At 32.0% G+C, this 132587-nt stretch overlaps 10 protein-coding genes, 1 long non-coding RNA gene and 3 pseudogenes across 15 annotated transcripts; 6 read left to right on the top strand and 8 right to left on the bottom strand.

Annotated features, from left to right (window-relative positions):
• Window positions 1–7968: 7968 nt before the first annotated feature.
• Window positions 7969–8887, top strand: LOC108858195 (uncharacterized; annotated as a pseudogene).
• Window positions 8888–30065: 21178 nt separating this feature from the next.
• Window positions 30066–30969, top strand: LOC130512756 (uncharacterized). The gene is made up of 3 exons (XR_008946341.1): window positions 30066–30158; window positions 30273–30488; window positions 30563–30969. It is a non-coding gene; the product is annotated as an uncharacterized LOC130512756 (long non-coding RNA).
• Window positions 30970–49488: 18519 nt separating this feature from the next.
• On the bottom strand, window positions 49489–51079 carry LOC108856494 (protein LIGHT-DEPENDENT SHORT HYPOCOTYLS 4). Its single transcript, XM_018630304.2, has 2 exons — window positions 50611–51079; window positions 49489–50042 (listed from the first exon to the last, which is right to left on the bottom strand). The coding sequence occupies exons 1-2, from the start codon at window positions 50896–50898 to the stop codon at window positions 49725–49727; spliced, it is 606 nt and encodes a 201-aa protein (XP_018485806.1). The 5' UTR covers window positions 50899–51079; the 3' UTR covers window positions 49489–49724.
• A 4849-nt stretch (window positions 51080–55928) lies between these two features.
• On the bottom strand, window positions 55929–58700 carry LOC108805264 (putative E3 ubiquitin-protein ligase XBAT35). 2 transcript variants are annotated; one of them, XM_018577262.2, is made up of 10 exons: window positions 58411–58700; window positions 58205–58319; window positions 58034–58114; window positions 57843–57931; window positions 57668–57759; window positions 57429–57510; window positions 57221–57323; window positions 57059–57130; window positions 56793–56878; window positions 55929–56688 (listed from the first exon to the last, which is right to left on the bottom strand). In XM_018577262.2, the coding sequence occupies exons 1-10, from the start codon at window positions 58510–58512 to the stop codon at window positions 56179–56181; spliced, it is 1332 nt and encodes a 443-aa protein (XP_018432764.1). In that variant the 5' UTR covers window positions 58513–58700; the 3' UTR covers window positions 55929–56178. The 2 variants fall into 2 exon arrangements, with proteins under 2 accessions (XP_018432764.1, XP_056842361.1); XM_056986381.1 differs by lacking the exon at window positions 57059–57130 and having other exon boundaries at window positions 58411–58697.
• An 11862-nt stretch (window positions 58701–70562) lies between these two features.
• On the bottom strand, window positions 70563–72363 carry LOC108858192 (cysteine-rich repeat secretory protein 34-like). Its single transcript, XM_057011159.1, has 2 exons — window positions 72013–72363; window positions 70563–71132 (listed from the first exon to the last, which is right to left on the bottom strand). The coding sequence occupies exons 1-2, from the start codon at window positions 72361–72363 to the stop codon at window positions 70677–70679; spliced, it is 807 nt and encodes a 268-aa protein (XP_056867139.1). The 3' UTR covers window positions 70563–70676.
• A 5359-nt stretch (window positions 72364–77722) lies between these two features.
• LOC108860936 (cysteine-rich repeat secretory protein 34-like) lies at window positions 77723–79487 on the bottom strand (annotated as a pseudogene).
• Window positions 79488–80581: 1094 nt separating this feature from the next.
• Window positions 80582–81512, top strand: LOC130494842 (uncharacterized; annotated as a pseudogene).
• A 5274-nt stretch (window positions 81513–86786) lies between these two features.
• LOC108860870 (uncharacterized) lies at window positions 86787–88161 on the top strand. 3 transcript variants are annotated; one of them, XM_018634721.2, is made up of 4 exons: window positions 86787–86868; window positions 87020–87105; window positions 87224–87673; window positions 87757–88161. In XM_018634721.2, exons 2-4 carry the CDS (start codon window positions 87073–87075, stop codon window positions 87934–87936), a joined length of 663 nt encoding a protein of 220 aa, XP_018490223.1. In that variant the 5' UTR covers window positions 86787–86868; window positions 87020–87072; the 3' UTR covers window positions 87937–88161. The 3 variants fall into 3 exon arrangements, with proteins under 3 accessions (XP_018490223.1, XP_056866526.1, XP_056866525.1); XM_057010546.1 differs by having other exon boundaries at window positions 86973–87105; XM_057010545.1 differs by having other exon boundaries at window positions 86813–86868; window positions 86958–87105.
• A 1140-nt stretch (window positions 88162–89301) lies between these two features.
• On the top strand, window positions 89302–90468 carry LOC108859706 (uncharacterized). Its single transcript, XM_057010594.1, has 4 exons — window positions 89302–89508; window positions 89604–89768; window positions 89861–90058; window positions 90138–90468. Exons 1-4 carry the CDS (start codon window positions 89315–89317, stop codon window positions 90352–90354), a joined length of 774 nt encoding a protein of 257 aa, XP_056866574.1. The 5' UTR covers window positions 89302–89314; the 3' UTR covers window positions 90355–90468.
• Window positions 90469–90499: 31 nt separating this feature from the next.
• LOC108858191 (putative F-box protein At3g23260) lies at window positions 90500–91784 on the top strand. Its single transcript, XM_018632154.2, has one exon. The coding sequence runs from the start codon at window positions 90564–90566 to the stop codon at window positions 91704–91706; it is 1143 nt and encodes a 380-aa protein (XP_018487656.1). The 5' UTR covers window positions 90500–90563; the 3' UTR covers window positions 91707–91784.
• Window positions 91770–94240, bottom strand: LOC108859473 (putative E3 ubiquitin-protein ligase XBAT35). Its single transcript, XM_018633377.2, has 9 exons — window positions 94072–94240; window positions 93863–93977; window positions 93583–93663; window positions 93296–93369; window positions 93128–93219; window positions 92962–93040; window positions 92745–92853; window positions 92346–92431; window positions 91770–92264 (listed from the first exon to the last, which is right to left on the bottom strand). The coding sequence occupies exons 1-9, from the start codon at window positions 94171–94173 to the stop codon at window positions 91932–91934; spliced, it is 1071 nt and encodes a 356-aa protein (XP_018488879.1). The 5' UTR covers window positions 94174–94240; the 3' UTR covers window positions 91770–91931.
• A 2216-nt stretch (window positions 94241–96456) lies between these two features.
• On the bottom strand, window positions 96457–100719 carry LOC108860624 (PH, RCC1 and FYVE domains-containing protein 1). Of its 2 annotated transcripts, XM_018634490.2 has the most exons (10): window positions 100710–100719; window positions 100596–100648; window positions 100139–100225; window positions 99961–100050; window positions 99794–99880; window positions 99610–99708; window positions 97441–99498; window positions 97214–97360; window positions 96769–97136; window positions 96457–96696 (listed from the first exon to the last, which is right to left on the bottom strand). In XM_018634490.2, the coding sequence occupies exons 1-10, from the start codon at window positions 100717–100719 to the stop codon at window positions 96489–96491; spliced, it is 3207 nt and encodes a 1068-aa protein (XP_018489992.1). In that variant the 3' UTR covers window positions 96457–96488. The 2 variants fall into 2 exon arrangements, with proteins under 2 accessions (XP_018489992.1, XP_018489993.1); XM_018634491.2 differs by lacking the exon at window positions 100710–100719 and having other exon boundaries at window positions 97214–97354; window positions 99794–99868; window positions 100596–100643.
• A 12905-nt stretch (window positions 100720–113624) lies between these two features.
• Window positions 113625–114439, bottom strand: LOC108858190 (uncharacterized protein At2g29880). Its single transcript, XM_018632153.2, has 2 exons — window positions 114110–114439; window positions 113625–114026 (listed from the first exon to the last, which is right to left on the bottom strand). Exons 1-2 carry the CDS (start codon window positions 114437–114439, stop codon window positions 113742–113744), a joined length of 615 nt encoding a protein of 204 aa, XP_018487655.2. The 3' UTR covers window positions 113625–113741.
• Window positions 114440–120187: 5748 nt separating this feature from the next.
• On the bottom strand, window positions 120188–121561 carry LOC108860144 (transcription factor MYB15). Its single transcript, XM_018634049.2, has 3 exons — window positions 121286–121561; window positions 121059–121188; window positions 120188–120897 (listed from the first exon to the last, which is right to left on the bottom strand). The coding sequence occupies exons 1-3, from the start codon at window positions 121416–121418 to the stop codon at window positions 120294–120296; spliced, it is 867 nt and encodes a 288-aa protein (XP_018489551.1). The 5' UTR covers window positions 121419–121561; the 3' UTR covers window positions 120188–120293.
• Between the last annotated feature and the right edge of the window lie 11026 nt (window positions 121562–132587).

The raw sequence follows: 132587 nt of genomic DNA, 5'->3' as shown, positions 1-132587 counted from the left end.
ACAATGTTGTATATATATATGTATTATTTTTTTGTAAAAATGTTCAAGTATTGTTACCAGCTTTTCAAAGCTCAATTTCAGATAGTTTACACAGTAGACCAATAACATAATCACAATAATTAAACTAAACAAAGAACCCAGCTGCAGTTTTAGAGCAAAATAAAATAATACGAGAGAGAGCTTCAGCTTTGGACTGGACAGAATCGAAGCAGTCTGGACTGGACAGCACCGAAACAGTGACAAACCAGAGGAACCGGCGTAAACAGAGTGAGCTACTAGAGATCTCACAGCGGGGAAGCCATCTTATAACACCACCGACAACAGAGATATAACGATGCTGGAGAAATGAGAAGGAGAAAGAGGAAACCCTAGAAATAAAACAGAGAAAATGTTGTATATGTACTACATTAGTTTCAACTTTTATGTCTAGATATCCACTTGGTCTCTTCAAGCTTCCAAGGATGGAAAATTTTTATACGCATCAGCTCTCGACAATTAAATTTTGCTGCATATCGTCTGGCCATGTTTCTTTTGAAATCTTAGATATGTACTATTCGAAAATGAAATGGTAATTGATCAAGATGTTTACCTAAAAAAGATGCCATTATTGTTTACCTGATATATATGAGAAATGTAGGGTTATCTAGTATACAATCCATATAATTCCAAGTGAATACATTAGTTTCAAAACAAAATAAGATCATCGCCCGCTCGACCGAGCGGGTGTTAATTTTTATTTTTTATCTTTGTTTATAATAAATGTTATACATGATTGTAATGTGTACTAATATAAAATTTTGAGAAATAACAATGTGTACTAATGTGTTTAATTACTAAATTTAATTTTTAAATTTTATGATAATGCAAAATAGAATTTTTATATGTTATTTAAAATATATGGTGCTATATATTTTGTATTTTCAATATTTATCATACTAAACTTACATTGGAGTATTATTTATATGAAAATATGTGTAACATAAATATATATATATATATATATTATATAAACATATCTACGATTTTTGCAAAGGTCATGCGCACCCGACGGGTTTTATTTTTCAAATGTATTCTATATTTTTTAGTTTATGTAGTATCGATTTTGTATAATTCAATTTTGTGTTTAAAGAACCATATCAAAACTGTCCTTCGTATGTAAAAATAAAAATTGCAAGTTCGGGTTGTGTTTTTTATTGTAATATAAAATTTGATATAAAACTTGTGTTTTGATTTTTTTTGTACATTACGAAGTTTAGTTTTTTAAAACAATTATTATATAATTTTCAAGTGAATTTATCTCTAAGATATAATATATTTCGTGTGTAATGGTTCAACACATTTTCGATATATATTATATTTCAGTTTGGTTTGTTTTTAGTACTATTTTATAAGTATAATACTATACAATATTACAATATTCTATATAATATATAAGCATGTGTTTATTTGTTTTAGAAAGTAGATTTGGCCCAACGACAACAGTATTCTGGCCCAACGTAAATTCATCACTAAATAATTATTTTGTTAACATAAGTTATATTAATAGAAAAATCATAAGTTACGATTAATATTTTTAGTATTCTTAGTATGTATCTATCTTATTTAAATCGACATGTAATAATATGTGGAAACCATATATGGAATATGGACAGACAGAGAAATTGTATTTAGGAAAATACATATATACAAAGTTTGGCTATGGTATGTATTATATAAGGGATGATGTTTTAATTTAAACTAGGGCGGGTTTTCATATTTTTTTGGAAGCATGAGATATGTTTTTTATTGTTATGAATTTTTTTTATTTATTTTTTGTACATTATAAAGTTAATTATTTAAAAAACAATTATTACATATTTATTCGGTGAATTTTATTACATTCTGATGTGTAATATATTACATGTGTCTGATATATAAACAAAAAGTGTTTAGTTTCGTCATTTTTTATTATTATTATTTGGAAGTGATCGTGGGTGTGTAAAGATGATCTAGAAGATCAGTATTTATAGTTTAATTTTAGGATAACAATAATGTACCACCGATATATATACTAAACCAATTAAGTAATTTATAATAAATACCAAATCACAGTAATATGGTTACCGAGATATTATGTATAATTGTAATGACTTGGTGAATGTATTTTTCCATAAAATATTTTCTTTGAAAGTAAAATTCGAGATATCTATATCTGTTATGTAAATAATCATATGCATCGAATATATACTACACAAATATTCTCTAAAGCAATTTCCTAATATATCTTATTAGTGAAATCACCCATAATTGTAAATATAGAATTATGGGTCATTTTGTTAATCTATTAAACATGTTTTATAAATAAATTTAATATTTTTAGTGTTATATATTTTTAGTTTTATAGTAGTTATATTTATATTTATATGTCTAGTTAACATTATTATTCAGACCCGTGCATATACACATAATTTCAATTTTATTAAGATATTAAACTAATATAAATAATTAGTCAAACATTTGTTAAAATTTTGGTATTTTATATATTTATGTAGACAAAAATGTATAATGAACATTTACAGTAGACTAATATAATAAAATTTGGTTTTATTTTATTTTGTTTTTTATAATAAAATTCTAATTAAAATTATGTTATAATAAAATTATAATCATATGACTATTTTATAGTAAATAAAAATGATACATCTTTTTTAATAGAGAAGATATATTCTCAAAGAAATGTTTATATGTATTCTTAAGGTTTGGTGGTATTATATTCAATTTTAATAATATTACACATTACGTAATATAGAGGTAAATAGAATCTGTATATATATTTGTACATAATATGTTATGTTGAACCCGAGGACAATTTTAAACAATAATCGTATGCAACTATGCACTAACTTAAATAAAGAAAAGATGGAGTTGCTAATCGTATGATTATGAACATGAATATATTTCAAATCTTTTAATTAGCGTTGAACCATCTATTTCATAAACCAACAAAATAAAAGAAAGAGTCTCAGTTTATTAATGAATTCATGTGGATATCATATACCTATACAAGAGAGTGTGCATTTAATTTAAAATCTTACAAAATAATAGTTAGGTCCATTATAATGTTTTTGTTTTAATAAGATAGATAACTCATTGCTAAAGTCATAACGGATTGATGAAGACATGTAAACAATATGTGACTGCTGCTTTCCTTTGCTCACAATAATTTATTTCCCAATTGAAACTATATTAGAACATAACAGTTTTACAATAACCAATACATAGCTATCTAAACCGGCGGAACACAAATATATATAAACTACAACCCAACAAAGGAAAATTAATACACCCATCCCACGGAACAACAAGTTACTGCAACCATACGGTAAGAATTAAATTGACTAGCAATGAAAAGGAAACAAGACACCATAACTGAGTCGGATCAGAATCAATATCTGAAAAGAGAAGATGCCAAGTAGATAAACCGTTCGAGCCAAAGACATTTGCGAGACGACAGCAAACTCTACAAAGAGAAGGAAGAAGGAAGCAACCAAGAACTGAAAACCCATTGAACGCCTTTCACCCTTTGCTGCAATAAAGGCTTAGAAATCAAATTAATTCACCGGTTAATCAACTACAAGAAAAGAGACTGCTGCAAAAAAGCCAACGTAAAATCAGAGGGAAGCTGATACGAACCAGAAACGGGACCAAGAGCCATATTTTTGGTTTTTCTTTTGTTACATAAAAACAACAGAAACTAAAAAGACAATAAATACAAAGGCTTACAAAGTTCTTAATGGAATCAAGCAAAGGAAACCTTATATAACCTAACCTACAAAATCTCTACCTAGCAACCTCCAAAACCCTAGAGGCTAGAGCTCCTCTTGAAATAGAACCATCGCAGAGATACACCACCGGGAACGAAAGCCACCAAGGCCAACAGGAAACTAGGGGGACTAGAAACAGCACAAGGACTAGTACAAGAGCACCCTTGTAAAACCGTTATCTGAAAGAACACAAAACAACAAATAAAAAAAGGAGAACTATGAAAGGAAAGACTCGTCAAGAGGGAGATGGAGGAGATGGTGCTAATCAATCAGCTGCTGCTAGAGATCCTGGTTCAAGATCCACATCGTCTAGTAGACTAACGACATCTTACTAGAATATAACCTAGTGAATTCTAGCTAAGATATAATATACAAGAAAGTTTTGTTTGCGTTATATACCCATGATAGATCTATTTATAGTATTTAGTATCTGATATCTAGACTAAGTAGATGGTTATAATGAATATTCAATCCTCAACTAGGACATAAAATAAAATATGATTTCAATATTTAAAAAAAAAAATTCAAACACATAAATATTCATATTTATGTTTCTAATAGTTTTCATATTTTTATATATATTTTTTTAATTTAGTTTACTATTTTTCCATTACAAAAGGGTAAAATCTGTCCAAATGACCAAATGTATCAAAAGTTCTAAAAGGACTAACAAAAGTTGAAAATGTTTGTTTCTCTAATTTTCCCTTTTAATTAACACTACTACTATTTTTAGGGTTATAATTGGTGATCCGTAATGGACAATAGTCTAAAAAATGTCTAAACTCAAAAGAAATCAAAACTAAACGAACAGATCCAGGTGCCCAACAGTATTGTAGCTAAATGGAATGGTTTTAACCAACACTGAAATTATTTTTTTCTTACAGCAAAACCTTAAAACTATGTTTTCCTCTCAAAACAATAAAATTTATTTTTCTCACCAAAACCGTAAATCTACGTTTCTGTCGAACAATAAAATTATGTTTTCAGCCAAGATTGTAAAATTACATTCTTTCACCAAAACCATAAAACTATACCTGCCAAAACCGTAAAACTATATTTTCCATCGAAAATTATGTTTTCCCGCCAAAATCGTAAAATTACAGTTTTGCCCAAAACATTAAAGTTACGTTGTTCCCCAAAAAACTTAAAATTGTGTGTTCCTACCAAAACCATAAAAGCTATATTTTCCTGCTAAAACCGTAAAATTATGTTTTCTCTCCAAAACCGTAAAATCATGAAATTATGTTTTTCTTTGAATTTGTTTTTCAAAGTTAAAAGCATTATGAATTAATAAAATCTTAGATTTTATACAATATTATTTACCTAATAAATATATAACAATCATACATGGAAATTTGTTTTGCTAAATACAAAGCCAAATATTTATGATAATGCATTCATATTTTTATGCATCAAGCAATTTATATTATACATAAATTTTTAAATTTTTATAAATTTAAATATATAAAATTTATACAGTTATAAATAGAAAATAGTAACTGTTTAATTAAAACACGACAATCTTGTAAATGAGTTCATTATATTTTAATTTAAAAATAATTATGATAATGAAATTAAATAAATAAAATTTATTAATATAGTGTAGTCCACACAAAAAAGTGGTCTCATTTCTTTTAAGCTCCAACCATAAAGGAATGGAAATGACAAATAATACCACCAAACTGGATCTTACACAACTTGGTCATGCTATTATTACATGTAAAACAGATGAATAAAGTCAACTTAATATTGTCTGGATTCATGTCTAGATCTCCTAATAATTAATGGGAATACTAGAACTTGATCCGCGCCCCCACGCGGATGTTTGATTTAACTTGTGTTCAACGTAAACTCATAACTCGTTGGTTTTATAAAACACTTCTATGTATCTTTTTTATGTTTTGTAATTTCCATATAGAATATAATATATTATTTTATATATAGATGTTTGATAATTTTTATTTTATTTTTACATAATATTATTTTAAAAAATTTATAACTTGATGCAGTTTGATGTAGTTGTACTATTCATATATGAATCTGTGGTTTTTTTGTTAATTTGTTTTAAAATAAAAAAACATGCTCAAATTTTTATTTTTTGCATTAGTTTTCTATGAATTAATTTTATGATTTTGTTTTTTGAAAATTGAACTCTCGAATTTTTTATTTTTTGACTAAACTAAATAAGGTAATACTATGCTTTAAAATTGTTTTATATAATATACACTATATATTTTAGTTTGTGTTTTTATTTTCACCACAAAAACAATAATCATTTTAATTAATTAATTTAAAATGTAATGGCAGAATCTGTAAATAAAAAGAAATACGAAAAATGAAGCACTTAATTTATTATAAATGCAAAAACCAAATGTGTAAATAATATAGGCTAAATTTTGCCCGCGTTTCCAGAGCGCGGAACTGATTTCTAAACAAATCAAATTTATATAATGTATAAATTTATATTTTTGATTGTGTATCTATATTTAAATGTTACGCATGAAGCGTTATATTCAGTGTTCAGAAATCCGACCAGAACCCACAGTGAAACTGGTAAACTGATGAGCCTATATGTAATCTGATTTTTTTTAATTCTTTATTTTATAAAACCCAGAAAAAAATCCTAAAACCTGGGACCCGGTTATCAGTTGAACATATGGGTGATCCATTATGTAATACATTTTGACTTAAATTTTCATTGTTTTTGATTTATTTTAAATTTTAGATTTAATTTCATTATTCATATTAGACATTTAAATATATTTTTTAAATTTTGGTTTTATTATATTTTGTTATATATCTAATAATATTTTTTAGAATTAGATTTTGATCCCCGTTTTAATACGCGGGATTAATTTTTATTCAAATATTTATTTACTAAAAAGCATAAATCTTATACATATGATTCTTTCATAATTTTTTTTAAAGTATAAGCTGTTAAATTATTACATGAATATAATTTTATGAAAATAAGGCAATTCTATATAACCGCCTTGTATCAATTTTACTTATATTTAAAACTTTAAATTTTAGTAAAACTTTAGTTTTAATTTTTTATATTGGAAAAGTTTATTTTAGTATTATATGTTTTGTCAGAATTATTATACAAATTAAATATTTTCTTTCAACCCTTTCCATACTTGATAAATATATTATATTATTTTTGATATTCTAATTTAAATGTATCTATTAAAATATGAAATTGTTTATAAGTTTATATTATATCTAACTTTAATATTTGTTTTAATAAGTTGAAGTATGTTGTAAAATTCATGAATATTTTATGTTCTGTTATTTTTATAATTTATAACATAGTTAATAAATAGATTAAGTTATTTTATATTTATTAATTGGTGTAGTAATTTAATTATAAATATAAATTATGTTATATATAAATATTACTGAAATTTTATTTCTTATTATATAAATGAAAAATGAACTAATATTCGTTTTTAATTATTATTTTATTATTTAAAAGTAAATATTAAAACCGAATGTATTTTAGCATTTTAATAAAAGGTATTATAAGATATAATAAAAATATAATCTTAGAAAAAGGTACTTAAGAATAATTTATTAGATATGGTATATATTCAATAATAGTTAAGTTAGTTGTAGGGAAAATAATAAGAAGTTAAATAAATGTAATGGTCCAATATAGATTACTTGCAAGTCGGTAAATATTGCTTTTGTTTTAATAGTATTGATTTCCAAGAAACTTGGCATGTGGGTTTTGTCTAGCAAAGTCATATCATAATTTTATTTTTATTTATTATTTATGAAAGGTAAATTAGGCTGTAAGTTCGATAGGCTAGATAAAGAAACACCCTCCCCACTCCAATCGTTTTGGCTGTGTTTCATTAAATTTATCAAATTTCTTCTCATCCGCAGATTTCTACCAATGGTTTAAGGAAGAGGAGTATAGAGACGCATGCTTAGCATTTTCTGTTTCAAATAGCTTGTAGTTACCATCAATTTTACTATACATAATTGTGAGTCTCAAGGAAATTAAGTCTCATCTATAAAAATGGATATTGTGGAGCCTAGCCATTCTCAATACAAAAACTTGAAACATCTCTTCTTATTTCTTTCATCTTTGCTGCTATTAAAACATACGAAACAATGCCAATGCTGTCCTTTCATGATCATACTTTATTATGTCAAGATGACACCGACCTTCCTTGACAATGTAGTTTTTGCTCATTTTCAAACCAAAAGAAGGGAATCATCTATGGTTGCACCAAGTGCTTTTTCGAGGTGCACAAGGTCTGCGTCGATAACTTCCTCAACAAACCTCAGTCTTAGAAGTTCTTCACTTCACCATTTGGAGACAAAAATATCCTTTTCTGTCGAGAGAATATTCCGTCTCTGTTTTCTCAACAAGAAAGATCTACTTCTCTGGTTCCTTCTGGTACGATAAACAATATAATCATATGTTCAAACTGCGTGAATTCTCCTCCACCGGACACTAATTTTCAACCAAAGCACCACAAGCATACACTCAGACTCTTGATGAGGCTAGTCACCTTTACTTGTAATGCATGTGGTCTTGAAGGCGACCGTAAACCTTATGTATGTCTTGAATGCCATCTGATGGTCCACAAAGATTTCATTGATCTACCGAGAGTCATAAGCATCAATCGTCATTACCATCGCATCTCTCATACTTTTCATCTTGGTGAAGGAGCAGAAGGAGATCGTTGGGTGTGTGGAGTTTGTCGGAAAACTATTGACCGGGTCTACAGAGATTTTAAATGCTCTCTATGTCCTAGCTATGCCATTCATTGAAAATGGGAAGTCTGGGATAAAAGAACTCGAAGATGTCCCTGAGGAAGAAGAAGAAATCGAAGATCCATTTGAGGTGGTAAAATGAAAAAGGAGACATCCTTCATTTTAGTCATTATCATGTTCTAAGATTGGATGATGGTTCTGTCACGGATATGCGATGCCACAGTTGCTTTCTTCCTATCAACGGGGGTCCATGTTACAATTGTGAGGATTGCGATTTTATTCTTGACAAAGCTTGTGCTAATCTTCTTCGGTGGAAACGACATTTGTTGCACAACCATAAACTTACTATATGATCTGACAAGGATTGTTTTAAGTGCACAGCGTGTGAAAACAATTCTACTGGTTTCAGGTACGTTACGTTTGTTCTGAAAAATTGTCCTGAAGTCTATGATTTTCTGTGTAGTTTGGCAATAGAACCGTTTCACTGTGATTTGCATCCACAACATCCTTTATACTGAACGTTGGAAGGTTCCAAAAAATTAATGCTTGTCTCATTGAAACTGGGAACCACTTGTATAGATTGTGAGTATGCTTTATGCATGAAGTGCGCTACTTTACCAAGAAAGGTGAAAAACCGGTATGATGATCATTTTCTGTCACTAATCAAGGTGTCGGAAACGCAAGCGGTGACTTGTGGTGTGATATTTGTGAGACCAAGATGGATCCTAGTGTACGTTACTATACTTGTTATGAGTGTGGGGTCATTCTCCATGTTGATTGTGTACTTGGAGGGTTTTATTATCTAAAAGTAGGAGTCATAAACACCGGACTTCCAATATACAGAGAGCTTTAGAGCATGAACAGCGGTGAAATTTTGTTATTTTCTCATGAATTAAGATAAAAAAAATTAATAGAAAGTAAATGTAAATGTGAAAGTAGGAGAGAGAAGAATCATATCGTCATAAAGAGATGCATGTTTCTTTACTAGAGCTTATTCAATTCATCCCATGTCAGCATCCGATTGACCTAACTATTTAAGAAATAAATAAATATAATTATATCATTAAACAATAATATCCTTGCTGATGCTCTTATATAATTTCTATTGAAGTATTTCTCAACAATGATGTTTTTTTTTTTTGATAACCGTGGGGATTCCCAGACGGTAAGCCTAGACTAATCCCCACGAGGCCTTCCATCCGGGCTCTTATATAATTTCTATTGAAGTATTTTTCAACAATGATGTTACTCGACTTTTATGCATCAGTTGTAGATCACGTTGCGAATTCCCGATCCTCGTGAGACAAACTCAAGATAGATCTGTTAGTTGCTTGTGTGACCCATGCTGTTCTGATCAATCGAATGAGCTTTTTTTTTGAACTTTTCCAAATTCATGTTTTATCCTTTTAGACATTTTATGGTAATAACTATTTCCAAATTTTATTTTGTCTTGCATGTTATTTATTGAGAATATGATAAGTGTTTCAGAATATTATCGGATGCTATATTCGACTGTGATGGGTAACATGAGTTGTATAATTTATTTAGTTTGATTGAGAGTCTCTAAATTTATTCAGAAATGTTACCAGTCATATATTAATTTTATCTTCTTCTTTTTTCAAGTTTTAGTTATTGTGTTATGGTTGAGTTACAATTCTGAATTGTTTAATTTGTAAAATTGTTAACTCAAAAGTTAACTCAACATCAAAAGAAATCTCTTGTTTTACAAGTTGAGTTAGTATTTTAAATTGAAACACTAACCATTCGATTTATTTATTTATTAGTTTGTGCACTATCTGGAAACAGTTTGATATGCTAACCAATCAACTCAAACTCTTCAACCTAGTTTAAATTTTTATAGCACCGGGGAGTCGAGACATATGACCCAACAGGCCTGAACTAAGATTGTTATATATGTATTTGTATTATTGATATTCAAATAAATAATATATAATACTTTCATAAGAAAAAACAGTATATGATGCAACTTACCTTTTCAGTTTTTATGAAAATTCATACACATTAAAAATAATAATATATTTTAACATTATTAGTTACTTATTTTTTTTTTTTTTTGAACTCATTCTAGCATCTGTGGGTAGTCCATAAACTAACATTAGAAACAAAACTGTGTGTTTTTATCATATATACCAGTTATATCTTTTTTCGTATGAAATAGTTGTTATATTTTCAACTTCCGAAATAATCTCTCTAATATTATTTGAGAAACAAATTCACTACTTGTCGCTCTTATGTTAATTTTTATGATGACTAATTAGAAAGATAACATTAGTGAGTTAAAATTATTATATCGAATCTAGACCTCACGGTGGCTGACCTTCTAACGGATGATATGCAGTGGAACAAAACGAGAATCGAGGAGATCCTACCTGAACCCGCCCTCCAAATTCAATGCTTGCAACCTAGCACTAAAGGGGAAGAAGACTCCTTTATTTGGCAACCCCTCCCATCCGGTGTATACTCAACCAGCTCCGGCTACTTCTCTGCAGCGACAAGCAAGCAAAATACAGGCATCACTACTTCGGCACATGATTTTAAATGGGTAAAAGACATATGGTCAGGGCCTTTCTCACCTAAAATGAGAGTCTTCCTATGGTCTATTATCCAAAAGGCGATTCCTTTAGGCGAAAACCTGCAATCGAGAGGAGTACAATCAGCAAGCAAGTGCCCACGTTGTGATCAACTAGAAACTCCAATGCACACTTTCTTTACCTGTCCGTTTGCAGCTCAAGTATGGAAGCTCATCCCACTTGCTCAAGTAGTTCACATAGCTACTGACACTACCTTCCAAGATGTAGTAGTCATCTTCAGGACGATAGTTTGCCTCCCGCCAGCAGGGCTCTCTCTAAATGTTCTCCCCTGGATTTGTTGGACGATTTGGACGGCAAGAAATAGCCTCCTTTTTGAGAACCGACGCTTCACTGTAGAGGAAACAGCAATCAAAGGCATAAAATTAGCAAGGGAATGGTGTACGGCGAAGAGTTCAGAAGCAAACAATACGCTGAACCCCTCCGCCACCAAGACAATCACAAGATCACTACAGCCGACAAACCTCGATCCGATCTCAGTCAAGTGTATGACGGACGCAGCTTGGAACAAGGACCTCAAGAGGGCGGGCCTCGCCTGGACTTTCTCCGGACCATCCATCACCACGACGACTTAGGATCTACGGTCAACGACTTTGTGGTGTCACCTCTCACGGCGGAAGCGCTAGCAATGCGATCAGCTCTCTCCCACGCCATTACTTTAGACATCAAGCGCCTCACAGTGATGTCTGATAACCAAACGCTCATCAGAGCTATTACCTCCGGTAATCAGTACAAGGAAATCCTCGGAATCGTCAGCGACATTCGGTTTATCTCTTCTGGTTTCGAGTCTATCTCTTTCTTGCATGTCTCTAGATCGTTGAATGTCGATTCCGATATCTTAGCTAAACGGACCCTATGGGCCTCTTCTTTCCCCGCGTTGTAATCGAATTCTCAGAATGGGCTCCCTTTGGGCCTATTTCTTCTTTTAGTTTTAATGGAAATCAGTAACAAAAAAAAAGATTGAGAGTCTCTAAATTTATTCAGAAATGTTACCAGTCACAAAATAATTTTATCTTCTTTTTTTCAAGTTTTAGTTATTGTGTTATGGTTGAGTTACAATTCTGAATTGTTTAATTTGTAAAATTGTTAACTCAAAAGTTAACTCAACATCAAAAGAAATCTCTTGTTTTACAAGTTCAGTTAGTATTTTAAATTGAAACTAACCATTCAATTTATTTATTTATTAGTTTGTGCACTATCTGGAAACAGTTTGATATGCTAACCAATCAAACTCAAACTCTTCAACCTAGTTTAAATTTTTATAGCACCGGGGAGTCGAGACATATGACCCAACAGGCCTGAACTAAGATTGTTATATATGTATTTGTATTATTGATATTCAAATAAATAATATATAATACTTTCATAAGAAAAAACAGTATATGATGCAACTTACCTTTTCAGTTTTTATGAAAATTCATACACATTAAAAATAATAATATATTTTAACATTATTAGTTACTTATTATTTTTTTTTTTTGAACTCATTCTAGCATCTGTGGGTAGTCCATAAACTAACATTAGAAACAAAACTGTGTGTTTTTATCATATATACCAGTTATATCTCTTTTCGTATGAAATAGTTGTTATATTTTCAACTCCCGAAATAATCTCTCTAATATTATTTGAGAAATAAATTCACTACTTATCGCTCTTATGTTAATATTTATGATGACTAATTAGAAAGATAACATTAGTGAGTTAAAATTATTATATCAAATTGCCATTAAAAATATATTTCAGTTCTTTTTTGTTTAATAAAAAGTGATTTCGTTAAAAAGAAAGTCTACAAAAACTATTCTTGATATCTTAAAATTTACTATCATTTAAAAATAATCTTAAACAATATGATCAATCTTAAAAATAAAAAGTATTTTTATGAAATTATTCTTCTCAGATGATTATAAGAAACTTATTTATACATTAACTGAGATATTTATTTACTTCTTATATTACATAATTATTCAAAATATATTAAATAATCAAAATATTATTTGGCCAATTATCATGATTTAGTTTTTTTGTAAATGCGTATAAGATTTCAAAAGTTTATTACTCTAGTTTATTTTTATTATTTTCGTTTATGTAACTTCAAACCGATCATAATTTTAGATATTTAATATATTTTTAAAATAGTATGTATGAAATTATACAGAAATTTACATAAACATATTAGGGGTGTATTCAAATTGAGAGTTTTAGGTGATTTTTACATATCAAAATGAAAAACCTAATGTTATTCAAACATGAATTTTAAAAACTCATTTAAATCTAGTGTTATTGAACTTGACATTTTATAAAGTATTCTTAAATCTACTATAATTGAGAATATTTTAAGTTATGGAGTTTTAAAATTTTCAAGTGATATTAGAGTGTTTGGGTGGAGTTTCATAGTTAGAAAATTAAAACTCAAATCCTATGGTTTTAGGTCATATTCTAGAATGGTTTAACAAAAATCATTTTAATCACTGAAATTCAGTGAAATCATCTAAAACCTCATTAAAAATTAAATCACCTCAAATAAATAAAATATATTGAATACACCCCACAAATTGAAGAACCAAATTAAATACAACAAAAAACACTAATTATATTTAACCTGATTAATAAAAATCAATTGTGTTGCAATTTGGAGGAATATATGTAACTCAAACCCACAAAATGAATAAGTAAACAAATCTAAATTCTTATACCTAAAATAAAAGTTTTAAATAAAATAATAATGTATTATTATTTATAATAATATTATTTTATTTCTATTATATATATGGAATTCGTCAAAAATTTAAATAAATAATAATAAAATATTAATCAGTTACTGTTGTTTAATGTTTTCATAAATTTACATATGTGCATGAGGTTTCAAAAAATTATCGGAATTTTTGTTTCTATAACTCTGAACAGATCAAAATTAATATATATTCCTCTTTGTCTCACAAATCAACATATACCAAATTATACATAATTTAATAACAACATATTTACAAATATAAATCTAAGATAACTAAAATATATGCATCTACCCAATTTAAAGAAAGTTTTAATTTTATAACCTATTTGGAACTAAGCCATTATGATATATTTCAAAGGGTAGATGCAATCGATCCATTTATGGTCCAGTAAACTCTTATATTTATTAGCTTAATTATAGTTAAAAAATCTACAATTTTCATACATATAAATAATAGTATGAATTAAAAATTATAAACAAAAGAAAGTAAACTACTAATCAACTGTATATATTAACTTTGATTTTGTAAATATTTATATTTGGATATAAGCACATAAAAAATCACCTAGTATGTTGTAAAATAGAACTAGATTTTGATCCGCGCTTTTGAAGCGCGGGATATTTTACGATGAAAAAATTTTACTAATAATTTAACAAATATTTTGGTAATTTTTAAAGAGTGTGTATTTAAAATATTTTTGTATTTAAATCAGTATTTTTAAATTCAACCCGGTTGTGATTATACTGGTTAATCCGGAGATCTGGCAATTCAATTTATTTTTTAAAATATTTGATATCTCATATTTTTATAGGTTTTTAGATTCATATTTTAGATTATTATGATCATATTAGGTTGCATTTAGGTCATTAAATTGTATTTGCATGCTAATTTGCATATCATAGGGTTTGGAGGGTCCATTTGGAAGTTTCAGGTCAAATTCGGAGGTTAACCTTGCAAATTACAGAGTTTGTGGCCTGTCTGAGAACCATCAAGAGCCGGGGGACCATTCTGCAAATTTATAAAATTCGCCTGGGCTAAATTGTCACAATCAGAAGTACAGGGGCTGATACGATTGGATGATTCTGCACTTTACAAAGATTGGGGCCGATGTGTAAAAGAACCAGAAGTTGAAGGGCCAGATGTGCAAATATGCTAGAATCCACCATTGGGAGATCTGCAAGTTTCTCGATCTGAAGCTTAGCCACGACGGAGATGACGACCGGAGTTGCAGAGGGTAAGTCCGGTGCTTCTGGCAGGAACACGAGCTCAACCACCACGGCAAGACAGATGACGAGCTCTGGGCACGAAGGAGACGCGACGGAGAAGCTCCGATTGATGACGAGGTAGTGTGCGGTATGGAGAAACCGCTGCAGGAACCCGATGCGCGTCGTCCCAGCGGTCCACCTCGACACCAAGCCGCTGCAACATCTCGAAGTCGAGCAGGGAGGGTCGATTTTGTCCCAGCGGCTAGGTGAAACCGGTCCAAGGTAACCGCTGCGAGCTCCGGAGCGGCTTGATGGAGCGGGCAAGCATACCGCTGTGGAGAAGAAGATGCATGATTTCAAACTGTTGACCGGTTTAATCCGGTTTGACCCGGGTTAATTTAATCAAACCAGCTCGAGTTTTGCCTCTCTTATATATAGTTTTAGACCTGAAAACCCTAATGTATCTCATTTTCTCTCTAGACTTTGCCTCATCTTGTAAAACTTGAATCTTTTATCAATCTAAGGATTTTTGGAATCTTCATCTTATATCTTGTTTCTCTTAATCATTAACATGATTAGCCTTGAATCTCATATGGATTTGAGGTTTATCATGGAGATTAGGGAGTAGACACATTTTGGATTCATGGGTTAGGGTGATTAAGGGTGATTAGTGAAGATCTAGGGTGTTTAGTGTTAGATCTATTTCTTTCTTTGCTTGTTGAGGGTTCTTAATGCTATTTTAGTCTTGATCATACTAAAATAGATCTCTAGACATTTCCTGCCCGAAAGGTGTATGATGAAATGTCTGAACCAACTCTTCAATGCTTTTAGTCTACTTTGCCAAAGAGATTTGTTGTTAAAGAGGCTAAGATTGCTATTAGACTTGTTCTCCATGTTTGCTTTAGTAATATTCAACCTAAGAGATTAGATGCTTGAGTTGCTTTAGCAAAAGAACATTCATCTAGAGATAGAGCTTGTTTAGTGTTGTGTCTAGGCATAAGGAAAGTGTTTGATTGATAGCTTGCCACTCTAGTTTGGATCTTAGTCACCCAAGATCAAGTCCCTTTCCCATGGGTCCACCTTAGCATTTGATTGAGTTCTTGCATTTGTTTCTAGTTTGGATTTGAGATCACCTTGTTTATATTTCTAGGACCTTAGTTTGTTACCATCATCATCTTCTTATTTGCTTAGATTAGGAGAGTTTGTGTATTCTTAGTGCTATAGATCTCTAGTTCTCTGTGGTTCGACAATCTTTTATACTATCATTTGACTTGGGAGCCTTGAAAACTACCAATATCAAATTGGCGCCGTTGCCGGGGAACTAGTAGATTTATCATTAGGATTTCAATCTTTCTTGAGACTAAGCTTTATTTTCTTGCTTTGTTTTGCTTTTGTATAGTTACTAACCTTTTCTTCTAGCTTTTGTTCTTGCAGTGATGGCTTCAAGCTACCATGAGAAGATACAAGAAGAGGAAGACACATTTGAATATCACATTCAAGATGACTTTGATGCAAGTATACTCACACCAGCACAACTTGTGATGTTATATGAGCTTCAGAAGGAGTACCCGGGGTCGGCAAAGACATCCCTAGCACGAAGGATCCGGTTAGAGCTTATTAAGGATCGAGCAGAGCTTGAAGGAAGGGAAGTTACAAAGTATGAGTTTAATGTTGCCTATGACCTTAAAGAGGTAATGGATTGGGCTCCACCACTCCAGCTGGAAGGTATAGAAATTTCCATTTTAGAACTTCAATTTGAGAAAATATGCTTGCCTTGTGGTGAAAACATTGCCCATGATCATAATTCTCTTGTGCTCATCAATGAATGTCTTGATATGATATGTGAAACTAGGAAACTAGATGAGTTGAGAATAGAAAAGCTTGCTAGAGATCATATTGAAGTTTGTTTTGACAAGAGCTATCTATGTGCTTCATTTGATCTCGAATCTGAGTTTTTTATGCTTGATGAATCTAGACCTCTTCTTGAGATAGCTGATTTAGGGGATGAGCTTGATGTTGATAAGCTTTTGCTTGAGATAAAAAATCCCCTTGTCAAAAGCATTCATGAGAATGAGAACATTGTGTTCTATTCAGTTGATGGAGATAGAGTTGACTACTTTGTTAAGACCTCGTTTGAACCTGTAGTTGACTTTGTCTTTCCACCAAATGCATTTGATTCTCATGACTATTTGAACATCAAAGAGCATCTCATATTTCATGATTCATCTATAGTGAAGCTCCTTGATGAAAAATCTGTCTACTATCTATGGACAGTAGTGTGCTCCTTTGCATGCTTGGTTCCTTGTTCTTGTAGGAGAAGGACCAAAGGTGCATTGGCTCAACCCTTTGATACCTATGATTAGCATGTGCACAAAGTCAAGCTAGAGACTTAAAACAAGCTCACTTGGGAGGAAGTCCCATGTTTATCCATTGTATATATTTCTTTATCTTTCTTTCTTTTTAAGTTGTTTAATAAGTATTGTTGAGGTTGTTCAGGTTGGGTCTATCTCTAGATAAGAGAAGTCTTCATTTCCACTTCAGCCCATGTCTACCGGCGAAACAAATCTGAGGCCAAGGGTCCTCTACCACCCAATTCAGCCAATAAACTCCAAGTATGTGACACTCCAACCCTGTACATATTTAATTCTCATGTTTCTTTATTTCCCTTAGATCTCTTCTTTGAGCTTACTCTCACACAAGGGACTGTGTGAAGTAAGTTTGGGGGAGAGTCAACTATCTCACATTGTTTTCTGGTTTGTCTACTTGTCATGAGTCTCATGCATTGCATTGCATATTTATTTGCATAAAAAAATTTTGAAAAAAAAAAAAAAAGTCATTTAGTTGCATCATTTGCATCTTTAGGATTTGAGTATAGAAGCATTTAGATTGCATTCATGCATTGGGAGCAAACCTTGTAAAGGACACATGTCTAGAACTCAATTTGACACCCTAGTTAAACATATCAAATAGCTTGAGCATCTCTTAAAAAAGCTTGTAAGTTTCGAGCCTTGAAAACTCTTCTTGAAACATGTTGCTTGCTTGATATTGACATTGCTCTTGAAAGCCAACTCCAATTTGAACTTGAACTTAATGAACTTAATCTCTCTTGCATATGGGCACTTGCATACTTGATCATGGATCTCATACACATTTGGGTTATCTTATTCCATTCATTATCCTTTGTTAACCCACATGGAACTCTCCTACCCTTAAACCCTTAGCCATTCTTTGAGACCAACATTGATTTGCTTGAGTGAGGCCTTCTTTTTGATAGCTTGTCATGTGCAAAATCTTGAGAGTATTGGGAGCGACATAGATTTGTTCTCATCTCTTGCTAGCATAGGATCCTCATTTGAGTTAGCATCTAGGATGGTTAGTGGGTTTGTTTATTATAAAGTTTGTTATCTTGGGTTTGGGAGAAAAGAAAGATGAGAAAGATGATCAAAAAGTTGAGAAAAGAAGCCACTAAGGATCAAAAATAAGAAATCTCTAGATTTAGTCTATTTGAACCTTCCCCCAATATAAAGAAAAGAAAAAAAAAATGAAAAAAAAAAAATGATGAATCAATAAGATGGTGGGAAGGTAGATAGAGCTAAGAGTTATGGAAAGTTAATAAAAAAATCCTTAGATGGTTAAGTTAAAGAGTTCATGAGGTGAGTGTGATAAAGTGGCTTACTTTGGGTATTGGGATGAATGTGAATAGGGGTGAAGCTTGTTATATCACTTAGGAAAGGGTAGAATGATGAGAATGGATCTATGTATGCATAAATTGTTCCTGGTCTTAGATAAATTTTGCATAATGATCAAGCTCCTTGTTCTTGAGTGATTGCCACTTTGAAATGATTTATTTGAGCCATTGTTTTCCTTCACATTTGACCACTTTGTTCACCAAGCCAAATGATTAGGATCATGTGCCCATTTGCAAGTATTCACCTTATGTGTTTGTATAAATGAATGTGAGAGTTGGTCTAAAGAGCTTGTTGATGGATAAGCATTGCAACTTGTGTAGAGGTATAGGAGTATGGATAGGTCTTGAGAAGCTAGAGTGTAATAAAAGTTCTTGCTCATGCTATTTGCTATATTTTCATTAGGATGTCAAGTTGAAGGCTATAAAGTGTTTCTTTTGGTTATAAGCTCTCATTTTTAAACTCTTCACTTTGATTGATCTTAAATGTTTACTTGTGGACAAGTAAAGGTCTAGTGTGGGGGAGTTGATATCTCATATTTTTATAGGTTTTTAGATTCATATTTTAGATTATTATGATCATATTAGGTTGCATTTAGGTCATTAAATTGTATTTGCATGCTAATTTGCATATCATAGGGTTTGGAGGGTCCATTTGGAAGTTTCAGGTCAAATTCGGAGGTTAACCTTGCAAATTACAGAGTTTGTGGCCTGTCTGAGAACCATCAAGAGCCGGGGGACCATTCTGCAAATTTATAAAATTCGCCTGGGCTAAATTGTCACAATCAGAAGTACAGGGGCTGATACGATTGGATGATTCTGCACTTTACAAAGATTGGGGCCGATGTGTAAAAGAACCAGAAGTTGAAGGGCCAGATGTGCAAATATGCTAGAATCCACCATTGGGAGATCTGCAAGTTTCTCGATCTGAAGCTTAGCCACGACGGAGATGACGACCGGAGTTGCAGAGGGTAAGTCCGGTGCTTCTGGCAGGAACACGAGCTCAACCACCACGGCAAGACAGATGACGAGCTCTGGGCACGAAGGAGACGCGACGGAGAAGCTCCGATTGATGACGAGGTAGTGTGCGGTATGGAGAAACCGCTGCAGGAACCCGATGCGCGTCGTCCCAGCGGTCCACCTCGACACCAAGCCGCTGCAACATCTCGAAGTCGAGCAGGGAGGGTCGATTTTGTCCCAGCGGCTAGGTGAAACCGGTCCAAGGTAACCGCTGCGAGCTCCGGAGCGGCTTGATGGAGCGGGCAAGCATACCGCTGTGGAGAAGAAGATGCATGATTTCAAACTGTTGACCGGTTTAATCCGGTTTGACCCGGGTTAATTTAATCAAACCAGCTCGAGTTTTGCCTCTCTTATATATAGTTTTAGACCTGAAAACCCTAATGTATCTCATTTTCTCTCTAGACTTTGCCTCATCTTGTAAAACTTGAATCTTTTATCAATCTAAGGATTTTTGGAATCTTCATCTTATATCTTGTTTCTCTTAATCATTAACATGATTAGCCTTGAATCTCATATGGATTTGAGGTTTATCATGGAGATTAGGGAGTAGACACATTTTGGATTCATGGGTTAGGGTGATTAAGGGTGATTAGTGAAGATCTAGGGTGTTTAGTGTTAGATCTATTTCTTTCTTTGCTTGTTGAGGGTTCTTAATGCTATTTTAGTCTTGATCATACTAAAATAGATCTCTAGACATTTCCTGCCCGAAAGGTGTATGATGAAATGTCTGAACCAACTCTTCAATGCTTTTAGTCTACTTTGCCAAAGAGATTTGTTGTTAAAGAGGCTAAGATTGCTATTAGACTTGTTCTCCATGTTTGCTTTAGTAATATTCAACCTAAGAGATTAGATGCTTGAGTTGCTTTAGCAAAAGAACATTCATCTAGAGATAGAGCTTGTTTAGTGTTGTGTCTAGGCATAAGGAAAGTGTTTGATTGATAGCTTGCCACTCTAGTTTGGATCTTAGTCACCCAAGATCAAGTCCCTTTCCCATGGGTCCACCTTAGCATTTGATTGAGTTCTTGCATTTGTTTCTAGTTTGGATTTGAGATCACCTTGTTTATATTTCTAGGACCTTAGTTTGTTACCATCATCATCTTCTTATTTGCTTAGATTAGGAGAGTTTGTGTATTCTTAGTGCTATAGATCTCTAGTTCTCTGTGGTTCGACAATCTTTTATACTATCATTTGACTTGGGAGCCTTGAAAACTACCAATATCAATATTTATATTAAAAAATCACTAAAACTAGAGACTAACCGATTGAACTGATGGATGGCCGATATGTAATCTAATTGAATTTAAATTGTAAAAGTTTCGTAATTTGTAATCTTATAATCGAAATTTTAAAGTTCACTATTTTGCAATTTATGAAATTATGACGTTTCTACAAAATTTTAAAGAGAAAATGATAGATATAAAATAATTAAAATTAATTATTGTATTATTTAGAAATATTGATAGTAGTATAAAAAATATATTGTTTGGAAACATTGATAGTAGTATAAAGAAATAAGTATATTGTTTGAAAACATTGATAGTATTATAAAGAAATAAATATATTGTTTGGAAACATGGATAGTAGTATAAAGAAAGGAACATTAGTGATTTAATGTATGTTTAACTATAAAGTATAAAGGGGTATTTAATTTAAAAGCTTACAAAATAAATGTTAGATCCAACAGAATATTTCTGTTTTAATAAGATAGATGAGACATACAATACATTCAGAAGAACATAGCTTAATTATAATTTGCAGTCTTTGAAACGTAATACACTACAGAAAAGTATGAGCATCGCATAGACATTTTATGATGATCATTTGTCATGTAATATAACGCCGACTTAACGATGATTCTATGACAAAAATACATTCATCGTAGTCTAGTCATAATTTTCCAACATATATATTTCATCGTAAACTCGACGTAAGGTTATGTTTAGTTAACGAAGACTAGTAAGTGTCGTAATAGCTTTGTTGGTAAATAACGAGGAAATTACAACCCTTTATGTTACATCCTACTAATAATGTAACAACAGTTAAAATTAGATGGTAGGTAAAAAATATATATGTTATGTGTGAATGATTGTTTAGAAAAAAAACATATCATGGTAAACTAGTCGTTATAGCCTTGTAAAACCTTTTCGTCGTAAATGTATTACTAAACTCCTACATACTGATGACAAAAAAAAAAGATCCGGAGATTGCGAAAGATCATGCAGAATCCTCCCAAAAAGGGCGACGGCGATGACGACTAGGGTTTTCACGGAACGCGGCTCCTTTTCTCAGATCTAGAGTTCTACCTCTCCCAAACAGCAAAAAGGTCTCTCCTTTAGCTGACAGAAGCCACTAGTCTCGTCGATAGAAGCAGTAGAACCGATTTGTCAAAAGCTTCGCATGGGAGGTTAGAGGGTTTTCATTCGTGTTGAAGGAAGGTTCTTCAGTCTTCGGACAGTGAGGCCTTTCCAACCGTTCATTAGGTCTGTGTGACCTCGCAATCCGTTTGTTCGGCGTGAAGCGGTAACAGCTGTGGTGTGTCCAAGAAGGATGAATCGTAACTGGAAGAGAAAGGAACTCTCCCTGATGGAAGAGCTCCGAGGGTTGGAACTGTTGGAAGAAGGTGAAACGGTGGATATCCCAGATTTGGAGATAGAGGATCTTATAGAGGAGAACACTTTGAGTGTTATTGTTCGCTGTCTCAATCCATATGTCCATAAGGTGGGTGGTCTAGTTAAGGCGCTCCCCCCTATTTGGGGTATGGAAGAGAGAGTCAGAGGCAGAGGAGTGGGTGAAGATAGAGCACAGTTCATATTCACATCCGCAAGGGATTTACAACATGTGCTCTCTAAGGGTCCGTGGTTTGTCAATGGGTGGATGGTTTCTATGGACCAATGGACCCCATCCCCAGGACCAGAGTTTCTTCAAAGGATCCCATTTTGGGTTAGAATCAGAGGCCTGCCAATACACATGTTGAAGGAACAGGTGGTGGAGACCCTCCTGGGTCCGCTAGGAAAGGTTGAGCTAGTGGAGCTCCATGCTAAAAACTCGAACTCATTAGAGTATGTTCGAGCGCGGGTTCATATTCATACGGAGGAGCCACTTCAGTTCCGCAGAAATGCAAGATTTAAGTCAGGATCGACTATACAGACGGAGCTGGAGTATGAGAAACTCCTAAAGATCTGCTTCACCTGCAAAAGGCTCACACACGATCAATCCCGCTGCCCTTTAGAGAGTGGCATCATCCAGCAGGCAATCGATGGCTCGCAGAGTGGGAGTAAAGAGAAGGTTTTAAGGAAGAAACTCCAGGAGAAGGAACTTAGAGCGAAACAGGCGCTGCAGCAAAGGCCAGAGAAGGGAGTGATAATACGTTCTGAGGCAGAGGGAGGAGGACAAAAAAGAGGAAGGAACAAACCCCACACCTCGACTGGAGAAGATAAGAGGAAAGGAAAAAAGATTGCCTCCACCCCCCAACTTGTCTGGAAGCAAAAAGGAGACCGTGGAGGCTCGAAAGTGTCTAGAAGCACGGAGGAGTCCACAGCGCACCAAAAGAGCTCTGGTGAACAAAGTGCACAACGATCCACTCCTCGGGAGAATACGATAACCAGAGAACCACCGTCTGTTTTCACTCGTCTGAAAGGCACCGGGGCTGAAGTGGAGGCAGAAGGCAGTAGAGATTGTAGGCACCATCGTATACCGGGGGAGGATCTGAGAAGTAAGACTAAGTGGAGGCTCTTAGGAGGGGAACCGTGAAGGCAAATCAAGTAAGGGAAGCAGAAGTCCACCGTCTGTCTTTGAGAGACTAAGCGGTAACCTTTTTGCATCTCCCCATGAAGCAACTAAAGAAGGTTCCATAGCTTCAAAGAGACGACGACAAAGCTACAGTGATGAACGTCGGTCCAAGAAGGCAAAGCTAGGATCCAATGAGAAGAAGGAGGCCTCCCCCTCCGTATTTCTAAGATTGGGAGGAGTGGGTGCAAGCTCAGAAGGGCTCGCAGGAGAAGGCACAGATCATTCTACTCCAGTAGTAGCGGCTAAGGCTAAACATTCTGCTAATATAGCAGCACATCTCCCGAGTCATTCTGTCCGTAGGATAGCATTGACAAGTGGAGCACAATTGAAAGAAGGGTTGATGGGTAATACCAACCCTTCGAGGTCAATATGAGAGTATTGAGCTGGAACTGTCAGGGGTTGGGGAATACCCCTACAGTTCGACATCTAAAGGGCGTACTTGGTCAGTATTGCCCTGAGATTTTATTCCTCAGTGAGACCAAAAGTGGTAGAAGGTACATGGAGTCTATGGTGGAGCAGCTTGGTTTTCAAGGGCTCATTACAGTAGATGCAAGCGGGAAGAGTGGTGGATTGGCTGTGTTGTGGAAGAATTCTATTTCGGTGCAGAAACTACAAGCCAATCGACGTATTATAGATTTGAAGGTGGAATGGCAGGATCAGGTTTTCTTCCTGACATGCGTGTACGGGGATCCAGTCAAAAGCAGAAGAGGCGAGGTCTGGGAGCGTATAGCGAGGATAGGAGCAGAGAGATCAGGAGCCTGGATGCTAACTGGAGATTTCAATGAAGTCCTGGACCACTCGGAAAAACAAGGAGGGGCAGAGAGAGATGATAGAGATGGCCAGGAGTTTAAGCAGTTACTAAATAATTGGGGTTTATGGGACATTGTGTATAAGGGCAATTCGTTGTCTTGGGCGGGTAGAAGATCCACTGGATTAGTGCAATGTCGTTTGGATCGCTCTTTGGCTAATCAAGAATGGTTGAACATGTACCCAAGTGCTACAATGTTCTACTTACAACGAGTTTGTTCTGATCATAGCCCCATTTTGACTGCCTTGGATGGTCATCAATTCAAGAAAAGAACAAGCTTTAGATATGATCATCGATGTGTCGCAAGGGAGGGTTTTGTTGGCACTGTTGAGAGGAGTTGGCGAAACTATGGTAGTGGACAAGTAAGTATAATGTCCAGGATAGCAACATGTCGACAGGCGATCTCCCTTTGGAAGAGGCAGGCGAAACCAAACTCAGCGCTAAGGATCCAAGAACTGCATTTTAAAATAGACGATGCGTCTAGACAGGAGCGATTCAGGCAGGAGGAATTAGAGAACCTGAAGAAGGAACTCAATGATGAGTATCTCCATGAGGAAGTGTTTTGGCTTGAAAAAAGTAGGCTCACTTGGCTGAGATCGGGTGATAAAAACACCAAATTTTTTCATGCTGTAACCAAGAACAGGAGAGCGCAGTGCAGAATAAAAAGCCTCGTGGACGATGATGGGAAAGAATGGTTTGCTGAAAGAGAGCTTGGAACAGTGGCTGAAAAGTATTTTAAGCATCTCTTCTCGTCAGAAGATGTCGGTGTGGACCTGGAGGAATGGAGTGAGTTTCCACCACTACTCTCGGTAGCACAGAATGAAGCTCTGGTGAAAACGGTGACGAAGGAGGAGGTCAGGAAAGCAGTGTTTGATATAAACCCAAGTAAATGCCCAGGACCAGATGGGATGAGTGGTCACTTCTTTCAACAGTTCTGGGAGTCGAGCGGTGATGACCTCACAACCATGGTGCAACAGTTCTTCGAATCAGGGAAACTTGAGGAAGGCATGAATAATACCAACATTTGCTTGATCCCAAAAACTCTTCTAGCAAAGCGGATGAGTGAGTATCGCCCCATCAGCCTCTGTAATGTGGCCTATAAAATCATCTCGAAGGTCATGGCAAGGAGATTGAAGAAGGTGTTGCCATCCCTTATCTCGGAGACGCAGGCAGCCTTTGTCGAGGGTCGCTTAATCTCTGATAACATTCTTGTTGCACATGAACTCCTCCATGCACTAAACTCGGACAACAAGTGCTCAAAGGAGTTTATTGCAATAAAGACGGATATCTCGAAAGCATATGACCGAGTAGAGTGGTCATTTCTTGATAGAACTATGCTAGCGATGGGATTTTCAGCTGTATGGAGGGGTCTCATTATGAGCTGTGTCTCATCTGTGCGCTACCAAGTGCTCATTAACGGAGAACCATATGGAAGGATTACCCCTACTCGAGGCCTAAGGCAGGGAGACCCTTTGTCTCCCTACTTATTCGTCATCTGCACTGAAGTTCTGGTCCAGATGCTGAAGCTGGCGGAGAGTAAGCGGAGAATCTCAGGCCTACGAGTCGCTAGGAGAGCCCCACCGGTATCGCACTTATTATTCGCCGACGACAGCATGTTATACTGCAAAGCAGTCGATGAAGAGCTTGATCAGCTAATTCTCCTTCTCCAAAGGTATAGCCTGGCTTCGGGACAACGTATAAATTACCAAAAGTCCAGTGTTTATTTCGGCAAACACATCCCTCAAGTAAAGCGGGACGAAATCAAGACGAAGCTGGGTATAGAGCAAACGAGAGGAGAAGGGATTTACTTAGGATTACCGGAATCATTTGGAGGCTCTAAGGTGTCCATCCTTAGCTACCTGAAAGAAAATCTAGACAAGAAAGTACATGGATGGCAGATGAAGTTTCTCTCACCGGCGGGTAAAGAAGTGTTGCTCAAAGCTGTTGCTATGGCCCTCCCGACCTACACCATGGCATGCTTCCTGCTCCCAAAGACTATCTGCAAGCAAATCATGTCAGTCATGTCGGAATTTTGGTGGAGGAACAATCAGGACGGGAAAGGTATGCACTGGAAAAGTTGGGAGAGTCTATGCAAACCGAAAACAAGTGGAGGGCTGGGTTTTAAAGACTTGGAAGCGTTTAATTTGGCACTATTGGGGAAACAGCTTTGGAGAATGGTGACGCACAAGAACGCCCTGCTCACAAAGATCTTCAAGAGTCGTTACTTTAGAAACTCAGACCCATTAAATGCTAGCCTCGGGTCCAGACCGTCATACGCATGGCGTAGCATTCATGCTGCACAGCACTTAGTGCGCCAAGGAGCCAGAATGATCATTGGCAATGGGAAGGAAACAAGGGTATGGCAAGACCGTTGGATCGGTAGAGAGCCTGCGATGATGGCGACGGCGATGAGAAGAGTAGAAGGTGGAACGCAGAGGAGAGTCCCAGAGGATATGCGGGTCAGTGAGTTAATTTGTGCTAATGGAAGGGACTGGAACCACGAGACACTTGACAGGTTGTTTATTGAAGAGGTCAGTGACAAGATCAAGAGGATTAGACCGGCAGGCCTGAAGAGTGAAGACACTTATTCCTGGGAATATACTAAGACAGGGCATTACACCGTGAAGTCCGCTTATTGGGTCCAAATGAATGTACTTGGTGTGGATGATACCCAACGAGAAGTACTCCAACCGAGCTTGGACGGTATATATCAGCAGATATGGAGTATGGAAGTTAGCCCAAAAATCAAGCACTTCCTGTGGAGATGCCTCAGTAACTCCCTCCCAGTTGCTGAGAATATGGCTCATAGACATATTGCGAAGGACAGAAGATGTAGTCGATGTGGAGCTGAGACAGAGAGCACTAATCATCTCCTTTTCAAGTGCCCATATGCACGCCGGTTATGGGCAGAGGCGAATATCCATATCCCTCATCCAGGGCATTGGTCAGATTCCCTATATTCAAATCTTCATTGGATCTTAAACTTGAAAAAAGAGTATCCAACAGAAGAGATGGAAGGTGATCTGGCTCCATGGCTCCTTTGGCGTATATGGAAAAACCGTAATGACTTTATATTCAGAGGCAAAGAGTACCCGTTTATTGCCACAGTGGAGAAAGCCAAAGATGACGGTAGGGAATGGAAAAGAAGGGATGAGGTTAAAAAGACAGAGGTGAAAGCGCCACCACCAGCAGCACCAGAGAAACGATGGAACCCACCGCTGCCGTCTGGTTTCAAATGCAACATTGATGGATCTTGGAAGAAGGAAACAGGCGGAGGAGGGGTGGGATGGGTTATGAGAGACCATCTCGGGAAGCTAGTGTGGGCGGGGGCAAAGAAACTTGCAGAAGTAGGATCAGTGCTTGAAACAGAAGCTGAAGCGTTGAGATGGGCAGCATACTGCTTGGCGGGTTTTGGTTATGACAATGTGTGCTTCGAAACAGATTCACTCGTGCTGCAGCAGATGATATGTGGAGAAGAGGAAACATGGCCAAAGATGCAGCCCATCATCCAAGACATTCGCACAATCCTCTCGAGCAAAGGTGGATATAAAGTGGGTTTTTACCCCAGAAGTGGTAACAAAGTTGCAGATAGAATAGCAAAGGAGACTGCTACGTTCGCGTCCATTGTCCCTAGGTTGTATTCTATTGTGCCTGTCTGGTTGAGTTCGTGTATTGAGGCTGATATGCCAAACTTTGATTCTTGATTCGGTTAATGAAAGTTGCAGTTGAGTTAAAAAAAAAAAAAAAAGATCCTACCTACCAAACTCGAATTTATTTTATAAATATGTTACTCATCTCTTCATAAAAACACACACAAAAAATTTTGCAAAGAAAAAATGTGGCATCTTTTTTTACAAAAAAAAAAAAAATGTGGCATCTCAAGCGACTTCCCGATCCTCGTGAGTCGTGAGGCAAACTCAAGATAACTCTGTTAATTAGTTGCTTGTGTGACCCACCCATGTTGTTCTGGTCATGAATGAGTTATTATAACTAATCTTCCAAATTCATGTATTTTTTGTAACTTTCCAAATTCATGTTTGCAATCTTTTTCAATATTTTGTGGTAATAACTATTTTTCCAAAATTTATTTTGCTGTGCATGTTACTTATTGAGAATATGATAGGTGTTTCAGAATATTATTGGATGTTATATTGGGCTGTGATTGGTAACATGAATTGTAAATTTCTTTAGTTTTAATACTTGTGCTGCATTTTATTGGTTGTTAAGAATTTTTTGTTTTAATAGTCTCTAAATTATACTAATTTATTTATTTGCAGTAATTGTTTATTACAAAATATAAAATTATAATAACCTTTAGTATTTTATTATCTATAAACACATATTAGTCTCATTCCGTTTAAATATTAAACATTATTTTCACGACAAGAACTAAACCAAAGAAAACAAAAGATAATTAGAAACTAGATAAATTTTAGAGAAAAGATTAGGATAGCCACTACAAGAAAACATGCCTATTGCAACAGAAATTTGCAACAGAATTATTCTCTCGCAAAATTGCAACGGAACTACGAGTGAATAGCGACGAGAAACAATACCCTCGCAAAACGCTTGCAAATTTGCAACAAATAAGTTCCTCGCAAACTTGCGACCAGTTTGCGAGGGAAATATGACAAACCGACGCAAAACCGACGCAAATTTGCGATGAAAAGTCTTGTCGCAAAACCGTTGCAAATTTGCGAGGATTTTGCATTTGAAGTACATTTCAAATTATTCTCCTTGCAATTTCGTTGCAAAACAGATAGGTTTTATAATACACGTTTTTTTCTTCGTGTAACTAATTTAATAACCTCGCAATTCCGTTGCAAAACGGATAAGTTGGTTATACACGTTTTCTATATGTGTAACTAATTTTTGCAAGGGAAAGAATGCCCACGCTAATCCCTTGCAAAGTTGTTAGAATTCCCTCGCTAATCCCTTGTAAAGTTGTTAAGCATTGCAAAACCGTTGCAATATCTGTTGCAATTCACTCGCAAATCCCTAGCAAAAACCATGCAATTATCTTTTAAATGTCTATATATAGCAGCTGTGATCAGTTAGTAAAACATAGAAGAAAAAAAATGAAAAAAAAGTTGTGCAAAGAAGGAATTTAAAAAAAAAAATTGAGAGAAAAATATATTAAGAAAGAAAAAAGAAAAAAAATTGAGAGAAAAATGGCGTCCAGAAATGATATATATGCGTTACGGGCATAGATGTACAATCATAGAGATCCGGATACCGGTGAAGTGACGAGAGAATATCGGGCGGGGCTACGGGGTTTCTTACAACAGGTAACTAACCAACCATTTGCAAGGGAAAATGGTAAAATATTATGTCCCTGTGTAAAATGCAAGAACGAACCATATTTAGAAATTGATACTGTGAAGAAGCATCTATATAATAGAGGATTTAGACCACAGTACTACATATGGTTTTTGCATGGGGAAGGTGCATCAAGTAGTAGTACGGGTCAGGGATTTGAACTACCAAGTTATAATGCTAATTATTATGATCCTCGTGAGTCAAATATGTTTGGAAATAATGCGGGTGATGGGTATGAGCAAAATATGTTTGAAAATAATGCGGGAGATAGGTATGAGCAACATGGAAATAGATATCACAATATGGTTACAGATGCATTGCATGAAGCTGCTATTCCTGATAGTAGTAGGGAAGAACCTAACATAGTCGGGCAGCCCGTTACTCTGACCCCGATGGACATGGGCCGTCTAAGCATCGTTCAGGTCAGACTTCTTACAAGGCCCGTGCGTGAATTATTGTAAGTTCTCCCTTTTTTTTCTTGGTTCATTTAAGTTGCGATGTGAAGTTGCCTATTATCTCTTAAGTTGTGATCTCAATTTTTAATGATTTGACTTAATCTTTTTAATTTTAGGCTGAAGAAACAGGAGAGTCTATTCCTGATTTGCTTGGGGTTCTCGAGATCACTAAACGAAAGCCGGATGGGTCTTTCGTTGACGGCAAATCTGAGCAGCTCTACAATGACGTGACATCTAAATTTCAGGAGTTATCTCAGGCAGCTAGTGATGATCCCGAGAGCACTGGTTCTGTTGGTCTCACTCCAGCAGAAAAGAACAAGATTTATTGTGAGGTAATTTTTTATTGCTGCCAATCTCAATTTTTTTTAGGTCTTCTTTGATACTGATTTCTGATTTTATTATGTAGCTTGCTCCCCGCAAAAAGCGACGAATTTATGGAGTGGGTTCTCTAAATCAATCTGTAGGATCCGTTTCTGCATCTTTTCCTTCTTCTAGCAGTTCTGAGGACCAGTCTTTGAAGAAGATCATCAAGGAACAAGCTCTTGTGATTCAGAGCCAGGGAAATGAAATCGGGAGGCTGAGTGCTGCTGTTTGTTATCTAGCTACCAAAGATTCTACCTTGGCGAACATTCTTCAGTCCGAAGATGTGCCTTCTTCCCACAACTCCGAGGGCATGTCTCATGACTCTAGAGATGATGAATCTGATGCTATTTAGTTTGTTGCTATCTTTGTTATGAATGTTAAAACTTTGTGTGTTTGTATTTCTTTGTATCGAATCTTGAATTTTTTCTATTTCAGTAATATTTTCGATAATTTAATAATTTGTTTATATTTTTTTCTAAAAAAAAATTGTTTTAGATTTTGCTAGAAAAAACAAATACTCGCAAAACGCTTGCAAAAGTGCAACGGAAAAGAACACGCAAATTTGCAAGGAAACAAAATACCGTTGCAAATTTGCAACGAAAATATTGCTTGCAAATTTGCGAGGAAAGGAATACCGTTTCAAATTTGCAACGAAAATATTGCTTGCAAATTTGCGATGAAAACAAAACGCTTGCAAATTAGCGAGGAAAAGGTCTCGTTGCAAATCTGCAATGGAAACATTTCCTCGCAAATTTGCGTGTGTTTTGCAAGCGACGTCGTTTCCGTTGCAAAGTGCGACGATTATTTTTTCGTTGCAAATTTGCGACGAAAGTCATTCCGTTGCAAAATTGCGAGCGTTTTGCAAGCGAATTCAATTTGCGACTAAGGATTTGCAAGGGAATGTGTTTCCTCGCAAATGGCTCGCAAATGACGATTTGCAACGGAATTGCAATGCATTTTTCCCTTGCAAATGACGTGTTTTCTTGTAGTGAGCACTAAACCACGTTTTTGTCACAAAATAACATCACAAGGAAGAAAATGACCAAAAAAGTTTTATTGAAAGGTAAAAATGCATTTATAATCCTTGGGTTAATTAATTTAAGACTTAGGGTTTATAGTTAAGGGGTGAACTTTTAGGAATGTGTTCAAATTTTTAAAAATAAAAAATAAATATTAAATTTTTCAAAACAAAAGGTGTTATTTTGGTCATTTTATTTTTTGAATGCTATTTTGTGACAAAGACTTAAAAAGTGATATTCGAGAGAATTGCCCTAAATTTTAATTATTTTATTTTAGTTACAATCATAATTAGTTATTAATAAATATATATAAATTATAAAGTAAAATAAATATATGAAATTAAGGTGGTGGGTAAGATGTTGAAGTTTATTAAACAAAACTATATCTATCTTATTAAAAGAGAAGTACCCAATAAAAAATACCCCTTAATTTTTAGTTTTATTTACAATGGCATGCCACTGAGAATTAACTAAGTTTCCTATTTTAATGCTTGTCTTTTTCAGTTTATTTCATGCGTTTTCCAAAATTATTGTTGTCTTTTCTGATTTAGATTTCTTAATTATTGTTGTCTTTTCTGATTAATAAATGTATTTTCTTAATTTGAATTTAAATAATAGATTTAAACATTTAATATTTTTTCTAATTTAAATAATAAATTTCCTTAATCGTATATTAACCAAAATCGATTTCTCTATATATTTTGTATTAACTTATTAAATATTAAAATCACATAAGATAATCAATTTATATAACTTATAAATATAATATAAAATAATTTATTCATATATTATTAGTATAATGGTTTCAAAATATAATTTCAATTAGTTATAAATATTGGATTTGTTTATATGATATACTGTGATATAATAGACAATTAAAATCATAAAATATAATTATTTAACATAATAAATAAATTTTTTTTTTTAAAAATGTAATATTAACAATAATTTTATAGAGTTTAATGTACATATATATATTATCATTAGTACACAGAAAAAATTAAAGTGAAAAAAATATTTATACAGTTACGGGTCGAATCTATAAATAAATAACAACAGCGCAAGATTATTTTCTTTAATAAATTTATTTTAATAGAAATTATAGTTCTAAATATGTTTATATATTTTATATTTTATAAATTTATTTTATTTGTTTATAAGAGATGCTAAGATTTTAGAATTAAAAAAATATGACCCGCTTTTATATTATTTTAGTTAGAAATTTTAAATTTTATATCTGAATATTTAATTAAATTTTTAATTTTAACTTTTTATTATTACTACCAAAATTTATTTTTAGTCTAAAATTTATGTCTAAAATATCGTAAATTCATCATTTAATATAAACAAAAAAACTAAAAATATAAAATAAACACCCGTCCGGTCGGACGGGTCAATGTCTAGTAATTTATTAAAACTGAAATACAAATAAAAAATGACCCCAAAACTTATCATTTTATTTACAAATTTATGCCACTGAAAACCTAACTAAGCCTAACTATTAGCATTAATTTTCATTTTGTCATTTTAAATAATCATAAAAAATAACCCTAATTTACATACATGATTTTTTTGTTTGTGTTGCCATTAATGAAGTTGGAACATAACCCATATTAACATTAAAAATACCAAAATAAATTTAATTGTAGGATGTCAAATATATATCTTATCATTCTAAAAGAAAATCATTTTATAATGGGTTACTAGATTTTGATCCGCGCTTCGAAAGCGCGGGTATTATTTTTCATTTTTATGAAATATATTATTTGTTTGTAATTATTGAATGTATTTATCTTAATAAAATTTTCTTTATAATAAATTCGACATATAAAGTGTGTCAAATAAACTATGTGTTTCTCTCGCTTTGTTTTATTCCTTCTCTAATCAACATATTTATTTGGTTTGTTGTTAAAATAAATTATTTTAAAACGCAACTGTACAATACTCTTACATTGATATTTTGTTTAAACAATGTGACATACTTATATATTACCAATCAACATATTTGTGTAGTTTGTTGTTAAAAGAAATGATTTTGAATCCAAATGTACAGTACTTTTATATTGATTTTTTTTCAGTTCATATAATTTTTATAAATATATTTATTTCAACTGAACCAACTAATATTTTGTTAAATTGTCCCCTGAAATATATTTTTATACATCGATATTTATTTTTCATAATTAGTGTTATATATTGTAGATGTATCATAATATAACTAACGATATTCAAAATACATGGACCAAATCAGGTTATATGGCTATTTTTGTAACAAATATCCGAACCCGTTTTAGATGCATTGGTTATTTAAATATTTTTAGGTTCCTATACATAAGAACCGAATTCATCCAGATCCAGAATAACCCAACTCAAAATTCACACATAAGTTTATAATATTCAAGCTCGGATATATTGAAAACATTTTTTATAACATGTTACATATAAATATTGTTGTAATTTTCTTATATATATTTAGAACATTTTTTAATAAAGGTTATTGGAAAATATTTTAGTAAATTTTTTTAAATATATGCATATTTTAAATCAATTTTTGATATAAATCAACTTTAAATTATTATTTTGATTTCAAATATGTATATAAAATTTAAATTTTATTTTATGATTATTTTAGACAAAAAAATGTTTTTAGGTAATTAGATTAGTCCATTTTGTATATTTTAAAACTAATATACTTTTATCCATGTTTCAAAATTTAAATTTTTGCATTAGTTTTCTATGAATTATTATTAATTTTATGATTTTTTTTTGCAAATTGAGCTCTTAAAATTTTTATATTTGACTAAACTAAATAAGGTAGTAATACTGTTTTTAAAAATTGTTTTATATAATATACTATTTATATTTGAGTTTGTGTTTAGTTTTTTTTCACCATAAAGAATTGTAAAAATAGTGACAAAATTGTAAATAAAAAGAAATATAGAAAGAAAGTTGTTTAATTTATTATAATAAATGTTTAAATAGAAAGAAGTATTAAATATGTTATTCATGTTTCTAAACAATTCTTATTTGTTATTAATTTATTAAAAATACAATGGCTAAATGTGTAAATAAAAGAAAATACACATTTCTACAATCCATGTTTCCAAACATATCTCATTTATTCTACTATCCATGTTTCCAAACATATCTCATTTATTCTACTATCCTTGTATCCAAACATCTCCAAAATGTACTTCAACTTTAATAATATAGATGTAACAATCGGTATACTTTTAAAAGTAATGTTATCAGCTTTCAGTATGAAACAAGACAATCAATTTATTTAACATGTAACTAATTGTGTATATATATATATATATATATATATAATATATATATATTATAAATTAATATCCATATTTGAACTAACATAATCCAATCAATATTATTTAATTATTCCTGAAATTAATGTTCTAACTAATTCAAAAAGTAGTTTCTATATTTCTCTTTTGCAATCTTAACATTTAATAGGATATATTAGCATATATGCAATCAATTTGATTTATTTAAATACATAATATTACATTATACTTACAAGAAACACATAGTATACTATTAAAAAAATCAATACAAATTATAATCCAACGATAAGCTAGCACTATTCAATGGGTGTTCATTTACGAATTTCGGTTCGATTTCGACTTTTTGTATTTTTTCTTTGAAAAGCTAACTACCATATATATACGTTCAACAAACATCCGCACATATGTGTGGGTCAAAATCTAGCTATGAATGTTAAAATTGAAATAAATGTTGAAATTTTAGGTTGAAGAGAGAAGATAATATATAATAAAAATATAAAATTGATGGTGTTGAATATGGAAACTAATGTAAATAGTTTATGTGCAGATTATATATCGGAGGAAAAAAATCAATTAAAATAAATTGGAAAAATTAACTAATAAACAGAAAGGTAAATTGCTCCACTACAAGAAAGCATAGCTTATTCTGACCAAATTCCTGACCATATAAGTTGTCAAAATTATTTCCGACCACAAACTAACCGTTTTATGATGATTAAATAAAGTGGATGAAAAATGGTCAGAAATTACTGACGAACTGAATTGGTAACAAAAATGGTCAGTAATTTGTGACCAAGTCTTGACTATTTTAATAAGGTCAGAAAAATGATCAGAAATTGATCAAAAAATGGTCAGAGTTTTAATAAAATTTTAACTATTTTTCCTATTTTGTGTAGTGGTCAGAAAATAGTCAAAAAACTGTGTTATACGCTTGGTTAATAAAGCTAGATACCTTTAACCTAATATACATTTTCTTTTAACGTCTTCTTCTTACTTCCAGAGGCGCATAACTCTTTCTTCACACTGATTCTCAGAGGAGACCACTCTAGCGCTACAGGTAATGTTTCTCTTATATAATTGGTTGATTTGCAATGACTTGTAGGTTTAACCGTTTAAGTATTATAAAGAATTTTCTTAAGTAAATTTTCATTGAGTTTTAATTGATTTCTTTCCTACCCAGGCAGAGATCAACACTCTAATTTTCATGGTAAGTTAATTTTTCATATTTATCAAAAAAAATTCTTGTTTCTTATATGCTTTTTATTTTACAGAAAAACAATGTGATTAAAGGTTACCGTTTTAGATTGGAACAATGCCAGATCCATGACAAGTACTTTCAGCTGGTTTTATGGAACAGTGCTTAAGACCAAGAAGGACGATTATGGATTACAAACAGAAGACAGTAGTAGATGAGAAAGATATTATTATTCTTGCTTTTTGTAGCTTTATTTGTTGTTTTTAAATTTTATGTAAATACTATGTTAAAACTATTTCAATGTTAATTGTTTAGGTTTCAACTCTAAACTATATTTAATTTAGTCATTTGTATTTTAAATACAGTTTCATTGATTAATAAATCTAATTAAAATAATTAGATAATTTATTAATAAGTGGTTAGAAATATCATAAATTGGTCAGGAAATGGTTAAGAAAATTGTGACCACTTTTTGATAACATTTCTGACGATTTTCCTGACCATTTATGTGGTCAAGAAATTATTGACCACTTTCCGACCAAAGCAAATTTCTGACGGAGTTTTTTTGACGACTATAAATGGTCAGAAGTTGGACAATATAGAGTGTTTCTGACCATTTTATATCGGATATAGTGGTCAAAATTTTAACTATTTCTTGTAGTGCTCACTTATGTTTTTTCATGGAAAAGCTCACTTATGCAATTTAGGAACTGTGTTAAAAAGTTAATTTCCCTATATAAAAATTAATTGCAACTAAAAATAAACAGAAAAGGAAATTGCACGAGTCAAATGGGGGCACCAACACTAAATAACTAATCAACCGGGGGTATACTATTTACCAACAGTGAACACTTTCATGTAACGTGCATTCGGTAGGTGTAAGTGTATGTGATCAACCTAGACATCAATATTTTTCTTATATATACCGTATCGGCTGATTCAGTCAGTATTAGAGAATATACTTTATTGTTACAGAGTGGAGTGGTTATCACATTCCCTGGCCCGATTTTAGAATATTCTCCAATTAATTCTAGGAAATAAGCTGATCGTTTGTTACAATCCACCATGTTAAGTATTTCGACCAAAATCCAAACCCAAACTATTTAAGCAATGATAATCTAAGAATGATTTTGCTGAATATTCATAAGAGGCCAAATAATTAAGAACATGCCCATGCTACATATATCGTGACGGATGAGATAATTAAAACCAAAATTTGCCATTTTTCCTGCAGATAGATACGTGAGTATCTGAGGTATTACGAACACATAACATAATAACAACGTATTATATTTATTAAGTAAATAGTATATACAATCCGATCTGGGTTCCATAGAAGAAAGAGGAGGAGGTGGAGAAGGAGTGAGAGAACTATATTATATTCATAACTAGAATAGTCCACCATAACTTAAAAAAAACATTAGGAGAGTTAGAAAGAAGAAAACTGTGGAAATAGGTGAGGAGATGACAATGGTAGAGGAGAAGACGGAGGTGATGATGAAACATATGGTGGTGGTGGTGTATTACATGTGTGATAACAACAAACATAATACATGTTTGTTACCTTTTCATTCTATATGTCTATTATAAAATAGAAGACCAGAACAATAAAGTGATAACATTCTCTGATCTTTTTCAGTAATGGTGGCAGAGGATAAAGTATATCTAATAACACCAGAGAAATAAGTTTTGTTGTTGGTACTGTTGGTAGCGGATGAAAGATACAATGGAGATAAATGAAGAAAAAACTAGTCATGACAGTAGTGAAATAGATACTTGTAGCAATCATAAAATAATTAGTGTAAGTGGTGTTGGTGGAAGTGATTGTGGAGAAGTGACAAAAAGTAGTATAGATGATATGGTCAAGGAGAAGAAGTGGCAAAGGAGAAGAGAAAAAAAAAACATAAAAATGAAGGAAAAAATCATACGATAAGTATTAGCAAAAAAAATGTTTTTAATATATGTTAAATCAGGTGTATAATTCTATATCAATATGATTTAGATATAGTATAATAAAACTTTTTCCAATAATGTTTAAAGTTCGTTTGAAAAATTTCAAGTTATGACATATGTAGAGAAATCCACACAGTAATAACACAAGTAACTCTCCAGAACATGATACATCAGATTTTTAGAACCTTGTGAGATTGCCATGTCAATAAATGAAAAAACTATGAAAACCAATCAAATCATTTCGTTTCTACACATCAGTTTTGTCTCGTGTTTTGTCTTTTCTTCTTTGTTTGTATCACCACTTTCACTTGTCCAAGATTTACGATTAGAAATAATGAAAATCAGATGGGCTTCTACTGCTACTGTGCGGCCTCCTTTTCACGCCGTAAGCCCCCTCCTCATGCCTTAACCACCGTATACGTCGCCATCGATCAGATTGATTGAAAGTGGGGAAGGAAAACGCTTGGGGCGCAAGCAAGAGTGGATGGTAATCTGACTTGCTCGGATCTCGACTTTGGTGGTTGGTACCGCTCGGATGGTATCCTCGGTGGATTGTGAAGATTCGGGGCGTCAAGTGATGGTGAAGACCGGCAGCTCTGACGTCGCTCCTTTCTCCTCCACGTCTCGGTTCTGCCGCATAACACCAACAAGAGCAAAGATGAGTCTATGGACAGCAGATGCGGTGGATCCAAAGGTGATTAGTTCGCAAGAGGAAGGTGGTGGTGACGATCTGAGACAAACACCACATCTTTTCCTCACACAAGAAAGAGAAGAAGATTTGAAGGAAGAACCAAGAACAATACGAAGGCTGAAGAGGGGAAGAAGAGAAGATAATACGAAGACGTGGTTAGAAGCATTGGTGATTACCACACAAGGAAGATGACGGTTTGGCTTTAGGTAGAAGGAGATAGATATACTTATATAATTTATACACGTGTTAGGTTAACGTGAATAAGAAAAATTGAGTTTTGGTTTGATAAAAGAAATTAATTAGACAAACCAAACCGGTTTTAGTAAAGCAAAGCGATTAGATGATGTTGAATCTGATATGAATGTTGATTTTTAAAGAAAAAAAAACAGAAGACGAGAACCTGTTTTTATAACCGGAAGGAACCTATTAGATTTATATAACTAGGAGTTTTAACCGCATTTGCGGGCTTAACAATTTTACAAAAAATTGTACATGAATATATTATCAAATCAAAATTCACTAAAATAAAGTATTCTTATGCTTTTGAAATATTTAATAATTAGTTAAGAATTAAAATTTATCATACGATTTTTTCTATTTTAAGAAAACATCTTTCGTTATGCAGAATAAACTTAAAACATTCATATATACATAAAATTATATATGTGGATTTATATTTATTTTTAAAATCTTATGATGTACAATATTTATGGATAACATAATATAGAATCTTTTAGATAATGATGATTATCAAGTTAATGAAATTTTTAAAAATTTCTGAATAATTATATATTAACAAAAATTATCGAACTATCTATTAAAAATAATAAAGACTTTAACGCTTTATGGATTAAAGTGAGAACAAAAAAGTCACTTCACATAATAAATATAAATACTTTTAATTCTTTGCTATATATATATATATAGAAATAAAGTCGGTTTGATATTACTAAACCAAATATAATATAAACATATAAATAGATATTTTAGTTATATAATATAAATTTAATTATGACATTGTGGTTATAGTTTTTAGTTATTCTCAAGATAAATATAAAGATAAATTATAAGAAAAATAATTAAAATATTTATTAAGATTAATTATTGAAAATAAAATATAACTAAACATAAAATTACGGGAACCATGACAAATAAGCAAAAAAACTAAAATTATGGAGAGTATGAAAAGTAATCGTTTTGATATTACTAAACCAAAGATAATATAGACATATATATATATATATATATATATTTTAATTTTACTTAAGTAAATATAATATAAATATGACATTGTGGTTAGAATTTTTTTGTTATTCTCAAGATAATGACAACTTATAAGCAAAATCACTAAAATATATATATTAAGATTAATAATTAAAAATAAATATGACTAAACCTAAAATTACAGGAAACTTGACAAATATAATATAAAAATTATATATTTTTTTAATTTACTTAAATATATATAATATAAATTTAAATATGACATTATGATTAGAATTTTAAGTTATTCTCAAGATAAAGATAATGATAAATTATAAGTAAATCATTAAAATATTTACTAAAATTAATAATTAAGAATAAAATGAATAAACCTAAAATTATAGAAAACATGACAAATAAATAAAAAACCTAAAAATATGGAGAAGTTGACACATAAGCCAAATCACTTTTTAAATAATAGTATAGATTTGATTTTGGATAACAAAAGAAAATTTAATTTGGAAACAAATTATAGTATTATTAGATTTCATCATTGTGGATCGGAAATATGTTTGATGAACTCTTCATTTTTTCCATGTACATCCGAAATATCAAGCTTGGTGGCAAATAACAATGACACCAGTGAATTATTATATTTCATCATTTCAACAAGTGTTGGGATAATAACGACAATACTGAAAAAATGCTGGATAGTTTTTGATTCCAAGATTTGTTAACCAAGATCCAATTAGGTTTCACTCAGAAATTTTTGAAAAAAGTCTATTGCAGTCTCACAAAAAAACTGTTTATTTTTTGGTTCCTTGGGATATCATAGGCTGAGAATGAGCAGATGCCTGATATAAGCAAGAAACTTAGGTTTTATGTTAGATGGTTCCAACAAGTAAGTGGAATCTGTATCTAAAAGAAAGAAAATCTGTGTTATTCTTTAGAATCTGCACAGAAAGATGCAGTGCACATCAATGAGTTATCTTCTGCAATGGGTAATTACATCACAAAACTTTTGAGGTTGGAGAATAAAAAAACTAACCTAAGAGACTATAGACTAAACATACTAAAATACATAATTTGATGCTATGGCCGAATATTGAAGAGAAAATCCCGCAGCGTAGCGCGGGTAATTATCTAGTATGTATAATTTTATCAACAAAACTATTTGATTGAATAATGTTTGATTCAAAAGATACATATGAAATAAAATTGGGAAAAGTATAAGAAAAAAAGCAAAAGATAAAAGTAGATGAAACGTTATGTTCTCCATTTCCGCGAGTAGGGAATAATATTTTTGGCAAAATTCACATAATATATAACATATCATAGCCTAAAAGGTATAATGGCTATAAACTTGATTTCCCTTATGTAATGGACATCTCTTGGAATTTCTCATAATTTAAATCTCAGAGGGAATCAAATTTATGATTGATGTAGATACACACCAGACCCCCCCCCCAAAAGATTATCACTAAGCTATCACTACTTAGGGGTGTTATTGGGAGATGAATTTGTATAGAGTTTTTGAATTTTAAAATTTGATAGATTTTTAAAATTATGTGGATTGTGAAAATATATATACATTGACTAATAAAAAATATAGATTAGGAGGTTTTAGTGAGACTTAGATTTTTATTGAGTTTGTTGATTTTAAAAGTAGCGAGATTTGTTAAATTTGGAAATAGTTGTAGAGAATTTTATATATTGTGAAAATCTATGAAAATAAAGTAGTGTAATGATTTTAAGAATTCAAGGAAAATATATAGTATTCTCAAAATTTTGTTTTCTGAGTTAAAATATTAAGAATTCAACTCCTAATAACACTTACTTTAATAGATTTGTAAAATCATTAAAATCTAAATTTTTTGAATAACAAATGATTTTGTAAAGAATTATAAAATCATCGAACCAATAATATTTAATTTTTATGACAATGTGAGAATTTATAAACTAATATCACTAGACTTGAAAATTCTTAGAATCATTATAAATCCAATTTCCACTAACACTTTAGTATAGATTTTTATGAATTTGGATAACCAAAAGAGGTTTCATTAAATAGGAAAACTTGATTTATAGATATATAAATAATAATAATAATAAAATTATTTTTATAATTTCAAATTATAGGTTTTCAAATTCTAATTTTTGAAAAATAATAATTTAGATTTTTTTTTTAAAAAAAAACTTTTTTTTGAAAATGCTTTTCGAACTATTTTCAGATGTTTATTTTCAAATTTTTAGTATTTATAAATATAATTATATATTCGAAAATGATAAAAATATATATATAATTATATATTCAAAAATGTAAAAGTTTATAAAATGTAATGAATTATAGTTTTGGACATTTCCTATATATTAATTGAGGAACATTTGAAAAGATATAACCTTAAGTTTATAATAATTAAAAAAATGATCTTGTTGAGTTGTCAATCAATTAAAATGCCAAATTATCTTACATGGCATCTTTAATTTCAATTGGAAAAAAGTAGGTCCAAATCGATTGTGTATATTCGCTAGAGTCATATAATATTAAACTAGGATAAGACCAGCGCCTTGCGCAGGGTGAAATATATATTAAAAACTTACGTTTTCATATTTTGTAAAATTTGATGATTTCGAAAAACATGTGTTCTTGTGATCAAAATATATTTGGTATTTATGTTTTCAATATATAATAATAACTAACTATAAATATTTGATACACCTAAAAGTATAGAAATCCAAATCAAACAATTTAAATGTGATATCATTGATACTCCTATAATCATAAATTAATAATTGTGAAAAATTGATGGTATTTCTAAGGAAAAACTCAATCGTATATATATAGTAGGCATAAGTGAATTTTTGGACTTTTAAGAAATTTAAAATAATTAGCATTAATTATCTAGAAACCATATTTTAGCGTTATATAGTGAACTAATATTTATGTAAATTTTCAATAACTAACACAAACATATTTGACATGTTATTTTAGCGTTATACAGTCATTTTAGTAAATATTATTAATATTTAAATTTTTATTACTAAAGTTTTCTAAAAATTTCTACAATTTTTATTAAATATATTCAAATATGATAATAAAACTTTCAAAATATTTTTTTATTGTTATACAATGTATTACTAAAATTTTCAAAAAATTCTACAATTTTTTAAAATAATTTTAATCGTAAAATCATTAGTTTCTTATATATCTAAATTTTCTATAAACATTTTAGTTATTAAGTTTGTTGATTCTATACCCATTGATTTAATATATTTAACCAAAATAAATAGAAAACCTATCTAAGATTATTATTTTAAATATATATATATATATATATATATATATATTTGAAATATAATTTTAAATAAACAAAATTATTTTATCTTAATTTTATGTTAAATTAAATCAAATTATATTAAAATATTGGTAACAAAAGAACAAAATTTCATTTTTAGATATAATTTATATTTTTAAAAAAATTACTGCACATGGTGAAGGAAGACACCTAATTTATCATTAACTACTACGAAAGGTCATTATTAATATTTGCCTATACTACAATTAGGTAGGTACTAAAGAATTTTCTTAATATTAAACATAAATTTCATAATCTAAGTTCTTAAGAATTATGTTGTAAGGAAAAATATTTGATGTATAAGTTCGTTTGGTAATAACAAAACAATTTAGTTTCAGTATTATTCTTTGTATAAATTTATGTACGTGAAGAAAGCCTCAGAACTGAACAATATTCTTTTTTCCTTTTATAAACAAAATAATTTTGAATAGCTGCGTCTCTTTGCTATTTTTTATATCAAATCGTCTTTTAACTATTTTTCTATTTATACCAAAATCCTGCAATGTTTAGGCCATAATATATAGCAAACTTTGATTTAAATAGATGTCAAAGTAGTACAGACTAAGAGTATATCTTACAATTGTTTAAAAAAATATTTAAATCTTACACTTGATTTAAATAGATGTTGGATCACAATATAAATCAACTTTGAGCCGTTTAAAGAAAATCTCATTTAATAAAGCCGCCGAGTATTAATTTAATGAGATCACAGAGTATTAAGTTTATATGTTTGGACTAATATAAGTTTTTCTAACAATTGGATTTTGGACTTATTAATTTTTCTATTGATTCTTATGGTGCCACATAAACCAAATTGACATTCTAATTAAATAATATCTAAGCAAGATTCTTTTTAATTTATAAAAACTTAAGATTACAACTTTTAAAAATTTTGATCTCCAAATGATACGGACTAAGAGTATATTCTTTCATTTTGCTTATTGAAGAGAAAGAATATACTTTTGTTATATAAAAACAGACCTTTCGTTATTATTACTATACAAGATTCATTAACGTGTATAGTTTTTAAACATTTTAAACATTTTATCAATTTGATTAATATTTAATTCAAAGTCTAAATATAAAAAAGTTAAGGCATGGGGTGCAAATACTTGCTCTATGTTGCTATTTTATTTTGTGTTCATATTTAAAAGTTAAGGTATAAAAAGTTAAAAGTTATTATTTTATTTTGTGTTCACTTGCTCTCTGATGTAGACTGCTTTGTCAAACTTTAATACAAATACTGTATATGTGAATATTTAATTGTGTGTCATACTATTTAAAAATTACAATATTTATATAAAAATTTGAATTACAATATTTGTGTTCACCTTTATAAAAATGGCTTCTGATACATCTTTCATTCAAAAAAAAAAATATTATATATGGCAACATTATACTACATAATTTCGTAATATTATATATGACAATGATCTTTGATTTGGTAACATTATATATGGCAATATATTATGATAGTTATACTACATCTTTCCTTATTATATATTGTTTTTATAACGTCTACGTAATAATCAAACCGAATACAAACCTTCTTAGTTATTTTAGTTATTTTCATCTTTTGTTTTAAGTATTTGAATAACATTTAATTGTGTGGCATACTATTTAAAAATTACAATATTTAAATAAAAATTTGAATTTTTCATATATCGAGGAGCAAAGTATTCACCTTTAAAAAATGGCTTCCGATACATCTTTCATTCAAAAAAAAAATCACATATAATATATGGCAACATTATACTACTTAATTTCGTAATATTATATATGGCAATGATATTTGATTAGTTAACATTATATATGGCAATATATTATGATAGTTATACTACATCTTTCCTTATTATATATTGTCTTTTATAACGTAATAATCAAACCGTCTAAATATATATATGGCAACCATCATTAATTTTGACAATGAAAACTTTCCTTAAATACAAAATCGTCCAATGTCTCCTTGTGAACTATAATGTATATGAAAAAATTCGAGTGTTACTATAATGGCATTTGAGTGTAATTTTTTTAGTCAATTAAGGGTGATTACATAATTGAGGTGATAGTGAATATGGAGCCGCCACGTCAGCATGACACTCATGTAAATAATTTACACATTTAAGGTTAGTATTCAAAAATGCTCCTTAATTAATAAGAAGGGGATATACTATCTTCGAATAACCATAACCATATACTAAGACATGTTTAATACGTACATACCACAAGCATTAGAAGATTTATACTCGAAGTCCTTTATGTTTAATTAAAAAAATGAGTATAAGAAGATTTATAAATTAATGACATTTTTCTTACCTTACACTATGCTTATACAAAAAGTAGACAGTAGCATGTCAAATTTCTTAATAATATATAATAGAAATAGGTTAATTCATTTATATACATTACAATTGGCCTACATATATATAAAAGCATGCCAAAATCATCACTGCTAGATTTACTCTTTTTCAGTTTGTTTTAGTTTAGTAAACCAATTACAATTGGTCAACCAATTTTAATTTATAAATTGATTTTAATTTGTAAAGCAATGATTTTTCACGATTTTACTTTTGCATTTCTGAAATATTTTACTTTTAACTATATAAAAACTCTCTATATTAACAAAAAAACAAAACTATAAATTCAGCTCGATCACCTATAATATGAAAAGTGGATAAACCCAAAAATAAAGAGAAATACTTGGGTTCACCCTAGAGTGAACATTTAGGTTCACCCAACCAATAGGATTTCGTTATTTCATATTCAGTATCTTTTAAAAATGGAAACAAAATATTGTCAAGTTTTATTATGTTTTTAAAATAAAAAATAAATAGAAAATAATAGTAGTCGCAAAAAAAAAATTATATTTGAAATACCGTCAGCAAAACACTAAACCCTAAATCATAAACCTTAAATCCATGGTAAACTCTTGGATAAATCTTAAATCTTTGGATTTTTGTTTAAATATTTTTAACACAATCAGCAAAACATTAAACCCTAAACCCTAAACCCTTGGGTAAATCATAAACCTTTGGGTAAATCATAAATACTAAATCCCAAAACCCTTGGGTAAACCCTAAACTCTAAACCCTAAATCTTAAACCCTAAACCCCTGGGTAAATCCTAAACCCTTGGGTAAATCATAAATACTAAACCTTAAACCCTTGGATAAATCATAAACCTTGGGTTTATGATTTACCCAAGGGTTTAGGGTTTACACATGGGTTTAGGGTTTAAGATTTAGGGTTTACGGTTTAGTGTTTGGCTGATGGTATTAAAAATATATTTTTTAAAACGTATTTTTGTTTGCAATTAATATTAATTTTTATTAATTTTATTTTTTAGTTTAAAAATATTAATATAATTTGACAATATTTTGTTTCCTTTTTTAGAAGATATTGAATATGAAATAACGAAATCTTATTGGTTGGGTGAACCTAAAGGTTCACTCTAGGGGTGAACCCAAAAATTTCTCAAGAATAAATATGATATTACAACTATATAAGCTATATTCTCTATATTTACCAAAAAATGGTAAGTGTAATATATTTTTTTGATAGAATAAGAAAGAAATAACTACAAAATTATTATCACCAAACTGGTGTATCTATGATTATATGTGTTTCCTGCACAATTCTCGAGAAGTTATATATGGGAATTTAAATTGAAGACTATAAGAAACCTTGGCAACAAGGAAAAACTTACCCAATTGTTTTTTGTAGTTACGAAAAGCTTATATGTATATTTTTCTTAATGTATCACGATAAATGATAATGGAGATTCTTAGTAGTTAATGTTAATTAATGTATGATGTATCACATTAACCTAAGTATCAATCATATATATATACTGTCGACTGCAAGCATTTGAAAACCATCATATTTCGAGGTATTTATTCAGCTAAGGACTTAAAGCAAAAAACATTAAAATAGAAAGTTACATATCTTATTTTTTTCAGGGATTAATCTGTTTTAAAAGTATTCAGTTTATTTGGTCCATAAATATTGATTAGACCAATTTATAATTGTTTTTTATTATTTTCATTTTCCACCTTATGTAAAATTGTTTAACTCTAAAAAACAAAATTTTAAGCTCAAACCGGTAAGTCCATCATACATTCAAAATATATTTTAGTCTGTAATTACTGGTCTCAGCCAAATGTATGCATCAAACCATAGTTGTATACATAAAACAAATCCGATCAGATATAAATATTTAATTTTTCTATACTATGATTTTTTAATTTTATTTATATAAACTCATTCTGTGGCGCATGTCTTAGATGATTTTATAAAAGAAAACATAATTGTACACATAAAATAAATCCGAGCAGATAGAAATATTTAATTTAAATTTTATATTTTTGTTATATAAATTCATCATGCGCAAGACGCATGTCTTATCCTAGTATAACTTGGATTTAAGGTGGAATAGATATTTGGTAAGAATTATCACATGGATTTTGAAAATCACATAGATACATATGATATTTTGAAAGTTGAATCCTATGTGTAAAAATGAATAGAATTTATCTTCCGATAACACCAGATTTAGTTAGAACTAGAGAATCAATAATAACAAATTTTGAAATCCAAAAACCAATAACAATGAAATCTCAAAATTTTCAAAATTCATGAGAATTAACTTACCAATAACCCCCTTAGCTATCAATCTTTATTGCAGACAATATTTTCTTTCAATCTGATCTGTAAACCCTATGGAGCAAGGTGAACAAACCTATCAGAACTTTCTCTGGGACCTACTGGTGGTTAGACATGTCAATTAGGGTCGAAGACCGCAGTCCTGACCCTAAAAATTATCTGGTTTGGGCTTTGTTTTATAAGCCCAAAAAATCAGGCCTTTCGGGATAAGCTCATTTGAGCTTTTGGATATTTCGGGCTTAAACCCGTATGGGCTAGGGTCGACCTGAAATTAAACCCGAAACTTTGTATTTTACTTTAAATATTATTATTCTTACAATCAAAATCTTTATTAGTATTGACATATTGTTTTAATATTTTTAATCCAAACTCCAATAAAAATATAAAGTAGTTAATGCACCTTCTTGTTTGATCATTACAAATGTCATATTTTAAAATTTGCAAATGTAACTTCTTCTTTGATAACATTGTTTTTTCAACATACGAAGTCCGAAACGTTTGATTCTATTTGTCATAAATTTTGTTTTCTTATATGTTTAGTTTATATTTATATTTGATTATTTAAATCTTATTAAATTCGGTTAGTTTATAATATTTTTAAAGCATACGAAAAAAGTAAACTATTTTTGATAAAGAAGAAAAATTTAAACTAATTTTACATTTTCTTACAAAAAATGTTAGAACTGATTTTTTTTATTAAATACATATGTATTAAAACGCTAGAAACGACAATGACAAATTATTTTTCGAAAAGCCAAAACACCCGAAAACCCCTATAGCCCTATAAGGATCAGGCCGCGTTTTGAATTCTAAACCTAAAATATTTTTGACCGGGCTGGGCCGGGCTCAAATATTTACAGGTTTAGAGGGTTTGGGCTGGGCCGGGCCAATATATAATTTTAATTTCATTTGCCTAGTGTCTAAACTCTAACACAATAAATTTTGTGTTTTATTTAAGTAAAAAACCAAATCTATAAATGGTAAGCACAAGCAAACGCAAAAAAGAATAATTAAATGCTATATAGGATGAAGACGTAACGAAACAATAATTTTGAGTTCCTTCAAAACAAAAAACAATAATATTAAAAAAATCCTTTTGCAAGGACAAAGAAACTGAATGATTTGCCAATTCCCTACCAAATTAGGACGCTACAAAGGAAGGCATACACTGAGCAGAGCATGAAAAGACACAAGCAAACATTTGATTCTGCAAATCTTCTTTTGTCACGTCTTATCGAAGTACACAAGTATTCGAGTTATATGATCCCAAACATTTCTACCAATAGAGATGCCGATTATGAAGATTTAAAGTATATTCAACTTATATGATCCCAAACATTTTTGTTTGCTTCTACCAATAGCGATGCCGATTATGAAGATTTAATTATACGCCAGAAAAGTAATATGACATATAAACAGCAACACTATATTCTTATTAATAGATTTCGATCCATTTAAAGAAACAAAAACAGCGAAATTCACGCATAGACAATACTTCATAGAAATATGTTTTTGAAATAATATTTCTTGGTTAAAACGTCAATCAGTAGAAAAAATACAACCTTTTTTTTTTTAATTCTACCCTTGAATAGAAATAATGGTGTATGTATTGAATATAATAAATACTAAAACATATTTTATGCGAGGCCGAACGAAAAATCATTATTTCAATACAACATAAAATTCTTTAGCTTGCCAAATAAAAAGAGTACGAAGAAAGACGTGCAGCTTTTAGATAACTAGTGCATGTTCGATCGTCATTGACAAATACTATATAAAGCTGTAAGGAAACGTAGTTGACTGAAACATATCTTACTGATATGACTTATTGCAAATTAGGGCTACTCGAAATCATCGGCTGAGGTGGTGGTAGCGGGAGCGGCGCCTGCGGAGGTCGCTTCCTCTTCTTCTTTTCGTAGCTGATCCCACGCGCTTTAGCCTGCGAGTCTCGCACTTCCCTTAGGTAGAGTCGAACGGCTCGTGCACCAAAAGGGTTAGTCTCTGCTGAGCCACCGTTCTCTTCAAAAGCGGCTCGAAGCCGGCCAATGAGTGCGTCGAGGCTGCCCCACGCTTGTCTGAGTGGACAGGTACATGGTGCTGGTGGGTTTGGATGTCCAAAGAACGGACATAGTTGCATGTGAACCTTGAGATACACGATCGAATTAGCGTCTAAAATCAGCAATTTCAATACGTAACGTTATAGAACATACTTTATATTACTTGTCTACATTTTGAATATGTATAACCATGAAGAAGCTTATCATGTATACATTTTTTTATAATGATCGAGTTAACATTTTGCATATATACAACCATCAAAGAAATAATCATATTTTAGTTTATGATAATAAGAGCTCACCTTTGGAACAATAGGAGTAAACAATCATATGATGTTGAAATACATTTTGTCGGTGATAGATAAAAGTATGTGACATATAAAAAAAACTTAAGTTATGATCATTAAATAAACTAAACCTAGATCAGTGAGACTCAGCTCTTTGAAGGAATCATAATAACATCTATTATCATCAAGACATAATCCAGATGAACAATGATACAAATATTTTGTAGGTCAAAGAATCCTAAATTAGACAAATAGGGTTTCATAATTGGGATCTATATCTTCAGTGAAATAGTTCAAAAGTAGCATATTGACATATTGATGTGAGAAATACCTACATATACGTAAATATATTTGTTAATATGTATACCTTGGTCTTGCCAAATTGGTCGAGGTACCTGAGGAACTCAAGTACATGAGCACCACTGCAACGGGAGAGGGAAAGTGGCGGACGATGGTTGCGTAGATATTGTCCGAAAGTGTTCCAATCTCTTCTCTTCTGATTCTCGTACCTACTCAGCTGGTTCGTCGCTGAGCCGCCGGAGGAAGACGAGGAGGAGGAGGTGGTAGTGGTGGTGGTGGCTGCTGCGGCAGCGATCATAAGGTTTGTGTTGTGTGGGATGTTTGATGTGCCTATAAAGCCGTAAACAGGATCCATGATATCAAGATCTGATATATACTTCAATATTTTTTTTAACTCTTTGAGATTTTGGTTTTAGGTTATGATGAGTATGAGATGAGCTTTTATGAGTCTTGATTCTTGAGATGATAAGGAAGAGATGGTGGAGAGAAAAAAGGAAGGAGAAGAGGGGGTACCATAGTCATTGCAGTAAAGAGCTGGCTGTATTGTAGTCATGATATATATATTCTCATTTAATTTTTTGATTGACTAATAACAGTGAAATAACTAATAATGCAAGCTTGTATTTTTTGCCAAAGAAAAATATCTCCTTAATCATTAATGTTATGTTGAATGCAGTAAAAGTTTTAAATTTTACAACTTAAACAATTCATTTTTGACAAAAAAGAGTACGTTTGAATTGAGCAATAACTTCAACTTCATATTAAAAATCTAAAATGTTAATTCTTTTTTCTTTGTTTATCAAAAAAAAAAAAGAGATTTACTCATTTTTGAAGTATATCCCAACAATTATCTCTTGTCAATTATTAACACAAATTATCAAGTAGAGGTAAGCCAATCATTTTTTTTCCTAAGCTCCATGCATCAATAAAGACATCAACAAGGTAAACGAGGAGTACATAAAAGTCTTAACATTGATTACCAAAAAGGAGTACAAGACAAACTTTTATCTAACTTAATCACCCACACAATGAAAACATGATTTTGAACATCTTTATTTTGTGTTACAAAAAAATTGTTTTCAATTTTTTTTTTGACTGTAGAAACCTACTGAAACTGCATTAATTTTTTTTTTTTGTCGACAAACTGCATTAATTTTTTAAGAACGTAATAAGCTAATATTTTATAGAAAATTCGAATTTTCTCTATTTATTTAGCAACTTACAAGCTTAATTAAAAACTAATTGGAAAATCTGTTTCTTTTATCAATCAATAATTGCTTTAACTTTAAGTCCTAGCCTACAGAATCATAACAAAAATGTAAGAGAAAAAGAGTAGAGTTATTCCATAAACAAGTTGTTTTCTGTTTTTGGTTATCGGCCAACGAAAAACGAAGCAGAATTACAAAGAATGACGCAACAATTATCTTTGGAATACTGAAAAGATTTATGAAATAAAAACTAATGAACTTTTACTCGCATCTTTTTCATCGTGAACAAGTACTCTCATTAATTACCATTCACTGTTTCAAAAATTTGAACAACTTCAGTTCAAAAAAAAAGTGAACAACAAACTTTGATTCGGCCATTTCCTTCGTATTTTCGACCGGATGTGAATGAACTGACCTACGTACATGGGATAGGACTCTAGGAGTCATTGCCCCTAATTTAGATATTATCATTTTCTTCAATTTTTAGTAAACTCTTTTTTGGTATATAAACTTGAGAAACATTTGAGAGTATACATTTTTCAATTGTAAACGGTTGTAGACTTCAAATGTAAATAAATAGTATCTAAACTAATGTATAAAATATAATTTAATTAATTCACTATCAATTGGTATTAAATTTAAACTTAACACCATTGAAACGAAATTAAAATAATCCAAAATTAACATGATTAAACTCACTCGAAATTATCATATAATAAAGTGAACTTTTCTGACACTTTCTTCTATAATATAGTCAGAATATTTTTTTCGTATAAGTAAACGTTTTTACAGATGCCAAAAAAAAAAGAGTAAACGTTTTTACTCTTCGCTGGCAATTATTCAATAAAATGCATACTAGAAGGATTTATAATACTCTAAAATGATGTTCAATTACAGGCTTACAGCCATAAACTCATCGTCAAAATGATACAAAACAGCATATCAATATGCTTTTAAATATCAGTAAATGGTCAATATATATGGTTAACTTCTATATCAACATTAGAAAGCATTTTCTCCTCTTACTAGCTTTGAACATGCACATGGAATTTAACTAATGATAGCAAAAGTGGCATCAATTCCGGAGTGCTACTAGTTATCATTCTAAACATCTTTTTTGACACGTTAGTTTGTTTGTACGCATATCAAGCTCTTAGCTTGTAGTAGCTAATACTACAAATACAGTAGTTTACAGTTAACATGAGAAGATGGAATCGAGTTTACAAATCTAGTGATAGATTATCAACTTAGAGGAGAATAGGGTAGGCAGGGCCAGGATTGAAAAGGCCCTGGATTGAACATAGTGGCGATAATATTTGGTTTTCGGTGTGAGTAGACAACACCTGGAATGAAAAGTCGAGATTGCCCCTGAAAGAAGTTAGCGTCAAGGGGTAAATTGTGGCAGAGGTACAAAACTGGATGGGGACAGAGGGGGAAAAAGAGGAGCAGTGGAGTGTGTTTGAATGGTTACTTAAATAAAGAAGGAGAAAGGTTGTGTCAATCAATCAATCTTACTGTTGATTTCATATCATAGTGGACCATGTGATTTTTTCGCCTGGTTTTTCATGTTTTGGCTCTTTTCTATCTTATACAAAGTACAAAATATATGTTTGGTTTATTAAATCTATACATATGTGACCACACGATCATTAATGGAAAGTGGAAACAAAAGAGAAATCTACCATACATTCAGATGTTTTTGTTGAGAAAATGAAGCTGTAAACGACACAAAGATGAAAGGTGAGATTTATACATATTTAAGAACGTATAATTAACTCAAATCATAACCATGTTAGATCTCTATATTAAACTACCTCAATAATTATAAACCATTTCAATTTCTGTTACTGGTTTTAATGTCTAAATTAGATTTTGCTCTGCGTTTTCAACACACATATTCTTTAGTTTTATGTTTTATTATTTTGAACCGTAATTCTAAAGTACATGTTATTTTAACCTTTTTGGTTTTATATTTTACATTGGTTTAGTTAAAGAGTTTGGTTATGGAACTCATAACTTAGTTTTTTAAAAAATTAAAGAGGCTCTCAATGGTTATAATAATGATTATATTTACTGTTATAGTGATTGGAAATTAGATCTAAAGAAACTGAATATAATAGGACTTAAAGAATGTTCACAAATATTTTTATCACTATTTCAAACAGTTATTTAAATATATAACTTGGTAACAAATTATTTAAGATTTATGAACTACCAAATTTTTTAATGTCATTTTTGTCGACACCTATCTTCTAAAATCAATTGGTAATCGGGTTTGAATCGTTCCGAAGAGATGTTCTGTCTGGTTGGGTCTGATCTATATGGAAAAGATAACACCGCTGCATCTCACCTTCTTTGAAAGAGAATTTGCACGCACATTCCTGGTCCTAGATATGTAGACGATGCTAAAGCTCGAAAATCCAGCTTGTAGGCGATGAGAAAATAAAAAAATTGTGTATAGTATATTTAAATTTGTGTACATGTTATATTTAATAAGTTCTAAATAAATTATTAGTTTTTGAGTTTTGTAAAGAATTTTGACCCGTTTTAAGTTTTATACAAAAATATCGTTATGGTAGATTATAACCCGTATAATAACACGAGTTCATTATTTTACCATCTTTCCCTAAAAATAATCATATAATATACTATGTTAATTTATAGTATTTCATATTTTTATAAATAATATATGCATAACTTATTTATATGAAAATCAAAATAAAGACTTTATTTTAAAGGATGTAAATATGAAACAAAATAGTGCTTTGTTTTAACTTATTTCACATTGGTGTTTTAATGTTCTATAATTTATTAATAATATATTTTCAACCTGTGATGTAGAAAATAGTCAAAATACTATGTTATGTACAATGGTTTTAAAAAACACTTCAATCGACCAATATGAAATTTATAAAAATTTACATTAGTTTATTCACTATAAAATATCTATACTATTAAAGCACAAGACAGTTTATGAATCTGAACTTAACTTTTCTAATTAATTACAAAACATTTCATTTATTTTTTTCCAGCATTATTTGCAACTAATCAAAAATTATTATTTTGCAATTACATTAAAGAGTATTTAATATAATTCAATTCTTATCCTTTCTAAAAATTTTGTTTCCTAAATGTTTGCACCATATCTTTCCAAATAATATTTCATATTATTAATTATTTAGAAGCATTTATTAAATGAAACTTCAAAATAAAATCAAGTTGAAATAACAAATGATTAAATCAATAAAATAATAATATGGGTCTGAATTATCTCAACCCCTTAAAAATAGTTTTATTTAAAATAAAAATTATTGTATTGAAGATATAAAATATTTATTTAAATTAAAAAAATCAGTGTAAAATAAATTTAACTTCGGTTTAAATAAATAAAATCATATTACAGGTTAGAATTATTTAGAGTCTACTAAAACTTAGTCATATTGAAAATAACAAAAATAAGTCATATAAGTAAATTTAAGATAAATTTCATAAAAAAATTAAAATATATAATTTATCAAAAATCATAATTTTCCAACAAAAAGGGCGGGTCAAAATCTAGTAACTTCAGTAAAGTTAAAGACCATTGAAATAAAATTTTAAAAAGAAACGAATTAGAAGCTATATAATATTTCGTCCGTCTTGTTATATTCGTTACTGATTGTCTGGCTGCCATAACCCTTAAAAAACGAGGTTTATTTGTAACTAGACGTTGAACAAAAAAAAATATATTTGTAACTAGATTTGTAGTTGATGCCATTAATAACAATGACATGATGTTTTGTTTGTGATTAGATTTGTAGTTGATGCCATTAATGGCAACGATATTATGCTTTCTTTATGCTACATTTGGTGGTGGAGATATCTCGACACTACAGCACAACATCCACTAATCTTCTTCATACATAATAGTAAAAAAGCAGTAAAGTATTCCACTGGATATGTAATTTAATTTATTTTTTTCCAAATTTTTTTGTGAAATAATTGCTCACTTTACGTACTTACTATGGAGCAAGAAGGCATTAGATTGCGTACGATTATTGAGTAATTAACGGAAAAGTTATATGGACACAAACAGTTTTACCTTTCCGTACAATGATTAACGTATGCTGTTCTTACTTTTGGGAACCAATCCACGATTAATTACAATAATTCAAGAATATTAAATATATTCAAAGACTTGATACCATGAACTATAAATTGAAATACACATATATATATTGTATGAATACTTTTAACATTCTTCCTTCGTCAAAAACCATATATACAAAACATAGGTACTGTGTTGAAATTCCAAGTATAAAACGTTTTGTCAAGAAAACACAAGCTTAACAGAGAGATAGTTTCAATGGTTGAGAAACTTTAATCCCACAACACAATGAAGGAGAGAGATACTCCCCATGGAGTATAAGTAGTAGTACCTGTCTATTTCAGACACGGTAAAGTTTAATGATCTGATCGATCTTGGCACGACAAACCGGACATCCCCAATTCTTGGCTTTGATCTCGGTTAAGCAAGACATGCATCCCGCGACATGTCCACACGGGACACAAACAGCTTCAGATGGAGCGTCAAGACATATCGAACACTGTCCAGAGCTTCCGTCATCTTTCTTTTCACCATCTATTGAAGCTGGTAGATGAGAAGGAGATGGGACATCGACAGGTGTTGAATCGATTGTTGGGTAATAAACAGGGCCTTCCTCTACGGTTTCTATATCCTCATCTGCTAACGGAGGAGCTGATGGTGAAGGTTCGTGGACAATAACACTTTCATGGCTCGCTTTTCCTGAGGGAGGTGGAATGTGAGGAGGAGGAGGAGGAGGTGCCGTTGATGAACTTGCTTCACCAATGGAATGGTGATTGATGTTGTCGGCCATATCAGGATGAAGTGGTGGCGCAGACGGTGGAGTTTGGAGAAAGACTGGGGGGTGCGCTGGCTGTATAAATGATTCCATGAGAGTTTCATAATATAAACCAAAGGATGAGTAAATGAAACAAGAGACCTCTAGAAATCAAAATGGCTAATGTTTTTGATTATTACCTGTGGAATCCCTTTACATGCATCACAAAACCACTTAAGCTGTTGTCCGTCACCTTCAATCGAGGGCGCCAGTTTAAGCCGTTTTTCTGTAAGAAAGACATACAAATTTACATGTTTCTACTTCACTGGAGCATATGTTTCATAACGCAAGAAACAGAGGCATCGATTTAGATACTTTCTTTGCAAGTTTTCAGAACAAGGAGGTAGAAGAAAATTTATGATGTGAACTAAGGATGGTAGCTAGCAACTAAACAGTGTAGACTTACGCCTAACTACATGAGGCCTACGTCTCCCGTGGGAGGCGCAGGCCCTTCGTCTTTGCCTCCTGCGGCTTGGGACTATCCACCAGAATAAAGTTCAATCATCATCCATCCAAAAAACAAAGAGGTTGCATGCCAAACAACCATATAAAAGTAGGAAGAAATTACTTGTGGAGTTATCGACAATCATCACTGAAGTATCAGACTGCTTTGCTTTTGGTTCCTCCAAATTTGCTTTCCACAAGGGCATCACCGCGCGTGGCTGTGCATCCTGTTTACACCATCCCAGCTTAGAAGCAGATAAACCACATACGGAAGTGAAACATCCCGACTTTGTTTCTTTAAATCAGTGATATAGAGTAAATGGTCATCGTACCTGAAGACTAGCGTACACAACGAGCTCCAACTTGAAAGGCTTTGCAGGGTTTCTTGAACCAGTTGGTACGATGACTACCCATCTGCAAATCTTATTAAGGTTTAGAGAAGGTTCACAGTCATGTGCACAAAGATATTAAATTCCTCAGATTTCAGGGGGAAAAAGATTTAGCAGCTGCATGTGAAACAAAATCAATACAGGAAAAAGGGAGGGAGAGATAATAAGAAATGGATACTCACACTCTTCTAGAAAGAAGCTGAGGAGCAAATAAATCAAGAATGGCAGGTCCATAAAACTCACGCATCCAACCAGAGAACAAGCAGATGTGACTCTACAGAATCGTCAAATTCAATAAAAATTAACAAATCCACAAAGTAAGCACTATATCTTTTTCACAAGTCAGTAGTAACATACCTCAATAGCACGTACGACATTGCTGAACCCTTTGACTCTAGCGACCTCAAGCGGTGTTTGACAATCATCATTGAGAACAAGTGGATTTGCTACCAGACATATCAAATTAAAGTCATATAAGACAAAGACGCAACAAACAAGTACAATATACTAAACTGACATTTGATTCAAGACGTAAGAGATTAACATACCACCATGTGAAAGAAGTAACTTAACAGTGTTCTCAAGACCTCTTTTAGCAGCATGGTGCAGCGGAGTTCCCGCATGACGAGCTGACGATGATACCAACAACAACAAGAAGCTATTATCACAATTAAACACATTCACTACTAAAAAAAAAGGAAGGGTTTTCTAAAGTGTACCAGGACGATAAGCATTGACATTAGCACCCAACTCGATCAAAGTCTTGGCGACATCGTAAAGCTCGGAGTTCATGCAAGCCATTATCAATGGCGTTTTGCCTTCTCTATCCATCCACTACCAATCCCAAAATCACACACAAAATTATACGAAAAAGAAAGAAAAAAAACCTAATTTAGGAGCAAAATTGAAACAACGAAAATTGAACCTCGAGGTCAGCTCCTTCGCGACGAAGAGATCGAATCCCTTCTGCGTTACCGTAGCTCACTTGCTGAAACAGCAATTCCCCTTTCGATTGCTGTTGCCCCATTTTTTCTCTCTCTTCTTCGATCAAACCAAAATTCTGAGAAAAATTCAACGAAAGGACAAGGAACTCTAGAGGGAGCTCTCTCGTCTTTGGTTTTGGTGTGGTGGTTGAATCGATCGAGAAAATTTTCTCGGGAAAAATTGGAAGTTTTTATCAAATAAAAAAAAAGGGGAAACGATAAGAGAAGGAAAGGAAGGGTCCCAGAAATTAAACGACACTTGCTTTTCTTATTATTTTATATTTTCCTTAGCGAACAAGAGTTGGGGAGAAAGTCTGGTCTATTCCTGAGTTGAAAGACTTTGTATTACACGCTTTCTCTATTGTTTCGCGAAATACTCCCTGCATTCTACACAATTTCAACTTTGCACCCGCTGATATTTTCTCTGATAAATACTTCATCCGTTTCTGAACAATTGTCACTTTCATTTTTTTTTATACAGATTAAAAAAACGACAGAAACATTTTATTAATTACACTTCTTTAACCAATATTATTTGAAATAAATAAAATTATTTGTTAAAAAAATAACGAAATTATATGTAAATTGTTATTAGTTGTATTTGAATTGTAAAGTGATACTTGTTATGTGTATGTTTTGTCAATTAACAAAAGTCTAGACTTGTTGTCTGTGATGCTCAATGGAGTATTACCTTTGAATGACAAAATGAATCAAACAATTTATTACAATTTAAAATGATAAAATAGTTTAAATAAAGTAGATTATATACTTAAATAAGAAAATTACAATAAAAATCAAAACACGTAATATATAAATATAATACATAAGTAGTAATAATTATTGCACTAGAATCATGTTCTGTAATACATAAAAGCAATTTAAAATTAATGACACTTGTTTTTCTTATTATTTTATGTTTTTCTTAGCGAACAAAAGTTGAGGAGAAAGTCTGGTCTATTCTGTAAAAACTTGAAGAACGAGCTTCACCTCTTCCTTTTTCTTTTCTTTTTCTCTATGGTAATTTATTAATGGATCAAGGTCCAAATAGACCATGCCCAACAAACTATAAAACATAAGGCCTAAAAAAAGGCAGACACTTTACAAAGGACTCTGGACCGTCAGTCTAAAAAAAGAAACCTGTAGAAGAAACACAAGATGACGAATCACCACCACGTGTTCGATCACCTGATCTATGGACACGCGTCAGTCCGAAACGCAACTTGCTTCCTCCGGAGGAAAAGGGAAATACGATGGAAGCTCAGCCGTCAACAGAGAAGGGGAAGAAGAATCGCTCATACAGAGCCATCTTTTCAACGATCCCAATCGTATACCCGATCAACGCTTCAAAACAAAATTCAACCGTCTTCAATCCAACCTACGACCTTCAATCTACCTGCGTGAATACCAGTCATCTTTATAGATAAGAAGAAGCCCGAAGATGAAACAATCCTAGACAAGGACGGAGGGCTCAATCAAAGGCGAGAGAGGAGAGACAGTTGAGCTATGAAACTGCGGGAACGTCGATCAATGAAACCGGAAAAAACCCGGTGAAGAGCCGCCGTCAACACCAAGTAGCGTGACACGGAGACAAGAGCCGGCCGTCCATCACCGAAAGAGAAGGCAAGAACGCCGGAGGCAAAGCCGGCAGACCACCAAGAAAAAGGTGCATCTCCGGAAACAGGAACTGGTCGGTGAAAACCGAAACCGGTTGAAAGACGCCGGAAACAACCGGCGATATAAACAAAAAGCTTCGTCCCATCTCTATCTCCGTGAAAGATTGAGGTGAGGGAACGGAGAAGAGAGAGAAGCTTTTCTCAACAGTTTTAACCATATAAAATACCTCTCCCCTTTTCAATTGTCAAGACTTTTTTTAGTGCATTATATTTTAGAAGAATTTTGAGAAGACTTCCGAGAATTCTTCCAAAGTCTGACTCATATCTGTAAAACTTGTATATCCAAATTCAGATCTGAAAAACTTGCAAATCCAAAAATGTTTAAATGGATTCAAAAAGAGAAAGTAAGAGGAAGATGAGATATATCTACCTTAAAAACACACAAAAATACATATACAAAATTTTGTAAATTTTACATTTAAATAAGTGTAAGATGAAAACTATGTGATTAAAAACCTGCAAAAACAAGATATATGAGTAAGAAAGACATGAGAAAAAAATGAGAAAATAATATAAAGTCTAGTATTTTCAAGTTCAAAAAGATTAGAGAGAAGTTAAAGAGTTTTAGAATGAGAAACATTACATTTTTGTTCGGCTATTTGAGAGGAAAAGAGAAAATGTGTAATTTTTTTATATAAAGTCAAAAGTTTCCAGTTATATTAAATATTTTTGATTCGGAAGACTTCCGAAGTCTTCTCACGTAAAGAAAAACATAAGAAGACTTCCAAGAAGTCGTCTAGACCTTAAATATAAACCATGAATTCAAATAACTAACTAAATATAAAAAAAATTCATTAAAGTTAAATTCAACTTAAAAAGTGTTTAATATACACACAAAACTAAATGAATATAAGTAAAAAAAAACTGAAAAAATGTTAAGCTTCCAAAACTTCCAAAATCTAGCCCTAATAATACATACAATACTACAACACATGTTACCAAAACATAAACCAAAGAATACCATGACTGAGTACATTCACTCATCTATGTTGAAAGTAATTCAATTTTACTATATAATAATTTATATCATTTTCAAAATGTTTCTAGAAAACTTACAGAAACTAAGACGACTTTTTGGGGTTTTATTCGTAAAAATGAATTCTGTTTTTTTATTTGATCATAAGAGGCTGTTTGTAATTTCACAAAGTATTTAAGTTAATTTTGCATTTGATTGAAGTTTGAGTATATTTTGCATTTAAAATCAAAATCTGAGTCATATTTAGGCGTGTCAATTAGGGCTGACCCGGCCCAAACTCGTTAAGCCTGCAAATATTTGAGCCCGGCCCAGCCCAGCTTGAAAATATTTTAGGCTTAGAATTCAATGCTCGGCATGACCCTAATAGGGCTATGGTGCTTTTCAGGCTTTTGGACTTTTCATAAAAACATTTGTCAATATCACTTCTATCGTTTTAATACATGTAAATTTTTATTCAAAAAATCAGTTTTAACTTTTTGTTTTAAAATATAAAGTGAGTTTAAATTTTTTTTATCAAAAATGTTTTACTTTTTTGTATGCTTTAAGAACATATTATAAACTATCCAAATTTAATAAGATTTAAATAATCAAATATAAATTTAAACTAAACATACGAGAGAATAAAATTTATGATAAACAAGATCAAACATTTCAGACTTTGTATGTTAAAAAAACTGTTATAAAAGAAGAAGGTACATTTGCAAAATTTAAAATATAATGATCAAACAATAAGATGCATTAAAAAGAGTGAATTAGGTGAAAAAACAAAAACAATATATAAATTCGGAGAATACCCAAAAAAATAAAAATATGGGTACAAATATTTGTATTGAACAAACAAAATTACTGTTACAGCTCTGGGTGAATGACAAGTTTTGCTTTAGATGTACAAACAAAAAGAGAGACCTGATCACCTCCAAAATACTTTTTTTTTGAACAACTACTAAATTTTAATCTCCTAAATTTTATTATTATTAATGAGAAAGAAAAAAAAGGAGAAAACAAAGAAGGGGGATGCATAGAGAGACATTGAGAGAAGAAGAAAAGTGGAGATCTTGTCTTTTGCATCATAACTAGGTGTTTTCCTGCACCATGTGTAGTAAAAAAATTTTAAAATATTTTTAATAGATAAATATAAATTATATTTAATTTTTTAATTAATAATTTAAATTTTCTTTTTTCTTATCAATATTTTAATATAAATTTAATTTAACTAAACATTAAAATTAAGATAAAAGCAATTTTGTTTATTTTAAATTATATTTAAGAATGTGCAGGTATATATATAAAATTATAATCTTAGGTAGATTTTTCTATCTATTTATTTTAATTAAATATATTATTTAATATGTAAAAATGCATTATTGTCAAAAATTAAAATTAAAAAATATTTATAAAAATTATATATAAGAAACTAATGATTTTATGATTTTAATTTTTATAATTTTCTAAAAATGTATACATTTTTGGAAATTTTATAATTTAAATGATATTTCGAAATTTGAAATGCGATAGTTGAATATATTTATTTTAATGATGATTTATAAGTTATTACCATATTCTAAAAAATCGAAAAATGTAAATCGAAAATAAATGTAATATATGAGTTATTACCATATTTTAAAAAATTTACCAAAAATATAAATTAACATTAAATATAATTGTCTATGTCATATTAATCTATAAGACATGTCATCAATTTTAATAGCCATGTCATATTATTTTTGTGAGAATGATTGTAGAGAGGACATGTGGCAAAATCACTTCTCAAATATAGTCTAGGGGATGTGGAAAGATAATTTAAAAATTGGGAAAATTGCCAAATATAACTCACAACTTGATTTCAAATGCAAAAGTATACCCAAACTTGAATCAAATGCAGAAGTAACTTAAAAGACTATTGAAATTACAACCAACCCCTTATGACCAAACAAAAAAAACAGTTTTTTTACGTTTTTAACCCCAATAAGTCTTCTGGCCAGGCGACTTTCAAGTAAGTCGTCCAGACGACTTACTTGAAAAGTCGTCCAGTATAGTTAATCTTAAAAATAATTTATAATTTTTTTAAAAAATATTTTGATAAGTGAAAAATTGAAATCATGTAATTAAGATATGTTAAAAGTGTTATAAATTAAAATATAACAAAAGTGAATTGTTTTCAACATAGATGAGTGAAAGTAGTGAGTCATGATATTCTTTGGTTTAGGTTTTGCCAACATATGTTGTAGTATTGTATGTGTTCTTAGGGTTAGATTTTGGAAAGCATAAAAGTATTTTTGAAAAATATGAAATTTACCCAAATGTGTTTATTTATGTGTATATTAAACACTAAGCAAGTTTAATTTGATTTTATAACTTATTTAGTTAGTTAATTTTAGTCAATTTAGTTTAGGGGTTAAATTTAGGGTCTGGACGACTTACAAGTAAGTCTTCTAGACGACTAGACGACTTACAAGTAAGTCTTCTAGACGACTAGACGACTTACAAGTAAGTCTTCTAGACGACTGGATGACTTATAAGTAAGTCTTCTGGTATAGTTGATCTTAAAAATAATTTATAAAATTTATAAAAAAATATTTTGATAAATAAAAAATTGAAATCATGTAATTAACATATGTTATAAGTGATATAAATTAAGATACAATAAAAGTGATTGTTTTCAACATAGATAAGTGAAAGTATTTAGTTTCCCGCTAAAAATATTTAGTTTCCCGCTAAAAATATTTGAGTTTCCCGCTAAAAATATTGAAGTCTTCTGGACGACTTACAAGTAAGTCGTCTAGGAAGTCTTCTGAATCTAAAATATTTAACCTAATTGGATTTTTTGTCTCCCTATATAAAGAAAAATTTACACATTCACTCTCCTCCTCTCAAATGGCTGCAACAAAAATGTAATGTTCATCATTCTAAAACTCTCAAACCTCTCTCTAATCTCTTTGAACTTATAAACACCAAGCTTATATCAATTGATTGTTTTTGTCTCATGTCTTTCTCACTAATTTATCTTGTTTTTGCAGGTTTTCATCACATGATTCTCATCTTCCACTCATTTAAAGGTAGATCTATTAATTTTAGAAATGTATTTTTATGTCTCATTTTTCTTCATTTTGTAACTTCTTGTTGCATAAAGTTCAAACCTTTTTCCTCAAACTAATACTCTCCAAAGCCACTCTAATCTCTTAAACTTGAAAACACCAAACTTTATATGAATTTTTCAGTTTTGTCTCATGTCTTTCTGAATAATCTATTTTTTTGCAGGTTTTTAATCAGATGATTCTCAACTTCCACTTGGATATGTACGTTGTGTGTTCTATATAAGTATGTTTATCTAATCTTCCACTCATTTTCTATGTTTTTAAGCCATTTGAACGTTTTTGGATGTGCAGATTTTTCAGATCTGGATATGCAGGTTTTTCAAATCTGGAAGACTTCTGGGACGACTTCCAGGAGGTCCAGACGACTTCCAGGAGGTCCAGGAGACTTCCAGGAGGTCCAGGCGACTTAAAGGAGGTCCAGACGACTTCCAGGAGGTCCAGAAGACTTTCAGAAAGTCCAGACGACTTCCAGGAAGTCCAGACGACTTACAGGAAGTCCAGACGACTTTCAGGAAGTCCAGACGACTTCCAGAAAGTCCTCTGGATCTCCTGGAAGTCTTCTGGACCTCCTGGAAGTCGTCTGGACCTTCTGGAAGTCTTCTAGATCTCCTGGAAATCGTCTGGACCTCCTAGAAGTCTTCTGGACCTCCTGGAAGTTGTCTGGACCTCCTGGAAGTTGTCTGGACCTCCTGGAAGTCTTATGGACCTCCTGGAAGTCTTCTGGACCTTCTGGAAGTCGTCTGGACCTCCTGTAAGTCGTCTGTACCTCATGGAAGTCGTCTGGACTTCCTAGAAGTCGTCTAGACCTCATGGAAGTCGTCTGGACGTCCTGGAAGTCTTCTGGACGTCCTGGAAGTCGTCTGGACCTCCTAGAAGACTTCTGAAGAAGTTTTCTTCCATATTAAGTGGATTCTAAGCTTGTCTTTGTAGAGAAATGATATATAATAGTTTGTTTGTGGTATGTTTTGTGATTTACATGTGTACTCCCTTAGTTGTGACATTTTTGTAAAATCATTAATAATGTTTCCCAAGATGTAATATATGTAATAAATAAGAATGTTGGTAGCCTCATACTGATACAACATTTTAAGAAGCATTTTAACCATTGTTCCAACTCATAACAATAATCATCATTGGTTTCTATAACAAACATACTTAAGAGATGGAAAAAAATAATAGTAACTAGTCAAAGCATAACACATTTTTTACAAGTTTGTGTTGAAAATGTTTTTTTTTGTAGAAGACTTACCAGTAAGTCGTCTGCTAAATCTTTTGTGTATAAGACTTATCAGACGACTTACTAGTAAGTCTTCTGTAATTGTTAAATCTTCAGACTTGTATTGTTTTATACACAACATCTGAATGCTTTTATTCTCCATATAATGCATGTATCTAACGTGTTATCTGCAAAAATTCAAAATAAAACACATTAACAAAGATAGAACATGTATGAGTTAAAAACATATTAGCTAGAAACTTTGAGTAACATGAATATTGGTAACCTCATATATATCATCAATTATGTTATAAATTTCATTCAGTATCTCCAATATTGATTAATATACATGAATTAATAAGAAAATGTTAAAAATTCTTTATATTATTAGAGAAAATGAAAGTTTACTAAACATAAGTCTGGAAGACTTACAAGTAAGTCGTCTCGAGAGGTCATTTTTGCAATTGACTTTTAAATGGGACGACTTACTTGTAAGTCGTCCAATTTTGTTTGTTAAAAAAAACTCCAGACGACTTACCTGTAAGTCGTCCAGGACAAATAGGTTATTTTTACATTTGACCGAATTGTGTCAGATATTTGACTTTTTCTGGACGACTTACTTGTAAGTCGTCTCTGGGAAAACAGAAAAATCAATATTTCATTATTTCTAGACGACTTACAAGTAAGTCTTCTCAGGTTAGTTTTGCAATTGGAAAATAAAACTTAAATATTTAATTTTTCCTAGACGACTTACTTGTAAGTCGTCTAGTCAGACGACTTACTTGAAAGTCGTCTGAGATAAGTAAGGTTTGACCAGAATCTCAGAAAAAAAATCCGGACGGCTTAACTTAAGTCGTCTCACTGGACGACTTTCAAGTAAGTCGTCTAACTGGACGACTTACAAGTAAGTCGTCTAGGAAAAATTTAATATTTAAGTTTTATTTTCCAATTGCAAAACTAACCTGAGAAGACTTACTTGTAAGTCGTCTAGAAATAATAAAATATTGATTTTTCTGTTTTCCCAGAGACGACTTACAAGTAAGTCGTCCAGAAAAAATCAAATATCTGACACAATTCGGTCAAATACAAAACTAACCTGTTTATCCCAGACGACTTATTGGTAAGTCGTCTGGAGTTTTTTTTTTTAACAAACAAAACTGGACGACTTACAAGTAAGTCATCCAGTTTGACCAGAAGACTTACCCTTAAGTCTTCTACAGCCAGAAGACTTACGGGTAAGTCTTCTACATCCAGAAGACTTACAGGTAAGTCTTCTACAGCCAAAAGACTTACCTGTAAGTCTTCTAGGCGAACAGATCTGGAAAAAAAATTCAATTTCATATCTTAAATTAGTGAGATGACTTCTTTAACACACATAAGTCTTTTCCAACCACATAGAACCTCAAACGAAAGTAACCCACCAAGAATCATAAGCTTGAATGGTTCTATCAACCATAAAAATTTTATAATCAAAAACTTGAGTTTTTTTGGATGAATATGGAGACAAAGTGAAAGAAATGTTGTTTTTAGTTCATAACAATTGGGAAAAAGAGAGTGTAAATCGATTTGAGATGCATTAAGAGCTTCAAATAGGTTGTTCATGGTGGTTAGGGTATTGATGGCAATGGTAATCTTGTAAATACTTGAAGATGATGAGGTTGAGAGAGTAAAAATGTCACTTTCGGAAAAAAAGAAAAAAAAAATCAATGGCAGTTTCGTGAATAATGTGAACCTGTGGGGTGAAGAGGACAAAAGAAAAATTCAAAAAAAACATAGGTTAATTTTTGTATTTGACTTTAAGTTTTGAGTCAATTTTGCAAAAAGCCCTTAAAAATTTCAACTTTTTTTCTTTCTTTTCTACTTCTTTCAAATTTCAGAATATGACCTACAAGAATTATGAAATTGAATCCGCATATACCAATCTAGGTCTTTCTTTTTCTTTTCTCTCAACACAAATTGCAAGTCTCCATCTCTATGCTGTCTACAAGAAGTTTTGTTCTTGAAGGCTTTTGACTGAATTGTATTGATTTGAGGTTTAGTACAATATAAAAGAAATACAGCTATTTTCCTTTTTAGCTGTATATTATAGTGTTCTGAATTTCATAATCAATATAAAACAATTGCATGTCGGCTAACTTAAAATTTACATTGCTTATATAAAAAGAGCATGTGTTTATAATAACACAGAAAGCTATACTCGTCAGATATGTTTAGAAAGGTGGATAAAACCCTTTTATTGGACCATCATTTCATGTATCGATTGGTGAACATGACTTTGGTCCCACAAGGTTATGATCATGATTCATCGTTCTACGACTATATGAGTCCCTCTCGAGGAATTGAAATCCTACAAATAAGTGAATCAACAACAAGAACCAAGATTTGTGTATAGTCGGATAAAACTTTATATAAACTTTATATGTCATTAAACATGATATTAGCTTTAACAAATCTAAAAAACACCTGAATTTTTTCTCTAGTCGGATAAAACTTTCAACGTTCAGCTCAAAATAATATTAACTATCAATAATATATGTTAGTCGTCTAACAATAAAAATTTTAAGTTATTATATGTTAGTAAATAAATTAACGGGCTAACAATAAAATAAATAACTAATTCAAATATACGCGTAAATATAGAAAACATTGTTATGTGTTATTAAATATGTTAGCAATCAAATAATAAATATTCATATATATATACATAAAATTATAGTTAGCTAAAATATTTATTGAATCAAATAAAACCAAAAATTGATTTTTATTATATCAAATAGGATAGATAACCTTAATAGAAATAAAATTGTATAAAAACTTAATTTTAATCAATTTTGAATTATAAAAAATAAACAGGTACATATTTTAATATGAACAAGACTTGGGTTCACCCCCTATGGTGAACTCTCAAATTCACCTCAAGTCTTAGCACCAATCAAAGTGCCATGTAAGATTAGTTAAAAAAGAAAATAAAATTAAAAAGAAAAAAAAGGAAAAGAGATAAAAAAGACGTCGACTAATTTTTTTAACGCCATCAATGACTTCTTCCTCATCACCCACACATGATATTGAAAACTTATTCATCACCCACACAAAATATTGAAAGCTTTATTTGTCAAATTGGTGTCTACAATCTTCTATCATTATACCCTAAATCTAAACCCAAAACACTAAATCCTAAACCCAAAACACTAAACCCTAAACCCTTGGGTAAACCCTAAATCCTTGGGTAAAAAATATTCCAAAGGTTTAGAGTTTACCCAAGGGTTTATGATTTTTCCAATGGTTTAGGGTTTAATGTTTAGTGTTTAGGATATATCCAATAATTTAAGGTTTAGTGTTTTGGATTTACTAATTTGACAAACAAAAGTTTCAATATTCTGTTGGGTGATGAAGAAGAAGCCATGGATGGGGTTAAAAAAATTAGTCGACTTTTTTTTTACCTCTTTCCCTTTTTTTTATTTTTAATTTTGTTTCCTTTTTTAACTAATCATACTTGGCACTTTGATTGGTGCTAAGACTTGAGGTGAATTTAAGAGTTCATCATAGGGGTGAACCCAAGTTTTGTTATTTTAATACAACATTACGAATAACGAAATATTTCAAGTGTTAGAAAAACAATACGAAATATATGTTCTCTTTTAAATTTATGTAATCAATACATATGAATTATTTAGAGAAATATATGTATGAATTTTTTTCTTCCAATTTTTAGTTGATTTCAAACTCTATAAAATTAAGCCTTGAAAACATGGTGCGTAAAATTTGGTCTAACCTAGTTGCTGACAAGTTTTAGCATTTAGATATTGACAACAGGGACAGTAGGGTCATTGCACCATAGAAAAAATAGCGGGAACACTTAAAATATGTATTTACCTAAATACTAGATAATGTTTATGTGTAGAATGCAAATACTTTTGAAAATTTTCATATCTTTTTGTTAGAGTTTGGATCAAAAATATTAAATTAATATGTTAATGCTAATAATGATTTTGTTTTCAAAAATGATATATTTAAACTAAAATATAAATTTTCGAGATTCCAGACCGGTCCTAACCCAAATGGACTTAGTCCGAAAACCCGATTTTTTTTGGGTTTATAAAACTAAGCCAAACCTGATAATTTTTAAGGTCAGGTGGGTTCGGGCTGCGGATTTCGGCCCTAATTCACATGTCTAGTCATATTTTGCAAATTCTCTATTATCTTTCTTTTCTGAATAGTAATTTCACTTTATTTTTGTTAACATGTTATAATAATTTTGTTTAATAAAATTTAACATTTTACAATGGAAATTAAATTTTATATTATTTTACAACTTTTGAATTAAATATAAATAAAAATTATTGATAAAAACTAAATTAATAAAATTGCATAAAATAAAATAAAATATCATTAAAAATACAAGCTTATAAAATAAAAAGTTGTTATTAGTAATAAAACAATTTTTTATATATTTAAACCAAATGAAATAAGCCTTTGTTTGCAGAATATAAAATGATGAATTTTAATATATAACAAAAAAATATTATAAAAATTGGCTTCTTAATAATTACAATGAAAAAATGTCATAATATTAATAACCAATAATATTAAAACACATGTTTTAACTTTTTATTATTTTGAAACTAAATTTCGATGCTCAATATCAATGAAATACATGTTATAATCTATAAACAAATTGATTCAGATATACAACACTTTGGCAGACATATTTAATTTTCAACTTATTCAAAGTTTTCAACAGCATTGAATTCACGTAAGTTATGGGACATGTTCTACTCAGAGCTGCTAAGAGAAGATAAACCGGGTTGGTAGATAATGCAATGCACAATAAAAGGTACGAGGTTAAAAGAGCATCACTTGGGGATTGTGAAACTCACTTTTCAATCAACAAACTCTTGGATGTGGAGAACATAATGACAGTAAGAATTAGCAGTCTTATCACTCACTAAGAGAGTTACCAAACATCACTCATAAACATATCAGCAATCGACTGAAGTAATTAAAGCAAAACTATCAAATACTGAGGATGAAACACAAGTCAGTTGGGTGATAGACTCAAGAATTCCAAGCCAGTCGAAAATCGATGTTTTAAAAAAAAAATCAATTTTGATCTTCTAAACAATTTCAATTGATCTATTTTTAAACACTATTTTTATTGATATATAGATATTACATTTCAGCAAAAAGAAAAAGTCAAGATAAGTAACATATAATTAGAAATTATGAAGAGGATGTATTTAACACCACCTTAAAAGTGCTTAACAAATCTTAGAAAAGGGTATAGTTCATACCTTACATCACAGTTCGAACCAAAAACTCTCGCTCCTTGTTTAATGTCATCATTCTTGAAAAGTTTTGTGATACTCCATGTCAAACAAGTTTTACAATTTATTGTTAGTTCTATACATTGCACCATTGCATATAATGTATTTTCCCCGAGCTTTTTTTTCCCAGCCGCGTAAAATATGACGCGAATGCCGTCTCTGGTGGTTTTCTCGAGTTTAAGTGTTAGCTCAGAGAAAAAATCCAATGTTTTCTTGGCAAACAGTTTTGCATCCCCTCTCACGTTGTTTGGATTGTGCATAGAAAAAATATTCTCGTAATTAGTCTTGCTTGGATTTTCTATATAGATCGTACTAACATAGAGAAAACATTGGTCGTACCATATCATTCCTCCTTTGATACTCGGACATCTCTTACGGAACTGCAGTATACAATCATATATGTTTTGTATTATTTTAAATGATGATTTAATATTTCAATGAAAGCTTTCTTCTCCTAATTATTTGTAAAACAACTATTTTGATTATTTGGAGAATGTAAAAAATTAAGGATTTAAAGAAAAAGCACATGTATAAATAATTTTCCCAATTGCATTTGATATAAACATCTTCAATATAAGTTCGGCTTCTACATAATCTAAGATAAATTGTGATGTCTATATAACTAAACAAATTTGGATATCAGAAATTTCAGCATATCTGGACTCGTCAGATTCATGTTCGATTATCCATATCTGGGTCCGTGATTTTGGGATATCTAGATAAGGGACAACATTCTAAATATTAACATAAAAATCGATATTCATATTTAGACACATATCCATAAAAATAGTGATAAAATATTTATAATAATAAAATATCATTTTATAGTATTATATAAAATGAAACAAAATATGCCAAAATAAAATAAAACATTTTAGAAAGTAAAATTAATACTAGAAATCATTTAACATAAATTTTATGTATAAAATTTATGTTATCTTGAAAAATTTATTAATGATATATATTGTAAACATATATATAGAATACATAAATCGCTGATCCGAGATTCTATTATACGTATAAGACCTTCCAAATATCTGGATATTCGGAGTGGAGCCTAACAGGATTTCACATTGGATCCCCAGATATTTAACAACTGTCCCATTTCTATCTTTAACAAATGTTAAACTTTATCCGCTATTTTGTTACTTTAGTCTAGTATTTGTTTCATGTAGTAAATTCTCTGTTGGCAAAAAGATACAGTTTTACATCATTGCAAACACGTAATCTTTATATTTAAATGTATAATGGTTTATTTACCCCCAAAATTGCGGTGTCAAGGCATGTACGACATTTAGACCCATAAGATTTAGATCCATAAGAGTCACCACGACATTGGAGAACGACGGAAGCAGAATTTTCTGCCGTGGTTAGATTACTTTTTTGTGTGAAACCGACATTCTCAAAAGGCCTAGTACGAATGTAGTGGAAGATCCAGTTGAGGTTTTTCTCGTACTCACTTCCAGAGTTATATTTCCCTTGATTAAAGAGGCATTTGTGGTTGAGATATTCATTAGTAAGGTTCAGTGACGAAACACTATGTATCATGAGAAATTGCATGGAAAAAATAGGAAAAGAAAATCGTTTGGATAAAGAATATGAAAATTTCATTGTTATAGATCTTTTATTTCTTTACAGTAAATGTTGACTTTTATAAATGAAATGTTGAGATTGACATATATATAGGAACTCAGAAGAATTTAATTGATTGTTCATGGATAGAAGGAAAAAAAAAGTTTGCATATTTGCGGCGATTGAAATGGAGGGACAAAGAAAAGGTCCAAATTGAATTACTAAGTTTAAACTCCTATAAATAAATCAAACTGATACAAAACATTTGGTGCACCACTCTTGAAATCAAACATACCTTTTAATACTCTACTAGTATTATCGACGTTAAGTTCTTTTTTCTTTTGCTAAAAGGGTTAAGTTTTAGCAAGAGAAAAATGAGATAGGATAATGCAGATATAGTTTCATCTACACTGTTAAATAGGATAATGCAGAAATAGAATAATGCAGATATAGGGTTAACTTGTCTTGTCATCAAGTTTTTTTCTTCTAAAATTTGATGACTTAAGGAAATTCATACTACAACAACAAAAAATGCAAATTTTTATATATATAAACATGAAATAGGATAATGGTAAACGCACATGCACGTGTTTTTCAAATAATTTAAATATACATATATGTAAACATGTAATTTGCTGATAAAAGAATTGAATATAGTTTTTTACCTTAGTTGCAGATGATTTTTTTGGGGGTTTTCCATTATGTTAATGAAGACGTAAGCTCTAATTCAAGTGCCATCGTCAATCCTAAATATACAAGACAAAATCAACTATTAATTTTTAGAATTTTTTTTTTGGTCAAACTATTAGTTTTTAGAATAATTTGCTAAATTGGGTCAAAAAATGAAGTCTCGTCCTTCTGATGTTTTATTTCTAAATATTGTCCTAATACCCTTTAACTTTGAATTTAATACATTTTTAACCTCAGACTTTGTTTAAATATATATTTAGTTAATAATTAAATATTAAATTAGTTAAAAATTAATAAAAACTCACACACAGATCCCTAAATCCCTAACTCAGTTTCCCCCTCTCCCGATGGTTTACCTTTTGATCATTCGAAGCAAGGAAACATAAAGTTTAGCTTTCATCTCTTATGGTTGAATGAGGTCGAGAGTCATGGTCTCTTATGGTCAGTGTTTTGAAACCTGACCCAAATCCGCGGTTGAACCGGTAAACCAAGTGACCCGAAATAAATCTGGTTTAGATTTTGTGAAAAACCCAAATTTTAAAAACCCGCAAAGACCCGTAAAATCCCACCAAAACCCAAAACCCGGTACATATATCCAAACTATTATTTTATATTTTAAAAAACATTTAGAAAATATTAACTTTAGTTTCTATATTTTTATTTTCATAACTAATATATTATTATAAAATTAAATTAGTTCATTTATTAACCCGCGGTTCAGCCGCAGTCGACCCAATGACCCAGTAAATCGTCAGGTTCAATGTCCGGGTCGGTTTTTAAAACATTGCTTATGGTTGAATGAGGTCAAAACTATTAAAAAGTTTTTTAGAATTTCGTAGTTAAAAAATTGAACCAATCATATTGTCAACAAAATCACGTTTTTAATTATTCAAAAAATTTAAATTAAAAGTATTTATTTTAATTTTTTTTTAATTTTTCAGTTAAAAGCATTTTAGAGAAAATAGGACAAAAATGGGAAAGGTGTATTGGGACATCATGTATGATTTTTTGGGGTATTTGGCAAATATCCCTAGTTTTTCCTGAAAATTTACAGTTAAATGTCTAAAAAAGGAAACAAAAAATGAAGAATATTTAACAATCATCAGACTATCATCTACACGCCAAACACCTCTCTGAGTAACCTTTTTTTTTTTTTGAAACAGAGTAACCCATTTTCTAGTAGCCTCATCTAGTATATGGAATAAGGTAAGAGTACTCTCCAGTTTTCCAGTAAAGATACAACACTTGCAACCCCAAACTACTCCGTGAATTAAACCACATGGAGGAACTTTACAGTGGCGAAACTTCTCTACAATAAACTGATGTTGAGTCTCTATCCCCTCTTGAGCAATACATGGCTGGGGATACTAATCTAAGGAGTAACGTCTTCCATGTAGACAGGATTAGTTACTCTGCATGTCACAAACTGGTCTCCTCTAAAATAGGATCCATCCTGCGTATGAAGCACATATAAACAATTAAGCACTGAAACCGATTATCAGTCACCAGTAAGACAATAAGTTCATAAATATATCATGTGGTTAACTGAAACCTGGATTAAAGATTATGGTAGTGTCTTTGAAACTGATTTACAACGTCAAGAAACAGAGGAAGACTTTTATTCTACTCATACAAAGCAACATGAACTACATTCCCAAGCCCCACATTTTGTTCTAGACTAGAACATACGAAAAGGTATAAATTGGATTTTTTTTTCAGAAACAGATGAAACTATACAATAGTTTAAAACTGCTGAAATAGGTGTTATGTAACGGTGGGGCAGAGAAAAAAATTATACCTTTTGGTAAGGGAATCAATAAACAAAAACCGCTTCCAAATACAGCTGAAACACACAAAGACAGATACACAATGAGAGTTAGACTGGCATACCGGTGATCAAGATGAGGTGTGTGTTAAACTACATAATTAAGACGGGAGGAACCATTGTGTGGAGTTGAGAAGGTGAGTTAGTTTTAACACACACCTTGTAATCAGCTCGAGGTCGTATCAGAATCCCGACTTTTAGTGGTTTATATGCTTCGTCAAAGTGAAGCAGCCTGAATAACACAATGATTTAGATGATAAAATGGCAGTAAGAACCAGCAGCATCATCTTCACTCAGTAGGAGAGTCAGGAAACATCATTTATAATCATATCAGCAATCGGCTGAAGTCTTTAAAAGAAAAGCTATCAGACACTGATGATTAAACATAAGATTTGTTGGGTAATAGCCTCAAGAATTCCAAGCCAGTTGAAAATCATTGTATAAAATAAATATCACTATGGTTTCGTATTCCTTCCTGGTTAATGACTCTGCCTTTGGCAACGTCATCGTTCAACAAAGAATCAGACAGGGCAAACCCGCTCTCATGTACATCTTTATCCTATATGGGGAAGTACTCTCAGGACTTTGTCGTCAAGCCCAAGAAAGCGGCTTGATGACGGGCATCAAATTAGCAAGACACTTCATGGTGCATCCTAACACAACTAGGCTGTCTGTTAGCTCGCATTCTACTAGGAAAGTACTGCAAGAATGTGCATTTTGGCTCAGTCGACTGTGTTCACCGTCAGCCTCTCATGGTTGTCAAGATTGGGAAAATGGTATTTCCACAATTTGTGGAAAGAAGCCTGGATATCCACGATGTAACATCCCGAGTTGTGATATGTGAAAAGGCTTAAAGGAATTGATTTGACTACCTATGTCACCAAAGTTGACTTACCTTTTCCGTCACACATCCGTTTAGAACTCCAGAGTTAAGCGTGCTTGGGCTGGAGTAGTGAAAGGATGGGTGACCTATCGGGAAGTAATTCGCGATACCGTATAAGTGAAGCCAAAACACGGGGAAAGGTCATGTGGTGATTGCAGGGTCAGTAAACAATGATTTTGAGCCTTGGAAAAATTAACGACCGACCGTCAGATAGGATGGGACCCACTGGCCGAGAGAGCGGGCGTGGGTGGCTCATTAGCCGTGGGCGGGTCGGGGCGTTACAAGTGGTATCAGAGCTGGTAAACCGTCTCAGTTCTGACCTGGAAGGCGTCTTGAGACCTGTCGTGGGGCGCAACGAGGACGTTGTGTTCTTTAAGAGGGGGTGAATTGTAACATCCCGAGTTGTGATATGTGAAAAGGCTTAAGAGAATTGATTTGGCTACCTGTGTCACTAAAGTTGACTTACCTTTTCCGTCACACATCCGTTTAGAACTCCAGAGTTAAGTGTGATTGGGCTGGAGTAGTGAAAGGATGGGTGACCTATCGGGAAGTGATTCACGATACCGTGTAAGTGAGGCCAAAGCACGGGGAGAGGTCATGTGGTGATTGCAGGATCAGTAAACAATGATTTCAGGCCTTGGAAAAATTAACGACTGACCGTCAGATGGGATGGGGCCCACGGGCTGAGAGAGCGGGCGTGGGTGGCCTATTAGCCGTGGGTGGGTGGGTGTTACACACGAAGTCTCAACTCTGCCCATTTAGACCTTGTAGAGAGCAGAATCAAGATACGGTAGTTGCCGATCTCCTAACTCACGATTCTTCTTGCTGGATTAAGAACAAAAATAGAGGAATTTTTTTCTGGACATCGCCCCTCAAATCATGGTATTACTCCAAGTCTGATGGGAGCTTAAGATTCCTCATGCTTGTATGGCACAAAGTCTGGAATTTATTATGTGAAATCTGGGTATTTGGCTTTGAATGATATGCATGAACATTCCCTTTTGGATCCATCACTAGCTGTGGCTACGGCCTGGCATAAATCTGTTTGGTCTGTCACCACATCACCAAACTGAAGCTCTTCCTGTGGAAGATGCTTCGTGGAGCTCTCCTCGTTGGTGCCAATCTCTCTCTTTGCAGCCTAACTACATCATCAAACTAGAGCACCCGAAACTGCACCTTAGAGTTTCAGTACGCTCTCTTTCTTTATCTTCTCTCTTCTTGATCTGCCTTTCCACCTAGGGGTTCTGCTGGTTCCTTTGGACCACGACGAAACCAACTCGTCTTTGAAAACTGTCATATTGCTGCAGGTACCACCATCTCCAATGCTCTATCGGCAGCCCGGGAATGACAGCTGGCGTAACTGGATACTCTGAACCTTCTTGGGAACTGTATCCCGTCTGATGTACTTGTTCTGCTACCTCCTCTCACTTAGATTTGAAACACAGATGTAGCATGGTCTAAATAATCAGGAACAAAGGGACTAGGGTGGATGGTCGGCCAGCATTTACCGGATTCAGTAGTTCGTGAATCCAAGTGGGTTCTCTCTGTTTCATCACCTTTAATGGCTGAAGCACTTGTCATGCGTGAGGCTATCATGTCGGCAAAGCAACGACTTTTATCCAAAGTATGGTTTCCATCCGACTCTCAAGAGCTCATCCAAACTATTAGCTCGAAGTCCAACCTGATGGAGTTTTACAAAGTTTTCAATGATATTTTATCCTTGTTTTTCACTTTCACTATTTTTCTTTCATTCCTAGAGCCCAGAAAAGTTTATCTGATGATCTGGCGAAGAATGCTATACATTTTTGTCTCTGCTCACTGTACTAGACATCAATCTTTATTAATCAGTTTGGTGTTAAATAAATATCAGGTTTGATCTCCTGAACAATTTCTTTGGATCTTTTTCTCTAAACATTCTTTTGATATATGAATATTAATAAAAACTAAAATAAAATTAAAAATTATGAGGAGGATGTATTCATCACATCCATAACAATGCTTTAACTTTTAAGAAAAGGGTATAACTCATACCTTACATCACAGTTTGTACTCAAAATTCTCGCTCCTTGTTTAATATTTCCATTCTCAAAAAGCTTCTTGACACTCAATGTCAAAACAACTTTTACAATCTAATGTTAGTCCTAGACACTGCACCATTGCATATAATATATTTTTTCGAGCTTCTTTTCTCCTGCCGCATAATATATGAGGCCGAAGCCATCATAGACGTGTTTCTCGACTTTAGTTCAGAGAAAAAATCCATTGCTCTATTGGTGAAAAGTTTTACATCCCCTCTTACATTATTGTGGTTGTGCATAGAAAAAATATTCTTGTAGTTAATACTATATAGAACTTCTTCACCGATCGTAGTAATATATAGAAAACATTGGTCGTACCATATTATTTTTCCTTTGTTCCACGGACATCTCTTACGAAACTGCAATATACAACCATTTATGTTTTGTATCATTTTATGTGATGATTTAATATGTCAGTGTAAAGCTTTCTTCTCCAGGTTATTTGTATATTAAATTATTGTTTTGATGATTAGGAGAAATTTCCAAAATTAAGGACTCAAATAAACTCCACACGTGTAAACAATTTGCTACATTTATTAATATAGTTACATAACATGTGATCAAAAAAACATCATCAATATAATTCATGTTTCTACACAAAATTTAATTTTAAGTTTCAATAATAAAATAGATGACAAAAAATATAACTAAGGCTGAAATGCACCTGGATATCTAGAACTTTTAGGATATCTGAATCATTCAAATCCTTGTTTTCACTATCTATATCCGGATCTATGATTTTTGAATATATAGATCATGTATATTTGTCTAAATATTTATATTTACAGTGAATATTCATATTTGGATACAAATCCATACAATAATATTAAAATATTTAAAATAATATTAAATTAAATATATATAACATTATATAGATTAAAAATATTTTTACAAAATATAATATTTCAAAAACTAAAAGTGATATAAAAATATAAAAATATATTTATAAAACTTGATGTTATCTTTCAGAAAAACTATTAAATATATTATAAATATACTTATAAAATCTAGATCTGTATATTCAGACTTCAAAATCAAGATATCTAGACCTTAAAATCAAGATATCTGATTTCAAAATCAAGATATTTGGATACGGCTTTTACTAATCCGAGATTCTATAATACGGATCCAACCTTCCAGATATTTGGATATTTAGAATGCATCTGAGTGGATATCCCCAAATCTTTTAATAATGTTCCATCCCTATCTATAAAAAATGTCAAATTTTGTATGATGATTTATAATTATTGATTATAATCTGATTTTCATGTAATCATTTCTATTTTGGCCTAAAGCTAAGGTTTTATAGCACCACAAAAACATAATCTTTATATTAAAATGTTATGACGGCTAATTTACCCATGCGACTGCGATGTCGAGGCATGTATGACATTTAGACCCATAAGTGTCACCACGACACTGGGAAATGATGGTAACAGAATCAGGAGATGTTCCAATATTTGTGTGTGTGAAACCGGTCTCAGCATACGTGTCATCACGCATGATTTCGAAGGCACGGTTGAGGTTTTCTTCGTACTTACTCCCTGATCTATATTTCCCTTGATTAAGTAGGCATTTGTGGTTGAGATATTCATTGGTAAGGTTTCAGTGACGAAACACTACGTATGATGAGGAAAGGCATGACCAGAATAAAGAAAACAGATAGTTTAGATAGAGAAAATGAAAATTTTATTGTTTTAGATTTTTCTTATTTTTCAGTAAAACGGTGATTTTGGTAAATGAAATTTTGCTTTTAACATATTTATATAGGAGACTCGAGAGGATTTTAATTAATTTCTCACTGGACAGAAAAAAAGAGTGTATATTTTCGGCCGTAGAAATGGAGAGATAAAGAAAAAGTCTAAATTCTGAATGTTTTACTAAATTTAAACTCTTAAGAACATGATACCGGATAACTTCGAGGATGTGACCCTTAGTCATATTCCTCGAAGTAGAAATGGTCGTGCGGATGCTTTGGCAAAGGAAGCTAGGATGAAAGGATACATATTTTCCCATATAGATCAGACCCGGACAGACGGAGATGCTCCCTGGAGAATCAACTCGTCTAGACCCCATTTGATCTTAGTACATTGGGTAGCCGACAAAAAAAAAAAAAACATGATACCAAATTTTTCGTGCACCACTCATGAACTAAATGGACTTTGTAATATGTTTTAGTTTGTAAGTATATTAAGTGTTTTGCAAAAAAGGCTTTAGTTTTTGTTCAAAAAAAGATTAAAACTGACTTAGATCTAATTAAAATTTTCTACAACTATATATTAACTTAGTGCTTGGGAACCTTTGGCACATGCCAAAACCCGGACATACTCTATGTAACTAAGGGTTTTTCTCTCTTTACCTCACCTCTGGTTTGGCCCTTTCTACGGGTAATTATCTCCGTTTCTGATTACACGTAACACATATGTGATTGAGACAGTGATTGGTCCATACGTCATTTGCAGGCAAAACAGAACAAGAGTTTCTTTGTTTTCAAATTGTCCCCATTGTTGTTGTAATGGATCCTCATCGTTGCTTTTTATGCAGGGTAATCTGAAATCCCCAGTGCATCATTCATTCGAGAACCTTCCCTCGTTTGGCTTATGATATTGTCAAGGTTGTGTATATACATAGGCTGCGGTCTGATTCTTTCTCAAAGTGCTTGAAGATGATATATGTTCGTGGATACTAAGAGCACAATGTATCTGAAACTGAGGGCCATTTTTGATATGTATTACGAAAGAATAAGAATTTTGCTTTTGTTGGTGTGGTTCTTGTGAGACCATGAGAATGGAGACTCCATGAAGTTGAAGTAAGATGTTAAATAGGGATAGGTTCCATGGTATTGCTGATTGTGGCAATAAGATGAATGAAGAAATGTTTGCACTCAGACAAGGGAGGAGTTTTCAGATGATTTCTTGAAGAATTATATTGCTCAAAGGAAAGCTAGTAAAAATTTTGTGAAGAGTCATTATGAGGATCTCAATCGAGTCTTCGGGATCCAGAGAGTTGATTCCGGTGTTTCAGATGTTTCTGACTCGCCTTGGATGTACCAAACAGCATCAGATGTTTCCTTGCCTTTAAAACTGAAGGTTCTTTGCAGTTTTAATTAAGGGAAAGATCTTACCAGTCTAGTGATGGGAAGCTTAAATACATTGGAGGCGAGTCTGATAATATCATACGTCTAAAACATGTTGTTTTGAATGAGTTCATTCAAAAGACATATGCCAGGAGAAGATCTTGATGCACTAATCTCCGTTCGCTCAGATGAAGATCTACTTCACATGATTGAAGAGTATCAAGAAGCTGAAGAGAAGAGTGGTTCCAAGAGGATAAGAGTGTTTCTTGTGTCTTTAACTGAGACACGTAACAAGAACATAAACCAAAACAGTCAGCATACATATATTATACATTATCATCATCTTTCAGCTCTTAAGCCTTTGTGGATGCGAGTCCTCAAAAGAGCAAAAGTGGGAAAAGTCAAGCAACAACACAATTTGGAACTGCTTCAGGTTATAGCCCAACCTTCAGTCTTCTAGACTCTCCTACTTCTATTCATTATATGCATGGGATTCAGATACCATATGACCTTCCATCTCCTTCATCAGCACACAAGAGATCCAATACATACACTTCGTACTTTGTTAATCCATATGGAATCTATGACAATAACTTCCCTTTCATGGTTGCTCCAAACCTCCATGGCAAATGGTGAGAAAGAAGTCACCTTCTTTGGCAATGTCGCTTGGTTCAGAGAAATGGGAAGAGAGTGACTTCTCTTTCAAGAATCCAGAACTAGGAAAAAACGACATTCAAGTTAACAATTGGATGAACTATGAGGATCCTAGTACCATAGAGTGGTCAGGATTACTTCCATTGGTTCACTAGACTCTGGAAGCTCTGTGTTCTCTTTATCTACCACTACCAACGAAAATCTTGCTGATATTTTGGTTAGAGAAGACAATCTTGATGCACTCCCATGTACACAGAGATCTCTGATGATCTTTCCAAAAAGAATCTGCTCAGTCCAGGGGTCATAGTTGAGGATGTAACAAACGATGCTACGATTGTTCCTCGTGTACATATTAAGACAGATGATAACAACTCCTATACAAGAGACGGAGAGAACACACAAGTGTGTGTTATAAATCAAGAACGGAGGTAACTTTTTTTTTTCTAGTAGAGTACTCTTTCTGTGGCTATGATGCTATCTTTTATCATGCAGGAAAAATACTGAAGATTCAATTGGAGAAGCTCGAATCTATAATTTACAGGTGACAAAATGTTTTCAGGCAGTTGGTTCTGTTTTAAGTGTTGTTTGTAATTTGAATTTGGTCTTTGTAAGTTCAGATTATAAAGAATACAGATCTTGAGGACTTACATGAGCTAGGATCTGGGACGTTTGGAACTGTTTATTATGGGAAGTGGAGAGGAATGATGTTGCAAGCAAGAGGATAAAGAATAGCTGCTTCTCTGGTAGATCATCCGAGCAAGAACAACATGTTTTACTTACCTAAGTCGACTTTATATCATGTGTCTCCTCCATTAGCTTCACACTGATGTTTTTGTACAGACGAAAGATTTCTGGAGGGAAGCTAGGATCTTGGCGAAGAGACTTCATCAACTTCTCAGATTCTGAAATGAGGCAATATAAAAATAATTAATCATATGGTTGTAACAATATATAAAGAATTATTAGGAAAAAACCAATTTAATTTGTAATCTCTAAGACATAATGTTGTATATGATTTAACAGATAACAAATTACATACCCGTTAACAGAATATATACCAGATAACAAAATATCTAGCAATTTTTTTGTTAAATTATATATCAGGTAACTAAACATGTACCAAATAACAAATATTTTATCGGATGACAAACCACTTATCAAACAAGGTATTAATTCATAAAATATGTATCAACTCATTTGTCAATTACCAAAATAGGTATCAAATAATGTACAAACTGATAAACAGCAAGTCTTTTGTACCATTATATTAACTCACAAAAATGTAACAACATACAAACTATGTAGTCAACACAATTGTCAGCTGGTTTATACTCTCTATCAGCTAACAACAAAAATACCATGTTATAAATCATTTAGCGGATAATAAACAATTTATCAATTAACATATTAATTCATAAACTATGTATCAAATTATTTATCATGTAACAAATCATTTAGCGGATAATAAACTATTTATCAATTAACATATTAGTTCACAAACTATGCATTATATCATTTATCATGTAACAAATCATTAATCGAGAGAATGTATCAAGTCAAAATCATGTATCACTTAATCTATCACATAACAAGACATATGTAAAACAAATGTATAAACTGAAAAACTATTATCAAAATATTTATCGGGTAACAAATTATGTATCAATTAATAATAAATATTTTTGCACATTTTAGCTACCACCACATCCTTTTGCTGTCTCGATAAACTTGTGTAAGAGGTAACTCTTAATTGTCTGAAATGGTGAACTTCTAATTTATCCTTCATGAAAACCATAACGGAAAAATAAAATAAATCTTTATCTTAATACCTAGAATCGAGACTACTAAATCGCAAGCATATTTCAGAATTTTCAGAGACATTAACACTCATGTCAAACCAAAACAATTAGAAAGCCAAAAGGAAAAAATGAAACCTGTATATTTTCATTCAAAGCAACCAACAAAACAAATTAAAATATGTTTTAAAAAGAAATTGATTAATATTTACCTGATAGTCATGAGATTTCTTCTTATGGCTCAAACAATTAGCCGGTTCACTTGCATTCTTCAAATCTTCCTCTCATAAACCAATTAGAAAATGAGAATGAAAAATATATAAGGAAAGATAGAAGAGAGAAGAAGAGAAAATAAAAAAAAATAGATAGAAAGTGAATAAGAGATAGAATCTACGATTTGAATAAAGATAGCTAGAACTTAGAACATACGCTGTAAATACTGACACAACTCTAATCAAGTTGGCTGGCTGAAAGCTGTCTATAAAGTTAAAATCGGACTCGAAAATATTAATATCAGAAGATCATGTATAGAAAGCTAATTAAGAATCCAATTATGTGTATGAGGACTAATTATTTCTTATTGAATCAAGTTTTGTAACTTCCACTTTCCATGACCAAAAAATAGAAATTGGGTTGATTATTTCCTTTGAAACACAGAAACTTTGATTTTTATTTTATTTTTTCTTTAAAAATATATTTTTGACTTTTTTAGATTTTGTCACATGTTAATTTTTGGTTCACCAATGACTTGCACTTCTTAACTAATAAAGTTGTCTTTTTTTTTCTCCTTTGGGGAAAAAAGACACCTGTCACGTATTTATTGGTTCTTATTTTGCATTGGGCTTCATTAGATGTGGGTTTCCTCTTATTAAGCCCGTTTCTCAGATACATGTATTCAGGTCCGTCAACTGGTTGCATCATCTAGGTCTGATTATCTTGGAATGGCCGCTGCTCTATGTTGATGAAGACGGTTGAGCACTCTGAAGCCGTTTCACCGTTTCATTTGACCATCTTTATCTATTCTATTAATTCTTCAGCATGACTAATTAATAAAAAGTTTGGTCTAACTTAAAAAAATAACTGCATAAAATATAACAATATCTTATTTAAACACTAACCATGTTCTATTTCTAACGAACAAAAACGGTTACGTTTTTTTCTGTAACAAAACGGTTACGTTTTTTTCGTCATAACATGTATCCATTGATTTATTTTAATCATTCTCACAGGTGAAAGTAACTCTTCGCTTTTACTAAGGGATTATGCAGCGAAGGTTCTCTTTGGGTGAACGGTCAAAATGGTTAGGTTGGTTTTGAACAGAATGATAATTTAGATGATGACAAGAATACTCTGTTTTAAGACAATCCTAAGGTGCCTGCCTGTCACAAATTCTTCCACTTTTTTTCCAGTTATCTTCCTAAAATGCTGCATTTGGTGCAAGCAAGTGACAGAGGTCTCACGGTGAAGACGCAATCCATGTCGGGGCAAAAAAATTCTATGGCCAAACTTCATTTGAGATGATGATGACGATGACTTAAGCTTTGTGAAGTGAAAACTGTCCTGATTTTTTTGAAAATAACTGCAACAATAAATGTGTACTTTTTTTTTTTGTCATCAGAATACAATAAACGTGTACTCTACTATAATTTTTAAATGTTATTTATAATATTTTTTTCAAAATTCATTATCATACTACAACAATATAACTTACATCTCACCCAAAAATTGAAATTTATTCAACCAAAAATTAATTTATTCAAATTTTAAATATTTTACATAGACATTAAATTTATCAATTAAAAAATTACATAATATTAAAATAAAATTTAACAGAGTTTAAGTGGACTCTTAATAGAAATAAATATTCATATAAATTAATTCAATTTAACGGATTTTAAATAGGTTATTTGATTAAAAACTATTTATTAAATGTGATTTTACTTAAAATTAGTGACGATCATATTAACCCATTTACGTGTATATATATATATTAAGATTTATTTTTCAAACATTTTTCAAAAACAAATTCGGTTTTCAGTGACGGCTGGATTTGATATTGGTTTTTTGGATATAACATTTTAAGATCCGTTCAAGTATATAAGTCAGGTCTTCTAGAGCATGAGACTTTGATTTTTGGGTTGATTCTAAATCAGGTTTTTAGGATACATGTATTTTTGAATAATTATTTTAGGTAATTAATAAGAAAATATAATATGTTGCAAACTTTAAGTTTAAAAATAACTTTTGAAATGCATATGATACAAGTGTATAGTTATGCAATTTGACATATTTAATATAGTTACCAAAAATATCAATATTATTAAAACAAGAACATGACATATTGATATATGTGTGGTCTAACTATTTTGATATAATTATTAAAGCCTCTTATAAATCATTTTAAAAAGATATTATACAAATTAAAAACAAAAATAATTAAAAACACAAATATAAAAATTAAACTTTTAAAAGATGTAAAACAAAAAATTTACCCGCTCTTTTAAAGGCGGATCAAAATCTATTCTATTAATTCGCCTGTATGACCAATTAATAAAAGGTCCTTTAGAGCATTGTTAACCGTTCGTAACTTCCCTCGGCATATGAAACGATAATTTGGGCTTCGAATATTGTTAACCGTTCGTAACTTCCCTATGTTCCTGTTTTTATGTTCAAATAAAAAAACAAATAATTTGGACTGAATATTGACAAAATGACAAAGCCTTACCATATGATACATGTACATACTTACAAAACTTATCTATTCTATTAAATTTATATCATACAGAATATGATTATACAAACACACAAACATAAAAATTATGTTTCTTTAAAAAATAAAATTAAAACTAAAACTAAACAACTAAAATTAAAATTAAAAATTATGATCATGATCCGATATTCTACAGATTTTAGTTTAACGGTTTTAAATAGATTTCTACATTTGGACCCGCCTTTTTATATTTTTTAGTTTTATATCCTTTTAGAAATTTATATTTATATTTATATGTTTTAGTCATATTTGTGTTTTTCATTGTATAACATTTCTCTTAAATAATTAATAGGAGGTTTTAATCATTGTATTAAAATAGTTTGACCATACATATATCAATATGTTATGTTTCTATTTTAATAATATTGACTAGATTCGGATTCGCCTTTAAAAGAGCTGGTATATTTTTTTGTTTTACATATTTTAGAAATTTAATTTTTATATTTATGTTTTTAATCATATTTATACTTTCTTTGTATAATATTTCTTTTAAATAATTAATAAGAGGTTTTAATAATTATCGTAAAATAATTTGACCACACATATATCAATAGGTCATATTCCTGTTTTAGTATATTGATATTATATAATGAAAAAAACGTAAATAAAACATAAATATAAAAATTAAATTTATAAAAAAATGTAAAACAAAAAATATACCCGCCCTTCTAAGGGCGGGTCAAAATCTAGTTTCATGTTAATTCGTCACTGCAACACTCATTTGCATTGAATCCGCCTCTTTCTCTTCCAAAGTTGCTGAGTAGAGCTTCGGGTATAAATACTTCTTCATCCAGACATGGACATCACAGCTTTTGCAATTTCCAGAATACCACGCTTCTCAATTTACTTTTTTTTTAACAGTGGCAAACGCCCAAGTCCTTCTCGCCGATCTCAGCGCAGGCCGGTGTTCGAACGTTGCGCAGGTGCGATTGTTGCGTTTCTGGGAGGCTAGAAATGTGAGGAAGGGGGAGAGCTGATGAGTGTTGATATGCTATTTGTTGATGAAAATGTAAGTCTCTGTCCATATATTTGTTTACCAATATTTTAATTTAAAATCAAAGTTCTGTAACGCCATTTGCAATGGCTCTTTAATATTGTCCTAACGCTTTGCTTTTTCTTGCTGTTAGTCCACTGTTATGCAAGGTTTTATTGGGGCTAACCGACATCTTAGGTTCAGGAATAGTCCCAGTGAAGGCTCTCTGTACACGTTGACCGGGTTTGACGTCACACGCAGCAACACCAATTTCCGTTTGGCTGATGCTCCTTTCTCGATTCGGTTAAATGAAGGAACCGAGCTTGAGAAGATCCCGACTTCTGTCAGGCCCATCCCCAGAGAGGTTTTCAGATTCATGCCATATTCCCAGATACTTGAGCTTGCAAACACGGGGAAACAGCTTCCCGGTATGTCTCAGATTGACACGGATCTTCCTCGGTCCCTTGCTGAGATTGTTGGACGCACCTACACTTTCCAGCTGAAATTGAACGATTACAATTTCTCCTCGAAACACCAAACCTTCACTATCTCTCGCATCTATCCGGAACGCGTGCTCGCCCCTACACCCGCCTTTGTCGTAGCTGTGTGTTTTTAGTATGTTATTAAATATTTTGTTTTCCCAGTTGCATCATTAACTAATAGACACCTTTGTTTAAATATTTATAGGAAGGTGCAAATGATCCCGACGATGCACTTCCTAAAGATGTGGGTCAGGCAACAAATGTCAACGCCGGGACCTCCTCCTCTGGATCAGACAGGCCAGGAGCATATGATGTTTCCGTTGGTAAACGTCCACCACCGTCCAAGGCTGCCATGAAGACTGCCATGTCGAGAAGACTGCCATGAATAAGGCACGTGTGGGATGAGTCCACCTTCCCAGATTGAACAACCACATCTGTTTCTGTTTTCAATAATGCTCAGCTTTTTCATTTACCCTCTAGAACTATTTCCCTTTGTCTTTTAAAGTAATGTTTCAAGCTTTAGTCTTTTGCATCTGGTTGTGAACTTTTTCTCTTTCGGTGTTGAATCAAATGTGGTTGTTGTTTTATTTTAATAAGTTCAAGTCTGCTCAAAATCCAAAAACTCCTTACAAAACTCTTACTAGCCCTGGGCATTCGGGTCGTCGGGTCGGGTTCGGGCCGGGTCCTTTCGGGTCCGGGTCTTTCGGGTCTAGGAGTTTAGGACCCGATAGAGTAATTTCAAATTTTCGGTTCCGGATCGGTTCAGGTCGTACCGGGTCCGGGTCGGGTCGGGTTCGGGCCGGGTCCTTTCGGGTCCGGGTCTTTCGGGTCTAGGAGTTTAGGACCCGATAGAGTAATTTCAAATTTTCGGTTCCGGATCGGTTCAGGTCGTACCGGGTCCGGGTCGGGTCGGGTCTTATATAGTTGGACCCATTCGGGTAACTAGAATTTATCGGTTCGGTTCTGGGTCGGGTTCGGGTCGGGTTCAACCTAAAAAATACCTAAAAATACAAAAAAAAATCTGAAAATATTAATATATCCGAAAATATTTGACATTTTATTTAAAATTTGTGTTTTTATTATATTAAAATGTGTATATATACTAAACTATGTGAGATAGAACAATAGTTGGTTGTCTGCTAGTGGCTGACCCCTTTGCTATGTAGACAAATAACCCGTCTTCGACTCCCCATTGATTCATTTTATTTAATTTATATTATTAATTCGGGTACCCGCCGGATTTCGGGTTCGGGTCGGGTCGGGTCCAAGACCCGCGGGTCCTCTACAACAAGACCCGATAGAGTAATTTAATCGGGTCGGTTCCTACCCGGATCGGGTTTTTTCGGGTCGGTTTCGGATCGGGTCTTCGGGTCCGGATAAAATGCCCAGGCCTAACTCTTACTATATATTCCAGACACCAGAATCCAATCGCAAGCCACAGGTATGAGGTTTCGATGCCTTTAAAAAGGATTCAATGAAAACATGCCGCAGCAAACAAATTAAAGAATCTGTTATCATGTTATGACCACCTGTTTCGTTGATATTACCAAAAACTTAACTACACTCACAACCAGGAGGCAAAAAATAATTAGAACCACTATCACATTACTAACTCCACAGAAATACTTAGGTTCAAAGACGACACATTTAAATAAACAATTATTAAAAAATCTCGATTAAAAAAAAATAAGACAACCACGGGCACACCCCTAGTTTAATATATAAAGGAGTTAAGTTCGGTTTTCGATTTAAATGCCCACGACATGACACTATTAACCAAACCGGAATTTAACAGAACCGAAGTTTTTTTTGTTTTTGTTGGATTTAGTTGGGCAACATTTTCCAAACCCCCGGTGAAGCAAATGACGGAGAGATTCTTCCCGACAAAACCAAGCTCCGGCGGCGCCGGGAATCACCGGCGAGATCAACTCACTCTCCTCTCCGGCCCCATTACCTCGTAACTTTCTTTCCCATCCTTTTCCTCATCATTTTTGTATATCTCTCTCTCTCTCTCTCTCTCATTCATCGCTCTCTCCTTCTCTCTATTTACAGAGGCAAAACCTCTCTGCTATTCCAATTCGCACTCAATATAGCGTCAGCTTCTCTAACCAATCACGTCGTCTTCATCTGCCACCGCAAAAGAATCGAATCCAACCCTCCCTTCCTCTCCCAGGGAATCGTCCCTTCCTCCCATGTATTCAATCGAATCCAAATGAAGTAAGAAACTACACTATTTGAATTAAAAAAAAAACTATTTCACTTAGCTTTGATTCACTTTGACCTTTTCTTTTATTTTTGGTAATTGAAAGGTATGTGGATGATGATGAAGGACTCAGGAACTACTTTGCTGCGTTTCATCTTCATCTCCATCTCCCTGCTGCAGTTGTTATCGATGACTTTGGTGACTACTTCACCAACTCGAAAGGGAGTTTAATGAACTCACGTGCTAGAGACATGGCCATGGTTCGCACTCTTGCTCTATGCCACAATGCTATTACTGATGCCAAGTGAGTCTAGTCTAACTTTTTTTTTCCAGTTAAAATATGGTGAAAAGGTTTTTTTTTGAAACGGTAAAATCTGTTTCAGCAAGAAAGCTGCTTGCGAGCTTGTCTTATCCGAGACCAGTTCCGGAGACTCCCCGAGGTCATTGTTCATCTACAAACGATGGATCTCGTCAATCTTTACTGTAAAAGGTCATGGTGATGGGTCGTTTCTCTTGAGAAGTAATGATGGTTCATCCGAGAAAAGCGCCAAGTATTCCATCGCGCTGCAGTATCTCATCTTGGAGGAGATTTTTGATTAGTTTTTCTTAAGACACAAGTTTTGTGTTTAGTATACGTAAAAAAAGGAAACAGTATGGTTTTCCTTATAACAAGTTGTGTGTTTTTATTTATTTTATTATAGTTCTAATAACTTATTATTTAATTAAAAAGTACAGTATTGGGGGATAGAGATATATAATTAGGGATCTCACTTGTTGCTTGCTACAGTAGTTATTGAATCACGGTTTCTATGGATTGGGGAAAACTTCCAGGGGAGATGATAGAGGAGATTTTATCATGGGTTCCATCTAAATCTCTGTCACGATTTCAATCGACATCGAAGCATTGGCAGGCTCTACTGAAATCTGAGAGCTTTGCTAAGAAACACTCTGCTAATGCACCAGAGGAGGAGCCTCTTAATATCATGTTGATTGATTATAGAGTATTCTTAGTGAAAATCAATCTCCATGATGCTCATCCATCTGTTAAGGTAGCATATCAATTCAACCTTAAAGACCCTGAATATAAATCTTCACAAGTCGTGGTGGCTATACGTAACGTGTTTCACTGTGACGGATTATTGCTATGCACCACAAAGGACAAGAGACTCATGGTTTGGAATCCATGTTCAGGGGAAACCAAGTGGATTAAACCCAGAGATAGATACAAGAAACACGACTACTATGCTCTCGGTTACAACAACAACAACAAGAAGCAATACAAAGTCTTGAGGGTGGAGAGTCAGAAGACTCTACTACCAATCAAGAATAAGTATGAGATTTATGACTTCACCTCTGATTCGTGGAGAGTTCTTGGTGTGACTACTGACTGGTTTTTAGCAAAACCTCGTCGTCGTGGCGTTTCTCTCAAGGGAAATACTTATTGGGTTGCTACATGGAATCATAATGATTTCTTACTTAGTTTTGATTTTTCAACAGAGATGTTTCAAAGTCTATCACTTCCTCATCCTTTTCCGCACAGTATATCTGCTTTATCTGTGGTTAGAGAAAACAAACTTTGTCTGTTTGGCACTTCATGCATATATTATGTAACGAGACGTTTACATGTATCAGAGATAACTTGTTGGGTGACAAATAGTCTCGGTTCGGTCATGTCGTGGAGCGAGTTCCTAACGGCAAAAGTCCATAACGAGGTAAATCTTAATGGGTACAGTTTCTTGGCTGACGAGCAGAACAAAATTGTAGTGTATTGCAACCAGTCCACGGAGAACAACAAGATCGTACACATTGTGAGAGGAAATACATACATAAACGTGGATCCTCTTGATCGAAACTCTACAATCAAACCATCATCATCTTCCCCGCTTCTTCTGAGTTATGTTCCAAGTTTGGTCCAAATAAAACAAGGAAAGAGCAAAGCATGTGATTTGTAACTTTCGTCTTTTTTTTTTCATTGTTGTAGTTGTTCTTATTAGGGAACTTTGGCCTACACTTACTAGGAAGAAACCCTTACATATGATATAATAAGATGTTTTACCCTTATTCTTTTTTGGTCAAATGTTTTACCCTTATTTAACACATAAAAGAGAGTATAGATTTTGGTTGAGCAATAGGTAAAGAACAGTTTCAAAGGTTTAGAAAAAGGTCAAATAGTATCTTCAGACACGGTACACCTTAATAACCTGATGGATGCTGGCCCGGCAGACTGGACAACCCCATTCCTTGGATTTGATTTCGGTCAAGCAAGACATGCACCCTGCCACATGTCCACAAGGGACACAAATACCATCAGATGGGGCATCCATACATACCAAGCACTGTCCAGAGCTCCCTCCGTCTTCTGTATTTTCACCACCAACTGAAGCTGATGGGGTAGTTGAACAGTTTAATGGGTAATTCATTGGACTTCCCTCTACCGCTTCTGTATCATAATCTGTCAATGGAGGAGCAGACGGTAATACTGTTTGGTGAACGACCGGGGGACGCACTGGCTGTATATTTTGACTACATGAGTGTTTCATTATATAAAACAAAGGAGGTAGATATGAAACAAGAATTTTTTTTTACATTACCTGTGGAATTCCTTTGCATGCATCACAAAACCACTTCAGCTGTTGTCTGCCCTCTTCTACCGAAGGTGCGAGTTTCAGACTTTTTTCTGTAAAAATGAGAAGAAAAACCTCACACGTCTTGAATCCACAAAAACAGAGTTTTAATAATTCAAGAGCATATAATAAAACAGAGACACTTTCTAAGAAAGCTGTAGATTTTTTTATTTTTGATTCAAACTAAGAATAGTTGCCAGCAACATAACATTATAAATTTCAAAAAAAAAAGAAAAAAAAAACTTAACAGTAAATAATTTACTCCTAACTACGCCTCCACGCAGAGTCAGGATAAAATTCAATCAACATGCACAAACCTTAGAGATTTGCATGCAAACAACATATAAACGTGCTTGGATATATTACTTTTGGTGCTATCATTGTCAACAATCGTCACTGAAGTATTAGGGTGCATCTCCTCTGGTTCTTTTAAGTTTTGATTCCTCAAAGCCATCACCACCCGTGGCTGTGCATCCTGATTACATCATACCAGTTTCATTAACCAGATAAAACCAAAAAAATATTCAAGACTTAAACAAATTATATCTTGTTCTCTGAAATGTTATTATAATGAGCATCGTACCTTCAGACTAGCATACACAACCAGCTCAAATTTGTAAGGCTTAGGGTAAACTGAGCTAGTTGGTATGATGACAACCCATCTGCAAATCAAATAAGATTTATAGTCTTTTGCATAAAGGAATCGAAATCCTAAGAAAAGGGGTTAAGTTCAACGAGTGAGTACTCACACTCTTCTCGAGAGAAGCTGAGGAGCAAGTACATCAAGAAGGGCAGGACCGTAAAATTCACGCATCCAACCAGAGAACACGCATATGTGATTCTAAAGAACAATCATATATTTCAAAAATTAGTTACAAGGAAAGAAAAAATAAGAATAAGGTACTACAAAACCATACCTCAATGGCACGTACGACCTTGGTGTATTTATAGTTTCTAGCTTGTTGAAGTGGTGTCTGACAATCATAATTTGCTGCCCGAAAAAAAAGAGATTATGACATATGAGATGAGATAAAGTCACATTCAGTTAAGTAGAAAGCATCGTTTTAGTATGGATTTTTATAGAAAAAATTTTACAAATTCAGGACTATATAAATCATTTCTTAAATTTTGAGGTCCATACGCGAATATCTCACTTGCCTATGTTTAGAAACTGCCTTTGGTAGTAAGAGAGGGAAACACTTACCACCATTTGAAAGAAGTAATTTAACAGTCTTCTCGAGACCTCTTTTTGCAGCATGGTACAGAGGAGTTGCGTCACGGGGAGCTGAGACCGACAAGAGTAAAATACATGACCAAATTAGCTGAAATACATTACTAAACTCAAACTTGTCTCTGATCGTAGCATCTCTCTAATATTGAATTAGCTACTGAAGCTCAGTTACTTTCTCACTTGAAACAAGAAAGATGTAACAGCCAAATTTAAAAGAAAAGTCTTTCTTTAATAAAAAGAATCTTAAAAATACCAGGAGGATGGGCATTAACATTGGCGCCCAACTGGATCAAAGTTTGGGCGACATCATATAGCTTAGACTTCTTGCAAGCCAAGCTCAAAGGCGTGTTTCCTTCTTTATCCATCCACTGCGGTGATATTGAAAGTTTGAAACACATGTAAATCAAAACATGACTACTTTCCTGTAATACCCTAAAATACAGAGCAATATAACAGGAGAACCTCGAGGTTTGCACCCTCTAGACAAAGAGCTCGAATCCCTTCTACGTTGCCGGACCTCACATGGTTAAACATTAATTTATTTTTCGATTGCATTTGCCCCATCTTTCTCGTCGATCAGAGAAAATGTTTTGTTTTTGTTTAGTTCCTTAGCAAATAAGAGTTCATAGATGGCCTTGTCAAAATCAGATCAAGAAGACTTGACTCTGAAAAGTCTACCATCAATTGAATTGTTTTGGATATTTTTACTAAATTTTGTAAACTACTCCCTATATTTTAGAAACTTTCAAACTTTTTTTGTACGTTGATTATTTTTTTATCACTAAACCCTCACAGAAGGTTCGTTTTAGTGGTTAATTAGGAATGTTAAACACATTTCATTTTCAGAGCTTACATCAGCTCTCGCTCTAATCTCGGTCAATTTTTGTGATGTGAATTTTATTTTTTCTAAAAGACGCGTAAAACACATCAATTTTTCTAAAGACGTGTAAAACACTAGAATTCTCGGCTCCCAAACTCCCAACTGAATACATCTTACTTTCTTCGTGTTGATTTTGAATCTTTTATAGTATTCTATCAGATATTTTATTTTAATCGTTGGCTTTTAGTGACTTCAATGAAAGAATATTATAAAACTAAACGGTCTCTCTTTAATTCTTGGTTTGCATCATACAAGATCCTATTACATAATCCCTTTGTGTGTTTTTTCCTACTCGTTGTGATATAATCCACATTAAAAGAAGCCTCTAAAGATAAGTAAGTTGTAAAAACTACATTAGATTTCGATCCGCGTGGCGCTCTGGTAAATTTTAATAAAATATATTGCTATTTGTTTTTTATGTTAGCATTAGGATTGGACAAAAAAAACTTGAATCCAAAAAATCGAATCGAGATTCCGATCCAAAAAATAATATCAAACTCGAACCAAAACTGAATAAATATCCAAATTATTCAAAATTTTTGTATTTAGAGAATTAAAACCAAATCCGATCCGAACAAAAGTATTTCAGATATCCGAATGTATCCGAAATAAACTTATATACTGATATATATTAATCATTTTTAGATTTAATGTACTCCCTCCGTTTCAAATTATATGTCGTTCTAGAGGAAATTTTTTGTTTCAAAATAAGTGTCGTTTTCGGTTTTCAATGCAAAATTTATTGACAATATTCTCTTTTCTATTTTTCTATTGGTTGATACATGGTTAGGTTTATTGATAATAGTGTTTTTATTTTGGAAATATGTAAAATTAAATGTTTTCTTAATCTGTGTGCATAAGGTTAGAACGACATATAATATGAAACGGAGGGAGTATATAAGAACATCCAAAAATATATGGTACTTTTAAATTGGTTTAAATACTTGAAAATATATATAGATAGTCAAAAATAAATATGTAAAATAGTTAAAGTATACCCAAAACACCAAAAATACTTAAAATAATTATTGATTATCTATCCAAATATTTAAATCAAAACAATTATATGTTAAGTTTAGAAATTTTGACATATGTTATCCAAACTTATATGTAATATATTATTTTGTTTAAATATTTTTTAGAAATTTAAAGTATATAATAAATTTTAAAATTTTTAAAATAATTTAAATGTGTTAGCCCAAACTGAACCGAACCCGCAAAGATCTGAATTGAATCCGAAGCAAAATTAAAAAAAAAATCTAAATAGAACTGAAATCTTTGACCCCGAAAATCTGAAACTCAAATAGACCCGAACCGAACCAAAATGGGTATTTGAACGTCCACCCCTACTCAAAACCTTAATAACATAAACACTCACAAGTAATCAAGCATATTTTATACGTATCATCATATAAATAATCATACAATTAATAGTATTTTATATATACTATCATATAAAGAATCACATATATTATATTTTTAAAATTTAATATGAAGTAAAATAACCTAAGTTGGTTTATGAAATTGGACTTTGTATTGTATTTTTCTTATATATATTGATTTTTTTTAATAATAGTTATTGGATGATAGTTTAGTAAAAATAAAACTTTGAATATATGTATATTTCTGAATCAATTTTTGATATAAATCAACTTTAGATTATTATTTTGATTTGCAAATATAAAATTTAAATTTTGTTTTATTATTATTTAGATAAAATAGGTTTTTATGTTTATGGTAACTATTATTTGTTTGGTTATTGATGTAAGTTGGTCCTTAATTTATGACTCACAGGATAAGCAAGGCGTACAAACTGTATGATCCTAGAAATTACAATCCTATTTCCAAAACTAATCATATCTTTGCGTAAGGCAATACAAGTTACCAACGTTCCTTTCCAGATATTTTAAGAAAAAAACCTCAGGTATTTCATTTTGTCTCTATAACTGGTACTCATGAGAAAAAAACAAAAAAACAATCTTATAACTAACACACATGGTTATACTTCAGAATCTGGTTCTGCCTCATTGTCCTTCTCAGGGACTGATGAATCGGACGGTGGTTCATTCTCAGATCGTGGTGGAGGAGCAATAGATGAATCAGAAGCCATTGGACTCGATGATGAATTTGGACTATACCATTTTAGCAACCTATCTTTGTTTTTAGTCCACCAATCTTCTGCTTGATGTTCGTCAAATCTCTTTTTACTACAATACAAAAAGTTTTCAAACATGATTTATAAAATCCATACATAACACAAGTGAATTCATGTATGTTACCTGAATCTAACTCGTCGGAAGATCTTGTTACCATTCGTATCTACCGCAAAAGTCACATAAACACCAGGTTCAAACTGTTCTTTACTTTCTTTTCCACCTGTTCTTGATGATGATGATGAAGAAGATTCGGTCGGCACTGGCTTTGATGTCTCGGATATACTTGAGTTAGATGATACTTGTTCATCAATCTTTTGATCTTGTGTGTTTCCAGTAGGAGATGTTTCTTGTTGATCAAGTATCGAAGTTGTAAGTACAGATGTTTCTGTTACTTCGTTTGCGTTTAGATAAGCTTCAGCCTGAGAGTTAATGGACTCAAAAGCCTCACTCTCTGATACTTCGGGTGGTAATTTCTCCTTCAACCCTTTCAACTAAAGATTAAAGAAAAAAGTTATATGATATGTTGCAAAAATACAGTTTGTTTGAGTATAAAAAACATAAACCAAACCTGTTCTGCCACAGTTTTTAGGGCTTCTGTTGCTGATTTATGTTTAGAAGATTGCTTAGCAGCTAATTCAAAAGCTTCTTTAGCTGCTTTTTGGAATCTTTGGATCTCTGTTCCTTGATTATTACATTTCTGTTTCAAATTCTTAACCTAAAAGTTGAAGGCGTAATGAGTTAGCTTCATTATAATATTTGTTAACTAAGAACAATGGGACAAGAAATAAAACATACCTGACTCTGTAGTTTTGTCATTTCTTGGTTCATAACTTCGTTAGTCTTCTTTAAACTATCAATAACACTCCTGGAAAATCCAGAAGTCCGTGGAGGGCTCGATCTTCTTGCGTAAGGAGAGGAAGATCTTGCAGGTAAAGGCGATGAGGATCTTGCAGGTGGAGGAGATGCCATAGGTCCAACAAGTAAACGAGCTGGAACAGCAGTAGGAGCAACAGGTTTTAAAGCGTTCTGGATCGCGGTTAGTGATGCCGGGAATGCAATGTCTTTAAGTTGTTGGAGAGAAGGAACTTGCGAGGCACGGACACTAGAAGAAGCATCAGGTCTAACTCCAAGCCTTGAAGTCCTGCCTGATTCTGTAATTCCCGACAAGAGAACTTTAGATGACCTTGTTGTTCCTTTATCTATTCTTACCGAACCATCCATTGATCGTCCAGGGGTTGTAACGGTAGTTCTATTTCCATTAGATACATAGCCAGATTCAGCGGCTTTAAGTTTGCTGTAACACGCATCGCACACACGGTGTGGTTTACCGGGTGTTGGAGCCAATGCTGCTTTCAAAGCCTTCTTTGAACTACAAGCATGACAATGGACTAAACCACAGTTATAACAGTTATGTCGCTTTCGGGTAAACCCGAAAGCTTGGCGACATCCGGAGCAGATTGACTGATCTGCTCCGGATACCCATTTATGAATGCATATACTTGATGTGAAGTTTGAGCCGCAAGATAAGCTTTTAACATGCCTGTCTCTCAAAGCTTCAACTAAAGTTGGTGTTCTTCTATCATCTGTATCACCATGTCCTAATCTTCCATTAGCACCTTTCCCCCATGTGAATACTTCACTTCTTGATGTCAAAACCGCCACATGGTGATCCCCACAAGCTATTTCTTCCACAAACTCTCCCACTAATCGATCTTGCACCAAGCAAGGTAACTTACCATCAGAGATTGAGTTACCTAGCTGACCATGTGAAGTCCCACCCATTGTGAAAACGTGTCCTGAGGTTGTGAGTGCGACGGTAAATGTATGCCCACATGCGATCTGATGAAAATTGTAGTCAATAAGTGCAGAGACACACGTGGGTAGCAAGTAAGTCTCTTTGTTCCCATGCCCTAACCTATTTTTGTCACCATCGCCCCAAGTAAACAACTTCCTAGATGACATACTCGTACCGGTCTGTCCCATAACCTCGACTATGGCCACGGTATGCCAAATGTTACAAGCAACTTTTACCGTTTTCAAACCGTTTAAAGACTCTACTTCCTTAGGACACGAAACACTCTCTCTGTTTCCGTGTCCTAAAACGCCAAACGCACCATCACCAAACGTGAATAGCTTCCCGTTTGCAGTGGCCAAAGCTGAATGCCAAGTGCCACACGCGACAGAAAGCACCTGAAGACCTTCTAAAGGACCAGAGACTCTTTTTGGTATCCAGTGGCTAATATCACTACCATGTCCTAAAAGCCCAACATTGTGGATTCCATCTCCCCATGAAAACAAGTCTCCGGAGGTTGATACAACACAAGTGTGGTATTCTCCACAAGCAACGAAGTCTATGTTGGTTAGAGCAAGAAACTCGACTAGTTTCGGACGACTAATGTCTACTTGAATACCATGTCCAAGCCTACCTCCAGCTTCTTCTCCCCAAGTAAACACTTCTCCTTGTCTTGTCACAAGCGCGACGTGTCTTACACCGCAAACAATCTGGTGAACATCAAGAACAACGTTTGATTCCAAGGGTCTTGGAGTTAAGACATCTGTTTTCACCGTCTCTTTTGCAACTGTCCCATCTGGTAGTATCCCATCGCTCCAAACTTCACCCCAAACGTACACATCACCTAATGATTCGATATCATCTGGACCAGAACCTCCACTTGAACAACTTGGTGTGCTTGAGACACTAATCCGAAAACCATCAGTACTTGGTCTTAACATGTTTCCACGTTCATATCCAACATCTGAGCCTAGATCAATTGATGTTCTACCTCGTGGTATATTGCTTGGAAAAACGTCTATTGATTGACGACCAGCGGAGAAGTAGTCACTGTCGTTTATCTGAGAAACGATATAATTAACTCGTATTGATTAAACTTTAGTTGTACGTATAAACCTGGTACATCTAAATGGTCAAAACTTTGAGGTAAACATTATAAAACATATATATACCTCAGGTATCTCACTTCTTGCACGTCTATTACGACTTCTTTCGATTAAATACTTAAGGCCAGCAAACCAAATCTCAGTCTCAGCTTTGTCTTTACAAATCTGCCAAAAGAAGAAGTACATATGTGACCAGTCTTCAATTTTATAATTCAAGTTGAAGAAAAGCTAAAGGGGTCTCCTTACTAACCAAATCAAGTGACCTTTCTCTGTTATTGAATAAAAGTGAAAATGATAAGTGGTCTTTCTCTGGACGTAAAAATCTCTTAAAAACAGGCTGTTCGTAACAAGTTGTTAGTAACCACACAAGAGGTTGATTTTATTTATTATAAGATGAAATAAATAGGTTAAACTCACAGTTCTTTGTCCAGGGACTATTCTAGAAACTTCAGCTAACTTCAAACCTTTTTCTTCTCCATGCGAAAACCAAATCAACGTTTTTTCATCCTATCATCAACACAAATGTACTTAGTATAATCCGTTTGAAAAACAACGAAGATATTTCATGTATTTTGTTTTGTTTGAAGTAGTATACCGGAGATAGCCTGAATGCACGGAACTTAGGTTTCCCTTTTCGACTGTACTTGACTAATTGAGTTCCCTTTTTCAAAACGATAAGTGCCTACAACAATGTTAATGGGGAAGTGAATTGAGACAGAGAGAGTGGATAACTAGCCTAAAACCAAAAAAAAAAAAAGAAACGCAAACTTAATGGAAAGTCCAGTTCTCAGAATTTGTTGGATGAATCCTCATATATTAGGTAGAATTGTGGAATTGTACAGTTGCTAATGTAATAATTCTCATAATTTGTAACATAACAACAATGTATTGTTAAGAACTGAGGTCTGATTTAATAATTAGTTAACACTGAACTTTTATTACAGAAAATAAATAAACATGTAACACGAAACTCAAATATGTAACGATGTCTCTAATGTAACAATAATGTTTAAAAGTAATAGGGAAAAAAAGAAAGAAAGAGAGAAACAAACCTGGTCGATGTCACGCTCATGATAGACATAACTAGCAGGATCTGCCATTCCATCTGAGAAATCCGAAAGAAGAACGTCGGATAAACTCAAGAAGCATCAAGTGTTGTAATTCACCTGTCTTCATAGATGCATCTGTCTTCAATTCTCATCCAATGTCTTTAGACTATCAAAAAATAATCTACGCATCAAAGTATATTTGAACAATTTGAGTCTCAAATGTTGATATGAGGAAATGTCAGAATAGTTTAATGGAAAGATAATGTTTTTTCTTAGGGAAGATCGCCATTTTAGGAATGTTTGAAGCTACCTTACAATTAGCCTCAGACTTTGGCGCTCTTCCCTTCTCTCTTACCACGTTTTCTCTGCTACTTATTTTAATTCTTTTACAAAAAATTATGATTAACATTTATCTTAAAATAGGTATTTTAATCAAGGGTTGTTAATGTTACGTACTTACGTGACTCAGTGAGAAAGAAGTACTTGTTTTGTTTAACAGGAAAATCGCTTAAAAAACCTTAAAGGAGGTGCATTAAATCTAAAATCTGAGGTGATTTGATTTTTAATAAAATTCTAGATGATTTCAATACGTTGCTAAAATTTATATGATTTTTATTAAACCTCTTTAGAATATCAACTAAAACTATGAGATTTGGATTGTTAATGTTACTACGTGACTCAATGAGAAAGAAGTACTTGTTTTGTTTAATAGGAAAATCGCTTAAAAAACCTTAAAAGAGGTGTATTAAATCTAAAATCTGAGATGATTTGATTTTTAATGAAATTCTAGATGATTTCAATACGTTGCTAAAATTTATATGATTTTTGTTAAACCACTTTAGAATATCAACTAAAACTATGAGATTTAGGTTTTAATCTTTTAACTAAGAAAATCCACTAAAACACTTTAAAATTAATTGAAAACTTTAAGACTCCACAACGTAAAATATTTTTAATAACAGTGGATTTCATAATATTTTATAAAATGTAAAGTTCAATAACACTGACTTTTAAATGAGTTTTTAAAATCATGTTTGAATAATAGTGTATTTGTCATTTTTATACAAATCACCTAAAACTCTCTATTAAATGAACCCCCTAAGAGTATTTGAACGACACTTTAAATTTTCAAATTGATACTTATATCAGAAGAAACCTTCAATCTGGCTTACTTGTACATCAAGTCAAAATGGTAACCAATTTCTGTTCAAAATCGATGATATGTCGGTTTTTTTTGGAATTGTTTTACAATTGTTTTATGGGAAATTGCACTGAGTAGCCTTTAAACAAATAATAATTAGGAAACTAACTAAAAAATAAAAGCCTCTAATATTTTTACAATATATACTATATTGTCCTCGCTATTTATTTATTTCACTTTTTGTTTTATTTTCTTCCGGTGACTACTTCTACCTACTATTATTTCTTCCATATCCACATATATCACTTCATCAAAACCATTTTATCATCATCATGGCTACCACCATAATACTTCTTTATATCCATAATCACAGTTTCTTCCGAAACCACAACCACCGATTACTTTATAATCATCGCCGATCCGGTAACTGTTACCGCCCTGCAAATCGTTGCTCTTGCTGTAACTACCCACCACCACATGTTTCTCTACTGTCGCTTCAACCACCTTCTTTTCCTCTGTAAAACTATAACCTCTTCTGTAATCACCATCAACTCTTTAAAGAGGGGGGGGGGGGTTGTTTATAATTTTTGTTTTATCTTGTCTAATGTTCTACGGGATACATATGATTTTTGGAAGCAACTTTTAAATATCAACAAATAAACAAAATTTATTTTTCTAATAAATCATTCTATTTGAATTAATGTATACTATACCATTTATATGTTCTATTCTATTTTTATTGTAAATATTTCAAATTTTAACTTTATTCAAATATTATAAATATATATTATATTTATATTTGGATTAGGGTTTATTAGTTAGGATTTAGGGTTTAGTATTTAACGGGGAAGGGGTTATAATTAAGGTTTATGATTATATTATTTATAAAGTTTTTATACAATCTATTTATCAAATCACTATAAGCTCTATACTATTTTTACATTATGTTCAAGTTTATTAATCTACATACGTAAATTGAATAGACTATATACTGTGTATACTGTGTACCATTTATAGAGAGTCCAAGTTATATTTTAGCTATGAGAAAAAAAATTCAATAATCATTCATCATTGTCTCGCAGCTTGTTCCACTGTCTTTAATTTAAGAAATTGATCTTTTATATGTGGTGATTAGTTAAGTGATGACATGTTAGTATATGTTTAATTTAGTTCTCAACAGTGTAGTTTTTGTCTTATCATCAATGATATCACTTTCCTTTTGTCACCGGCAACTTAAGAAAATAAAAGATAGTGCTCGAAAAGTCTTGTGAAAGTTTGTTATGAACTTAATTATGTCAAAATCAGTGTTATATTCTTTATTTGTGATGAAAATTTGGTTAGTTTGCAAATTAACCCTTCTTTTATTAGTAAAATAAACATAAAAATACAGAAAACATAAAAATTTATAAAAAAATCAAAATAAATTATAAAGTCACTAAAAATTCAAAAAATCAGCCATAACAATTTTAATTAATTTATTAATAAAAGAAATATAAAAATTCAGAAAAATTTATGAAAAATTCCAAACCAATCATAAAAGTCAATAAAAATTCACAAAAGATCCAAAGTTCACAAAAATATTTTAAATTATTTTATTAATAAAATACATATAAAATAAAGAAAATATAATATATAAAACAATTCATAAAAAAATCAGACAAATCATATAAAGTCATAAAGTTTTAGAAAAATAAAAGATTCATAACAAGTGTTTATATTATTTTATTAATAAATTAATTATAAACTAAAAAATATAAAAATTCATTAAAAATCATATAATTCACAAAAAATCAAAACAATTACAAAAAAGAATAAAATTATATATGGTTTTATAAAAGCGACTAAGGAATAGCGTGCATTGAGTGCTATAAATAGGCTATCATTAATATCCACTAGATTCTTTCTCCGCGCTACGCGCGGAAAAGTGTGTTGATAGTTTATTTTCCGATCATATGTTTCAATGTTTGTGTTTGGAATGAGAGTATTGTATTTCTCGAAACAATGAAAACGTCGGTGAATTATTTAGGGGTACTCAATCCAGTAAAAATAAACTAATTATAATCAAACCTAGCCGAAATTAAAAAGTGGTTTTAGTTTGGTAATCCATAATATAGTGAATAGATGTGATTTTTAAGAAACCGCGCTATCGAGAATATTCCGAATAAACGTGGTTTACTCAGTTTTTTTATAATGATAATTTAAATATTTTGTTCCTCCATAGCCTGAGTCATTTGCATTTGTTAAATGTAACACACTTATTTACATAGTTAGAAGTTTATATACTTTGGCCGAAAATATTTCAAACCCCTATATTTTTTTCCATGATGTCTCATTCGACATAGGAATATCCTTCGTGCAAGTGCCTGGACCAGGGTACGAACTCTCCCTCCAACATATTTTTTATTTTCAGCCATTTTCTGTTTTTGGCAGATTTAAACTTTGAAATTTGGTTTTACTAAATTTATGATTTTTTAAACATATAGTTTCATTTTCATAAATCATTACTTTATATACATACTATTCATATAAGTAGAAATAAAACATTGTTTTATTTGTTTTATATTGAAAATGTAATACATCATTGTCTTTTAACACTTCTATAAATTTTGATAATATTTAATAATATTAAGTTAAATTAAAATTACATCAATGCAATTTAGTTAATGTATAAAAGGTAAACTTAATTTTTTCTTACTTTATACACAAAACACATATGATAAAATAGAAAATCATAAATGAAACTTATACATATGATAATAGATGTCACTAAAACAATGATCATCCAAATATTTCGTACACTGAATCTCTATCTCTTGAATAATCTAGGAATATTTGTTTTGGCTTGAAACATACAATAAAAATAACTCCACGAAACTCCTAGCCCTTTTGCTTAAACCAAAAAAAATAACTAAATAAAAATATATTTTATCTTACACTAAAAATATATAAGAAAAATACACCTTTTATCTTAATTTTCTTTTTCTATTTTGGTGATATGTGTGAATGTTTACTTTAAGATTTATTATTATGGACTGAAATTTGGGCATTTTCTTGTTAAAGGTTGTTAATTATTATTGTTGATATTTTGGATTTTTTGAAAGATGGGTTTGATCTAAGCTGTTAGGTCTAACTATTAAAATGGAGCATGAAGCTTTTGAATCATTTAGAATGGTATCAAACGTTCAAATGTTTAAACATTGTGACCATTGTGTATTGTGTTTAGGTGGGGTTGTTTGTTTATTATGTTTATTGAGTTTTTTTTTCCTACGCGGTCGACAAAAATGTTGTTTTTTCTACGTGATGCAAAGATTATATTCTAAATATAGTTTTTTTCAATTTTTGGGAAATAACTTATTCTCACATAATATTATAATTTAAATTCATAAGATTATGGACATATAGGAGATGATTGGCAGTGAATGTAGCTTTATGTTTTTGGCTAGAATTTAGTTTGTAGAATTATTTGTTTTATTTTTTTTTGCTGTAACTTCCAAAGCACTATTTTTTTGCTACAAACTAAAAAATATTACTTTAGGAAGTAGATACAATACATAAATTAAAAGTGTTTTAGTTGTGAAATTAGATTTTATCATTGTTTATTTTTGTTGTATTTTATTCTTTAGTTATGCAAATATGCAATAAATTTGTACCTTTTTATAAATTACTAAAATGTTTTTTATTAAAAATTTACTAAAATGCTTTTTAATGTATTTTCACAGATTTTTGGATTTCACAAAGCTCCTTTTCACTCCACATTATGAGGGCAGTTCTCACCTAGCTCTCCTCATGACCACTCTTATTGTTTCCATAAAACTTTTTAGACTTTGGTGGTGTTTCCTTTGGGATCATTTTTATATTCGAACTCCTCAGGAAATTACTCAGTTTAAGATTCTACCTCCAATCATCTACATTGGTGATATCGAGAACAATGCTTCGCTTTCACCTCATGATATGATGAGATTAATATTTTGCTGCTGCTCTTCTTACGGTTAAGGTTCGGTGACTGGGGCCAAGTCAGAGAAACTGTGAGGGATTTTTATCGCTGTAGTGATGATGTAACTTCCGATAGCAAACCAAGTGGGTATTTGGTGTTTGAGGAAGAACCTTGTACGACGCTGGTCATCGTATGATTGTTTTGGGCTAAATGGAGAACCAGTTGGGTCTTCTTCGATGGTGAATGATGTTCTTGTAGTTCCTCGAAGCTGTACAGATTAAATAGTCCTGAAATTGTCCGGCTAAGCACTTTGCAGAAATTGTATTAACCATCTCCTAGGATTAACCAACTACTTGTTAAGATATACAAAGAGTTATCAGTAGTACCTCTTCCGGGTCAAGCAATGAGGTTTCCCAGAGCAATCCAGTCATCCCTCTCATCCCACCAATCACCTATATTTAGAAGGGACTGAAATGAGTGATTCAAGGGCAGGATTATTTTTTTTTTAAAACACGTGGGTCATCATGTCTTTACCATATCAACAGTGATGTTTTAAATAGGTTCACTGCAAATAGTCTGCCTTAACTTCTCAGAAACAATCTCAACCAAAAGTAACCACAATATACAAATTCAATGGAAAATGAGTCAAAACATCACAAAATTTCCATTTCATGTAAAAACGGAGAGACAAAGCTTTTACATATTGTTCCGGGATCAACTCTTGCAGCTGCGATTTGAGGTCCTGTGCATTTGACATCATTTAACACAAAATAAGAGAGCAGCAAGTCGAAAAGCAATCTCAGGATACCAAAAAAAAAAAACAAAAAACATAGCATTTTGTATACAATAGAAGGAAGATCACACGCAAAACACAGAAACAAAAATTACCATATCGGTAGAGATCTGCATCTGTTTATCTTCTTAATTCATTGCTGAGTCGAAGATTGTTGCGAAGGAACAATAATATCAAAGAGAGAGATAAACTTAAAGAAGGATGTATAATAGCAGAGTTTTGTATACCTACTGGAGACCATGCATGCTGCTGGGTTCGCCATCTGCAGGAAACCAATTTCCTTTTTTTTTTATTTCAGTGAGAGGCCAAATTATCCCTCGAAGAGAGAATACATCCCCAGAGAACAGAGATGTTGATTATGTATGGGTATATCATCCCAACAACCACATATGTTGCTGAAAATCAAAGTAGAACCTGTTTGTACATCAAGACTTTAACATTGTGATACAGAGAGGAAAAAAAAAACAATAAGCCAGCTTCAGCGTATTGTTTGTTGAGCTTACTTGTATTGGTCAGCTTTGAGTCCAAATGATGGGAAATTTGAGAACCCACAATTCTCTCCTTCAGTGAAGAACCATTAGAAGAAACTCCAAGAGAAGCTACAGGAGAGGAATCTACCCAATATCATCACTTGTTTCCTGATGCAGAGAAGCAGTATAGAGTAAAAAGAAAGCAGACAAGTCAAAACTAATAAGCATAAAGTGAAGAAGTGAAAGGTACCTTGAGGGGTATGGAAGTTGTTGATAAGATGAGCAGTTGTAGTACCACTTGGGTATGTTAGTTTGAAGTCTATTACCATTATCTGCAAACAAATAGAAACTGATCTCTTCAACTCATTGTCCCTTAGGTTTTGGTACACATTAGTGAAAGAATGAAAGAAAAACTAAAACCAACCTTTCACCTTTCGCAGGGGAACAACAGAGAAGAGACCAAGAAAGCTGGAGATAAAGAGGAAACCGATAGTCCAACCCAAGGAAAAGTCCTTGAAGCCACGGGAAGCATCTCCTGATTGTCAATTCGTTTACTCATGCCAAAGAGGTATGTCCCTGATCAACAATGTCTCGATTTAATCTTTCGTAAGCAAGTGGTACCACCCACTACGTTATATTACGCTTTGTTGTTGCGCTTAGTCTCTCAACTCGTCTCTTACCACGCCCCCCGGCTTCTGATTCTTTCCCTGATCCAACTCTTTCTGTGTGTTTTCTTGAAATTTCCAACAAAAGGAATAAACTTTACATGAAAACCATTAGAGAAGAAGGAAAGGCATGAAGATTGGAGCATTAATAGACTCCAAAATTGATATAAAATTTTTAAACAGTAATCATGAAGAACACCATAACAGATTATTGCAGTAACCAAACAAAGGAAAGAGCACCATAACAGATTTAGCCGATAAGACTTATTGCAGTAACCAAACAAAGGAAAGATCAGAAAAATCCATAAACGAAAGAGGGAGATTTTAAAAATCATCGGAGCCGATGAATTAAGAAGATAAACAGATATGTACCCATCAAATCCTTTTCCACAACAGCGAAGTCGAGAATTGCGGCGTTTTTTATTAGTCACATTTTTAACGTTACAGAGGGGAAGCTAAGAGGTGAAAGGAACCCAATCGACAATTGTTTACGATGATAGGGTTTGTTCATCGCAGAAAGAGGAAATGATCGTGAGATGAGCTACTGGGCTTGGACGAAACTGCAATTGAAGCCCAGCTAATCTAAGTGACGTCTGACGTGGCGAGAATTTCTTCTCCTATTAGTCGATTTAATCTGCTGATGTGGACACTCTATCTATAGCTTATATTTGCCTTTTAGTATTGTATTGATTCTTCTCTTTAACAATCCTGAACTTTTCCAAATCCAACCAACATAAACATAGAACATAAATGATAAAAAAAATTAAAATAGCAGTTAGTCTCTGGGTTATGAAAAATTCATTATCTTCAAATGATTCTTGTGAACCAAATCAAGCAAATAATATAAATATTTTTGTGCTTCTTTTATTTTGTGAATTTTTATGACTTTTTATTATTTGTTATGAATTTTTATAAGTTTTTATATTTTCTGTAGTTTTGATTTTTCATGAATTTTATATTTTCTGTATTTTTCTATTTATTTTATTAATAAAATAATTTAATGTTTTGTGAACTTCATTTTATTTTTGTGAATTTTTGGTGAATTTTTTTATTTGTTTTGAATTTTTATGAAAAATTGGGTGGACTTTTTGATTTTTGTTTTTAATTGTTAGTGACTCTTATGATTTGTTTTGAATTTTTGAATTCTTTTTTCTGTATTTTTATATTTATTCTACTAATAAAGTAATTAAAAAACATCACGTCATTAATTTTGAACCGTACCGATTATCGTATGGACTTGACGTACAAGTAAGCTAAATTAAAAGTTTCTTTTGTCACTTTAGAGGTTTAAAATGTCTGTGAAATACTCTCAGAGTTTAAAGTTTAAGTGACTGTCATTTTGAATTTTTTTATGTAAGTGGCTGCACTTTGAATTTTTTCCTTATTTAACCGTAAGAATATTAGACAATTCTATGTAACATCATAGAATGTAGTAGTTTTAAAAGTTAATATCTCCATTTATACATGTTTAACTTTTCTTTTAAAATTATAGGTCCTAGTTTATAATTATAATTTAAATTTTAGAATTTTGGTCTTAAAAACAATTTTTTTTCTAGAATCAAGACCTTTTTTGAACCGTTGAACTTGCATGTGCTAAAACAAGGCCTTCCTTAAAATACTATGTATTACTTGAATTGTATAATAATAGTATAGCTGTTTTTGATGCGCAGGGAGAGAAGTTGCTTTAAGAAAAGAAAGTTATTTATTTTTTTCTCAAAACTTTTATGAGAAATTGCTACAAGTTGTTTCAGCTAAAAAATATGCCGAAAGTTGGTTTGCTTCATAAATAAATCGACAAAGTTATACATTTTGGTCTAGAATCCCAGCTTGGCCATCCAAACGAAGCTAAGACAACCCCACTGTCTATTCCCTTCTTTGTCCCAAAGTAATGTAATCAAGAATTTTAGTTTCTCACAGAAATGTAGTAACGGTTACATATCCAGTTCCCATTAGTACAGATCTTAGTTATATTCAATTATATTAATCAATCTTTAACATGTTCTACATCCTTCTATATAAAACCCTGATATTTCCTCAATAGTCATTGGTGATTTCTCCCAACACATATTTCCTAGCAAGAAAAGAAAAGTTAAGAAGAGTTTTTTTTTGTTTTTAGTTTTATCAATGGCTCTTTTGTGTGTTAGCAAGAAGAAAATTGCGGTAAATTTAAAGACATGGAAGAGGTTCACACACAAGCTCAGAACCAAATTTAGAGACATAAATATTGCTCCATCGGTCAGAGATTCGACTTCTCGTCTCCTCAGTGTCATCAGTCACCATCTCATCATTCCTTTCAGGACAAGGTACCTTCAAAACACTATCCCTCGAATCCATTTCAACAGAAGATATAGTCACAATAATAGCAACTTCCCAGAATTTTTCTCTCTCCCTTTTTTCAAAAGAAAGTATCGTAGAAATCATAGTGAGATCACTTACTGGCAACTCTACCAATACGAAAAAAACTCTACCAATACGAAAGCCAACGAAGTCGAAAGCCAATACGAAAGCCAACGATGGAGGCAGGGGGAGATCAAGAGTGATGACAAAGTTTCGGGGGGGGGGGAAGAAAAAAAAGAAGAGGAGGGGCCACAGGAGATTGTTGATTCGATGGAAGATGCTTGGATGAGAGTGGTGGCTGCATCGCCGCACCTTAGGGTGGATGAAAAATCCGACCAATTCATCAATAAGTTTAGAGAGGCGATGCGACTAGAGAAGGAGAGATCTTTACTAGAATTCCAAGAAAGGTTAATTCGACGTGCTTGATCTCATTAATTCTCTTCTTCTTTTCTTTTCTTTTCGTACTTGTGCAATGTGCTTTTTAAAGGTTACTTCACGGTTAATTCTGTTGTTTGATGGATTTGCATAAACTTTACGCTTTAGGGTTGAAAGTTTTGGAAAACAAATCTGTAACATCCAAAAGGTTTAATAAATTTGATTTGGCTAGATATATCACCAAAATTAACTTACTTTTTCCGTCACACATTCATTTAGAACTCCAGAGTTAAGCGTGTTTGAATTAGAGTAGTGGAATGATTAGTGATCTATCGGGAAATGATTCACAATAGCGTGCAAGTGAGGTCAAAGCACGGGGAAAAGTCGTGTGGTGATTGCAGGGTCAATAAATAATGATTTCGAGCCTTAAAAAATTACGGACCGATCGTTGGAACGGAATGGGAACCATGGACCGAGAGAGCAGGCGTGGATGACCCATTAGCCATGGATGGTCGGGACGTTACAAGTGATATGAGAACTGGTTAGCCATCTCGGTCCTGACCCGAGATGCGTCTTGAGATCTGTCGTGGGCTCGTTGTGTTCTTTGAAAGAGGATGAATTGTAATATTCCAAGTTGTGATATGTTGAAAGGTTTAAGAGAATTGATTTGGTTACCTGTGTCGCCAAAATTGACTTACTTTTTCCGTTACACATCCGTTTAGAACTCTAGAGTTAAGATTCCAAAGTTAAGCGTGCTTGATCTAGAGTAGTGGAAGGATGGATGATCTATCGGGAAGTGATTCACGATAGCGTGCAAGTGAGGTCAAAGCATGAGGAAAAATCATGTGGGAATTGCAGGATCAGTAAACAATGATTTCAAGCCTTAAAAAATTAACGGACCGATCGTTGGAACGGATGCGGCCTACAGACCGAGAAAATACAGACAGAGAAAGCAGGCGGTCGGTCGGTGGGTTACAAAATATTTTACTGGATTTTAGCTAAACTTGGTACATATATAATATGAAAAAGACGATCTGCGTATAAAATCTCCAACATGCTCGATTCACATTATTTTCTCACACAATGTATATAAGATTCTTTTGTGCATTGAGTACTGGTTGCAACACACAGCAACTATGTTCTGCTCGTTGACCAAGAATCTCAACCCTTACTTATAGCTCTAAAGATCGACTTTCAGTTTTAGGAACATGCTCCATGATATGAACTAGATGCTCCATGATATGAACTAGTTGTCACCTATACACGTGAATCTACTAAGCATGTTTCTGTAGTTAACAGACAATACTTATCTTCCCCAAATACTGATTATAACGCGTCAACCATAAAATGAAATGATGAGAAAGAGTCAGACTGTGAATTTGAAATCTCTCCGTTGGACAAATAAAACCTTATTAAATCATGATGAGTCGTAACGAGAGCAATCCGATAAGTAATTCCCTTCACATTTATGCCATGACAACTTGGTGGTAGGGACCTATTGGTATTGACATCAACAACAAGAATCAGATGGGAAGTTATATATCTCGTACTCATTGTGGATTGAGAAAACATTGTATGTCCTGTGTGAAAGTGAGAGTTATCTCCTAGAGGAAATATAACACACAATAACACATGAGAAAATTCCTCTAAGAAATACGCCTTTAAAACATGGCTCAACGAATTATGAAAGGAAGTTGCACAAGTGTGCTTTTTTATTAATTTGCCAACATGTAGCTTCTCCATAGAAAATGACGTTCTAGCCTCGGCAACAATCAGACTACCCTATTAGCTCATTCCTGCAACTGGCTACTTGACAAGTTCTGAGTTTTCATTACGTCCGATAGATGACAAGGTAAAAAGTAAGTGGGCATATTCAAAAAGCAAAAATCTTACAGGGGTTGGGTGTCATGTGTATGCACCACATGTGAAATCACTTCTATAAATAATAATTAAAAATGAATAGTCAAAGATATTTTATAGTGTTGACGTCTGTGATAAGCTTGAGCACTATTTTGAATAGAAAGGTCACAACAAAATAATGCATGTGAAATAGAATCTATATATCTGGTAAACATATATAGTATCAGGATTTAGGAATATAAGCATGTATCCTGTGTAGTTGAATTCATGTTGACAAAGTAAAATGATGGTATTTCAAATTAACCAGGGGAATTTCATGTGAGTTGGGAATAATGCATCTGAAATAAAATCTAGAACAATACTTAGGTTCACCCCTAGGGTAAACTTATGAATTCACCTATTTCCTTATTGCAATCATATTACCATAAATATTAATATCACATAAATAAATAAATCATAAATTACAAAAGAAGTAAACTTTAAATCATAAATTCTAAATTCGAACTCTAAACCCAAATTTTAGATCTTAAATTTTATACAAAACCCTAAACCTATACCCTAAACCCAAACCTATACCCTAAACCCAAACTTATACCCTAAACCCAAACTATATACCATAAATCTTAAATCCTAAATTCAAACCATAAATCCTAAACCTAAACTCTAAACCCTAAACCCAAACTCTAAACCCTAAATCCTAAACCTTAACCCAAACTATAAATCATAAACCCATAATTTTCAAATACCTTTGGGTTAATGACCATCAAATATATTTTCAAATAAATTTTAGGGTATAGAGTTCGGATTTATGGTTTACAGTTTGGGTTTAAGGTTTAGGATTTAGGGTTTATAGTTTGGGTTTAGGGTTTAGAGTTTGGGTTTAGGGTTTAGGATTTAGGGTATATAGTTTGGGTCTAGGGTATAGGTTTGGGTTTAGGGTTTAGGGTTTAGGGTTTAGATTAAAATTTAAGATCTAAGATTTGGATTTAGGGTTTGAATTTAAAGTTTATTATTTAAAGTTTACTTTTTGTAATTTATAATTTATTTATTTATGTGACATTAATATTTATGGTAATTTAATTGAAATAAGGAAAGAGATGAATTCATAAGTTCACCTCAGGGGTGAACCTAAGTATTGTTCTAAAATCTATATATCCAGTTAACATATATAGTTACCTGTATAGTTGAATTCATGTTGACAGAGTAAAATGTCAAATTAACCGGGGGAATTTCATGTGAGTTGGAAATAATGCATCTGAAAAAAATCTATATATCCAGTTAACAAATACCCGGATTTAGGACTATAAGGGGGGGTTATTAGTTTAAGAATTCTAAAGGAGTTCTAAAATTTTGGGAATCCATTATTATTGGTTTATAGATTTTAAAAGTCTTATTAAAATTCATTGTTATTGGTTTGAAGACTTTTAAATTCCATTCAAATCCTTTGTTATTCATAAAGTTTAGTTATTATGGATTCTACTAATCTATTAAATTCTATTCTTATTGAAAGGTGGATTCCTTTTATTTTTACTCATAAGACTAGACTTTGAAAATATCATCTATACTCATAAGATTTATGAAATCTGTGTAATAAGAAAAACATACACATATGCATCATATTTTTCTGTATGACCTTTCAGATTTTGTTTTGAAACAAAAGCCACATCAGTAACATCATCGCTGGTTTCACCAAAGTTTTCTTTCACTTGATAATCACCAACAAGGTAAGTACTAGCATCAGTAGTATCACTTAATCCCAATGAATTGCCACCATTGGCAGTTGTACCATCAAAGTTAATCTTTAAATCTTCAAACTGTTCATGCGAGCCATAGCGCATAAACTGGTTTTTTGGATGTGCCTGTCATTTTAAAAAAACATACATAAGTAATATAATTATGATTTTCTACAATATCAAAACTTTTATGTAAAAGAAAAAAATACCTTCAGATATTCTTGCCACACTTCTTCAGAAGCTGTAAACCTTTTTGTTTCAAAATCCCATCCAAATCCAGAGCTATTACGTTGAAGATCAACATAACTATTGTATAAGTTTTTCAAAAACTTTATTCTGCTTTGATAATGCTTGTGGAGCTTCTGACATCCAACTCTTTCATTGAGTACTGGTAGTATTTTGTTTTCTACCGTTGCCTTGTTTATTACACCACTAGAATCACGCCATCCACGTTTAATTGTCTCCACAAGCAATTTAATCAATACTTTTGTTTCATCCTGAGTCCATGAATTATATCTACCTTTTTCGTTATCCTCCATTGTGATTTTATTCAAGAACTAACTATAGTTAGTATAAATAATTAACAATCAAATAAAAACATTCAAACTGAAGACAAAACATAAGCTAGCAAAAATCAAATGATAAAAGTCACGAAAAGAAGTCAAAACAAAGCAATACATACAATAATAATTTACACAAATCTATGTATATGGTCAACAATGGTGGCTGATGAATATACAAAGACTTAAAAAATAATGGCCAGAAGAAATATACCTGTGTGGAGCTGCACACGAGATGGAAAAGGAGATATGGCCATGGTGTCAATTGATGTTTATATATATGGTTTATATTGAAATTTTATTTTTGGAAAAGTTCTGGAGAAATCATTGTACATTGCCTTATAAAGAGAAATATTTTGAAAAAAAATATATTATGCAAATCCGTATTAATTAATAAAATCTACAGAAATCAATACAAAGTTTGTGATGGAAATTTGTTAACTCTAATTAACTTTCAAAAATCTGTCAACTTTTAAAATCACTAAACTCCTTTCAAATTCTGATTCCAATAACTCCTTCTAAGCTTTTTTTTTGTCAGCAGGACTATAAGCATGTATCACATGTAATTACATTTTAAATTTAATTATAAATATATGTTTTTAATCGAGTAACATGGTATTTTTAGTTTGTAATATTCAGATATATATATAGTGAATAATCAGATATTTAATTTTGTATCTGGTTTTTTTTTAAGTTATAAATTGCATGCAAATAAAATTGCATATTTTATCCGGAGAAATTAATGGTAATCCGGTGAAATTGAAAACTATATAGCAAAATAGTTGTTTATAGCTCTAACTTTTATATATATTAGATTGTTAATATTATCAGATATACTGTGAGAAAACTGGTTAAATATATATATATATATATAAAGCAGATTTGTAGTTAAAAAAAAAGTAGATTTGTAGTCATCTTGTAAAATTACGTATCTATTCTTGAGACATGAGACATTTTTACATTTGTAGTATTCAAGATATAAATGTTAAATATCCAATATTTTTTTTATCCGGTTGTTTTTTCTGCGATGACAACGACACTGTGTCGTCTCAAGTCAGTGGGAGAACTTCTGCGCATCAATAGTGACAGTGTTAATGTACCTAAACTCTTTTGTACTGAATAGGGCTGCCGAGCTTACGTGACATAAGCTTTGAGATCAAAAGAAAGTCACAATTTTTTCCGCGAAGGCTGGAAAATGTAACTCCTTTCTTCCTCTTCTTAGCACATGAAGCTAGATTCAAGACTAAAATTGGAATAAAAGACTTATGTAAGCAGTGCTAAACATCAACAAACAAAAACTGGGGAGGGGGGAGGGGGGCTTAGTGGAAGTAGTATTTTTGCAGAATTGATTGATTCTAAAAATCAAGAGATTTGTTAAATTTGTAAAAACTTCTAAAGAATTTTTCATATTTTAAAAGTTTATAAAAATAATTTAGTTCAAGGATTTTAGGAATCTAAGGGGGATATACAAGATTTTTGAAGTTTTGTTTTATGAGTAAACTGATGTAGACTTTAATTCCCAATAACACTAGATTTGATGAAAACTTAGAATCATTAAAAACCAAACTTTTTGAATAACAAGATATTTTATCAATACTATTAAAAGAGAAATAGTCTTGAAAAGTCGACTTATACAAGTTGTTTGGACCTTTTCATTAACTAACAATATTTTGGTATTACCATAATATCTGAGCCTATAATTTCTCTAACAATCATTTCATTGTTGGACAATTTCATTTATTATAATTACTACTAGATTTTATCCTACAAATTCTACAATACGGTGCGTAACATTAATTTTGACTACTACCCAAAATATAAACCTCGGCTTCTTACTATATCCGAATTCAGAGAATATTTACGAAGACATATGAACCTGTAGCATAATTTGTCTTCTTATCAACATTTTTAAAAAATGTTTTCTGGTGCAGAGCGTTTGAATTTTACAAAGCACTTTGTGTTCATGAAGTTTATATATTATTTTTTCACCTAATAATAATTCAACTTAAAATCACAATCTAGACAATTAGATTATACATCAACTTACCACTTCGTGTTACAATGTTCGTCAGCTTAAGTTAATTATTCTATACTATTTATATAAATACTCCCATCAAATATTCCTCAATATGGATGAAGTAATATTTATTTTGAATGTATTGATCAGATGTTTAGAAAATATACTTAACTTTTTTTTTGTCAAACAGAAAATATACTTAACTAAAATTTCGGATTTGTTTTTTTTTTTTTTTTTTGCAACAGCTTCAGTCTTTATATAGTTGATTACGTAATTTTTCGATATTGGTAATAATATTGTAATTTATTTTTAATTAAAAACTGTATATAAAATATTCTAAATGTGATTTCACTAAGATTACATATTTGTGAGAAATGATCCAAAAATTTAAGAAATAACTAATAAAGTGAATATGTTTTATTCATCAACCAATATATCATCTGTATTATTAAAACAGTAATATTAATATTTTACATGTAATGAAAATATCAAAAAAAAATTAATTTCATTAGTAGCAACCTTTTCTTTTGGTTTTTGGGTTTAAAACTATACACACCCATTAGTTTAATTCATTGTATCTACGATCCATTAAAAAGCTCATTTCATCAATCATAAATTTAATTTATTAATAGCATAAACTGATTGTATTCTTCTAAACAAAATAAATAAATTATCTACATTACAATTGTAATAGTATTGATCACTACAAAACCTACAGAGTAAAATGCATAATATTAATAAAACGAATTTACTTTATATGAAAAATCCAAATTATTCAGTTTTTGCACTATTATAAAGTATATGAAATTTTTAATCAGTTTTAAGAAAAATATTATCAAAACTTTCTGAATTTTTGTCAGGCCAACCTGTGTCGATTCACAGGTTAATGGTGGAATTTTGGGTTTTACGGATTTTATTTAATAGGTTCCATTAAATCCGAATTTTGTTGAAACATATCAAGTGATAAAACCCTGATAGAATGTTGTAAAGAACATAAGTCAGTCCGTTATATATGGTCGCATGTCCAGATCGGATGAAAACACTAATGTTTAGTTCATCTATAAATCACATATATATCCCACTAAAAGAGTTAAATAATTTAAAAATGCTTTTCTCGCAGCATTTAAATGTAAATGCACTATTAGTCATCAGTATTTGGTTCGGGTGTTTTGGTTTTGGGTTTTATAGTTCTAAATTCTTTGGAACCATTTATGTAATTACAAAGTTAGGCTGGTTTCAGTTTTTGGTCTGGTAGAAAAGCTGAGAACCGAATTATATCCAAAAATTCAGGTCCAATTCGGTTCCGATTCAATTATGTTTTCTCGAGTAATTTTGGATTTATAGACAAAAAAATAGCAGATGATTTGGGGTTTTCAGTTTAAATATTGAGTAACTCGGTTGTTCAGATAAAAAAATATTAGATAATTTAAATAATTTCAATATTTTAATGTTAAAAATATTCGGATAATTAGAGATTTTTGTTAATTTTCAATTTCTAAATAGTATTTTAGGATATTTGGTTATTTAAAAGTTAGATAAAATTAATATTTATTGGTATATAATTTCTATTTTAAAAATTCTGGTACAAATTTTGTTATGGATTAGATCTTAGTTTTTTTTTGTTTCAGAAATATAGGATTTCTCCAGTATTTATGAAATTCAGTTTAGTTTTGGATTCAATTTTTGTAGTTTGGTTCGCAGTTTCGAAATAAATGTATTTAAATTTTATTTTATCTTATGTAGAAATTCATTTTAAATGAAATTATTTAATTTCAGAAACAAACCCGCGTTTTTAAACGCGGGTCAAAATCTAGTAAGTCATTAAACAATCATCAAACCAATAACATTAGATTTATTAAGATTCTTAGAATCCACGAACCAATAACAATAGAATTTGAAAATTTTAACAATCACTACAATTTATCCATGAAAAAGTTCCTTAGTTAAATTCCAGATGAAATGAACACAACAAAATCTTTAAACGTAAAGCCAAAACAATAAATGAAATTTAATCCCAGAATAGATCAACAAAAGTAATAACAAATATGAATAGGACCATATTACTTCCCAAATTCATGTAGTCCCTTATGCTTGCTCTACTTAAAATCATATGCTTTATATGGAAGTGAAGAGAAAACTGTCACCATACTCCGGGAAATGAATGCGAAGAGGTGGTAATGAGGTAGATGAAAATTTCAGAATACTATATGAAAAATTTAGACACTAAATATAACCGGATTATTTATGGTTTAAATGATATATTCTAAGTTTTTCGAAGAGGATCCTCTGGTGGTGCATACCTCCGGCATTACCACGATATCCGGGATGTTTGTGGTGCTTTCTGATATGGCCATATGTCTAACACCGACGTGTCAACGCTGCAATCAATAAGCCCTTGTAATGCTGCAATCTAGTTTTCTTCATTCCAAACGCGTTGTAAAATAATCTTCTTCATCTTTCCTCTTGAATCGCTTTTGACCTTTTTTCTTCCCTAAAGACTGATGCTTCATATGTCTCACTCAAACAATTTTTTTGTCAAAGAAGATCTCTTTTTTCAAGATCATGATTCTTCACTCAAAGAATTCTTATAGTGATGTGATCTAACCAAGGAGGGATCAAAAAGGTTTTTACCTCTAAAGTTTCTTCATTAGATCCAGATTCAGAAGAGAGATGTGCATATAAAAACTGAGAGATATTCTAACAAAAAAAGTGAGAGATATTATAAAGAGAGCGATGTGAGTTTTTTCAGTTGAAGATGAATTTTGACACCGTATAGATTCTTGATGTGAAGTAATTATTATATATATTATATATCAAGTTGTCAGTCATATTGCTGATCTAAGTGTATGGGTATTATGGGATTAATAGAATTTAAACATAGGGGGATTTTGGGATTAATAGAATTTAAACAGTGGTCGTGAATTTCCTACAAATAAGTTCTGTTTTTATACTGCAAAAACCCTTAAAATATTTTGTTTATATTAATTTCACTGTTTTGTATTTTAATGAAATAACAATTATACCTTATATTTACTGTAATTTCACTGTTTCATATTCCACAGCCTATACACAATTATACCACTATTACATGGATTTGAAGTAGTTATATGTAACCTCGGTTAAATAGTGGTATAAATGTGTATAGGCTGTGGAATATGAAATAACAATATCCCTCCGTTTGTTAGTTATCACCAAAGACATTGACTAGCTTAATACGATTCTAATGCGGATCTGCAAGCAGAACATGACTGAAATATAGTTTGAGTATCAGAAACAAAGGTAGTAAGCAATGAAACTTCTTTAAATTTTACTTCTTAACATTGAGGTATGCATAGTTGACCATGTACTTTAACTGAGGAATGATACCCACTTTCTGCAACTTCACATGCCGATCAAGTGCACATGAGTTGAAGGAAAAATGGGGTTTATGATCGAGGCAGATATCGTTGGCATTAGTAATTTGTCTTTATTTTTGTTTTTTCTAATGTTAGATATTTATAAAAGTTAGCTTAGCGCCAATTTTGAATCAAGCCGGTTCTATGTATTGGCTTTTTCATTTTATGGGCTGGACTTCTTAATATTTTCTTTTTAGTTTAACCAATAATTCAATTTTTATAGGGTTAATTTTGGTATTACCATGATTCTAAATCTTAATTTCCTAAAGTGCAGTAATAACTAAATGGTAGTAAAACAACCTCAAGTTGAATGTGTCATGTTTAACCAATTTTCTCAATTAATAAACTAACTAGTTTACATGAAAAGTCAAAGACTTTTCTTAGCTTTAATTGCACCATTTCACTTTACTATTCAAATATGTCAGTTAATTAGAAGCCCAGCTAATAGATCTTGTTCCCCTCCAGTTCTCGCCAATACATCGAACCAAAAGTCCATCTCACTGTCGAAAACCATCTTTTTCTCAACTGGGTCTAACTGCTGAAACTCTTGTTGTATCTCGTCTAAACCAGCCGCTTCAAGATTCAGTACGTAGTTGCTTTCATCCTTGCTATAAAGCGTCTGATTCCAGAAGCTCTCGTCGATGTCTGCTCCAAAATTTTCGAAGGAACAACAATCTTGATACGCAATATTGATGTCTCCCGATTTTTTATCCATCTTAGCCTCGTTGTTATGGCCTTCGTGGCTCATGAGTGTCACCGAAGAAACCGCATCACTTGTTGATGTTGATGCCGAGAACAAGCTTTCAAAAGAAGGGTTTGATGAGTTTGCGAGCTCCAGTTCTCGTCTTGTACTGTTCAATTTCGTCGGTAAAGATTGAGCTTTAGGTTTAGTAGCCTTCTTTTTATTGGATGTTTTAGGTTTAGCGGGTTGATAATCTTCGAGTCTTTTCTTCAAGTGAGTGTGCCATACGTTCTTAATCTCATTATCCGTTCTTCCTGGCAATTTTGCTGCAATCGCTGACCATCTAGAGACAATACCGAAAGAGAAAAAGAACGTTAATACAAAATTATGAGTGAGCAGATTATTATATACTTAACTTTTATAATTATGAGTGAGCAGATTATTATTTACTTAACTTTTAAAATTATCGTATGTATGTAAAAGTAGAAGAGTGCAAAGTCATACCTATTGCCAAGGATTTGGTGCAAGCTAATGATAGAAGCCTCCTCTTCTTTGGTGAAATTGCCTCTTTTAATATCAGGTTTTAAATAGTTCATCCACCTAAGTCTACAGCTTTTTCCACATCTCAAAAGACCTGTGATTCATAGTTACCACCAATGTTAAGAAATTTAATTTTCATATTTAGGAAATTAAACTATATATAAAATACGTAAATTTTAATTTGTTCATACCAGCTTGCTTAGGGAGCGCTCGCCAGTTACTGTGGCCATGTTTGTGGATAAAAGATATCAAGATTTGATCTTCTTCAGGCGTCCATGGGCCTCTGTTCAACCCCATTTTCTCACAGCATGGAGCTCTTCCCATCTTCCGATGATGTTTTTGATTGCTGACGAAAAGTTGAAGTATTGTCTTGTGGTTACGTTCGAGATAGATTGTGCTGATCAAGTGTTTATGAGCTATATTATCAAATGTTGTTGATGAGCCTGAGAATGAGTGACTTAAGGTTTTGAGTATTTATTCTGAGTTAGTCTAAAGGCATGGGTGAGAATTCAAAAGCATTTGGTAAGCTTCCTGGAAGGAGGAGAGGAGAGAGGTTTTTTTGGGTTATTGGTATCAGAGTCAAAAAGTATGTTGTACATATATTATATGCATGTTGGATTGAATGATATGTTATTAGAGACTAAAAAACAACAAATGGTGTGCATTAATATAAAATGTGCATAGAGTTGTGATGGTGAGATTAGGCCTGAGCACGGATCGGATATCCGGATTTTTGAAGGTATTTGTGATTTGCTTCGAATGTTACAGATATATAATTTTTCGATTTTCTTTGCTTCAGAAAAATATGGATATTCGGAAAAAAAGATATCCGAAAAATAAATAGATATTTGCAGATATTTGCGGATATTTACGTATATCTCATTTGTTTTGACTAATACAAATAATCTTAAAAATTCGATACAAAATTGTTTTGTAAAATATTTTTTTTGCATGATATAAAAGATAAAAATTAAAAAAGTAGTGAATCTACATATTTCGTAAATTTTTAAACTTAGTTAACAATTATAATAACACAAAGTTTAAGAAAAAAATATAATTGTCATAATTGTTTTCTCTTCTTTTTATGTAATACTTTTATATAAGTAATAATGTGAATAGAATCTGTCAAATCATATGTTAGAATAATAATTATATAATTTTATATATTTAAATCTTTAAATATAATCAAAATATACATGTATTTACATATTGACAGATCGGATCGGATATTTGTTTTCCAAAATTTAAATATTTATGATTTGCTTCGATTTTGACGGATATTGAATTTTAATATTTGCTTTACTTCAAAAGTTTACGGATATCTAAAATTTTCAGATCAAATAATAGCAAATAACAAATCGAATCAAATTTAACGGATAAAATGTTCATCCCTATGTGAGATATGTGGTGCAAGTGTTACTCCAGAGTTAAAAAGGTCGTCGGGGTAGACGTATGAAGTGCATTACAATGAGCCCACACGTACATTTTAGTAGAAAATCAACGTTTACGATTATATACGACAAAACAAAAATCAACGTCGCGTGGATTATATGTTGACCAAAAACACTGTTTTTGGTATAATGTTAAGAACGCTGTTGTATTTTATCTGCTTGTAAATATTCTTTCGTATTTTCATTATTTTCTTGTCAAAATTAAACTTCTTTAATCTGTAGTGAAAAGCATCTTTATCTTGGTACTAATCTGGTTTAGGTTAACCACGTCAATTTTAGTAATTATAATGTATACTAGAGTTTGATTGTCAGTCCGCGCCGTTTTTTTTTTTAATAGATTGTTGAATGACATTTTTAAATATATAGGTTATTTGGATATTTTTAGAATCCTGCGAACTTACTCATATCCAGAAGGATCCGACTCGAACCATGTTATAAATTTATAATATCCGATGAAGTTTAATTTTAAAACAAAAGAAATCAATATCAAAAAATTGATTAGTACTCGATTGTATACGTGGATGTCCATATAATTGATTTTGTGAACAAATTTTTTTAAACTGGTTTAAATTTTTCTCACAAATAAAAACATTTCATTCAAATCTATTAAACTATTATTATTAACACGTAAAATGATGTGGATTATTATAGTAAGTACAATTAATGAAATAATTAGAAAGAGTGAAAAATATATAATAATACATTTTAAGATATGTAATTTCGATTTAATACTTTGTAATAAATGATGTCAAACTAATTAAAATATAATAAATAAAGTAGTTTGAATTAATTAAAAATGAATATCTATAAAACTCACTTAAAATAGACAAATAATATTTTTTACTTCTGCTTTAACAGAATAGATTATGATACCATGTCATTGTTTATAAAAGGCTATACTTGCATTTACTTATTCATCAGTTCTTTTAATTAATTAAAACTTTATGGCATGTTCATATGATACATAAACCACCTAGAAGTTGTTACCGTACGTATGAGTATAAAAATTGGTTTGAATTGTTTATCTTTGATGTTTAGTTTTGATTATTAATCAAAAATTGTGAATACATATGCCTACACTTGACCAATGTCGTGCATATACAACATCCAGAATTTAAAAAATAGTGCGTGATATCAATAAACTTAATTTGACTCCAAAATATATAAGCATTGTAACACAATATCCAAAATTTAGTATTTATTTTATTTTTCTACTTTAAGTTTTTAAAGGTCATAATAAAATTATTTTTGATGCATCTATTTTAAAATGTAACTAGATTTTGACCCGCACTTCGAAAGCGCGGGTATTATTTTTCACTTTTATGAAATATATTATTTGTTTGTAATTATTGAATGTATTTATTTTATTAAAACTTTCTTTATAATAAATTCGACAAATAGAGTGTCTCTAGTAAACTATGTGTTTCTCTGGTTTTGTTTTATTCCCTCTCTAATCTACATATTTTGGCTTGTTGTTAAATTAAATGATTATAGACTTTGATAAGCGCGCATGCACGGATGTATATTTTGAAAAATATGTTGATATTTGTTTTTTATGTAATTATTAGGGTATGACACAATGAATCCGAAGAACATAACTGATACCGATCCGAAAATATAGTACCAAACCCGAACATAAATTGATTAAATATTCAAATTATTCAAAATTTTGGTATTTAAAAAACTAAATCTGATCCGAACCGAACCGAAGAATTCAGATACCCGAATTTATCTAAAAATAGATTTACATATTTTGTACTTCAGTTTTAATAAGATAGACTAAATTTTGATCTGCGCTTTAAAAGCGCTGGATATTTTACTATAAAATTTTTCATTTACAAACTTACAATTTTTTTTGTTAATTTGTAATTTTTTCTATATTTTAAATATTTTTCCATTTAAATCATCGATTTTAAATTTGAACCGGACCCACGGTCGAACTGGTAAGCCTTGTGATCCTATATGTAATTCGGGTTATAATTTAGGAAATATTCATTATTTAAAAGCCCGATAAAACCCTAAAACATCGCTAAAATCTGAGCCTACCCGATTGAACTGATTAGTAACCGATATGAAACACAATACCATAATAGTTATGCTCATATGAATATAATTAAGTGAAAATCAAAATAGTATACCAGTTATGTTTATTTTAAAAAGATTTAAAATTGAAATGAGGTATAATTAATCTTTGTAATTTGTCTCACATTGATTATTGCTTGTTTTAATATGTTACAATAAAAATGATCAACTATTTTTGTTTAATTTTTTGTGTTATGATAATTATTTGATAAAAATATTCTTAAATGTTAAAAAAATCCAAATGCTTATTTTATATATGAGTTTGTTAAACATTTATTTGAATATTTTATATTTTGGTAAAAACAAAAAAAATATTTTATAAAAAAAAATTGTTTTGACTAAGATGAGAAGTGATATTTTTAATAAAACTACAATCTATCTTATTAAAACAGAAACATTCTGTTGGACCTAACATTTATTTTGTAAGTTTTTAAATTAAATACACATTTATACTTTATAGTTAAACATACATTAAATCACTAATGTTCCTTTCTTTATACTACTACCCATGTTTCCAAATATTTATTTCTTTATACTACTATCAACGTTTCCAAACAATATACTTATTTCTTTATACCACTATCAATGTTTCCAAACAATATATTTTTTATACTACTATCAATGTTTCCAAATAATACAATAATTAATCTTAATTATTTTATATCTATCATTTTCTCTTTAAAATTTTATAGAAACGTCATAATTTCATAAATTGCAAAATAGTGAACTTTAAAATTTCGATTATAAGATTACAAATTATGAAACTATTACAATTTAAATCCAATTAGATTACATATCGGTCATCTATCAGTTCAATCGGTTAGTCTCGGGTTTTAGTGATTTTTTAATATGAATATTTTAAAAACATAAATTGAATTGTCAGATCTCCGGATTAACCGGTATAATCACAATCGGGTTGAATTTAAAAATACTGATTTAAATGCAAAAATATTTTAAATACACACTCTTTAAAAATTACCAAAATATTTATTAAATTATTAGTGAAATTTTTCATGTTAAAATATTTCCGCGCTTCAAAAGCGCGGGTCAAAATCTAGTGTACTGTTAAAATATAAAAGATTTGTTTAGAATACGATTTTTATGGTAACTAATTTGGAAATGGTGATATTTACAACAAAACTATAAATAATAACTCCCATATCAAATTTAAAATTTGCCACTCGAATTAAGTATTTATTATTTTAATTATGCCTGGGCAAAATATCCGAGAACCAAACAACCGAATGAAAACCGGTTCGATAAAACCAGTTTGGTTTGGTTTCAGATCTTTTTAATAAACCAAGCGGTTGCTGTTTTTGTGGTGTAATGGTGGTCGGGTTTTCAACCGAACCGACCCGACATCCATTTGATTACATTTGACACCCTATCTATTAAGACACAACCCTAGCTTCTTTTAGTTTTCACTTGGATAATGGTGATCTTTGTTTTGTTTTTCATTTCAATAATGGTGATTTTTTGTATCATTTCTATTTTATAAAAGTTTTAAAGTTGTTTTTATCTTTCTGTCACATGTCTTTGATCAACAATAGTAGAACATTTAAGCTCGGTTGGTTGCAAAGGCAACGTTAGTAGCACTTTTGAATGCGACTAATTTGTACTCGGCAATCCAGCACTATTATACAAAGTAAGCTCTTTTTTTTACTCTTTTATCATTTAGTTCTTTTATTTCTGTTTCTTAAATAAAATCTTTTGATTTAGGCACAATATGTGATTGTAAATAATAAATATAGTTTTTTATCAAGTTTTTTTAGTCAAACCGAGTACAAATTAGTGTTTAAGAACCGAAACCCCATTTAAGAACTGAAACCCGTAAGTAATTCGAGGTCAAACGGTTTTAGTTAAAATTACAAAATCCGAACCGAATCCGATAAAATCCGAACCGAAACCAAATTCATTTATGAATAAACATTGAATATAATTTATTAATTGTTTGGCCGAAATTAATATATTCTTAACAATATACTTGTTTCCAATATTGTCCATCATATAAATATATAGGGATTAATTAAGATACGATTTAGAAAACATAAAATATCTCGTGAATATCTCTACTATACTTTCTTTATCATATCAAATTAGATTAAATACAATATATTCTGTTGAATTAAATCAAGGGAAATCATAATTTTAAAATATATTGGTTGTCAAGTTAAAATCTAAATAATCATTTATTTAAAAAATGTTTGTTACGAAAATATGGGAAGTCTTATATTTAAAAAAATTGATTATAGTATACTGATTTATTATGAAGAGAATATTCTTATTTTGCTGTAAATTTTCTTAAGGTAACTAATTTTTATAAGATACTATAATTAAAAACGTGATTTCCGGTTCGGGAAGTTATATTTAATTGCTTAACATATTTTTGAATATATTTTTTGTCAAACCATAATATCTTTTACTTGGAGATAAGGTAATCATGTAAATCGATTTTTATGAGATTTGTAAGTCATTAATTCGATTACTTGGGGAAAAAGCAACAATGCTATACGATTTATATGTGATCTTTAAGCTAATGAATTAATTAAAAAATAAAATCGATGGGATAAGACTAATCTAGTTTTCAAACACACAAAATTCATTTAGTCTACTATTCTAGTATCCAAACATTACAATTGTGTACTACAGTTTTAATAATATAGATATATAGTTTTATAGTGTTCAACTTTAGTGATATAGACTTTTTTGTCAACTTTTAGTGATATAGTCTAATTATGTATTCTTATTTCATTCATTCATAAAATAATGGATAAATTAATACACGATGTTTATACAGAATGCCTAAACAAATTTGGAAACTATTTTCTGGGTTCTAAATTTTTTTTTTTTAGTGAAAATAATGGTAATTCGAAATTATCTTTATCATAATTGTTTTTTAAAATATGGTTTACCAACATTATACTGTGCTTTGTAAAACAACCATCTTTAAAAAATATAAGTTTTCTTTAGTTAATAGTTAATACTACCTCCTTGAATGTAAAGTGTAAACTATATATATAAATAAAACAAAATAAAATATCTGACAGCTCATGTAATGCAAGTTGACTAACGTGTTTACACACTTTAATTTCCATCTTTCTCTCGCTGTTAGTACAAGTTTTTGTTCAAAGTTAATGGGTCAACGAAAGATGCTTACGACAGGTTTCAAAACATATTTTCTATTAAAACTGAAATTCTTATAGATTTTTTTTCGACTAATTCTAACTAATTTTTTTTATTTAAGTGTTTATTATACATTTTACATTTTTTTACTTTTCTGAACTACTTCATTAATTATATTTATTATAATAATTCAGTGATATTTATTTTACGTATTATCCAGAATAATTTGACATGTTTAAATAAAATTGCCTGCTTAATGACAAAATTTCAAATCGATTAAAAAAATATTTAATTTGTTTATATAATCAGTTAAATATGAACATTCAGGTATACATTACAGATCGATTTTACGAATATCGGATTTTTGGATTTTAAAACTAAACTATATTCGGATATTAAAAAGTTTTGAGTCGTTTACATAATGGGCTACTTTTTGTCTTTCGTTTACGTCGCGGGCCACTTTACACTTGTTACATACTTTCTCCTCTTCTGCGTCATGTGTTTTGTCTTAAAAGCCCTTTTGTTAAATGAAGCTTGGTTTGATGGGGTTTGGTATATAGCGGGAAGGGAAGAGAAACCGGTACCGTCCCGGTTTAGTGTTTCATTTATTAAATGTCCTTTCTTAAATTGGTTCACTGCGGTTTGATCCTAAATTGTGGTCGGATCTGTGCATTTATTCCGTCCACAAATATTTCTTACTTCTACTATGTCCATTAAATTGTGGCCAGACCTATAAATTTATTCCATCCAAAAATCTTTCTTATTTCTATTCTATTATATCTACAAAACCTTCTTACCATCCACAAAACTCTTTTACGTCTATTACATCCACAAAACTACATCCACAAAACGTGTTTGTATCTATTCCATCTGTATACACTTTTCCAATTCTATTGCATCCACATAATACAAATTACCTAGAGTTAGGTTTAACATATTATATAGGTGGGGTATCAATCACAAAAATACACAAAAAGCAGATTGTGAAAACGCACATAGGGGATAGAAAGTAAATATTTTGTGGATGAGAGCTTGAGAATTATGTCAGTTTGCTAAGGACGTCCATAAATCTTTCTTACTTCTACTCTGTCCAAAAATTGTTGAGGCGTCCACGTAACCCCATCCACACGCTATCCGTCCACATCTTTTCAGATCTGGATTTTGAAATCGAAATTTTGCAGATCTAAATTTTGAAATCCACAAAACACTAAGAAACTAACAGAATGAAACGAGAATCAATTAAAGGATCTAGAAGAACAGAGATGGCTATGCTCACCGTCGCGTAGATCATCACGAAGAGAGGGATCGTTCCTGTCGAAACTGATTTCGCCAACCCTCGACCAATTATTCTTTCAATTTTCCAATCTCTTTCTTCTTCTTTAATCTCAGTTACATAAAGCTTTGTTTTTTTCATAAGATTTTTTTGGTGTTTTGTCTTCTTCTTCTTCTTTTTCAATCTGAACGTTAAGTGATATGCCAACAAAATGGAAAATAGGTGTTTTGGAGAGAAGCCTGAGAATGATAAAAATGGAGCAAAGAGGAGAGAATAAGGTTGATGCTATTGACAATGAATTTGTTTCGATTGAAAATGGTCTTCTGTAGTATGGACCGGTGAGAGTGTGGTTTGGTTTATTTAAATTGAACCAAAATCGTTACTTCTCTAAACTGAGGACTTTGAGGTCTTTTAAGCAAACAGAAGTATGTAACAAGTGGTAAGTGATTTATTGTGAAATAAGAAAGATGAAAAGTGGCTCAGAAAGTAAAAAATTCAAAAGTTTTGGACAATATAAGATTTAAAATCTTTCTCGGTCTGGATAAATTTTTATAAATCTAAAAATATCTAAATAACCTATATGCTTAAAAATATCACTAAACAATTTATAAAAATGTCAAAATCAAATCCGCACGGACGAGCAAATCAAGTTCTAGTATATATTATATGTCAAACTTTCTCTTGTCTTACCAAAACTAAAATAAAGTTTAGGCCTGGGCAAAAGGCCCGAACCCGATCACCCGAACCGAACCCGGTCCGTTTAAGGTGGTATGGGTCGGTACCGGATCTGTGATAAAAACCGAATGGGCCTGATTTATTGAGAATGTCAGGTGTCGGGTCGGAGCGGGTAAAACCCGAGAGACCGAATGGTTACACCCGAAACCCGAGCATTGTTAACCCTAACCCCTCTTTTCCCTATCGATATTCAGAAAATCGATTTCTCTTGATCTTCAAGGAGAGAATCATGAAACCTTTCCTAAATCTCGATCTCCCAAGATATTCTCACCGAATTATTTCCTATCTCCGATTATCGTATCACATCTCCAACTGTTTTCTCACATCGTATCCGATTCTCTTCCTCGATTTGAAACCGAAACCCTTAGTCTAAGATACTATATATACTTCTGCTATCATCATCGTCTCCTCCATCACATAACTCGAGTAATCAAGCAAAGGTACTCCTTCTTTTACAGAGTACTCGATGCTTGTTTCAATTTTTTTCTTGCTTTCGGGTTTTGCGTTTTCGTTTTTTGTTAAGATAGAAAGTTTTCTGTTTTGCTTGGTATTAATCAACCATTCACGAGTAATAGGTTCTGTTTTTATCTTGCTTTCTGTTTTGTTTCATGAACTTACGGTTTATGTTTTAACATCTAGTAATGAAGCATCAAGCATTTTTTATCTTGCTTTCTGTTTTGTAGTAATCAAACATCAGGCACATAAAGCATCAAACATCAAACATTTCTTTCTGTTTGATCTTGCTTTCTTTTTATGAACTTACGGTTCTGTTTTGTTTTGTAGTAATCAAGCATCAAACATTTCTTTTGATGTCACTGATGGTTTTGTCTCATGTTTTGTTTCATTTGTTCACGATTCATGAACTTACGGTTTTGTCTCAAGAATATCATCACTAGTAAACTATTTTTGTTTTACGGATATATATGTTTTTACATGTAGCAATGAGCTGTTTTGCTTTACAGATATTGTGTGTTTCTTTTGATGTCACTAATGGTAATTTTGTTTCTCATTCTCTTGCAGATGGTTTCCTCATCCTCCCGAATCCCACAGACTGTTGAGCAATCCATGGACGTTGATGTTCAAGTTGAAGGAGTCGACAACCAACGAACTCAAGACCGAGGGAAGGCCATTGCTGTTGATGCAACTTCTGGTGTCTCTTCTCAGTCAAAGAAGGTGATGAAAGTCGTTGTGCCAAGGTCTGGTGTCTGGAAGCATTTCACCCGAACCAAGGAAGATCGGGACAGATGCATCTGCCACTATTGTCAGAAGATCTTCTCATGCACTACCAAGTCAGGAACATCAAACCTCCAGAAGCATTTGTCCATCTGCAAAGAGTACCAAGCATGGATTACCAGTCAAGGCACGAGTGAGATGGAGATTAACACTGATGGCAATCTGAAGTCATCAAAAGTGGCAAAGGCTGTTTTCAGAGAGGCTTCAAATGAGTTGATTGTGCTAGGAGAACTTCCTCTTTCATTCATTGAAAGCTCTGCTTGGAAACACTTCTGCAGAAAGGTAATCAGTTTTAAATTTCCTTTCCTACTTTAATCTTATTTTTACATGAAAAGATACTAATATGTTTGTTATTTACACTTGCAAGGTGAACCTCTACAAGCCACACTCGAGGAGGACTGCAACCAGAGACATCGTTGAGATGTATGTGAAGAAGAAACAAGCATTGGTAAACATGCTTCGCACAACAAAACAAAGAGTGTCACTTACCAGTGACATATGGGTTTCACAAGTCACAGGTAACTTATTTTCAGCTTTTTTCCTTTGTTTTATTTATGCTATGCTTTGTTATATCATAGAAAGTTTTTATTTTTATATTTCTGAAGTCTGATATATGCATATGATATTTTTATAAAATAACTTATAACTTCTATGCATCTGATACACTTTTAAACATTTTTTTTTTAATTTATAAACTCTTATTTTGTTTCTTGTATTTGTAACAGGTGCAAGTTACATGGTGATAACAGCACACTTTGTGGACGCAACTTGGCAGCTGAAGAAGCTTATCATAGGCTTCAAGTATGTGATGGACCACAAGGGTCAGACCATCGCAACTGTGCTCTTGGAGTGTCTAGCTGAATGGGGCATCGAGAAGGTATTTTGTATTACAGTAGACAACGCTACTGCTAATACTTCTGCCATTAGGAGATTCCACAGGGAGTTTAGTGAGGTTTCCCCTGAGGCATTAGTTCTAGATGGTAATTTCTTGCATATGAGGTGTTGTGCTCACATCATTAATTTGATTGCTAAGGATGGGTTAACCGAAGTAGGAGAAAACGTGTTAGCCATTAGGAATGCTATCCAGTATGTTCGTTCTTCAACACCTAGGCTTAATGCATTTGATCTTAGAGTTACCACTGGGAGAATGAGTCGGGGTAGCTTGCCATTGGATATTAAGACTAGATGGAATTCGACATTCCTTATGCTGTCTAGGGCTCTTCAGTTTAGAGCAGCGTTTGATAGGATGGAGGCTGAAGATAGGTTATATAATGATTATTTTCTGGAGATGGAAAATGGAGTTAAGAGGTGTGGATCACCTTCTATGAGAGACTGGAGTGCTGTTGATAAGCTGAAAAGGTTTCTGATAATCTTTTACAACAGCACTCTAGTTGTTTCTGCCTCATCGAAGGTGAATTCTTACCAATGCTACGGTGAGATTGTGACGATTGAAAGAAACCTCACTGCACTGGCCAACAACTTCGATCCAGAGTTGAAGGTGAAAGCGTCAGAGATGTTGCAGAAGTTCCACAAGTACTGGGATGGTATCAAGAGTGTGAAAAAGATGCTGATCATTGCCACAGTTTTCGATCCAAG

The sequence above is a fragment of the Raphanus sativus genome, chromosome 5, assembly GCF_000801105.2.
Source record: "Raphanus sativus cultivar WK10039 chromosome 5, ASM80110v3, whole genome shotgun sequence".
NCBI lineage: Eukaryota > Viridiplantae > Streptophyta > Magnoliopsida > Brassicales > Brassicaceae > Raphanus > Raphanus sativus.
The sequence above is the reverse complement of the archived record's forward strand: the minus strand, read 5'-3'. Positions and strand labels throughout refer to the sequence as shown.

Coding starts and splice junctions, on each gene's coding strand:
- LOC108856494 (XM_018630304.2), bottom strand. CDS start 50,898: ATGGATCCTGTTTACGGCTTTATAGGCACATCAAACATCCCACACAAC. Junction 50,043..50,610: donor ACCAATTTGGCAAGACCAAG/GTATACATATTA, acceptor GTGTATCTCAAG/GTTCACATGCAACTATGTCC.
- LOC108805264 (XM_018577262.2), bottom strand. CDS start 58,512: ATGGGGCAACAGCAATCGAAAGGGGAATTGCTGTTTCAGCAAGTGAGC. Junction 58,320..58,410: donor GCGAAGGAGCTGACCTCGAG/GTTCAATTTTCG, acceptor TGGGATTGGTAG/TGGATGGATAGAGAAGGCAA. Junction 56,689..56,792: donor CATGTAAAGGGATTCCACAG/GTAATAATCAAA, acceptor TCATTTATACAG/CCAGCGCACCCCCCAGTCTT.
- LOC108858192 (XM_057011159.1), bottom strand. CDS start 72,363: ATGAAATTTTCATATTCTTTATCCAAACGATTTTCTTTTCCTATTTTT. Junction 71,133..72,012: donor TTGACACCGCAATTTTGGGG/GTAAATAAACCA, acceptor TGTATACTGCAG/TTCCGTAAGAGATGTCCGAG.
- LOC108860870 (XM_018634721.2), top strand. CDS start 87,073: ATGAGTGTTGATATGCTATTTGTTGATGAAAAT. Junction 87,106..87,223: donor TGCTATTTGTTGATGAAAAT/GTAAGTCTCTGT, acceptor TCTTGCTGTTAG/TCCACTGTTATGCAAGGTTT. Junction 87,674..87,756: donor CACCCGCCTTTGTCGTAGCT/GTGTGTTTTTAG, acceptor AAATATTTATAG/GAAGGTGCAAATGATCCCGA.
- LOC108859706 (XM_057010594.1), top strand. CDS start 89,315: ATGACACTATTAACCAAACCGGAATTTAACAGAACCGAAGTTTTTTTT. Junction 89,769..89,860: donor TTCAATCGAATCCAAATGAA/GTAAGAAACTAC, acceptor GGTAATTGAAAG/GTATGTGGATGATGATGAAG. Junction 90,059..90,137: donor AATGCTATTACTGATGCCAA/GTGAGTCTAGTC, acceptor AATCTGTTTCAG/CAAGAAAGCTGCTTGCGAGC.
- LOC108858191 (XM_018632154.2), top strand. CDS start 90,564: ATGGATTGGGGAAAACTTCCAGGGGAGATGATAGAGGAGATTTTATCA.
- LOC108859473 (XM_018633377.2), bottom strand. CDS start 94,173: ATGGGGCAAATGCAATCGAAAAATAAATTAATGTTTAACCATGTGAGG. Junction 93,041..93,127: donor CAGCTTCTCTCGAGAAGAGT/GTGAGTACTCAC, acceptor TTTGATTTGCAG/ATGGGTTGTCATCATACCAA. Junction 92,265..92,345: donor CATGCAAAGGAATTCCACAG/GTAATGTAAAAA, acceptor CAAAATATACAG/CCAGTGCGTCCCCCGGTCGT.
- LOC108860624 (XM_018634490.2), bottom strand. Junction 100,226..100,595: donor ATGAGCGTGACATCGACCAG/GTTTGTTTCTCT, acceptor ACATTGTTGTAG/GCACTTATCGTTTTGAAAAA. Junction 97,137..97,213: donor TAAAAACTGTGGCAGAACAG/GTTTGGTTTATG, acceptor TTTAATCTTTAG/TTGAAAGGGTTGAAGGAGAA.
- LOC108858190 (XM_018632153.2), bottom strand. CDS start 114,439: ATGGAGGATAACGAAAAAGGTAGATATAATTCATGGACTCAGGATGAA. Junction 114,027..114,109: donor TGTGGCAAGAATATCTGAAG/GTATTTTTTTCT, acceptor TTAAAATGACAG/GCACATCCAAAAAACCAGTT.
- LOC108860144 (XM_018634049.2), bottom strand. CDS start 121,418: ATGGGAAGAGCTCCATGCTGTGAGAAAATGGGGTTGAACAGAGGCCCA. Junction 121,189..121,285: donor AGCGCTCCCTAAGCAAGCTG/GTATGAACAAAT, acceptor TATGAATCACAG/GTCTTTTGAGATGTGGAAAA. Junction 120,898..121,058: donor CACCAAATCCTTGGCAATAG/GTATGACTTTGC, acceptor TATTGTCTCTAG/ATGGTCAGCGATTGCAGCAA.